The 135,702-nt window shown below is 57.6% G+C and overlaps 7 protein-coding genes and 1 long non-coding RNA gene across 13 annotated transcripts; 4 read left to right on the forward strand and 4 right to left on the reverse strand.

Annotated features, from left to right (window-relative positions):
* Window positions 1–2,332: 2,332 nt before the first annotated feature.
* Window positions 2,333–3,486, reverse strand: LOC142364114 (uncharacterized). Its single transcript, XR_012766182.1, has 3 exons — window positions 3,405–3,486; window positions 2,765–2,862; window positions 2,333–2,441 (listed from the first exon to the last, which is right to left on the reverse strand). It is a non-coding gene; the product is annotated as an uncharacterized LOC142364114 (long non-coding RNA).
* Window positions 3,487–7,903: 4,417 nt separating this feature from the next.
* Window positions 7,904–23,708, forward strand: WNT2B (Wnt family member 2B). Its single transcript, XM_075443118.1, has 5 exons — window positions 7,904–8,171; window positions 19,474–19,694; window positions 21,238–21,515; window positions 21,900–22,164; window positions 22,692–23,708. The coding sequence occupies exons 1-5, from the start codon at window positions 8,008–8,010 to the stop codon at window positions 22,919–22,921; spliced, it is 1,158 nt and encodes a 385-aa protein (XP_075299233.1). The 5' UTR covers window positions 7,904–8,007; the 3' UTR covers window positions 22,922–23,708.
* A 3,207-nt stretch (window positions 23,709–26,915) lies between these two features.
* Window positions 26,916–54,350, reverse strand: ST7L (suppression of tumorigenicity 7 like). Of its 2 annotated transcripts, XM_075442887.1 has the most exons (16): window positions 54,152–54,350; window positions 53,248–53,330; window positions 51,468–51,630; window positions 50,877–50,931; window positions 50,205–50,320; window positions 48,523–48,601; window positions 47,565–47,719; window positions 46,915–47,012; window positions 46,173–46,287; window positions 44,312–44,384; window positions 43,546–43,648; window positions 40,310–40,460; window positions 40,072–40,164; window positions 37,132–37,271; window positions 32,252–32,320; window positions 31,484–32,013 (listed from the first exon to the last, which is right to left on the reverse strand). In XM_075442887.1, the coding sequence occupies exons 1-15, from the start codon at window positions 54,348–54,350 to the stop codon at window positions 32,267–32,269; spliced, it is 1,677 nt and encodes a 558-aa protein (XP_075299002.1). In that variant the 3' UTR covers window positions 31,484–32,013; window positions 32,252–32,266. The 2 variants fall into 2 exon arrangements, with proteins under 2 accessions (XP_075299003.1, XP_075299002.1); XM_075442888.1 differs by lacking the exons at window positions 31,484–32,013; window positions 32,252–32,320 and adding an exon at window positions 26,916–26,984.
* A 298-nt stretch (window positions 54,351–54,648) lies between these two features.
* Window positions 54,649–65,649, forward strand: CAPZA1 (capping actin protein of muscle Z-line subunit alpha 1). Its single transcript, XM_075442951.1, has 10 exons — window positions 54,649–54,730; window positions 59,414–59,477; window positions 59,768–59,819; window positions 60,659–60,722; window positions 61,406–61,612; window positions 62,028–62,107; window positions 62,529–62,607; window positions 63,096–63,167; window positions 63,793–63,855; window positions 64,410–65,649. The coding sequence occupies exons 1-10, from the start codon at window positions 54,692–54,694 to the stop codon at window positions 64,548–64,550; spliced, it is 861 nt and encodes a 286-aa protein (XP_075299066.1). The 5' UTR covers window positions 54,649–54,691; the 3' UTR covers window positions 64,551–65,649.
* A 2,158-nt stretch (window positions 65,650–67,807) lies between these two features.
* Window positions 67,808–75,234, forward strand: MOV10 (Mov10 RNA helicase). 2 transcript variants are annotated; one of them, XM_075443141.1, is made up of 22 exons: window positions 67,808–68,115; window positions 69,115–69,211; window positions 69,325–69,458; window positions 69,551–69,789; window positions 69,869–70,109; window positions 70,334–70,456; window positions 70,541–70,694; window positions 70,766–70,920; window positions 71,062–71,238; window positions 71,324–71,471; window positions 72,014–72,175; window positions 72,269–72,372; window positions 72,879–72,976; window positions 73,059–73,178; window positions 73,260–73,362; window positions 73,522–73,645; window positions 73,711–73,902; window positions 74,065–74,139; window positions 74,226–74,351; window positions 74,489–74,577; window positions 74,750–74,871; window positions 75,085–75,234. In XM_075443141.1, the coding sequence occupies exons 1-21, from the start codon at window positions 67,982–67,984 to the stop codon at window positions 74,862–74,864; spliced, it is 2,910 nt and encodes a 969-aa protein (XP_075299256.1). In that variant the 5' UTR covers window positions 67,808–67,981; the 3' UTR covers window positions 74,865–74,871; window positions 75,085–75,234. The 2 variants fall into 2 exon arrangements, with proteins under 2 accessions (XP_075299256.1, XP_075299258.1); XM_075443143.1 differs by lacking the exon at window positions 75,085–75,234 and having other exon boundaries at window positions 74,291–74,351; window positions 74,750–74,838.
* A 244-nt stretch (window positions 75,235–75,478) lies between these two features.
* On the reverse strand, window positions 75,479–84,697 carry RHOC (ras homolog family member C). 4 transcript variants are annotated; one of them, XR_012766209.1, is made up of 7 exons: window positions 84,644–84,667; window positions 83,361–83,541; window positions 77,660–77,817; window positions 77,281–77,401; window positions 76,846–77,001; window positions 75,663–76,661; window positions 75,479–75,552 (listed from the first exon to the last, which is right to left on the reverse strand). XR_012766209.1 is itself a non-coding variant. In XM_075443148.1 (5 exons), exons 1-5 carry the CDS (start codon window positions 83,293–83,295, stop codon window positions 76,488–76,490), a joined length of 591 nt encoding a protein of 196 aa, XP_075299263.1. In that variant the 5' UTR covers window positions 83,296–83,360; the 3' UTR covers window positions 76,397–76,487. The 4 variants fall into 4 exon arrangements, 1 of the variants encoding a protein (XP_075299263.1); XR_012766208.1 differs by lacking the exon at window positions 83,361–83,541 and having other exon boundaries at window positions 84,644–84,697; XR_012766207.1 differs by lacking the exons at window positions 83,361–83,541; window positions 84,644–84,667 and adding an exon at window positions 83,289–83,360.
* Window positions 84,698–85,418: 721 nt separating this feature from the next.
* PPM1J (protein phosphatase, Mg2+/Mn2+ dependent 1J) lies at window positions 85,419–94,200 on the reverse strand. Its single transcript, XM_075443095.1, has 10 exons — window positions 93,965–94,200; window positions 92,575–92,689; window positions 91,820–92,143; window positions 91,235–91,347; window positions 89,755–89,839; window positions 88,224–88,342; window positions 87,996–88,059; window positions 87,711–87,818; window positions 87,372–87,523; window positions 85,419–87,081 (listed from the first exon to the last, which is right to left on the reverse strand). The coding sequence occupies exons 1-10, from the start codon at window positions 94,198–94,200 to the stop codon at window positions 86,934–86,936; spliced, it is 1,464 nt and encodes a 487-aa protein (XP_075299210.1). The 3' UTR covers window positions 85,419–86,933.
* A 6,280-nt stretch (window positions 94,201–100,480) lies between these two features.
* Window positions 100,481–117,963, forward strand: TAFA3 (TAFA chemokine like family member 3). Its single transcript, XM_075442945.1, has 6 exons — window positions 100,481–100,539; window positions 107,222–107,306; window positions 107,590–107,705; window positions 114,219–114,368; window positions 115,234–115,358; window positions 116,729–117,963. Exons 3-6 carry the CDS (start codon window positions 107,591–107,593, stop codon window positions 116,738–116,740), a joined length of 402 nt encoding a protein of 133 aa, XP_075299060.1. The 5' UTR covers window positions 100,481–100,539; window positions 107,222–107,306; window position 107,590; the 3' UTR covers window positions 116,741–117,963.
* Window positions 117,964–135,702: the final 17,739 nt, after the last annotated feature.

The following is a 135,702-nucleotide window of genomic DNA, read 5'->3' on the forward strand; positions in this document are numbered from 1 at the left end:
CTTGCCCCATCCCCACCTGACTCCGGGAGCCAGGGTACAAGGGAACCACCAAGCTCCACAACAGGCTTCAGACGCTGCAAGGACCACGGGTGCCAGCTCTGCCCCTTTGAGCTCGAGGCCAGCCCACGTCAGCCGGGGCGAAGGCAGTCACGCCGCACCAACGAGAGTGGTCCCCAGTGGGACGAGACTGGCCAGGACTGGGTATAAACAAGAGGAGAAAGGGCCCCTGTTCTCCCTTCCCCCAAGAAGTTTGCTCTTGCAACAACAAAGAGATATTCATTAATTAAGACTCACAACTCGCATGCTGGAGAGGTTTTAGCACGTGTGCACTTTTAAAAACTACACACATGTGTACGCACACACTCACACCAGCTCTCAGCACTGAACAATCGTTAGCAGTTCTCGTTACACCTAGCAGCCACTTCCACCATCCATCACGGGGGACCAACAGCTCGGCAGGGGAATAAAGGGCAATGCTCTCTGCCATGGGGGTCTCAGGGAGTGAGGGTGCAGACCCCGCTGGAAGGTACCGGGGCTCCAGAGCTCCCACCCCAGGCTCCGCAGGGAGCTGTGGCTTCACGGCTCGGAGCAGCCCTGACGCAAGCTGCTCTCCTGCTCACTGCCTGCCTTTGTGGAGCAGACCCCTGGGTAGGTCGTGTCCACCCCAGACGAGTCTTGGACAGGAGATGGCCTGGAACAGCCACGCTGGATGCTTGGAAAAGGAGAAGGCTCAAGAAAGCGTCGCCCAGCCCTGCAGTGGGGTGTGCCAGACGCCCCGGTGCTGCTGCGCAGAGGGTCAGCGGTGCCAGGACCAACGGGGGATGCTGAGCAGGGGACCACGCCGTGCCAGGACACCGGCAAGCAGATCCCTCCGGAGAGCAGCGTGCAGATGGAAGGGGCTGTGCGGCGCGGAGCTCCGAGGCAGCAGCCTGCCCGCCGAGCTGGGCTCTGGTCCCTGCCCCATCGGGGTCTGCAGAGCTGCCGCTGCCCCCCCGCTGCCTCCCTCCCTCCCGGCCTCCTCCGGCGGGTCCGGGGGTGCTCGCAGCCTCTCCTCCACACACGCGAATCTGGAAAGCCGCTGCCGATCCGCCCGAAGGCACCCTGGGCCTCCCAGCCCTTCGTTCGACGGCAGCCTTGCCCGTTGGCTCCGGCACACGCACCTCACGCTGCAGAGAGCCCCTGCACGGGCAGCAGCGGGCGCCGGGAGAGGGGTTACTGGCAGCCACGGCCTCGCCGGTGCTGCTGCCGGCTCCCCGTAACGCCCGGTCCAGGGTAGACAAAGCTTGTGGCTGCTCCTCACCATCCACACCGTGGGACTGGGCCCAGCCTGTGTCCTGCTCAGCTCCCCAGGCTTGGGCACAGCAAGCCCCAAGCTGCTGCTCGGCAGCTCTGCCCAGCGTGGCTCTGCCCGGCCCCGGCGCTCGCCCACGTACGGCTCCCAGGAGGGCCCGGCACTGCTGGCACGCGCTGCCAGGAGCGGGCAGGGATGCTGCCAGGAGCGGGCAGGGATGCTGCCTGTCCTCCTCCGGCCGAGCCTCCGCCACCCCCTGCCCACCCAGAACCACACTTGAGAAACCGTACGTCATCCCTCGCCACGGGGCCGAGCAGCCCCGTCCTGGCAGCGCGCGGGCTTTCTAATAACTGTTACCCGATCTGGAGCTCTCCGGCCGTTCGTCCCAGCGGACAGTCCTTCGAGCCCATTCAGGGACTATGAGTCACTGAAGAAGCACCTAAAATCCATCCTCGACGGTAAGGTCAGAGCTATGCGCAGTGCGTTTGCTGCCCTAGTTTGGAGCTAAGGGCTCTGCGCACTTCCTCGCCTATTCCACCTTCTCTTTCTCCTTCCCAATTCCCCACCACGCGGAGCTGCACCACTGCAAGCAGTTCAGTGGAGATTCACCCGGACTCGGTGACTACCCCGGGGCTGCAACAGGGAGGACACAGCTGGGGAAGATCCTGGGGAGGCACAGTGTCACCTGCTCCAGAGCGCAGAACAGCGACACGGGAACCCTGGTCATGACGCCGGCTGCGACGCGGCCGCCAGCCCACGAGCAGCTCTCCTGCCCGCCCCGGGACCCGGCAGCAGGCTCCGGGGCGGCTCGATCCCAGGGGGCTGCATGCCACGCTGCTGCAGGACGGGCTGGCAAAGGAAAAGAGATGGCAACCCACAGCCGCCGAGGCGGCACCGGCCGCGCCGAGCACAGCGGCCGCGGGGCAGCCGGGGATCTGGTCCCGCACGGCGAGCACTGCGCAGCACCGGGTCAGCAGCCCGGCGGGTTTCTCACCTCCACCCCAGCGAAGGTGAACTCTGCATCATCCGAGAGCCCCGGGACCGGGCAAGTGCCGAGCGCGGGTTCATGGCTACGGCACTAAATCTTCATCGCTGCCGGGCACTCGTCCGAACGGCATCCGCGGCTCAGCAGCATCCCCCTCGCTATCAGCTGCGCAGGATAAGAGATTTGCCTTACATTAGTGAAATGATTATTCTTAATACTTAGACACCTATCATATTCCTGAGGAAAAGGAAACATAAATCCTTCCTTGCACTGACAGGGACAGCCCACGTCCCTAGATACGAGGGAATTAATTAAGCCTGGTCATTCCAGCCAAAGCCCAACCAGAATGTTAGTACAAGCTTTGCGGTCAAAGTATCTGCAGGATTTGGCCTCATTTCCCCATTTTTATTAATCACAGGAAAAATTCTCCATTTAGAAACAATGCTAGAGATATACCTGATAGGTTTTTTCTCCCCTTGGCCACTTACCACTTGGCAACAGAGATGGAGTTCTGTCTTTGCAAAACATTTTAAAAGCTGTTTCTGTTCCAATTCAGAATCACCCACCCCAACGCTTTCCAGGTTATCTGTAAAAGAAAACCCAGAGAAATGGATGGCTTGAAATGCTTCAGCTGATAAACTCTAAACATATTAACTGTAATTTTGTTTCCCATTGCAAAGTAGAACGAAAATGTTAACAACCACAGAGCAAAAGGTCATTGGAAACGAAAGCGGTTGTTTTGAAAACAAAGAAACGGAACATTTCTGTGTCCTCGCGACCACCTTCCCTTTCCCCCAAAGCCTGACAGGGTTTCTCTACACTCTCCAAGTTTGCCGTGCTGTGTTTTGGGGGGAGCCGAGCTGGCCCTGCTGGGGGGGCGAGGGAGAGCTCCGGGGGCAAAGAAACCAGCTGGCAGCCCAGACATGGGGCGGCAGTGCCGCAGCGGTACCGGGCACCCCGGCCGGGCTCCGCACGGTTGCCGCTCCCGAGCCCCATTCCGGCCGCTCCAGCAGCGCCCGGAGGAGCCGGAGGCTGCTCCGGGGACACGGGACAGGCACCCCCCACACTCCGCTCCCGTAAAAACCCACCTCAAACCCTCGCCTGGTTATAAATAAAGCAGCCGCTGACCTCGGAGATTAATCAGTGGGCCGGTGTCTCTGCGTGATGTCACCCCGTGTTTTTCCACAGCGCCTGTCAAATTTCAGCCCCGTCTGATCCGCCGATGACAGCCGGGGCTTGCGCCTGCCAGACAGCACCGGGACGGCCGCGGTCGGTGGGAGGGAGAAGCCGCGAGCGGAGGCCGGCAGGATTTATGGCCGGTTTCTCCCCAGCGCGCTCTCCCGCGCTCCCCGCCGCACACACACTACGCAGACGCCTCGGGAGGATGACGGAAACTGGGGCTGCTTGGCGCGGCACGCGTATTTTTAGGTGTTATTGCACCATTTGTGGCCTTTGGTGACTTTTATGACTAACGCAGCCGGATCTGCAGCGATCGGTCTGAACCTGGCCCGTGCACACCGCGCTGGGGTTCACCGGCTGGGAGGAGCCCGGCCAGCGGGGAAAGCAGGGATGGACCCAGGTCCAGGCCAACGCCGCGGTGCAGGATGGGTCCCGCAATGGGAAACCGGCTCTTCCCAGGGCACCGCGTCTGGCAAAGGCCTCGGGAAGGCGCAGAACCTCCTGGGCAGAAACCTGTGTCCAGCATCAGGGAGGGTTTTAATCTCACTGTTCAACCCTCACCCGTGCTTGCCGCTGGACCCGCTGCCCGAACGCCTGCCCACACTTACCGGGCAGGAGCTGCCCACCTCCAGCTGGGCACCGGCAGGCGCGGACGGGACGGGGAGACTGCCCTGGGCTGCGTGTGCCTGGGTATCAACGGAGACCAAAGGGTTACCAACACCACGTGGCTGCAGAGCTGGGCGCTGCATGTCCGCACAGCAATCCATCAATTAATCTGAGAAGGGACAAAGCAATTAACAGGGAACCAGGGGACAAACTAACAAAGCGTACGCCGCGGCTCTCCTAAGGGGCTGGCTCGTGCCTGTTTGTTTGGCTCCTGTTTCTATGGTGGTGGAGGCCGTTATGAAGGGTCAGTTCATCGTTCTGGTTATTTGCAGCTACCCAAAATGTATTCTTAGCCTCTCCAACCTCGGAGAGATAGCCGGGGGCTAACCGGGGACTGCTCGGCTGTTGGGAGCTGTCGTTCTTCTGGGGGATAAAAGACCTTCCTTTCACAACCAAGTACTGAAGCCGTCAGGGCTCAGCGCACCGAGGCTGCGGCTCAGCACCAGCCCCACGGTCTCCTTTACCGAGCCAGAAGGACGCACCCTGCAGAGAGCACTCGGCTCCCGTGGCTGTTCTGTCCCAGCAAGGAACCCCTCACCTGCCTCCAGCCAGCCTGGGACCGCTGCTCCCCGAGCAGCCGCCGTGCCACAAGCCGGGGGCCGCAGGAGCCCGGGGCCAGCGCTGCTGAAGCCCCCGGCCTGGAGCAGGACACCCGGCCACAGGCACGGCTCTCGCTGGGCAGTGACCGTGTCCAGCGCTGCGTCCCCGCGGCTCCCGGGCCCTGCTGCGCTGCGGCCGGAGAGGAGACGAGCACGGCGGAGGCTGCGCCCATCGCTCTGTCCTTGCCGGTGCACGGCCCCTCGGTGGTCCCTTTTGCACAAGTTCAGGAGCTTGGTTGGGCTGCACTGTCCATCCCAAAATAAGTTCCCCATAAATACGTTTATAATGGGGCTTTGTTGCCTCAGAAAATAGGTTTCCCGTGAGGTCAGCAGGCCTGGCACTGAGGGTTATCCCGGGACAGCGATTTTTCCCCTTGGGGTTCCAGGTGACTGCATGATGCAAAGCCCCGCGTTATCCCCGGGGCTGCCACACGAAAGGTCAGCTCCCCAGCTGCGCCCAGCACGGCAGCTCGGAGAGCAGCAATGCTCTGCAGCCCCCGCCAGCCCCTGGCACAGCCCCAGCACCTGCGCAGCCAACACAGGAATCCAGCGCCGCGGCCGGGGAGACAGCGGGGAGGGGAGCGACCTCCCCGATCCCGCTGCCAGAGCAACCCTGCTCACCCTCACTCACGGGAAGACGACACGGGCACGCAAGGCCACGCTGCCTTCGCCTCCCTGAAAAGATGGGGAGCTGCCTGCAGAGCTGGCGCGGATCTGGCACACGTCCCTGCCTCGCACACCCTGTCCCACGGTGCCCGGGCACGCTGCAGGCTGGATGCCACCGACGGGGCAGCTCTTCGGGGCAGGGAACACCACTTACCATCCTCGCCTGCGCATTTCCTTACCCTGCACTTCTCCCGGGGGTGACAGGAGCCCCGGGCTGTCCCTCTGCCCCTCGCCGCAGCTCCGTGCGCGGGCCCTGCAGCCCGGCGTGGGCAGCCGCCACCTCCAGCACCCCGAGCGAGTCTCCGGAGCGACCGACCTGCTAAGAAAACAGAGAGCTCGTTCCTTTGAAGTTAATGAATCGTGAACGCCTTTGAAAGCAGAGCCTTGTTTATTTACCCGCTGCAGCTCATGTGGACGAAGCGCACAGACATCCCGAGCGCACTGCTGCTCCGAAGGACAGACGAAGTGCGGGTCCCTCCCGGCTGAGCCGCAGCTGGGGGAGCCAGGGCTGCCGGCCGCCGAACGCAGGCAGACGGGGCAGCGCCTGCCACAAACCCCCCGATGTCCAGGGGTCCGTCCGGGGCTGTCCGCCTGGCCTTGTGGAGGCAAGCGTCAAAACAAGCAACCATGTTGACACAGAAATTCAGCACGCGGGGTGCAAAGCTCTGTGAAACCTGGCCCAAGCCCCTCGGTTCAGCTGTGAACCCCCTGCAGACCCCCACCGCCCTCCCCCCAGGGCTGCCCGCACCGACTGCCCCCAGCCTGGAGCCAGCCACCGCCCGAGCCAGCGTTCTCCTGCCGAGAGCTGCACCCGCAGACGGACACCTGGGAACCCGCGCCTGCCACCTCCTCCCCTCCCTTTCCCGTCAGAGCAGGACACAGAGAACTCAGCCTCCTCTCTCTGGCTGAAAACAATCCACTAAGAGGGAAAACCCGGTGAAATAGCAACGGCAGAGACCCCCACACGCTGCGATGGTTCTTCCAAACCAACGCGCAGCCTCGCACACGAGTCGATAAACGTCGGCCTTTTCAGTGCCATCGCTTTATGAATAAGCAGAGATGCAATATTCCGTCTGGGCTCACACAAAAGGGCAGCGCCCTGCCAGCACCGGCTTTCTGTCGCTGCAGTCGGCAGGAGCAGGATTGGATCATGGCCAAGTGCGAGTTTCTGGTCCCGGTTTCTCTCAGGCCGGGGAAGTCGCTCTCTGATCTGCAACAACGGGAATGGGAAGGGAAGAGCGGGATGAGCTGAGCTGGGCGGAGGGGAGGGGGTGGCTGCGTGCTCCGGCAATGCTAGAAGGTCTTTGGTGGATAACGAGGTTTGCAATCCCAGTAAATAACTGGGTGTACTAGGCAGCACTAGCACTGAGAGAGAGGTTCCCCACTGCAGCCCAGTGCCCGCTCACCTCCCGGCTGCGGGGGGAGCGCCCAGCCGGGGACTCCGCGGGGCAGAGGGAGCTCCCAGGTAAGGTTGGTCTTCGCCAGCTGCCAGCCAACGGTCCTTCGGCTGCGGGAAGGACCCGCAGGCAGCAGAACTGAGCCGGGGCAGCGCGCCCGCCGGCTCCCGCCGCCCCGCAGCCGGCAGAGGCACGGCGGGGCTGGAGGCCGGTCCCCGCGCCGGGACGGAGCCGCCGGCGGGTGCCCACCCGGGGGGGGAAGGCGAGGGCATCACCGCCGCACGGAGCCCGCGTCCGGAGAGCAGCGGCTGTGTCACTGCCCCCGCCTCCCGCGCCGGGACCCGCCCGGCCGCCCCGCACCGCCGGCCCGCGGGAGGGCTGCCTGCCCCTGCCCCCACCGGGGCCGAGCACCCGCGCTGCCTGCCCCTGCCTGCCCCTGCCCGCACCGGGGCCGAGCACCCGCGCCGCCTGCTCCTGCCCGCACCGGGGCCGAGCACCCACACTGCCGGCCTCCGCCCGCTCTGCCTGCCCTTGCCTGCCCCTGCCCGCACCGGGGCTGAGCACCCGCGCCGCCCCGCCCCGCCCCGCGCAGCCCCGCACCGCCCCGCACCGCCCCGCGCCGGCCGTTCCCCACCCTGCAGTGACACCTGGCGGGGGCGAGCGCGGGAAGCCCCGGCCCCGCGCACCCCGCCGCGCCCCCGCCCCGCGCCCAGCCCGACGGGGCGGCCGTGGCCGGCGGCCGGGCGCTGCGCCGGGGGCAGGAGCCGGGGGGGCCGGGGCCGTCCGACGTGCCCTCGGCGAGGCGGGGGTCGGTCGGGCCGGCGCGGCGGCTCCGCGCCTCTGACTCTGCCCAATGAGAGCCCGCAGCTCGGCGGGCGCCCTCAATATTTGGCCGCGGCCCCCGCGCTCCCGGCCCCAGTGCGCGCCCGCCCTCCGCGCACCGACCTCCATGGCCCGGCCCGGCCCCGCCGCCCGCCCCGCGCCGCTCGGGGGGCGCCGGCCCCGCTGAGCGCCGGGACCCCGCGGGGAGCCCCGCCGACCCCCGCACAGCAGCAGCATGCGCCTGGCAGCGGGGGCCCAGCCGGGGCTCGCCGAGCAGCGCGGAGCCGGCGGCCGCGCCGCGGGGCCGTGAGACGGGGCAGCGGCCCCCGAGGGGAGCGCGGGCAGGACCCCCCGCCCCCCGTCCCCGGTCACTTCTCCGTCTGGACCCCGCCCCGGAGAGATATGCGCAGCCCAAACCGCCGGGAAGCCGCTCCTGGGATTGCCGTGGCCCCCGGGCGCGCCGAGTGCGGAGCCTTCCCCCGGACGGCGGGCGCGGCCCCGCGGCTCCGTCTGCCGCTCGTCCTCCTCCTGCTCGCCCTGACGCCCCGCGCCGACTCCTCGTGGTGGTGAGTGCCCGCGACGGGACCGACGGCCCGGGCTGCCGCGGCGGGGGCTGCGCGGGGCTCGGCCGCGGGACGGGGGCGGGGAGGGGGCCGGGGGCCGGAGCAGCGGCGGCGGGAGCGCGGGGAGCCCCGCCGGGCCGGGGCCGGAGCCCAGCGCCCGACGTGCGGCCGTGGGAGCCCCGCGCGGGGCGGCGGCAGCCGGCGGGGACCGGCCGGGGCTGCGCGGGGTCCCCGGCTCCCCCCGCGGGTCCGGGGCCCGGTGCGGGGCCCGGCGGGGAGCCCCGCGGCGGGGCGGGCTCGGGGGTCCCTCCCGGCTCCACCTGCGCGGCTCCGCCGGCGGCGGCGGCCCGGGCTCCCGGGGCAGCGGAACCGCCCGCACCCCCAGCCCGCGCCGGGGCTCCCCCGAGGCGCGGACCCCCCCCCCCCCCCGGCACCCCGAAGACCGGGGGGGCCGGGACTTGCCGCAGAGCCGCAGCTGCCGGGGAGCCGACCCCCCGCACGCCGCGACCCCCCGCACGCCGCCACTCCCCACAGCGTCAGCGCTCGGTGCGGTTCGGAGCTGCCATCCCCGGGTCCCTTTGCAGCTCCCGCATCGCTGCGGGCTACGGCGTCGCCCCGCACGCTCCCGCTCCTCGCGAACCCCGTAACGGGTGGAAGCGATGCCGCGGTCAGCAGCCTGCTGGAAGCTGGTCTGCTCCTGCGCCGGTTCCTGTCGCAGCCAAAGTTCGCGTACGCAGAACGAGAGCAGTTGGGAGAACGGGGACTGTGAAGTTTTCCAAGCGACCCTGGGCTGCTTCGGCAGCTCAGTAACATCAGAGAGAACAAAGCAGTTTGCTGCAGAAAGTTCTGAGGGTCCCCCACCCTGTAAAAGTCCTCTCTAATCCTGTGGAAAACCCTGTTTTCCACACCAATCCCATCCTCGTTAGCACATCGCCGTGGATGAGGCAGAACTCAGCCAAATTCAAGCCATCTGCCACCGACAGGGAGCTGGCTGCTGGAATTCCTCAAGCACCGCGAAGCACGTTGCGAGGGCCCAGGAGCACTTGATAGTCACGCCGATAACACGAGCGTTCCCAGCGCTGGAGAGCATGTCTGGGCGTGCGGCAGTCGCGGCCGGGCTGGCACCCCTGGGAGAGCGATCCCAGGGCGAGGAAGGCGAAGGGGAAGGCTGCGGGGCTGGGAGGGAGCGGGGAGCCCAGGGGACGTGCTGCTGGGCCGCCGGCTTGCAGCCAGGCACAAAAGGTGAGGGGAAACTTCTCCCAGAGAGCAGTGCAGGCTCCCAGGGGCACGGACGGTGCAAACTGGCAAGACCAGTGCTGCTCCTGGCCATGCCGAAAGATCTCCTGCAGCCCGGTCAGCCCAGGCGAACTGAAACCGCTGGGCGAGCAGACGAGTCGCCGTCGGCGGGGATCAGGTTGGTGCAAGCCCGTCGGTGCAGGCAGGGTGGCATCCGGGCGGGAGGTGCTGGTGCGGGTGTGCTGAAAGCCGAGGCAGGCAGGCAGAGGCTCAGGGCAGCGGAGCGGGGTTGCTTCACCTCGTTAGCGAGGAGGCAGGCGAAGGGGGGCTCGTTAGAGCTGGGGAGCGGGTGCACGGGGTGAAGTGGCTGGAAAAAGAGGAGGTACGGAGCAGTCGGAGCATCACCTCCCGGAGCTGGGCAGTGCTGGGAACGCACCGGACGCTGGCTGAAGGGTGAAAATGCTGTCTCTGGGAGGAGCGTGAGAAACACCCATTTTCCTTGCCGTTGCACCCCACTTCTGCCCCGAACGGCTCCACCGCGGCGTCTGCCCGGACTCCAGGCACGCGTCTCTTCCCCACAAGCGGGAGGAAAGCCAGCCACGTTTTCAGCCTCAGTAGCTGTGGCTTGTTTGGAGGAAGCCAGATTTAGCTCCCGCAGCCGCTCGTGTTCTCGGCTGGCGGCGCGGCTCCCGCCTGGCAGCTTCTGGCTGGGGGGGAAGGAGTGCGGGGCAGCCCGGGGGGCCGGGGCAGGAGCCCGGCCGGGGTGGGGGGCAGCCAGGCACCGTGCCCTGCAGCATCGCCGGCAAGCAGGGCTCGTCCCGGGGACCTTAAGGATGTGACTTAAAAGAAAAAAATCAGAAACCCAAATATACTGAATTCTGAAGTTCACACTAGCAATGGAACTTTCTCTTCGGTGGACCAGAGCGTTCCGAAGGAAAGCCCTCGCTGCTGGCCGTGTCGGCTCTGATGAAACAGCCTCTTCGGGGGAAAGCGCGTTTTACTGAGAACGGTCTCAGCCGGCTGCGGTTTGGGAAAAAGTTACGCAGTGATTTGCATGGGTTTCCAGGCACATCTTCAGCACTACTGATATTACGGTAAATACATTTGGTGGTGCATCATCGCTCCTTATTTTTATTATTATTGCCAAATTCTTCTAGGGATTCACACACAATAAACTTGTGGAAATAGAGGAAATGCTTCTCATTTTCAGAGCTGACTTTTAAAGTAGATTAATAGAAAAAAATGGGTCAGTTCTGATCACAGTACATGGAAAGGAAATATCAACCAAATGTTTCTTCTAAACAACTGCAAATTATTAATTTTCAGTGACGTCAGGCATGGCCCGCGCCGCCTCACGAAAACGCCAGGAATTGGTGAACTTTGGCACTCGAAGAAGTGTCTGTGGGTGCGTGTGTGTGTGTATGTGCACGCTCGGAGCACGTAGCGGCGAGCGCGGCGTCTGCCCGGGGCGGTGGCGGCCGGCGGCGCTGCCCGGGCTGGAGGCCGCCATGACGAACAGCGTGGCCGCGGCCAAGCAGAAATGCTCCCAAACTGTAAAGCGTTACTTAGCAACAAAATACCAGCCGAAACACAGACGGAAATTAAGAAGGAATGCCACGGGAAAGTGCCTAAACCCCGTTCACACTCGCGTGTGCTGGCGTGGGGCGCCTGGCGTCGTGCGGGGCCGGCAGCTCTCCCGGCGGGCGCCCGCCTGGCAGGGCTGAGCCCCGCGCGCTGCGAGAGGGCAGCGGGCCCCGAAAGCGGCCTCCGAAATTCCTTCCGAAAGATTTGGAAGATTAGACAAATGTTGCTTATAAACATAAACTGTGCAATAAACAAACTTGGTGTAAATAACTAAGTAGAGTTTACTGGCTATTGAGAGCCCCGCTGGCTGCTCTGGTGTGGAAAGCCATTTCAAACTGAAGGTTTGGTTAAAGAAAAATGTACACAGAGCCGCATGCACCCCCCTGCACCCCACCCTCACACGTACCCGCTTGCCTGCAGGCCCACGTGAACCCCCCAGCCCCCCGGCACACCAAATCCTCGTTAGCTAACTTGTTTATTGCTAACCACAGCCCTTGGAAACTACAAATATTTAATTTCATCTGGCATTGGAACAGATGGGAGGCATCAGGCTCCCAAAGAGATAAAACAAATCTGCAGAAGGCAGGCTAACGCGAGCCCGGGCGCGCGGAGCGTGCAGGAGCCGGCGGCCACGCGGGGCTCCCCACGGCGCCGGGGGTCTCGGGGGCTCCCGGCACAGCCGCCGCACCCCAGGGCACGGTGCCGGCCGAGCATCCTCGGGGATGCTCCTCAGGGATGCTCTGTCCGGAGCAAGGCAGCCGCCACCCCAGCTCCCACCCCTGGCCAGGGACGGGGCTTTTGGGCAGGGAAGGGGCGAGCGGGAGCGCCCATCGCACCCTCCGCGCGGGAGCAACCCCGGTGTCGAGCTCTTCCCGAGGGCTTGGCGAGGACCCCCTGTTGCAGGTGGAGAAGGGGACGTTCCCACCACGACGGGCAGGAAGGAGCAGCCGCCCCTCTCCGGGGTTTGCCGCACGTCGCTGTCGGGACACGGGCGCTGCGTCCCGGTCCGGGTGCGGCGGATGGGCACAAAGAGCAGTGGAAAAATCCAGCCACCCGTGTGCGTGGACGTGGGAGAGAGGGGCTCACTTGAAAGGCATCACACCGCGGTGTGTGGGAGGGGAATAGCATCAACAGGAATGTTTGAAATTAAGCCAAGGGAAAGACAGCTGCGTGGAGGAGCTCCGCAGCCCGTCGGCGTAACCCTCTGGGGCGCGCAGGGGGGCTGCTGCCTCCCCCCCAGCAGCCCCCGGTGGGCTTCGCTAGCAGAGGGTCTCGCAGCTTGCGCGGCGGCTCCGAGGACGGCGCGTCCGCGGGTCCCCGTGCCACCCTGCTTCCCCCCTCCGCGCATGCCCCCGCTGCAGACCAGCTCCTCGGCCCCGGGGCTGCCGCCGGCCGGGTACCCGGAGGACTCGCGGGGGGACGGGATGCAGCGCGGCAGCGCTCGGGGGTCTCGGGGGGTCGCGCCGGCCGTGCGTTTGTTGTTGCAGAGCACTTTGCCGGGCAATAAAAGCAGGAGGTCAGCGACCAGGAAGTCTTTATCCCGAGGCGCTCCGCAGCTCCGGCTGTCCAGGCAGCCGCGCCGTGAAAAATCAGTTTTAAAGTAACGTCAGGCTGATGGAGAATGAACCCGGTGGCCTTTGCCGCAGCCCTGGTGTTCTTGGTGGGGCGTATGGAGCAGGTGGGTTCTCTCAGTCACTCTGCACCATTAGAATAATCCTAATTGTGTTTCTTAGTTCATTTTTCATTAGGGTCACTTTCACCTATAGGAAATCTTTCTTACAAAGAAATGCAGAAGAAAAAAATCCTTCTGCTCTTCCAAACTCGTTAGCTCTTGCCATTACAAACACCGATTTGAGCAGCGCCCGCAGCCCACCGTGAGCAGAGCTGTGCTGGGCCAGGTCCCGTGGAAACACAGGGGCTCTGCTCTGAGCAGCTCGCACCCAACACGCGGGAGAGGCCACGAACGAGAGAAGAACCGTCCCTCCACTTTACCTCCAGAGACTGCCTTACCCGGACCCTTCGCAAAGCGCTTTGGGATTTGGGAGGAAGAAAATTGGTAGTTAAAGATAAGGCGCATTTTTGATGCGTGATTTGTGTTGTGTTCATGCGCCGCCCGCAACGCCTCCGAGGAGCAGCTGTGCCCGGTGCTGAGCAGGACCTTCTCCGCTCGTGCAGAAGGCACCGCAGCCCTTGGCTCCCTGTGCCTCTGTAAGCCCCCGCCGTCACCCTCCGGCTCTGCAGCCCCCGAGCGCTCGGGGGTTCGCCGCTCGCCCGACGCGCGTTCCGTGCGCGCCGCGTCTCGCCTCCGCACGGCAGCAGGCGGGACAGACCGCGGTTCCCAGGTCACCCTCGATACAAGGCGCCAACAGCAGACCTTCCCGCGTCAGCCGAGGGACGCTCGTTCGGGTCCAGCCTTTCCCGGACATCGCAGTCCTTCCCGCAGAAACCGCGTCCCGCTGACCGCACGTGGGTGCAGGACAACCGCGGGGAGGGGGCTCCGACACGGAACCAACGGCACACGACTGGGGAAGGGGTGACACGGAAGGAAAGAAAAAGAGCACAGTGCAGAAAATGAATGGCACTGGTAGTGGGTCAGCATTATGATATTAAAAATTAATCAAGCGAGGCTAACACTCTCAACATACAGAGTAGTGGCTCTCAGTGAGGAAATTAGGACTATTAATCATTCCAAGGCGTTAACAATTCCAGCAGGCCAGGATGGCCCCGTTCCCAGTGGGGCTTAATAAAATACTCAGGGTTTATAATAGTAAAATAATATCTCAAATGTCTGTAGCACCTTGCAACCCAAAGCGCTTTGCAGCTGGCCATAAATTGTCTGCCCACAGCCAGGGAGAGCAGAGGAAGCGAAGTGCCGCATCCTTGGGAAGTATGTGAAGAACTTGAGGAGGTGAAATGCTGCCAGGCACGCTGGGGTTTGCCCTTTATCAGGCAGAGAGGCAGCGAAGCTGGATGTGATCCTACCTGAACGAGGTGGCTCCGATAGCTGCCTAGGGCTTCCCAGCCTCCCACCAGAACACAGATTTCGCATCGACGCGATGGGATGGGAAGAGAACAGGAGCCAAGATAGTTTGGCTCCCTGCTTGATCTTTCAGGACTATCCAAGTGGTTACAGGAGCAGCAGGGAGGTGAATCAGTTTTCCCAGGGAAAGGGCTCCAGCAGCCCCGGGTACCACCAAGAAGCCAGACCCTGCTCTCGTCTCAGCCTCGGCAGCAGAGGAGCGTGGGCGGCCCCAGCCTGCTCAGAGGCCGAGCATCGCCCGGCGCCGCGGCAGCGCTGCCGTCCCCCAGCACCGGGGCGGGAGGTGGCGGGAGGTGCCATGCCACCCCTCCCGGGCTGTGTGCGGGGCAGGCGGCTCCCGGCTGACCACGGCACGGCGCGCTTGGGGGTAAGAGCAGCACCGGTGCCGAGGGGAACGTCCCAAGCTGGGACCGAGCCCCAGTGACAGCTCAGCTCGCGGGCGTCTGATGGCACCGCTGGAGCTGTGGAGGGGCTCGAGCTCAGCACTCCCTCCAAACGGTGCTGAGGTTGTTTGCCCGCGTCGTGTTGACGGGAGGGCCAGGCCTGATGGGGTCGGTGGCCGTCAGAGGGTACCGAGGGGAGAGGCGTGCTGGACGTGGCCGGGAACTGCACCGCGGCGCTTTTCTCGCTTGCTTTTTTGTTGTTTCAAACGTGGTTTGGTCAAGCTGAGAGCCGCGGAGCGCTGCTCTGTACATCACCGCACAGCGCACGGTAACGAGAGAGAGAGGGGGAGAGCCTGCTGGGAGCTGCCGGAGCAGCCGACGTGGCCGCGGGTCCAGGGGTTTAAGCTGCCCGAACTGTCTCGACCAAGTGGAGAGCACCCTGCGCTTGACAGGGAGAGGCGGTGTCAGGAGAGGCAAATTCTCAGGCTGAAAAGCTGTGAGGAGGGGTGGGAGAGCCGAGCCTGCCGCCCCTGCCGGGACCCGGCCCCAGGTCAGAGGGGCACCTCTCGATGACCCCAAAGCCATCGCGCTGACGGGGCTGACGGTGCTGTGCCTGGCCAGGGCCCCTCCTGTCCCCCCCCCACTGCTGTTCCCACCCTGCCCTGCCCCGAGCGAGGAGCTACCAGCAGCGTGGGAAGCAGCTTTGGGATCCTCAGGAAGAGAGAAGCATAGGAAGGAGGGCTGTCAGCGTGCCGTCGGTCAGCCACGACCCCCTCTGCATTAACCGGTGCCAGCGGAGCAGCCCCGCGCCTCGGCTCCCCGTCTGCCGCAGCGGCCTGGGCTGGGCTGGGGTTCTGCCCCGCGCCGGGGAGCGGCCGCGGGCACCGGAGCTGCCCCGGCTGAGCCCCCCCACGCCCGGAGCCGGCGAACCGCGCTGCCACAGCTGCCTGCGCCGACGGCCGGCTCCCAGTGCAAAGCCAGCCGACCGCAGTGGGGTTAGGTAAGCTCATTTTGTATTAATCTGATTTAAGGCTGTGCTGTTAATGGTACTGGTGCAACCCTGATTTCCCCACAGTGGGAACGTCCAACATCTCAGCAGCTGTCTGAATTCTAAAGCAGAGCACAAAAAAAAATCAAAATTTTGAGATTTACCTGAGGATGGCAATTCCAAACATTTCCCTTTTGAAGGAAAGTGATGCTCAAATGGGTTTCTAAATGCCATATAGAATGGTGTAATATGAAATCACAGAATCACAGAATGGTAGGGGTTGGAAGGGACCTCTGTGGGTCACCCAGTCCAACCCCCCTGCTGAAGCAGGGTCACCTACAGCAGGCTGTAGAGGACCTTGTCCAGGCGGGTCTGGAATATCTCCAGAGAAGGAGACTCCAGTCCTTCGGGGAGCCGGGCAGGCTCTCGTGGGAAGCACGGGAGCAGGACACATACAGCACGGAGGCAAGCCTTGGCGAGGGGTTAGCACAAAATGCACGCTGCCAAGTAAATAGATGCGTCTGCCTCCGATTTGCATGTTTATCTTAGAAGCAATTTAGGTTTCTCCTTGTTTACAAGAGTCGAAGTCAGCAGACTCTTAGAACAAGAACAGCGACGGGGAGCCAGCGTGTGACGGTTGTCTCCTGTTCCCGCCGCGCATCCGAGCGGCCGGCCCTGGGAAAGAGCTCGCGGCGGCCGCGCCGGGGGCCGTGTCGCGGCGGCGGGCTGCTGGCGGAGAGGAGGAAGGCTAGCAGGGAGCGAGGAGCACCGTACCTCCTCTGCCTCGCCACCTCCCAAAGCACTTGCCTTTGGAACGGGAAGGCTCCGGTCTCTGCCGCGGCCGTGCACGTCGCTCCTCACGGGGGACAGGGACGGGGGGCGAGGGTCCGGTGCCGCGCGTGGTAGCCCAGCGTTTCCCGCAGCCCTGCGGCTCACACCCACCTCCTGGCAGCTGGACTCGGGGAGCGAGCGGGAAGCACAGCAAGGCGGGGGCTGCACGCCGCTTCGCAAGGAGTAGATGATGCAGCGTCAGGCAGCCGAAGGCCGTCGAAGGGACCGGCGCCAGCGCCGCGGCCGGAGCCGAGCAGACAGCTCTGCCCTGAGCAGGGGCCAGGCAGCGGCTGTGTGGACGCTGCGTGAGGACTCGCAGGAGGCAGCATCCCCTGGAACCCCATTTGGCAGGGTGGGGGATCGTTATCCCCACATGCACTTAATTATTAACTCCCTCAGGGGTTTTTTTTTCTTGCTGTAAAAATGCAGATTCCCCAAGAGTGCAGCATTTCACAGAAATTTGCCACTTCCAGCACAACTCCATTTTTTAAAAATGAAGTTCTGATAAGGCAGCTGGGGAGTTCTCAGAACATCCATTGTCTTTCCTATTTCAGGGTTTTTTTAAAACGTCATAGATTTTTAGAAATAAAATCGGAAGGGATGCTTTCATCAATCCAAAACAAATGTTTGGGTTTTTTCCCTCCCAAAATTCTGCTTGGCAGAATTTTCCAGTGTTCCTCGTCTCACTCCATTTCAGAGTAACTGAACCCAACTGAAGCATTTCTCACGAAATGGAAGAACACGGCCCCGCCGAGGTAACCGCAGCCTTTCCAGGACACACGAGGAGTTTTGCCCCTTGCTGGGCCGTGCCACTTCCCAGCGCCACAGCAGTCGTGGGATGGCTCTCAGTGCCTAAGCTCAGCTGGGCTCTGTGGGTACAGCAGCAAAGCAGCGGCTTGTCTGCAGCCTGAAGCAGAGGGAGACAGAGCCAGCGAGTGGGTGGGGGTCCGGGACCCTGCCTGGCGAGGTGCTCGCTCAGCTGTCGGTGCCCTTCACCCTGCTCCCCTTCCACTTTCTCCAGCTGATAATGTTTGCTCTGATCTGGGTATTTGGCAGGAGAATTAACGAGCAGTAATTAGCTGACAGTGTGAAAGAGGGAGTGCCTGGTGTTTATCTTGTCTGGAGGGTTTTCCTGGATCCCGGTCTCCCAGGGGATGGTGTTAGCCGCCCGCTCGCCCCTCGCAGAGGCAGCGTGTCCCCAGCACCAGCCCGCCTGCAGCCCACCGCCGTCACCCAGCGCCAGGGCCACAGCTCGGCAGCGCTGGGGGCGGACAGGGGATGGGCTTCCCGGTGGGGGAGAACATTTTACACCCCTCCAGCTTTCCCAGCATCTCCTTCCTCCAGCGAAGAGGAGCTTTGGCCGCTGGCACATCCTCTGTCCTGCGGCACCGCTGCCTCCCAGCAGCCTCCTCCCAGCACCCGGCAGCGCAGGCAGGGATGCAGCAGCCGTCCCCATCCGTGCTGAGACCGGGCAGAACGAATTCAGGGCCAGGGCACGGCCCGAGAGCGCAGCCATCCCTCCTGCCGCAGGAGCACAGCGCTGGGGCAGCGCTTCTTCCCGGCCGTGCTTGCAGACGCCGTGCGGAGCCGGTGGCACCCAGGAGCGGTTACTCAGCGTTGGGAGGCTGTGAGACCCCCTCGGTGCCGCCGTCCAGCTGGTGGGACGCTCCTCCGCCCTGCCCTGCTCGCTGCGGGCAGGCACCAGCGCGAGCCAGGCGGTTCAGCACCCGCAGCCGCCATCGCTCGAGGAGCTCCTGCGGGCTTTGCTTCCCGAAACCGCGGCCGCCGTCTCCCGCGTCCCACTGCTGCGGGGTGAAAGGCTGCCGAGCGAGCCTCTGAACATCGTGCTTGTGGGCTCTTGGAGTCGGGGCTTGCAAAGCCATGGGGAGCCGGGTTTATTGTCCTCAGCTCCAGCCTGAGATGACCTTGTGCTTCTGCCAGTGTTTAGACAAAATATTTTGAGAGGGAACAGATCCCATTGCTTTCTGGGCTCGCAGGGCTTTCCCGAGCCTGCGAGCTCTCTCTGGGGCTGATAGAAGTGACAGAACATGGCCAGAGACAGTGAAATATTGCCCAGGTTTATTGCTTTGTATTATTATTAAAGGGAGGTTCTCATTTCCAGTCTGGGGGGGCTGAAAAATTTGAATCCCACCCAGACCTCATCCCTTCCAGCCGAAAGCACAGCTCCGTGCTCTGTGGCAAACCTCACCCTCCGGCACAAGCAGCAGCTGCCTGGCTGGGATGAGCGGGCGGCGCGGGCAGGGGCTGGCCGGGGTGGAAAGTTCCAGGCTGCCGCCGTTGTCTGGGCTGGCGCGAGGCGTGGGGAAGGCTGTGGGGCAGAGCTCCGCTCCCTCCCCGGGTCCGTGGAAAGCTGCCCGTGGGGCTCAGCCAGGCGCTACCAGAGTGATGTTTGCACATTTTCTGTCTGCTCCCAGCTCCCACCCTCTCCCCGCCGCTGCCGGGAGGGGACCGGGATGCGGGCAGGGTGCAGGCAGGACAGGAGACACAGCGTAGTTCTCCTGGTTATCCAGCTTCAGGGCATGATCATAAATGTTCACCAGTGCAAGAGGTGGAGAGAGAGGACGAGAAGCCAGGAGGTAGCAGTGTGAACGAGGACTGCAGCAGCAAGAGGTGAAGCCTGCTCCTCTTTCTCCCTGACCCGGGCATCGCGCAGATGCCTGTGCCACCGACTGTTGCTCCCAGTGTGCCCCAGGCAGCGTGCAGAGCCTGCGCTGGGCTGCGCTGGGCTCCGCTGGGCTCCATCCTGCTGCGCTCAGCAGGGCCGGGCTGCAGCGCGGGGCTGAGGGGTAGGGCAGAGGGTGGGAGGGAGGTTTTGCACATCAGCAGGTTCCTCGCCGCTGCCCCAGCCGCTCACAGGGTGCCCGGGCCCCCCGGCTTGCAGCACCCAGAGCTGCTGTCCCCCGGGGCAGGGGGGCTCCGCGGGCCCCCTGCTCCCTGCCGCCGCGACGCGCGCGCAGAGCAGAGCTGTGCTAACACAGAGACCCCAGCGCAGCGGCTGTGATGGCTCAGCAGTGCCCGGTCCCTGCGTCCTGCCTGTCTGAACCCCAGACAGGGGGATGCCCTCGGCAGAGCCCAGAGCCGCTGTGACGCAGCGAGAAAGGGAAGAGGAAAGGTGGGCTTTGGTGCAAGCCCCCTGCGCTGGGCGAGGACCCGGGGAGCCAGAGCCCTGCACCTTCCCCCTCTGCGGGCAGCGCGGTAACGCGTCACCCTTCTCTCTGGCAGGTACATCGGGGCGCTGGGCGCGAGGGTGATCTGCGATAACATCCCCGGGCTGGTGAACAAGCAGCGGCAGCTGTGCCAGAGGTACCCCGACATCATGCAGTCGGTCGGGGAGGGAGCCAAGGAGTGGATCCGGGAGTGCCAGCACCAGTTCCGGCACCACCGCTGGAACTGCAGCACCCTGGACCGGGACCACACCGTCTTCGGCCGGGTCATGCTGCGAAGTAGGTCCCGCCCCGTCCCCTTCCCACCGCCACGTGCCTTCTCTCCCTGGGAGAGTCTCTCCTCTCGCTGGGCTGCCGTGCCCGGTGGCTTGGATTACTCCCTTAGGAGAGCTTTGCCTTTGCCTGTAAATTAATCAAGCAGTAATGGGAGCCGAGCGTTGCGCTCGCTGCACCAGATGAGGTGGAGCAGGGGGAGCGCTGGGGGAGAAGGGGGAAGGAGGAGACACCTCCGGAGAACAGGCTCATGTGTAAACAGTAATGGGATATATAAATATTTGGAGAGCAGGGCTGGCCAGGACTCAGCAGCTCACGTGGGAACTGGCTGTTCCCTCGCATGGCAGGGCAGGCGAGGCAGAGCCGCGGCTCCAGTCCTCGCTGCGGGCTCCGAGGGGAGGCAGGACCACGGCTGCGGGCAGGCGCCAGCGCCCGGGCACCAACCCTGCCCGGAGGGACCTCCCCGCTCCGGGTGAGGGACGGATACCAGGAAGGCAGGGATGTGCCCACGGAGCGAAGAGGAAGGATGGGGACGGGGACAGGTTCCAGAGCGGGAGCAGCGCCGTGGGCTCCAGCCGCTCCCGGGAGGGCTCCGGAGCCGGCAGCAGCCCCGGCGCAGGCGTCCGGCCCCGCAGCCTCCAAATCAGAGGCGGCTGGAAGAGCCTGTCCACGCGCCAGGAGCGGTGCATATGGAGGACACGTGAGCGCCCGGGGAGGGAGCCGGGAGCGGGGGGCTTGCTCCCAGCTGGCGAGGGACAGGGCGGCTGCCCGGCGGGTGGGCGAGCAGCGGAGCCTGCAAGCCGGGCCCCTGGCGAGGAGCTGGCTGGAGGGACGGGGGCTGTAAGGACCGGGACGCAGCACTCGCCCTGCCCTGCTGCAGCCTGCCCGGTCCCAGCCTCTCCATCCCCGCGACGGCACCTTTGCTGCTGCCTGCATCCTCTCCTGGCAAAGGCTGGGGAATGATGAAAGCTCCTCGTCACAGCCCCATCCTGCGAGGCCCAAAGAGAGCTCTGCTGCCTTTGAAGTTGCTTTCAAAGGCTCTCAAAATGAAGATGAACGTGGTTTTGATTTGCAGCTTCTTTTACAGCGTTATAAAAACAGCTGTGAACTCGAACCAGAGACATAAAATAGCAGGCGGCACGCTGTGCTGTGCGGGGAGCGCCGAGCCCGGCCGGAGCTGCCGCCAGCTCCCGTGCTCAGCATCGCCGGGGGGGAGGCAGCCCCGGCACCGATGGGCACCCGCACGGCCCCGAGCCGCGGGTCAGCGAGGGGCACCGGCTGGGCTGCCCTGAGCCGCCCAGCGCCCCGGGCTGCGCAGCCCTGACACGCAGCACGACATCCCCCCTAGTCCGGAAGGTTCCAGGGAAGTGGGGCTGGACTCGGCGGGCAGCGGAGATGGCTGACCTTGACTCACCCACGCGCAGGACGGTCTCCCTCCCCGCTCCGACGGTGCCGCCGCACCATGCCCCGCTCCTCGGCAGGCTGCGGGCACCCGGCCCAGCGCGGCACGCTCACTGCCGGTCCCCGCTTCTCTCTCTTCCCGCGGCAGGCAGCAGGGAGGCCGCCTTCGTCTACGCCATCTCCTCGGCCGGAGTGGTCTACGCCATCACGCGGGCGTGCAGCCAGGGCGAGCTGAAGGCCTGCGGCTGCGACCCGCTCAAGAGGGGCCGCTCCAAGGACGAGCGCGGGGAGTTCGACTGGGGCGGCTGCAGCGACAACATCAACTACGGGATCCGGTTTGCCAAAGCCTTCGTGGACGCCAAGGAGAAGAAGGTGAAGGACGCTCGGGCACTGATGAACCTGCACAACAACCGCTGCGGGAGGATGGTGAGTGCAGCCCCCGCAGCCGGGCCCCGTGCCGGCCAGCCGTCCCACTGGGGGCTCCCGGCAGAGGAAGGGGCTGTGGGAGCAGCTCGGGCAGCGGAGCGGGACCCTGGGTGTCTGCGGAGGGCAGGTCCTGCTGCAGACGGGGCGGGACGCGGTCCTGCCCGGGGAACGGCCCTGGGGGGATGGCAGGACCCCGTATCAGCCCCAGCACGTCTCCTCGCTGGTGCTGGCATCAGTGACTGTGGGAACGGTCCTCCGGCCCCATCACCGGCTCCCGTCAGGGTCCTGGTCCCGCTGATGAGCTGCCGCAGGGACGAGCAGACCCAGGCGTGACACTGGTGCCCAGAGTGACGTCCAGTCCTCACCCCATCCCTCTTCCCACAGGCTGTGAAGCGTTTCCTGAAGCTGGAGTGTAAATGCCACGGGGTCAGCGGCTCCTGCACACTAAGGACTTGTTGGCTGGCAATGTCAGATTTTCGGAAAACGGGGGATTACCTAAGGAAAAAATACAACGGGGCCATCCAGGTGACGATGAACCAGGACGGCACCGGCTTCACGGTGGCCAACAAGAACTTCAGGAAGCCCACAAAAACAGATCTGGTGTATTTTGAGAACTCGCCCGATTACTGCGTGATGGACAAGTCGGCAGGTAAAACCCAAAGCTCCAGTCATTGCCCAAAAGCCGCTCCTCCTCCCGTCCCGACGCGCTGGCGCTTCCCCACTCGCCCAGCCTGGCAGGGCTGCTTCGGGACGCCAGCTCCCCCGCCGAACGCCAGGCCCCGGTCAGGGTCCCCCAGGCCCTCGGCGGGCGTCAGGGCTCGCTGGAGCACCCAGCCCGGCCCCGGCCCCCTGCGCTCCCGGCAGCAGCGGGCACAGCACGGGGAGGGGGTCAGGCAGAGGTCCCCAGTGCCACCTCCCTGGCCACGTGCTGCCCGCACTGCAACCCGCGCCGTGCCACAGCGAGCGCAGGCTCCAACCTCCTCCCCACAGCCCCTCCCCAGCCCTGGGAGGCCACGCCGTGGTTTCACCGCTGCGAAGGCACTCGCGTCCGAGGCCTCTGTCGCAGGTGGTGGATCCCCATCTCACCAGGGCCAAGAACCGCGGGGCAGGGGGTGGAGGAAGCACTCGAACAAGATGGAGAAGGAACACCCTGACGCGCTCTCCTTCCTCCTGCAGGCTCCCTGGGCACGGCCGGTCGCGTGTGCAACAAGATGTCCCGCGGGACGGACGGCTGCGAGGTGATGTGCTGCGGGCGGGGGTACGACACCACGCGCGTCACGCGCATCACCAAGTGCGAGTGCAAGTTCCACTGGTGCTGCGCTGTGCGCTGCAAGGAGTGCGAGGACACTGTGGACGTGCACACGTGTAAAGCGCCGAAGCGGGCCGAGTGGCTGGACCAGACCTGAGGAGCCGGGAGCACCGAGGGAAGAACCCGCTGCCACCCCCCTGGCCATTTTTTAAGACCCTGTGCCCTGAGGGCCACGGCGTTCTGGGAGCTGTAGTTCAACTGCATGGCTTTTATTTAATTAATTCTGCGAAGCACTAAAGGACTGACTGCGTTTCCCAGGAGGTGCTGTGGACCCTTCTATTTGCTCAGCAAAACCAATCCCCCACCTAGGAGGAGTCTGCAATCCTTGCTTGAACTGTGAAACTGCCGTTGCCGTTGTTCTCCCTGCCAAGGGACGGTGCAGCCGACACGGGCTTGGACGACCCATCGTCGGGGTGCGAGGGCTGAGGAGACCTGCAGCTCCCCAGAGAATTCACGTTGCAGTGAAGTTTCACTGGCAAACAACACTAGTTCAGAATGACCCACTCTTGCAGAAAGCATTCTCGCTTTTACTTTCTCGCAAGGCCCGGGGAAGGCTGTTGCAAGCCCGTGACACAGTCCATTCCCCTCGAGCAGACCCGGCACACCGCCCCGGCCGCGCTGCTGACGCCTGCAACCTCTGCACGAGGCTTCTCCCCGTCTCCCCAGCGAAGGTGACAAGCGGAGCTGGACATCGGAACCGAAACCTGAGGGACTGCAGAAAGGCAAGGGCCAGCCCTAGATGCTGGCAGACACGGAGGGCTAGAGAAAGCAAAGTCTGTGAGCGTACTGGTAGGTTCTGAAGTCAACAGATCCAACAGCGTCTCTGTAAAACTCACTTGTATGTTGTGTATACTGCTTATTATTTGAAGTCAAAACTCATTATAAACCTGTATCAGAAAATGATGTTCTTTGCCTTTTGAATTCCAACACACCCAGCTGGGCCCTGCCCTGGGAGCAGGAACCGGCCCCAGCACGGCGCCTGCTGCTCCGCGCTCCTGTGCCCAGCCCTCGCTGCTTCCCACCAGGCAGAGCCCGGGAGGCCTTCGGCAGCGGCAGCCCGCTCCGGGACACCCAAGGACAGACACTGGGCCAAGCAGGAGAGGCTGCACTAGCTTCCAGACCTGTCCTGAAAAAACCCCAAACCAAACACCCAGAACTTAAACTATCAATTAAAGTTGAAGCTGATGAGAGGAGGGGCAGGCAGCTGCAGAGCTGCCAGCAGACACGTTACAGAGATCAACCCCTCTCGTCTCCAGAAATTTCCTCAATTCTTTTTTTGCCCAACTTGGGCAAGCAGCAACTACAAAGATGCTTTATTTAGCATACAGGTATTTTATAGAGTCTGGTCCAAAGGTGCCAGTCCACACAGACAGACTCAGTGTACAATACCACAGCTGAACCTGCAAACTAAACTGACCCAGGTTAAAAAAAAAATAAAAATTACCTTGATCATTGCAATTCCTGAGCACGTGCTGGAGCTGACAGGGCTGCTTCCACGCTCCCTGCCCAGAGCTCGGCTGCGCGCTGCCCCAGGCCGGCTGTGCTTTCTCCCGATCCAGGAAAAACGTTGTTAGCTTTCCTCACGCTGATCACCATCGTGCCGACGGCAGGTAAGGACATCTCACACATCCAGAGCCAGTTTTCATGAAGGTTATCAGCTTACGACGACAATGGGAACGGACGAGTCAACAGTAACATCCCCTGCACAAGCCTTTAGCTGGGGCTGCTGTCACCCCGCGGTCGCTGCTGGAGGGGCTCTCGCAGCCCCCCGAGGAGCCGGGGTTTCTCCCGGCGGCAGCGAGGTGTGCGGGCAGAGGGAGCCGAGCAGCTACAGCCACCGTGTCCGAAGCAGCGTCAAAGTAGCAGGATGGGATTAAGGCAAAGAAGATTATTCTGCTCCTAGGCCACCCATCGGCTACTGCACGAAGAGCATCTCCGAACAGGGATTTTACCCAAGGGCCCTGGGAAATACCAGTTTAAGTGCTGAGAGAAAACCACTTTGAAAACGGCTTTGATGGGAAGTGCTCATTCAGAGTCTGCCATGCGCCAGATCAGAGCACCTTCCTCCGTGCCAGACACCACTGAGATGGCTCATGCAGAAAAAGGACCTTCAACAGAGCTGCTGCAGAGCCACGGACAAGCAAAAAGGTGGTGTTTTAACAGGGCTCTTCGAACAGCTACAGGAACCCCACCTCCCAGCTGCCTAACCCGTTTCTTGCAGAATTAAGCCATCTCCCTCTCGAGCCCTGAAGTGACCGAGCACGAGGGCTCAGCAGCACCTTTCATCCTCACTGCTCTTGCAGAACTTGCACTCAGCTGGTGTCTACCTGGGAAGCTCCTGGGTCTCACCCCAGGCCCTTGGAAGCCCTCTGAATTTCAAGGAGAGGCAATTTCCCCGAAGATTTGCTCCATCTCCGCTGTGCCGAGGAATGCTGCCAGGTGAGCGGGACGTCTGAGCCAGGCATTTCAAGCCTGCCATAGCACGGTGTCCGTCAGCACGCAGGCTAATCTACCGCGAAGAGCTCCCTCATTTATCTTCATTACTGCTCCACCTACCATCAATTTACAGCAGACTTTGAATTGCTGCCCCCTCGGCAATCAATCCCAGCCTCCCTCCCAAAGCAGGACACGCTCCGTGGGCTGGGAGGGACCCAGGGCCCAGGGACCCAGGGTCAGCCGTCAATAAACATTTTTTCCTCTCCAGAGGACCCCCCGGAGGTCTCTTCCAGCAGAAACCCTGCTCCGTAGCAGATCTGCAGCCCCCTGATGAGTGACACCTCAATCGATGCCTGCTGCCAAGATACGTCTTCCCTTTGAATGCAGATGTTCAACATTTTAAAACAAAGGAGAAAACTCCTGAGGACAGGTTGTCTTGGTTTATTGGCTTCCCCCTTCCCCTGCCATCACCAAGTCCCTGAAGCTGGATGCCTTCAGCTCTCTGCAGAATAACCCCAGTGCGCAGGCAGGCACACCTCCGCAGCCGCGCTGGCTGCACCGGCACCACGGCACTCCCTGCCCTGCCTTGCCCCTCGCAGCACGGCAGCGCATCGGAGGAGTAAAAACACCTGGAAGCAGGTGCCAGTTGTACAGGAGCACCCGGAGGAGCAGTCGTGGAGACAGCCCGCTGAGCTCCAGCCCACCCGACAGAAGAGGTGAGCACTTCTTCTGCAAAGGGGCATGCGAAACTACGCTCGCTTCTTGTTTATTAACAAGTAATTAGCAAGAGCGCAACGCCTGGGAATCAGAAATAAGCTGGTCAGCTAGAGCTAACTCCCAGTGCTTGTGCAAGAAGAGATCCCACTGCGGGCTGAAGGCAATTCAGACTGGTCTCTGTCTTCCCGCAGAGGAGCCCCACCGAAGCTCCCTCGGCACACTCATCCTCAGCAAGCAGATGTTTCCCATCTATGAACGTTTATGAAGGCTGCAGTCTCGTCAGGGAACACGCAGCTCCTCTCGCCAGCCCCTCTTCAGCAGTTTGCCTAAAATGTGCAGGGAGCCTTTTATGCAAGATCATCTTCTAATTATCCTCCAGTCAAAAGCATGTCTGAACTCAAGGACAAGGAGCAGAATTAATTGCTTAGTGAGCTTCTGAATGCATTTCCTTCTCTGAAGGAGCCGGACAGGACACACAGGAGGAGGTAGAAGACGCTGGAAACACGGGATCTATGCAGATTCAGGGTATTTTCTCTATTAAATCACGTGAAGTGTGAGCATGCCTTAGCCCAGGTGACACCATCATTTTTCTGGACTGACGTAGTGATGACATTGATTAAGTTTTTGACCCCCAGCAAATGCAGAGCGTACACACTGCCGGGCTACACCTCCGTCCTAAGCCCCCTGGTCGCTGCGTGGGCCTGCTCTGCTCACCACCGCGGTCACACCTGCGCAGGCTTCGCTCGGGTACCTGTGCCGAGGACCACGTGCTCTGTACACGTCCAGCTCTCAGGGACAGATTTATCGGGGCATTCTGACTAACATTTGCCTAACCTGTGAAGATCTGTGTGGGAGCTTTCACATCCCGTATTGCTGAGGCCGGGTCACGGAGGGCTGCTCCAGCTAGCAGCAGGGGGGTCACTGCTCTGGAATCTCAGCTGGTGAGTCAATGCAGGAGAATGCAGTAGTCACATACTGTGTCACACTGTTTTATAACCGATGATAGCCTACAGCCAAATTAGAAAAGAAATCAAGAGGTTCTTAAGAGAAAGGTCCGAGCTGATGAGGCCACAGTGAGATTGCACAATTCAACGTATTCAGAGCAAGAGGAAAATGTCATTGGCCAGGAATAACCAAAGCAAGAAGATCCCCAATGGAGAAACATACTCATCTTTGTGGATGCACCCTCACTGACGCAATAAGTCTGGGTGTGTTATCGAGCTTTCCCCAATGACCAGACTCACCGAAGGGCCCACCAAAAAGCACAACACAACAATCAAAGCTGGAAATGAGGAAAATTCCAAGCACATGAGCAGCATCCCTGATCGTGGTCGTCTTCCTACAGTGCTCAGGGCTGGGGCATGCAGAGCACGCCCCACTTCGGAGGCTCAGGGAAGGGAGGGGGAGCCAGGAGACCAGAGACAGAGCTGGAAGCTGAAGCTGCCTTTCCTCGCTATCCACCTTTGTTAACAGCCGGGTGAATTCAGACCACAGAAGACTGCGCACAGAAGCCCACCATGACTGCTGCTGTCAACGTGACCTGATGTTTGGAGATTTTGGACCCATAAGCAGAAGATCAGACTAGCTCACGTGTCACCTATGCAGCCATACAGCCTTAACTGCAGGGGAGAGAAGGGAGGGGTCGGTCTGTCCTTTTTAACAGCAAAACAGAGCAAGCTGGGTACTACTCGGAGGCTGGTGGAGTATGAGCCCCATCTGCTCTCTCTGCCCTTGTTGCCAACACTGTCCTCTGCTACGAACACAGCACCAGCGCACATCTGCTCCCTACCTCCACAGCTGCTTCCATTCTGAGACCTCAGCCCAGCCCCACGTGCCTCCCAAGCACACACCCCACCTAGCAGTAGTTTGGGAGATGCATCTCCCCTCAGCACGTCATCTCTGGGCAAGGGGAAGGGCAAAATTAATTTACGTCTGCACAAGCCCCGTACGTACATCTCCTCCTCTCCAAGGGAGTTTGCTCTCATATTTAACCTCTTCAGCCTGCTGGCACCGGAGGCGGATGATGCAGCTTGCACAGAGGTGCAGGCACTTCGCTCTCCCCCTCCCCCTGGAATCTTCCTCTCACTTGTGGTCCTTGGGATTCACCCAATGTTTCTCAGAAAAAAAGAGGACCTCAAGACAAGTATGCATTTAATAAGCAGTGAGACAAATAAGCTCCAGTTATCCCAGCAGAATTACAACACCAGAGAACAATTTTCTGCATTCCTCTGAAGGCCTGAAGGAACCCAATTGCCTGCTCTCAGCCTAAATAGGTACCAGACACCAAGTGCTCCATAAGCAAACAGAGCCCCCAAAGTGCAAAAATGAAATAAGTAAAAAGCTTCACGTTACATATAAACCAGCCGTTTGCACCTTGTTATTAATGGTCTTGCCTACGACCTTTAAACCCTGCTTTGCTCAGAGTCATGGATCTATGAGCCTTGGCACCCTCACAACAATTCCAGGACGAGGAGCAGGGAATAAACAAGCCTGGCCAGTGCCAGAGGAGATGCGGGAAGGGAACCGGCCTGCGACAGACCTGGACCAAGAGGCACTCCAGAGCAGCAGCCAGGGCTAGGAGGTGACCATCTCCACTATGAATCTGTCACCGTAAGCTCGGTGACCAGCATTTCTGATGGCATCAGAAGTCTTGTTGCCACATACAGGCATGCATCGATCCCCAGTTTGAGAGAAGGGCGGGCTCACAGCAGGGTAAGGAACTGCGAATGGGCTCATTCCCTAGAGGATAATTCTGATGCGGTTTATAAGCCCACATGAACTAGAGTTGCCTTGAGCAGACCCTGTCACCCAGAAATATTTATTAGTCTGAACTGCCCCACTGCTGCTTTAAGAGTTTTGTTATTAGAATAGTGCCAACAGCCAGTGGGAAGTCGTACTGAGCAGCTTTCAAGGGGTAAAACGTCCCCAGCTCTGGAGGAGAGAGACCAGAGGCTGGAAGGGCCCTGCAGACACACGCACGCCGGGGCTGCTCCTACAGCCCCCCCCGGGCAGCCGGCACCGGGCACGGCACCGGAACTGGAACTGAAACCTCCTGCCCGTACGAAGGGGCCAGCTACAGACCGAAGCCGGGGCAGTCACCCTTCAGACTTGCTAATGCCTCAGATAAAGCAGGTGCAGCTGATGGACGTTTGTGAGGCTCGAAGGACTGCTGTGGCTACATGACATCAAACAGCCAATAGCATTTACGTATTAACTTCCAAATACTGCATTTACAGCCAGCCAACATCAGAAAGTTCTGCTTCAACAAGATAACAAATCATGCTTGTGCGGTCTCTCCAGGCACATATGCAATGAAACATCTTTACACACTTTTCATTAAAATCACTGGTAAGATAGGGCAAATTCACACAAGAATTTAATTGCCTAACTGCCTCACAAACAAGAGCTTTACTATCAGTGGTAACATTTCCCTCTCTCCTTCCCTCCCTGTCCTTTCTGGAGATTACTTCTGGAAAAGTAAGAGGCTGGCAGGAAGCGATGCAGCTCTCCTCTGCCTGGACATTCTGATCAAAAACTCATCTGCCCTGACACGGTGAGACACTGCGAGCAACAGAGAAGCCCCAACAAACCAAACCCACCCCAAACGAATCACAGAGACTATAATTACCTTGGTTTACAAATACACATATTAGCATCAGGTATATAAATAAATGCTGTTTTTCAAGTTCCTTGACTTTCACTGGCTGCTCTGAAAGAAACAAAAATTTGAGAAGTCTCCTAACATTGCACACAGCCTCGTGGAAAGGCGTTTGCCGTCCGGTGGCTGTAAGGTCACCCTAGTGCGTGGTCCACGGAAATGGCAACAATCAATGTTTATCTGTCCCAAGTCACAACCACCATTTTTTTTATACATATATATATATATATATGTACACACACACATGCATGCAACTTAATTGCACGTGGACTGCTGTGGTATTTCCATGGTATGGATCAGGTGGTAAGTCCCTGCTCCTAGGTGGCAAAGGAACGTTCCTATAAAGCATGAACCATCCTGCTACAAAATCACCCAGAGAGCTCCTCCTTCCCCAAGAATTACTGGCACTTCTAGAGAGACAGGAAGATTTTCATTACATAGCCTCTTGCCAGCTATACTTTCAGCATAAACCCATCCCCTTTCTGTTACTGTTATGTCAGGGGAGGACAGTGAAAGAAAGCAGCTCTTGGGATGATACATGGGAGGCAGTGCTTCATTTATAACCCCACACAAATACTGGAAAATGTTCAACTTTAAAAAGCATTAGGTTGGTTACCTTATGGGCCCCTGCGGACCAAGAAGTGAAATTACATGAACACAACATGTCTATTAATCACCGCAATGATTCCACAGTGAGAAACAGCCCCCAATGGCATACATTCAACTGGAAAGAAAGTTGAGAAAATTACCTACTAGTAGTTAGGCAACTCTAAAAAACTTGGTCATACCTTTCTGTAGGGCTCCCCTCTTGATTCCTCAATTCAAGTATTTAACTTGGATTAAAGCCCAGTCAATAGAAATCTACAGTGGAGAGTAACAACGGCATTTCTACCTAAACACGCGTGTTTCCTCTCAGCCAGAGTCACAAATAAGCTACACTTGTATGAGATGCACAGGCAACTGTCCACTTCATAGTCCTTTGTTTACAAGGTAAAGACCGATTTGGGGAAAAAAAACCCCAAACCAACATTCTCAGTCTTCTGTGTCAAGACAGATTATAGGTCAACTGAAATTGACCTGTAATTTATTAATTTAGGTATTATTTCAGAGAACAGAGTAGGCTACAGCAAGCTTCTTCCATCCAGGATTCAGAAACTAGAACAATTTACAACACCTTCGAAAGAAACCATCAAGGTCCCAGCCTACATGTAAAATCTTCCTAGTTATTATGGGTAAGTATATGTGTTTATCTGTAAAAGCAAGATGATGGACCACTTTTCATGTGCTCAGAATTTGCATTTATCCCTAAGCCTGTGCTATTTTTATCACTTCCACTTTTAAGAAGCCTTGGCTTACATGACTCTGCTTCGTCAATGCCTGCAGCAGACCTGAATGTGAGAAAGTAGACATTTTCTCTAGTGGGGAGAGTGGCAACGGAGGTCACACCAATTACCTCAAACCACTTGGCTGCCACAGCCATCTTTTCACCTCTGCAGTAAACAAACCATTGGGGCTGCTCCGTATACGAAGCAATTCCTTTGACAAGGGCTCCACATCGACAGTACTCTGGACCAGCACTTCAAAGCCCAGGTCTCCCACAAAGACTCCCATGCAGATATCACAACCACTTTTGGCAGTTTCAGAAGCCATCCCATCCTTCAAGGCAAAGCAGTTTGAAAGACAAAAGATGCACAGTTAAATCTAAAGAAGTAACAGTGTGAAATAGAAGAGCTTATCCTACTGTTTTCTTTGCGTAATGCAAGCTTATAGGGTACAGAAAATAAATCTTTGTTTGCACACTATAACCTATACTAAACAGACACTTAAGAAGTCAACAAATGCAATGTGTTAAGAAGCAACCTTTTAATAAAGAAAGCAGAACCATACTTTGCTGTTTACAAATATTTTGAAAAAGGCTTATAAAATTAAATCTACGCCAATTATCTGGTGCATCTGCAGCTGAGAAGGAAGTGTCAATATTCCAAACATCTGCTCAGTTTGTGTCCTCTCCTTTCTGACAGAGGAAGTACTAGCTTCCATTTGTACAAGGGATGACGAGAGCAAGAAGGTATTGCTCAACCAAAACTATTTTCTCAGACGATTACAGACCAAGGCCAAAGAAGAAATTCATACGTTAAGCATCGTTACCAACATGGAAGCCTGTCAAAGATGCCAGTCTGAACAGCACAGCTTCCTTCCTTGCCCCCACGCCCAGGGGTCAGCTCACCACCGGGGCTGCGGCTCCTGAGAGCAGCCGAATCCAGCCCCGGGGGAAGCCCACTCCAGCCCCTCTGGAGCTGGCTGATGCCAGGGATGGGCAGGAGGAGGACAGTGTTTTCTGTAGTGCAGCCGCAGGGTGAAAGAAGAATCCCAAAGCACTGGAAGAAACAACACAACAACAACAACAAATTAGCTCAGTTTCAAAGCCAACGTCCTCCTACAGGCTCAAGGTACGAACAAAAAAACACCCTGTATCTTTCCCTCAAGGCAACAGAGCTGCGATCCCCTCAACGCTGATGCCATGAAACAGCCTTATAGTAAACATTAAATATTAGGCAATACACACAAAAGAAGAACACCCCTCTGGAAGCCGCGGCTCCAGCCCTGGACACTCACCCTGGCGCGGTCCGCTCAGCTGGAGGCCACAACGCCGGGCGCGCTCGCCGGCCACAGCACCCGCAGCACCTGGGCAGAAGCAGGGGGTTAGGGGGGCCTCAGCTCTCCCGCGCCTCCCGTGCGGAACACACCGGGCAGCAGCGCAGCCTATTTTCTTGGGTATTCAGGCATGGATTATTTATAGATCATCGACTCAAACGCGTGAAAACTGAACAGACCATCCAGCAAGACCGGCCCATGCTTCCAGGCAGGATCCATATTCTAGATGCCATCTAAACAGTTCCAGAAATAAAGATTAGGCTAAAACACATGGTGCAAACTCCTCTGCACCTTCTCAACCCATCCCCCAAGTATTCTGCAGGGACTCGTGTTATCCTCGTACAAACCCTCTTTTCACAAGGCAGCAATGACAGGACTCATTTACTTTGAGGGTTTTACTTTGGCCCTCCTGGCTTCTATCATAACCTCAAATATTACATTAAAAAAGCTTTTAAAACATAACATTCACAGCCGCACTGGAGCTTTTCACTGCAGCTAGCTTCTTGCCTGCCTGTTTGCGTGTGGCACCTTCACATTAAGTGCATGAGTTAAGATGTAGCTTAGCAAGGCAAGAAACCTTTGCCCTTGGCATCGACACTCAGCTGTGACAGGAAACTTCAGGCTTTTTTTCTATGAAGTGTAGAACCACTCATTACACATTGGCAGGGAAGTGCACATCTCCAAACTATACACATTTTCTCTTAGATAAGCAAAAGACTCAAGTGTTTATAAATATGAAAAGTTCAGCAGCTGGCTAAAAAGTTAATTCTCCAGTCTCACTTAATGAGCTTCGGGGAAAGTGGTAGGGGGATTTGTTCAGAAAGTAAAGCAGAGTGTCACAGAAAGCAGGACTCGCCAGACGGGGCTCAGTTTACTCCTCTTTTCTCTCTCTAGATGGCTGCTATCAGCAAAATGGCACAGAATCCTCTAACGGGGAGCTACAGAACAACCAGAACGCAAAATGTTTTCTCCTAATCTTGCAATCATAAAAATTAGCCAATTTTTAATTTAAGTCCCATGACTTCTTTCTTTGTTGTGAAAATATCAAGCAATTCGTATCAAAACACTTTGGAACATGGACTGTCTTCGGATTTTGTCCAATTCCCTGAACAGGGAAGTCGTTTTCAGCAGGATTCAGCAGAAACACTGCTGCCATATTTTTTCAGAACTTTAAATTAAACTAAGACTGGTCTATTCTAGTAGCATAAGGTTTGGACTTAAAAAACGGGATTGATTTACTTGGAAGATAAGCATGTTAGTTGTTTTCAGGAACTTCTGAGAAGACTATTCATGGTGCCTGCTGTCGCTCTGCATCTCTAATTTTCTTGAAGGCAGAGTTCTCGGTGTCTTTATAAGATATTACAGAAGAAATTGTGCAACATCACTTTTGCAAGACAGTACATAGCTACCCAGTTCTCCACCTATGTAATCATTAAAAAAGAAAAATTCATACTGAATGGAAAAATAATCAGACCCTTTTGTCCGCAGTTTCAACAGAAGTTGTTTTATATAACAGTATTTTTCAGCTTGCTCCGTGCACCGTATATAGACCGTCATCCCTTTTCATACCGCCTCCCTTCTGTCACTTAGGGAGACAATTCTGAACAGCAGCTATTTAAGGAACAGAGCTGCCTCTGATGATCAAGAGCAGAGTGATTCTCCGGTAGATCAGAAATCCAGCTGCAGCAAACCGCGAGGCTGAGCTCTCGCCTACGGCGAGCGCTTGCACTCGTACGGCGGGCGGACGGAGCGCTCTGCCGCTGCCTGCTCCACGGTCTTCACCGGCACCGACTCACACGGAACATCGACCCCTCCTCAAAGAATATTAACGTTCAGGAGAACTAATAAGGCACAGCTGGCTCGAACTGGATCAGGAAATGCCACGCACTGTGCCAGCACCAGCTCTAGGGTCTGCAAGCCCCTCTGCCCGGGCAAGACACAACACGAACCCCTCCAGCGCCCGGTCCCGGGGCCAGGAGCACGGCAGCAGCACTGTCCCGTCCCGGGGGAGCCCACCCGCAGCCCGTGCCAGTGCTCGGGTCTCTGCTCATGTGTATTATCCTGTATACATTGGAACCAGCAAACGTTGCATTGTGATTTTTGGCCACTTGGAATATTTTTAGCAATTTGCCAAGGTTTACCCTGTGATTTATTATGGAGGAAACAAACTCAAGCACTAACAAATGAAAATATGTAAACTCTGACTTTTCAAGTCAATAGAAAGGTATTCAACTTCTTAAAACCCTTTAGAGGCACGCAGTTCACTGCAGATTCAATTGCTGGAAACAACAGTTTGATTAAGCAGCAACTGAATTGTAATCTCAGTAGTCATATTTAAGGCACTTAGAGATTTATAGTGAAAAATTCCATATACACGATACTTTCCAATTGTCATTCCTAAAACTGTGTTCTAGATTTGTTGGAAATTCAACAATTCAACAATTCGTTGGAAACATATTTGTATCACTTTTTCACTAAGGCCAAAGCACTCCACGTATCTACCATCTAGAACTTTATTAACTCAAATTACTATATTTAGTAAGTTAAAACACAGTATCATGAAAAAATACTTGAAATAATGAAATACACAGGAAAAAAAAAAAGTCATTTAGAAAGCTTAAAGCACTGGAATTACCTAGATGCAGCAAACAGTAATTGTTTTATTGCAGTATTCTTGGGTGGAGAGGCAGATGTCATTAAAAAGAAGGTAAATTCCATTTTCAGTTTGAAAATTCAACTAGGTGCTACTGCCACATACCTCCAGAACACGAGAGACAATACTTTGTAAAGTGTTAGCAGCCATGACAGCATTATCTATAGTTAAAATACCAAAGCAATCTAGGAATAAAATTGGAAGTGTTAGTTTGATATTGAGTATCATTGCTTCTAACGAGTTTTCTGAATGCTTCTGAAAACATCAGGAATGGGATCAAGAGTACAACTATCTAAGAGTTACAACAAGGAAGAATGTTAGCCACTAGAGTATGACTGAGAGTGAACATCAATTCTACCTAAAATAGCAGAATACTGGAAAATGGTATTTCCTTCTCAGCTGTCAGTCTCAAGAGATCAATACAGAATTCCCTCCTTGTCCATCTCAACACACAGTTTCCACCATCACCAGTATTAAGCAGCAGAGTGAGTGGCAAGAACCCCTCTGTCTGTGCCGTCCACCTCTGCGACTCGGCTGGTGGAACGATGTGGCGATACGCGTGCTTCCTGATCATCTTCTTAGCTGAACAGACACTATCTATCCATTCCTACAGAAAATCAGTGATACAAACACCCTGCCAAATGACCGAACCCTGTGAGTTTTTCCCCCACATTTGGACATGTCACTTGACATTCAGAATGTCACTATGCAAAGCCAACTAACTCATACAAAGCCTTTTTTTGGTTCAAGAAACCCAGCAGAGAGAACTTCACCAAGCAATTCTTTGTTAGCATAACATTTGACCTTGTATCTCTCTGGAAATCATACAACTTTGCTAATGCAGTCCTTACAGAATTAATCAAGCAGATAGACCCTAGTTACTACGAACCCAGCCAATTATGAGCAGCACTGAAATTTGTCACTGGCATGTCCAACTACATTTTCCAACATAAAGATCAACAGAACTGCATGGAAATGAGGCCCCGCTCTCAGACCTGCATGACTTGGACACTGTAGACTAGAATTGTGAGCAAAGCCAACGTTTTTAGGAACAGAGCATCATTAAGAAAAAAGCTTACCTCCTGGGTCTCCATTACCTGCTGCATTAAAACAGCACGAAAGCATAACGCCTTTCACTCTCTATTTTGACTAGCAAAGCTAGAGTAAACGATTCACTGAGAGTTCAGAGCTCTGTATTTGCCCCTCCACTCTACTGCATGAGCTCCACAGTTCAATAAAGGCCAAATATACTGCGCGGCTTCATTTGAGAAGTGGGGAGGGGAAGCTGCCTGCACAGTTTCTCCCTCTGCCAAAGAAAGACAGCTCAGCTTTCAGAGTCCAGGGAAAGATGACAAGGTTACAGCCAGCAGCAACGTTCACAGGTAAGCAAGGAAAAGAAACCCTACAAAGAGCAGGGCAAAGAGAGGGAGAAAGGAGATGGGCACAGAAGGTGCCCATAGGAACAAAATGGCTCAACAGCAGAGATATTTAGATATATTTAAAGCAGCACAGATTAGAGACGTTTCTAGCTAAAAGCCTGATTGCCATTGTCAAGTTCAACTTCTATCCTTGAACAGGTACTCAAATGACAGAACTGTGGTCACATTCTCCATCTAGTAACTGGAACCAGATGAGATATAAAACCACTGGTCTAGTTCCCACAAGGTAAGTGACAGCTAACTAACTTCTGAACCTGGCTTGGAAGTTAAGTTACTTCACCTCTGTTCTCGTCTGTTCCATTCACATCACACTACTAGTTTCCAGTGCTTAGCAAGAGACCTGTTTTTCCTGCAGCCCAGCCTGCCTTTTACTCACTTCTCAAAATCTTCAGTCAACAAATTCATTTTTTGAGGCTCTCACACTGCAGTCTTCCACTTCTAAGAGAATAAGACACTCAAAGTGCCCTGTTGCAAAATTGCTCTGGTGCTGAAATGCTGCTCTCTCTCACCTTGAGTGCAAATTAAAGCCATGGTATGTTATAGTAACAGTTCACCTTCTTGTCAAAATAGACATTTTGCCCAGATTTCAACCAGCGTTTGTCATTAACTAGATTCTTACAAAAGGAGATAAAATAATTCATACCCCACAAGCATGAGACTGAATAAAGCCTACTTCAGCATGGACCTCAAAATTCCCAAAGCTCCCCACAAGTTACCCAAGCCAGACCCATGACAGAGACAACACTTACAGCTTTAGCAAAAATGACCATCAGCTCAGGGAACTGGTGCGTCAGGAGGGCAAGCATTGCCGAAAAGGAACACAGGCCTGCTGTGAAATGGATGAAAAAGGGAAGCTCCTTCTGTGGGTAAACAGAGACTTCATGAAATGCTGAAAGGAAAAAAAAAGTGAAGAATATTGGCATTTGATAACTGAGGACAGTTTTCTGAATTATTTACATAGTCTTGTAACTCAGTTCTAGACTTTCAGAAGGAGTAAGTGTGGACTCCAGACTATTGTGCAGCACATGTTAGGTCCCAATACCCAAATGTCTCAAAAATTTTTCCCCTACATTAAATGCTTCATTATTAATAGTCATTACATCTTTCTCACTTGCATGGGCTTTATTTTTGAAGCATTTCATCAGGCTTAGTTTTTGATACCTACCCTTTTAACAGGACAGAGGGAAGAACTGTAAAATTCACAATCTGTCAAAATTACCTAGACCAATGTAAGCAGTACAGGTGTTTTCAACCCTCTGAAGCATTAATCCCGTTATCTGAAGAGAACAGCACATCTCCCCATCCTCTAAGCAGCTCAGCAAGCAGAGAACAACCATCACGTTATATATACATGCAAGGTAGCTCCTTAATAGTTTTCAAAGGTTTCTGGTTGGTAGGCTACAGTAAATTTTTTCAGAGCAGCTGACAGAGTAGACCTCAAAGAAAACAGCACCAGGACGAGGTTATAAATCCTGCACATAGCAGCTCCTCGCAATTTCCAATCTATGGTAACAAAATCAAAAGAAGGTGATTAGACAGGCTAGGGGCTGGCATATGGAGCTTTCAGCACTCAAGACACTACTACTGGTTACTAGCTGAGGACCTGTTTGGAGAATTTGCAGTTACTTACTGGCTCTGAATACCTGCAGCTCTGCCTTTCATCCAATGATTTTAAAGGGGTTTTAAGTGAAGAAAAAAATTGTTTCTATAGACGTAAGTAATTATAAAAGGGCTGCACGCTTCTAGATAAGCCATTTTTAAAATCTAACAAAAGCCTCAAAATGTAAAGCCATTTTTAAAATCTAACAAAAGCCTCAAAATGTAAGTAAGCCTTTTCATAAAACAAGAAAATACAATTGTATTAATTTTTAAGCTGAAGTCTGAGGAGGAAAAAGACACTTTACCCTCCCAGTTACTGTTTCTGAACGCTGGCACAGAAAGCTACCACAAGAGCAAGCCCAGCAGAAGTGGCTTGTGCTGTTCCAACTCGTTACAGCAAAGTGCTGGGGTTTTGTTTCGCTTTCAAGTACATGATTTTGGAGCACAACTAAGTAGAGCCTTTGGAGTTTCATGTCTAACACCCATCAGAGATGTTTAATGTTATCCCAGAAATTATCAGGTCACTGTCTTAACATGCACCCAGCCCTGCCAGGCCACGATACAGTACGACAGTAACACGTTCCTCTCTGCTGAGCAACCAAAGAAACCAGTGTCTGCTATGGAACACTGTCACGCTCTCATACTATGTAGAAACTCACCTGAATTTTAAATCATGGAGCAATATAATTTAGGAAAGGTCCCAACATAAGTTCAGAAAGTTAAAGAAAATAGGAAGGATTCTGTTTGCACTAGTTTTTCCATACACTGGCAAATTAAAATCAAATCCGAAATAGGTAAGGACAACTAAAGATAATTCTGTATGTTCACAGCCATTCGAGAACTGTAACTAGTCAGACCAAGATGGGATTTTTGAATCATTAATTTGGTCAACATTCTTTTAAATAGGTAAATTTTAAAAAATTAAGTGTCAAGGTTTCTCGAGGAAGTACTGCAATAAAAGTGTTAAGATGATTTTATTTATGGGTAGTTTTATATTTAAAGCATAACAGGAATGCGTGAGTGATCGTGTTGAAATATCTGCATGTGCTGGTGTTTAATTATGCTGAGAAGTCTACAATTTAGGGTTAGGGCTAACCAAGGAATTCCTTGTGCAATATCCTGCATAAGTGAGAAATGAGTAATTTAAAGCAGTCTGGGGGCAAATTTAAATTACACATTTTAAATATAACTTCAGGCTTTTAAATAGAAACACGTATGTGTAGTTTTCCTTTCCACATCTGTGGTCTCGGTGGGTCTGCTGGTGCTTTTGCAGTAGCCCTTTCCAGTCACGTGGGACTTGTGTTTCTTCACGATGCAGAAGTTCACCCCCAAAGGAATTCTATTAACATGTACAATTAACAGTCCAATTCTAATCTAAATTAATGCTACTTTCCTAAATATGATAAGCATGGACCCTAATGATTTAATCTGTTTGCCTTACCTAAAGAAAAATACATGTAGGTTCATAATGGCATAAAGTAATCTTGAGGTAATGGGCAGCTGGAGAAGATGTACTGTTCAGTGTCAAGCGTCAGCAGAAATTCAATGAAATATCTACTTGGATAAAGTGTTCCAGGAAGCATACTGTCCAGCAGACAAATACGTACCAATGAATTAACGACAGAAAGCGATATTCTACGAACCTACAGATTAAGCAAGAATTCTCTGTAAGATCACAGACGGGTTCTGCTAGATACCTGCGTGCAGGACTGGAACGATGCACTTTCTCCTGCTAAAAGCAAACGGCTCGTCTACAGCAGTAGTCAAATCAATGACTTCTTTTAACAGAAGTAATTTAAAGAACTGGTCCATTTTGTTGTTCTCAAAGTTGGCCAAACTTAGTCTGAATGTACCACACACAGACTTCATCTCTGACGGACTGATGGTATTGCAGAATCAAGCTAACATTTACCCCACACACACACGTGAAGTGCTTCAGGATCGTCTGGGAGGGACATCTACAAATAGCTGAATCTCCTTCACGGGAAGCTCAAACTAAAACAATCACAGTAAGGTAAATACAGAATACCACAAACTGAACATGTCCTTAGCTGATGTTTTATTATCATTACTGTTTAGAAACCACTTACTTGGCAACAGTTCTCTGTCTGCTGTTTCTGTGCAACTCGGATAGGGATAGAAAAGATGACCTTTCTCTAACGGGTATGGGATCATCCTAAATGCTGAAAAAAGAGTGAGCAGCATTAGATCTGTATCTAAACCAAGTGATCAGCTTCTCACAAAGAGAACCAATCATGTTGGAGGTGAATAAAGGCAAAGAGATTAGCCTACTGTACAGAAAAAAATAAAATAAGAAGAGATACTTACTGCCTTCCCATGTACAGTGTAGCAGATTCAGAGCCCCTTCGATCCTCTTCCAGTGCTGGAGGTGAAAAAAAGCATATGCTACTGCCTCACTGTCCCCTCGTTTCAAAATGTGCTCTGGAGGTAGCACTAAGCTTTTCATTTCTAGTAAATACTGAAAGTAAAAATGGAAAGCACACTTGGTTACATGGAATATTCCAAAATCTTTAATTGTGAAACATAAATGATCATTTGAGGCATAACTGAGCCTATCACACAGGGGCCAACTTCCACCTGTTGAAGAAACAGCCCACTCCTGACACAGTGCAGACAGCCTGCACTCGCATGGGAAGTGAACAGCAGCAACACACACACCCGGGTTCAAGACTTAAATCGGGGTTTTCACACGCAAAATATCAGAAAAAAAAATGCATCTTCAGTAAGGCAAAATAAAAATACATTTTTGTGGAATATACATGAAGTATAACACTACAGGTACAATACCAATGAGCTACAAGTTTAGGCTAAAAAAAAAAAACCCCAAACCAATGATATTTTTACTTGTCATTTAATCGCTGCAAGTTTCAATGTAGGAGGCTAAGTACTTGTTAGCTCTCAAGTATGAGTAGCAAACCAGAAAGTGTCAGTGCGCTAACCAAAGGAAGAATAACAAACCAAACCCAGGAAAATCTTGTTCTAATGTGGTTTTGCTGGACTACCACAAAGTATCTCTGATTTCAGATTTTTTCACTTTCAGCCCTCTTCCTACATTAGCAGAATATCTGATGCACTGAAGGGTCAAAGAACACAAGGATTAATCATTTTCCGTTTCCCCTGAAACACAAGACATGCAATTTTGTTTTCCTATGGTAGATTAAAAAATATAGGCATTCATTTTAACTTGGCTTTTAAAAACAGATGAGTAATTTTTACAAGAATGAAATGACAGTTTCAGCTCTAGTATTTACCTGTGAGTTGTACTCTCCTAGCATATAGTGTCTCCTATCCAATAACAGCCAAAGTTAATCCCCATCTTTGATCAATGTAGCTGGCAATTCCTTTGACTGTCTCCTAAAGTGTAAGAATGCAGCCAACTCACCGATTTATTTCAGCAGATGCCACAAACTATGAGATTATTTACTAATCCAGTTTGAGGACTTAACTTTTCCCATTCAGATTCTTGAAGGAATGTAGGAGGGGTTGTGCCCCGGCCAAATAAAGCACATTTACTGCCTGGCTAGGTTCTTCTCTTAGTGCCTTGGGCCTACACTCCGGAGGGTAATATTCTTGCTAATCCCCTCTAATCCTCTTCAATTTTTTTTTTTCCTTTTTAACACAGTAAAGGATCACTCACACAGGGCTGCTGTGGGAAAATGGTCTCAAATATCTGACCCCTGACCTGACTCCTCCACTCTCCGCAGCGCCCACTCTTCCTCTATACCAGCACGGCCACAACACGCCAACGCCGCACCCCGCGCCTTGGCGGTCTCCGCGCCCACGTCACCACACTAACAGAAAAATTCCACAGTCTGGCAGGTTTTCATGCCTGTGGGTAACCGTAAGACAGGCACGGTATTAGCACTGCAAATCTCTTGAGTTTTGCAGATTTAACAAAAACTTTCTGCACCATAAAAATGTGTAGGATATTCAGAAGATGATTGGAAAAGATTGTTTTGTACATTACCAAAACGTAGTCGCAGATCTTTAATTTGAAACAGCTTAAGAGTACCAGTTTTCTAGTACTGTAAAATGACTTAACTTTCCAAACAAAACTCATCCTTGTAAAAGGGTAACTCAGAACAAAGGGAAACAAACATTCTTTTATTTTCCTTATGCAAAATGATGTTATGTGCAAAGACAACCATTTTCATCAGATACAAAAACAAAGAGATTTCTACTTTACCAGCTCATTTATTTCTAAGTCCATGGGACAGAACAGACTGCAAAGTCAGAAAGCAGATTTCCTTCCCCACTAGTCTTCTGTAACCCACTGAGCAAGTTAATTCACTTGTTTGTGCCCTTGTTCACTTGTTTGCTTGGAACATGAGCATTTCGGAGCTCTAGACAGCCAGCACCAACAAAGTTCTGCCCTGCCATCTAATGAATTGGCATTCTAGGCAATACTGTAATTAAAAAAAAAAAAATGAAGACGACAGGAGAGGTATACAATTAGAAGAGAAGATCAAATTACTGAAACCTTGAAACCTGCAATCAGTTTCCATGATCGTCTGTAGAACTATGGAACATATTTCACAAAAAGTCTGTTTGAAATGGTATCTAACTTCTTTTAAAAAGGTACATGAGGCTCTTGAAACAACTGAAGGATATACAAAATAAAACAACTTTTAGATAATGATAATGCGTTATAATCTTCTTCGCCTAAAGGCAGAGGCTAAAGAAAAATCTGTCTGAGACTGTCTGAAATGAACTTGCTACGCTCTTGATCAGTCATGCAAACAAGCAGCAATTTCTCCCAGCAATTAGCTTTCTCAGTGCACATTCTATTAGACTGGACAGGCAGACAGAACAGAGCGGCTGGCTAATTCGAGCCTTCACAGCAACGGTCACTCGGGCTCCACGATCATTTGCAGAGGATTAGGCCCAGGACTAAGCCAACCTTCTGCATTCAAGGTTTCAAACTGAACGCACCACAATACTAGTACAGTAAAAAGCAACCTAAGTTTTTCTTTTCACCCAATGCTCAGTGGAATCTGTATCTTGGCCACTTCAAGTAATGCCAAACATTAAATTACAGCCTGTAGCAACACTGACTCTTAATCTTGTTTACACGTGGATGAAGAAAGTAAGTGACTGTAGGTCCTTCAGTAACCCGAGCTCTGAAGCCATGATAGGACATTGGAAAAAATGTATTTTGAAATACTACTAGTGGTTATTGTTTTGAGAACTTAATTGGGCTTCAGCAATCTTAAATATCTAAATTTATATTTATTAAAGCCTACCTTTACCCACAACAGGCCTTCACTAATACATTACAGGACTTTCCAATGAGTTAGAAAATTCTGAGTTTAATTTTTTTGTAAAAAACCCAGTTTAAACATCACCTGTTGCAAACCACTAATTCTGGCCACCAAACGTTTATGATACAAACACTACTGTGTTTAACAACTCAACGGCTGGTGCTATAACCACCTTCAAGAAAACATGGGGCTAGCAAGGCTCAAATCACAAGATGATAACGTAACACGACTTCTTTCAGAAGACAATAAAAAGTGGTCCAATAGGAGATAAAATACTCTTACCTTTGGAACATGAGGGTTAAATTCCACAGCTCTGTGAATTGCTTCCACAGCATTAATCTCTGCTGTGCTGAGCCCTCTTTTGGAGGCAGTTTCTGGGGAGAACCTGAAGGGAAAAACCCATGCTGAGCAAAAGCAAGTAATAAATGCTAGCCAGGTGTTTATTTGCACTGTAAGCTTGCAGTTCATTAAAAATTGACTGGTTTAGCATGAAAGATAACCAAACCCTTTTAGGAGACAAACATTCATGTTAATTTAGGTATCTTGACTGCCATCCACACCCATATGACAAAGTTATGTTTAAATTTTTGAAACTTCATGTCAATCACGTAAGGTAATTGAATGTCCAATCTTTCCTAAGATTGTTACAACATCACCTACTCAGAGGTAAAGCTAGAATCAGCTGTGCCAACAGACCAGAACAAACGTGAAACGCCAACACGAACTACCACGAACATCCTGCACCCAATTCCACAAAGCAAAGAACTGCTGACCATCACAGGCACGGCCCGGAAAACAAAATCTATACAAAAGCACATGTGCATACATGGCCTCCTGAAAAGCACCTTCACCTCTATGAAGTTTATGGATGCTTAAAAGAAACTTGAAATTACTTTTAACTACATACATGCATATATATGTATATATAAATACACTTAACCTGCTCTTAGAAATGTAACTGCTACATATTGGAACTTTTTAGTTCATGTTTTACAGCATAACCCAAGATAAGCAACAAACCACTGTTTTCACAAACAGGCTTGCTTACCTTTCTGACACGGCTCTGGCTTTTAACAGGGCTGCTGTGTAACATATTGCTGCCGATTTTGGAAGACTGATATCTATGATAAAATAAAATAATTAAGCTGTAAGATTCCAAGGCAAGACAAACATTTCAAACCCACATCCTTTGAGTGTAAAGCTTTTCACTTGGGCAGACAACGAATGTAACATCTGGAACATTTCAGCTATGATTGGAAACTTTGAATTTCTTTGCACAGTCTTCTTTCTGGTCACCAGTCATTCTCAGATTAAAAACTCAGAGTTGTAGTTAGGTGGTAAAGAGTCATTTTTTCTTCTAAACATACCAAGACACTGAAACTGAATTCAAGGAGAAATGCATGTATAAATACACACTTAAGAACAGTGTACTTTTCCTGTGTTAGCCCACGAAGGTTTAAAATAAGCTTCTAATTGTTATCTAATTTTGCAAGTGTACATTAACACCAAGTTCTATGTAATACTGAAAGATAGACTGACTAGAAGCCGACTAAAAAAATCACATTACAGACAGGTAGACAAATTTTAATGAAAATGCTTTTCCGTTCTTATCCAGTTCCATGGGGAAAAATTCTATTAGTTGTAGGATTTCTAGAATATCTGAGGCCAAGTTTGAGCTGACAACTACAGATGAAAAGGTTAGCACTCCACAGTACAAGTTTACTTTAAAAGCAGACAAAGTCTGGGGTCTAATTCCCAAGTACCATGTTGTGTATAGTCACATGGCTCTTGCTTTTTTTGTAAATCCCATCCTGGGCTTGTCCATCACTTACTAGAAGTCTGGCTGTCGTGTCAAGCAAAACACAGGGCTGCTACAGAGAGTTTGAAGCTCATACTCATTTTTCCAGATGCTTAGAAAAAAATCAGCAACCCTTTCTTAAGAAAGTGTCACAATTCCTGATGTTAACATAAAGAAGCACCAGGAAAAGAGCAAACGGCTTCGTTAAATTAGTAAGAATCCAAACAGAAGACTATGGACAGTCAAGTAACAGGAGCAGGCAGCTAGGGCTGCCACGCACAGGGGGCACAGGATCTGGGCAAGAATATCCTGCTTCTGAATCCCTGAAGCAGCAAAGAACAGAGACACAAGGGAGAACATACCGACTTCTCAAGTGCAGGGAACGATTGCCACAAAATACTGCTGCTGTGTCCCGCCACTCTGAAGATGATTTAAGGGACAGCTTTGACTTCAGCACTTTGTACACTAATGATGTGGGCATTACCTAGGTGGCAAAACTCTGAGGACAATAAGAAAGTAACTACTTATTTTATTAACCTTTAGCAAGACTTGCACAACACCTGAAAGGTATCAGTTGAGGTGGAAAGCGAAAGCAAACTACTGCCACTTAATGGACCAAAGCTTGTGTACCACTACTCTCTGGCAAGCAGTACGCCTGCCTGTTGCTAATCTCCGGCAAACATCCTCAGTATTATAGAATCATAAGGCCAAGCCTGGAAGATGACAAGAAGGGAAATCTACCTTACCATCTGTCTTACATCAATTACTTAGGGGGCTACGTGCTGACTGAAAAAGGCTGATGAATTTCAGCATAACCAGTGATGTAGAAGAGATTAAAAAATTAAAATAATGCTTGAAGGAAAGTGAGCTGCAAGATTTCTTTACAGATTAGAACTAACTTAAACCCATAAAAAGTAACTTGTATGCAATTTAGCTTGCCTAAATTTCACCTCGTAATCCAAAAGAAAAAACTTGACTTGCACTCTGGAAGCTCCTATCTGTTGCCAGTGAAGGGAATCTAGTCAACTAGCTGAGCCCATGGGCAGACACACGCCTTTGGTAGGCACACCTTGCCCACCTCACCTACACTCTAACACAATAACACACTTACCATCATACTTCGCTAAAACTGCCTGGACATCTGCATAAGCCTGTAATTCCAGCAGTGCCTCCAGGAGGTTTTCATGAATATTCAGCATGCTGAGAAGTGGAAACTCTTTCATCAACTGCAAATCAGTAAAGATAAATAAATTAAGCACATATAGAATTGCACTTGAATCCTTGAAATACTTAACAGAAATTGGTACGATAATTTAAGCTTTTTCAATGTTCCGTTCTTTCACAGTGTTAGAAACTGGCACGTAAGCAGCATGAAAAGAATTGCATCATTTCTACCTTATTTTTTTCCTACATACACCTACTGGAAAATAAGTATGCAGAGCTTCATACAACACACTGTCAGCCCATACTTGCACAATTCCCACATTGAGTTGTTTTGGTCAGTAATATTTTCCTATGAAAAAATAACTTATGTACACCTTGTGCAAGTGAAAGAAAAAATATGATGAAGTTTAAAGTTGGCTATTTTGACAAGTTAGTCACCGAGTCAAGCATGAAGCAAACCAGACAACAGAACTGTGAACATATGACATTCTACAATCTAAAAATTTAAAACCTACATGTAGGAACCAAAAAAAACTGTTCTCAAAAAAATCATGAATCATGATGTGCAAATCTCATTGGAAAATAATTCAGTTAGATTCATTATGATGCCTAGAAAGGAACTTTAAACCATCAGTTTGGACAATGTCACTGAAAACAACAGTTGCTTGCCGTTCTTTAGTTTCACTTACATCTCTCATCATTTTTACTGCTTCTCGTATTCTTCCAAGTTTTCTTGCACACATAGCTAGTCTCCGTTTCACATATACCAATACATTCGTGTCTCTCCCTGATTACAAAGACAAAAAAAATTAGCCTATCAGTTTCAATCCTTATCTCTCCTTCCCTATCAAGAAAAAAACAACCCACCAAAAACCCCACAACCTTCTTCCCAACCACATTTAAAAGCACAAAATAATTACTATTGCTGTCCCACCCAAGGCCCATCCAGACCAATGACAGCAACTTTTCACTAGGTTAAATGAGAAAAAAAATCTGTTTTTTCCAAAATGTAGGGCAGAATAAAAGAAGGTGCTACTGACACACACTAATTGCTTCATTAGTCTGCCTTACCTACACAGCTTTCCAAGACAATAACATATTGAGTCTCAGTGAGACAAACCAGGATGAAGCCACAGTGTAACTGCCGCTTCCCAAGACTCCTTCAGGCACACACAGATCACACGGCAAAGATCGCGTAGCACGCCACGCATAAGCACAGCTGACACAGTAGAAACTCCCTCACTGAACTGGGAATCAAACCAGAATCGCTAATTATAACTTTAGTTTTACATTTCTGCTCACATCAGAACAAGATTTTACGTGATTCAGAAGTGCTTACTCAGCTGTGCTTCGTGCTGGGGACTTTGGGAATGGCAGTTCTGAGACTTTCTGTAAATCATCTCTCCTGCTTTCAGAGCTTGCCTGAAATACTTCTCCGCATCTACAATAGTCGTTGCTTCTTCCTCAGCCAGGAGGACGTACGCAGTGGCACAACTGTAATAAGGAAAAAACCCACTAGTTATTCTGAGGGATATAGTATTTTTTGAGTAAGCATTAAAAGCTTTAGAAATGGGCAGTTTTCACTTATGTTTAATATATAAGCATTGGTAATATTAAAACATCAAAATACTAACTCACGTTCAAATCGTGTCAGGAAAACAGAAACCTTTCCCATTTGACAGAAAAACACACATTTGGAGAAAGAACAAAACAAAGAATTGTAACAGCAAGCCAAATAATTTTCCTACAAATATTAAAAATGCTCTGGTAATTGTCTGGAGAGGGTTTTTTTGTGTTTGGTTTGCTTTGCATTTTTAAAACCAGGAGGTAGACACTTTACACAGAAACAACCAGACTACATAACAAAACAGATCACAGAAGTGCATGAAATTCTTTGGTTTGTGTTGCGAGAGTATTTTTAAATCCCTTACAGGAGTGGCATCCGTGAACTCCAAACACAATATAAGCACACAATGCCATCTCTGAAACACGTATGATCTCATATTCAGCTTCGACTGTTCCACCTCTGAATAAGATTTTGCATTTGTTATTGCTACTGATAAAGATTTTTTTAAACCTCTTTCCCAAGAAAAAGGGAGAACAAAAGCTGTTTTTTAGAACACAGTTCAAGACTTCAGTCTGACAGCCACGTGTGCAATTCTCTGTGTCACAGAAATCCCCCTTAAGCTATTCAGAATTTTGTTAAATCTAAATTATTAGTACACAAAACTGATAGTGTGCTCAGTATCACTCAACCTTTCACACTAGAAATACAGCAAATGGAACTTTAAACTTACTCATTGTTCAACTCTAAAGCTTGATATGCTGCTTTAATCCGAGCTTGAGGGTTTCTCTCTCGCCATGCTTTCTGCATAACTGTTGCGAAAACATCGAAAGGCTGGTGAGGGACAGAGACACCGGCAAAACCCCTGGGAGCCAACGCAGGCAGCGCTGGCTGCTCATGCCTCAGCTCCACCATAGCATTCACTCCGATGCTGCAAATTCCTGTTTGCTACGTGATTGTTATAGGGAAGAGTAAACGTGTTCCAATTCCAGCATGAGTTTCTACCACACGCAGCAGAATCTTGCAACTTCTCATTACGCCCCAAATTTCATTTCAGAAAGCAGCACCACCAGGAAGATTATTCACTGACCATTTCAGAACTCCTACACTGAGAAGCAAAGACAGCTTACATAACCCGGCAGATGTACAATTTCTAAATTGCTACAGATTTTTGGAAACATTTCCCAAGACTTGTTGAAAGTTTGGCAGGAGCAATTGTTAAACACAGGTTCTTGCACGGACCTGCACAGAATTTCAATATAAGCTTTCAAACAGAAATTCAAAGAAAACAGTGATAGATTGAGCTGTGTCTTGCACAGGTACAGATTCATACTTAAGTATTTAGACAACTACCAGATCACGAAGGGTTAAACAATTTTGTTTTAAATTCACAAAGCACATTTGAGTGTCATAACATGGCAAAGCCAATTCAAGATGTACTATAATAATTTAACACCTTATTAGAAAGTGTTCTAGGAAACAACTAAAGAGGGTGAAATCTACCTGTTCACAGGGGTTGTTTGAATTACAACCCGAACGCAAAATTACGGTCAGGTAAGGAGCAAACAAGAGCTGAATGCAGCAACTCAACCCCTCCGCACTACCCCTCCATTAGTGAAAAATGGAAACTCCAAACTGGAAACCCACTTGCAGCCAAAGAAAAGCAACCTACTTAGAGCTACCATCTTCTATGCAGAATTAATAGCTTTCACACCAAATAACAGTTCTGAAAGAATTCCAAAACCTTACGTTCACAGAGTTACATATCTGGCCTATCTCAAGCACGATAAGAAAACTGAAGAATCTATACATGTTTCTTTTGGAACAAAACCTTCTGCTGTCCAGCAAGAATAACATGGAAAAATGCTTGAGTTTTCTTTTGGAAACAAAATATTAGTCTTGGCTTCCTAAGCGAGACAATACAGTCCATTTGTGAAACAAAAACACATCGTCCATATCAAGCACGTCACAGCCAGCTGACAAGTAATGCTTCCGGAACCTGACAAACTGACAATAGTTCACACCCCGGCTGACAGGAACCAGGTAGGGAACGTTTTCTGCACTAAACATGTGGAACACAACGAAAAAGTCTTGAGACCGCACTATTCATTACCAAGGTTTAAATGAGACCCCATTTTTGGCTGTTGAGAATACTATCCAGATTTTCAGTACTGTGTTGTTAATTATACGACAAGTGTGAGATCTTAAAATTACAGCCTTAAAGTCAGTACAGAAACTACAAGGTAAAAAAAGCATCTTTTCACTGAATACAGCTATTAAACCTCCTTAGCAATTGAGAAAGACTATCATTTCACAAAACACCTGAAACGATAGCCTGTGCTACCTTGAAGTGTATTAAAAATACCCACTTACACTCTCCAACTCTTCTATACCTCATGCCTGCAACATTGGTACCTGTATCTGAAGGCCGAAGGGCATCTGTGTCACACGTGAAAAAGTTCTGATGATCTTGAGCAGACAAATTCATGTCATAGTATGTAAGAGGCTCCTTCCCGGTCACCCACATGTATCTGTAACAGGAGAAATTTCAGGAAGAGGCACTCCTAGTAAACAGTAATGCTGATACCAAGGGGCTTATCTGACATGTCTAACAACTGAAGCTAGGGCACAACATGTTTTTAATAAAGGACTGGAGCTACAAACCAGAAGTTTCGAGTACTAGTGTCCCATAATCTGCACAGGTTGTAAAGTTCTAAACAACCTCGGAACTGGCTTCCTAGGAAGCAGCTTTTCCTATGAAATAACACAAGGAAACTTACAATACAGCCATATCAGTTTAATAAAAGAGAATTCAGACCCAGAATCACTGTCACAACCTCTGAATAAAGTTTTTCTCCTACTTTACTGTCAAAAAATTTGATAGTGTTACCGTAATATTTGCATTCTTAACACTGAAAGTGCCAAAGCTTGGATAGATGCCTTTTAAACACAGGAGTGGCATCAATCACCCCTAGAATCTTGCAGGTCTCAGCTGTCTCCTGATATTACTAGTGCAAGCTCTGGGAAGTATTCACGTGTATGCCCCTGATTCATTTTAAAAATATGCAGCAGAAAGTAAGACAATACCTGCTATACTCGGCGCCTCTGAAGAGATTGAGAGGATTCCGCCACACTTTGCACTCTGGGAGGGGGGGGGGGAAAAGTACTTTTTGAATTAAGAGCACAGGAAATACTATCTCGACTTCAAAATGCAGTAATGCAAACGCAGTTTTGTTTTCAAAAGCTGCTCTAATGTTCTTGTTGCTCGACCTGAGCACACTCATATGGTTTTCTTCATAAACTTCTGCTATACTATAAATATTTTTGCTCCCCAACATTGCTGGTGTACAAAAGCACATGGTGGAAAGATTAAACACTGCCATTTACACTTATGCAATGTTTACCTTGCACATATTCAGGACAGTAAACATCTAATGTTACTGAAACACTTTTAGCTAAATGTGTAATATATTTTCTAAATAATATTTTTAATAATTAATGTTTTAGATCAATGAAACATTATTCTTTAGGGGTTTTTTACCATTATTAATAAAACACGCACTGCAAGATGTAGGCCTCTCTCCAGTTCTTACAAGCACTAACACAGAGTCAAAGCCGGTCCATGCGAACCAGCCGCCTCGACGCTTGGGGAAAACCCTGCGACGCGTGAACAATCACCTGGCATGTTCTGCCTGCTGGTCTCACTCTCCCCAGCAGAGAATGCTGCCGTGGCTGGAGGGCCGTTTTCTGCGCCGCCGCCGATGAGGGGCCTCAGATGGCTCACAGAAACCTGCTCGATGAACGACGTGCCGTATTTTCGGAAATGCCACCACTCAAACACCTGTCACAGGAGAAAAAAGTACCAGAAATGTCCTTAGGGGACACCCTTCGAACATAAACATCAGTGATGGAGAGCAAATTGTTCACAGCTAGTACATCCCATTGCACATGACTGCAGATGGAACTTATCTACATACAAATTAACACTAATTATCTGGTTTGGCCTGTCTCATCAGGCAGGATCACCCACATAATATGAAAGAGACTGAAAAAAACCAGTAACATTTTAGTCAAACATATGTTCCTCCCTCCTCAAGTCATTAGGGGAACTTCTAAACCCTTTCAGAAAGTGTCTGTATAAGGAACTGTGCATAGAGGCAAGAACCTCAAGACAAGCGTAGTTCTTTCATTCCACAAAAATAATCTAAAAGAACAAAGCACAAGATGGGCAGTTAAACTGACATGTTTTGCCATTCAGAAGAGTCCAAAGAGAAAAGGCTGAATTAACAGCAATCCAGTTCACTTACAAGAAATTTTGGGTCAAAAATATTACCATCTCTCTCTGAAGCAATTAAAAATACCTGCGTATCACGGGTCCTCCAGCACTGTACCACACTGTCAGCCCTGGACCAACGCAGCTGAGCGTTTTCATCAGAACGCAGAAATACATGATGTTTAGACGAACTGTATTCTTTGTTAAGAAGCACTAGTGCAAGCCGTGGCTGACCAATAACACTTTTTTTCTCTTAAGAGCAAACCTACGTAAAAGACCTACCACAAGCAGAATCCATTCTCTTATATGACTTTCCTCAAATCCTTCAATCAAAACCCAAGCAACATTACTGACAGCAAACAAATCGTTTCTGCCACATAAATAAGACTTTTTTGGTTTTTTAAATGGTGGCTACAAAAAAAATCACCCATGAAACAATTTTTGCACATTCTGGTACATAGGTTTAATTGATGAGAAGAGACATTTTCTTCAGCTGAAAATAAACTGAAAATAAAGATGAAGCCACAAGATTTGCATGTAGTGCCACAGTCCACATCACGGCCAGACGCTCGTCACTGCAGAAACAGCTGCGCTAGCAGAACGGAGCGTGCAAGCGTGCCCCGTCCGTTTCGTGCAGCGTCAGCCACGTCTGTGCACACTGCCTTCCGAAGGCGAGCCGAATTGTTGGCTCATTTTCACACCAAAGTTTTTAAGATAGTTACAGGATGACACATGCCTAAAAGCCCCCCCAAAATTACCATGGGATGCTAAACTCTTAACTGCCTAGTTTAAAACGGATAACAATCTCAGTGTTTTCTTTACACAGAGAGGTCTGCAGAGTTTGCACCTACATTTTGCACTTTTATGTATCCATGTCTACACAAACACATATGTACGCACACAGGTGGACACACGCACCTCCTTAAAACAAGGCTGAGTTTCTAAAACAGGTACAAGTTACTTCCCATAGGCTCACCCCAAGGTACAACGCACAGCAAAAGCGAAGGTCAAACACATCAGAAAAGCTACGAAGTCACCAGTTCCTTCCTAGCACACAGGCACCCTCTACAGCCTGATGGAAAAAACGCCAAATGCATCCACCCCTAACGAATGTGTCCTAGAGGTGCTCAAGTTGTTTGCTTTTATGAACTTTTTTGGTTTGTTTTTTTAAAGTGGACTACTTACAAATATCAGTCCAGATATAAAAGACGAAGTCACTGTAAGGGCAAAGTAGAATTTTGGAGTCAAAGTGCTTAAGAACACAGTCACTGTTAAGAGAAACAGAAACAAAAACTGAAAAAGCAGAACTGGAAAACACCAATAGCTTTTTATTAAACAACGTGATATGAAATATTATGCAAACGTATAACAACACCGCCTTAGTAAGCTCACAGATAACACTGCTGTGTTAGAGAATCCTCTCCATCTGTTACTCTGTTTGTACTCTCTGTGACAGCGCAGGAGGTGATCTGCCCAGTCTAGAAAACGCAGCGTAAGCTCTTCGGCGCAGCGGCCTACGGCTCCAACCACCGCGTGGCTGCCGCGCCACACCAAGCCCACGTAACGTGTTATTTCGTTTCACTCCAAACCAGAAACGTACTGGCTTGACGCAAGTTCCTGCTCCGTGTCAGAACACGCGTGTCGCGCAGACCTCTCCCTCCCGGTGCTCACCGCACCGGCCGGGCCAGCCCAGCCCCCACTGCTGCTCTGCGCAGCTCGGACCCAGACTGGGCAGCAGCCCGGGGCGGGGTGTGCGGGAGGGACGCGGGCCCGCGCTGACGGCGAGCCCGAGCTCCGGCCTCCAGCCCCGCGGGGAGCGGGGCCCGCGGCGGCACCGCCCGGCGCCACGGGAGCCGCCCCGGCACCGCCGAGGCCCGGGCCACAACCGCGGGGGCGGCCCCGGACACCGCGCCGTCCCCGGGCCCGGAGGCGGCGACACAGCGGGAGCCCCGGGGCCGGGCTGACGCGCTCGGTGCGTCGCTGCGGGCGGCCCCGGGAGCGGCCCTGCCCGGCCCGGCGGCCCCGCAGCCCTCCGCAGGCGCCCGGCCCGGCCGCCCCTCAGCCCCCGGCGCGGCCCGCCGCGTCTCACCGGCCGCCAGGCTGTCCCGGAGCCGCAGCGGCACCCGCAGCACCGCGTAGCAGAGGCCGAGCCCAGCGGCCACGGCCAGGAGCCCGCGGGCCCAGGGCGCCGCCGCCGCCGCCCGCCGCCGCAGCTGCTCCCAGTGCCTCAGCGCCGCGGCCGCCCCGGGGCACGGCGGCCCCCAGCCGCTCCCGCCGCCGTCCGCCATGGCCGCCGCCGGGGCACGCCGGGAGAGGGGCGGGCCGTGGGGCGGGGCCGGCTCGGCCAGGCCGCTCCCCGCGCCCGCCACCGCTCCCCGCGCCCGCCACCGCTCCCCCGCCGGCGCGGCGCGGCTCGGTCACCCCCCCCACACGCCACGGCCCGGGAGGCGGGAAGGCCCCGGCCGCTGCGGCCCTCCCCGTCCCGCCCGCCCCGCGATGCCCGCCGCGCGGCGCCTGCCCGCAGCCAACATGGCGCCGCCCGCGCTTCCGGCCCAGCCCGGCGGCGGCGCCCAGGCCGGCGCTCCCGGCGTGCCCCGCGCGGAGCCGGGCCGTGCCCAGAGCTGCCGAAATGGCGGACTTCGAGGAGCGGGTGTCGGACGAGGAGAAGGTAGGGAGGGGGGGAAGGGGCCGCCCCTGCGCGGCCGGCCGGCCCCGCTGCCGCCGCGGGAGGCTCGCCCGGGCCCCCGGGACCGGCCGGGGCCCAGCGGCTGCTCACCCGCGCGGCGGTGCGGTGCCGCGGTGCGCGGGCCCCGGTGCGGGCCCTGCGGCTCGCTGCTCCCGGGGAGCCGAGCGAGCGGCGCTGGGGGAAGGCGCGGGGCGGAGGGGCCTGGGCGGGGGCAGGGGGAGCGATGTTTGTCTCGGGAAAGGGAGGAAGGAGCAGATTGTGCGTCCCGCGTGGGAACATCGCAGCCTTCCCGCAGCCCTCAGCGCCCTGTGAGGAGCGAAGCGGTTGCTTTTTCTGCCAGGTGACACGAGTTACCTACAGACGGTGGTTAAGAAATCCACTGTTACTGCTCCTGACACCGTAAAAATACCACCTGCAGCCTTCTGGAGTGGGGCGTTGAGGCTCATGGGTCAGCAAGGATCCCGCGCGCTGTCATTCTCCCTTACGCTGCCAGTTCCAGCTTCGCTACAGTAACGGTCGTGACACGAGCGGATGGAGCTGCAGCGTGCCCTGGGTGCCCAGAAGGCCGATGGGATCCTGGGGTGCATCACGAGGAGTGTGGGCAGCAGGGCGAGGGAGGTTCTGCTCCCCCTCTGCTCTGCCCTGGGGAGGCCCCATCTGCAGTGCTGGGTCCAGTGCTGGGCTCCCCAGTTCAAGACAGATGAGGAGCTACTGGAGAGAGTCCAGCGGAGGGCTACGAGGATGAGGAGGGGACTGGAGCATCTCTGCTACGAGGAGAGGCTGAGGGAGCTGGGCTTGTTCAGCCTGGAGAAAAGAAGGCTGAGAGGGGACCTTGGAAATGCCTCTAAATATCTGCAGGGTGGGGGTCAGGAGGATGGGGCCAGACTCTTTCCAGTGGTGCCCAGCGACAGGACAAGGGGCAATGGGCACAAACTGAAGCAGAGGAAGCTCCAGCTGAACCCGAGGAAGAACTTCTTCCCTCTGAGGGTGACGGAGCCCTGGCCCAGGCTGCCCAGGGAGGCTGTGGAGTCTCCTTCTCTGGAGATATTCCAGCCCCGCCTGGCCGCGGTGCTGTGCCCCCTGCTCTGGGTGACCCTGCTTGGGCAGGGGGTTGGTCTGGGTGACCCACAGAGTTCCCTTCCAACCCCAAACATTCTGTGATTCATCCTTCAGTTATTATTTTAAATGACATGAGCGTTGTTTGAAATAACTATTTGAGAACAGAACTCATACGGTCTTTAGCATGTAACTGAAGTCTATCCAGTGCTGTATAAAATATTTTAACCGACATCATTTGGCTGAATTTCATTTGAACAGCCAAAATCAAAGTCATCATTGCATTTGATGTTAAAATTAAAATAAAACTGAAGCTTTAGCACGTTGGGGGTTATGGTGGTACAGGTTTGTGAGTGAAGGAGGTGAAGTAAATTGCCCTTAGTAATCCAGCAGGTCCGTAAAGAGCTGGGAGTGGAACTAGGGGCCCCGTTCATAAGCCTGCGTCCAGGCTAGCGGTTTAGTCTGGGAACGAGAGTCAGTGTTGTAAGAACCTGGGGTCACCAAGCGATTTTCTTTCCTCTTCCCACTGCATTCACCTGAAATGTGCAGTTCTTTCAAAGCCCTTGCAGGGAAGACTTGTCCCTCAAGAAGAGGCCCTTCAGAGCTGCGCATGCCCCAGTACTGTGTTTGGCGTAGTAGATGGCATTTTGCTTGAAATTGGAGCCTAAGTTCTACTGCATGGCCTGGCTCAGGCAACCTAGATTCAGTTTAACTCCATGCCTAGCACAGGTAGAAGAGGATAATCGTAAGCGAGGTCTGAAAAAGAAACATGCAGCAAAGATTCAGTACAGTACCCATATTACAGCCATCCAGAGAGGTCTAGAATTTACATACGTTTTCCTTTTTTTAAGTCTGAGTTTACCAGTGCTTTAAAATAAAGCAAAGAAACAAAAAAATCAATAGAGCAACAAAATTAACTTGTTTGACCCCCGCCAAGCCTCACTTCTTTATTCTCTATAGGCATATTTTCGGTGAGCTCGGGGATTCATTTTACTTTAAGGTCTACTGCAATGCACCCTGTTGTCTGCTGAAGTTCACTCTGCTGCCGTTCTGCCAGCTTGAGCTAACAGTTGAGCAGCTTCCCTCTCAGACACTTTCCCCATTTTAGAAATGGGAAGTTGCTTCTGCTGGCGGGCTGCGAGCTACCTGAAATGGCAGTGATGGCCAGGAAGTAGGTCAGTTTGCAGAAAGTCTTATTTTCGTGCTTCTGCAAATGAACATCCTGCCACTGTGCTGACACCGCTTTGAAGCAAATCAGCTCTAAAAACCAACAGCGATTCAAATGCGTGACATGCAGAATTAATTACTCCGCAGCCTGTTTCCTGCACGCCACTCCTGCTGTCAGTAGTTTGACTTAAATGCTTTGTGTTTGATTGCTCCACAAGAGAGGCAGGGCTGGGCTCGGGGTGCTCTATGGAAGTGAACGCTGCTCACTTGCAGAGTTTGCTTTGTTTGTGGCTGGTTTTGTGATAACATTTGATTGAAATGCAGAATCCTTTGTGTTAATTTAATTTTGTTCATCCTTCCAAGTGGAAGAATTTGTGGAAGACTGTAAAAATCTCTTCTGTAACATTTGCTTTTTTCACAAGGGTCTGTTACGAGAGCCCACCGACCTAAAAGTCAGCCTGGTATTATAGCGGGGAATCTGTCCATCCGGGGAGTTGATTTGCAGGCTGTATTCTGGTGCAGTCGTCCCGCTGAAAGGCATCACGGCGTGAAGTGGGACGTATTTGTAAGCGCTGTAGCGCAGTCTGATACGCCTGCCCTGGTGCTTACACTTGCGCTTTCTCAGAAAAGCACACGGTGTCATTTCAGAAGTCTTTCAGCCATTTAGGGCTGGCTCTCAGCAAAGTCCACAGAGGATATAAAGCAGCAGTGTCCTTCTTAATTACTGCTAGGTTATCTTCAGCACCATCCACGTTTCTGATAGTGAAATCTGACAAGATTATGGCAGCAAAGTGTCCTAATTACAGTTCTTCAAGTAGTGGAAATTTTCAAACAGTAAGAGCTACCTTTTTAGGATTGCTGTATACTTACCAACCTTATCTAAAAGCAGAAAATTAGGAGAAAATGGTTTGACGTTTTGTATCAGCTACACAAGTTACTGACTTTTTAGGTTTTCATTTATATTGCATAATTGCTTAAGGCATAAAGAATGCATAGGTACTTTTTGAAATAAATGCTGATTTGGAAGATTATCTATTTTATCTGAAGCTCAGTCCAGTTAAGGCAGAGTTATTGCTTGATACTGTTGGAATAAGGCGATATACCCTTTGTTTGGAAAGGCATTTATTTCCTTTCATGGCTTGCTTTAAATTGTTATGCAACAAAAAATACAAACGATTTCTAGTTAAAATGAGGAAGACTGTTGAGAGAAGCAAGTTATTTCCAGCTCTGGCAGTAATTCAGCTGAACTCCTTTGTTTTACTGCTCAAAATGAAAAGTAGAGAAAGCCATCAGAGTCGTAATGAGCACTGTTCTGCAGTCATCTTCAATAAGTGTCTCGTTGAGCGAGAAAGGCTTATTGCACACTTTGTTAGCCGTGCTTATTGAGAGAAATGTGACAGATTTATCATTCTAAGGGAGAGGTTCAATTTTGTGACATTTCCTGTTTCAGATCTTCCAAGGTAATTCCATTCCCTTTGGTCCAGTAAAAACCCTAAAAGATTTGATTATGAAAATGATAAAACTCTTAAGAGTTTCGACAGAATTGGTACCTAGATCACCTAAATTCTAACAATGCAAGACATGTATATTGGATTTCAGAACACAGTGCAGTTTTTTTACTTTTTAGAAGTGAACGGATTTTTCTTTTCCGGCTTCAAAGTTCGCAGACATTCAGGTATTTTCCTCACAGTTGGCTTTTTCAGCTATTTACTGTATCCCCGTACCACCTTCTGCACTCTGAGCACATCAGCAGCTTTTCGAAGTCTGTGAGGCATAATTACCTTTGGAAGTAGTCCCCTGGCAGCTGGTGTAATTGCCTGGCTGCTCCGTTTCTAGAGGGGTCAGCCTCCCACCCTTCACACGCTGTTTGCTGTCAGGCAGCGGCGTCTCCTTCGGCCGTCGTCAGCCACAAACGAGTTGCATCGCGGGGAACCGCAGCATCTTGCAAGGCGCGCCAGACGCTCCTTAGCCATGTGGCTGTGCTGGACGTTACCATCGAGTTGCAGTGTCACTTCTACTGCAGGGGTTTCTTGTTCTTTGTATACCCGGGCACATAGGTTTCTGATTACTAGCAAGGATCAGGAAAAAACATTGATCAGGAACACCACCAAGAAGAGTGGCTAGCCAGCATTCATATTCTTTGATTAGGTTAGTACTATGCAGGGTGAAGAGTTCACGTTTTTACAGGTGCCCAGGTGAAGTTTGCACTTCTTCCTGGGTACATTTAGAATTCTTCTGCTCGGTTACACTGAAAAAAATCTGGTCTTATGAGACTATTTCCATTTTGACAATGCACGCCTAGATTTCTCTCTAAATCTGGCACTGCCTATCGCTGTCAGAGTTGGTTTTGTTGGTGAATTGCTTCACTATAGGTTGCAGTATGTATGAACTCAGTAAATTACCTTTTGTCTTTATTTAAATTACTTTTCTGCTTCGTTGTAGGTGCGTATAGCTGCAAAATTCATCACTCATGCACCCCCTGGAGAATTTAATGAAGTATTCAATGGTAAGTAAATAAGGGAAAATGATCGGTGGTGTTTTCTTCACATTTCATCTGTTCTCAGAGTCTAAGACTGTGTCACAATATACTGCTTTTCAGGTTAAGGAGTGGTGAGGGAAAGGCATGCTGTCATTCTGGGACTGCATATGCTTAATGAAATGATTTTCATCATTTTAATGTTTGTACGGTTGTACAACTGAACTGTAGTACAATATCACATTTGTGCAGTTGAAATGCATAAAGAGAAACATTTGATCAAAAAATCCAATAACCTACCTGAACTCTCTCTTCTCCAGATGTCCGGTTATTGCTGAACAATGACAATCTTCTCAGGGAAGGAGCAGCACAGTAAGTACTAACATTTCAAACACAAGTCCAGTTACCATCAGCGATGCATATGTTTTCTTACATCCATCATTCTGCGACAAAGCAAGCCGTTTGTTGTACTGAGAGCAATCTGTGTAATTCCTTATCCCCTCAACAAAATACATAATGAAAGGCATGGACGATTCTTTTTAAAAACCCTAAATTGGAAATTGTGCTGTAGAGGCCATATAAAACTGACAGGAAGGCACTCTGCCAGAAAGTTTAACTCTGCAGCAACGGGAGTGACTGATCTTGTTGAAGCATGATTTGTAAAGCAAGTGAAGCCTGAAATACCGAGTAATCCTTAGCCAAAGTTTAGAAAAAGAACTGCCCTCAAAAAAAAAAGCTTTGAAAATATATTGTGTACTTGCACAGTCTCATCAGAAGGTGCTTAAAGGTTATGCATACAAGCTTTTTGATGCCAAGACTACTTCAAGCTAGGTGACATGTCAGTCAGCAGGTCTTTACATAAGAAAATTGTTGTAAATATTAGTCTACTCGTTTGTTTACCTTGCTGCTAAATTGTAGCTGGGGTGTTCCTGTTTTGCCTTGGCTTGCTCATATTCCCTCCGGCTGCCTGCTGTTCTACTTTTGAACTCTGTACTTTCCTGGTCACCACTAAATAAACTTGGCTTTAGACCTGGAGTTTTATAGCTATTGTCAATAAAAAGTATTGAAAAATCCTTTAAGAGTGCTCTTGTGTATTATTTGCCAAATTAAGTTGAAATTTTCTGTAATATAAATCACACTACGTACTTATTCTCGAGTCAAAATAAATGTGCATGTACAGCTAAAGTTCATGTTCTTTTCATTCTTAACAGTGCATTTGCACAGTATAACATGGATCAGTTCACTCCGGTGAAGATAGAAGGGTATGATGACCAGGTAAGAGAAAACTTTTTACACTTGTTTGTATTATTGCACTGTGCAAAAACACTAAATATGTTGTTTCATCAAGATTTTGACTAGTTTCCTTATACTTACAAGTTATCACCTCTCCTCCTTCCCCCCTACATCAGTATATTGCCAAACTTCTGTTCTTATAGAAGAAGCGTAGGTGAAATGGTCTCTTAAAGTGTTGCCTGATACTACCTAGTAACTCTAATTCATTGTTCCTTAAGTAGAGTTCCATGCTGAAGTCACTGGAATTCTACTTAGAGTATGAATGATTACAGATGACTGTTTATTTAAAGCTCACTTAGAAATCCTTTTCCTTTAGAAATGACAAAAGAAAACAACAAAAATAACTTTAAAAGCAAAACCACCTGTTTATATTGTAAGAATGCCCAACTTTAAGCTAAGTATATACAGTATTATAATAACAGCCATTTCTGGGACAGAAGACTAAGTGCGATATTACTGTGAAGAGCAGAGAGTTTACCTACAGCCTCACTACAAACTACTCTCAGTTGAACTTATTACTGAAAAGCCGTGTTTCTTCATGTGATATTATAGCTCAGTGAAAGAATCTGTTGAAACATTGATATCTGTCCAAATGGTCAGGGAAAAATGCAAACCAGCACATTTTCAGCAGCATAAGTGTATCTTAATTTCAACTTCTTTTACAGGTGTTAATCACAGAACATGGTGATCTGGGCAATGGCAGATTTTTAGACCCAAGAAACAAACTTTCTTTTAAGTTTGATCATTTAAGGAAAGAAGCAAGCGACCCCCAGCCTGAGGACACAGAATCAGCTTTAAAACAGTGGAGAGATGCCTGTGACAGTGCATTGAGAGCTTACGTGAAAGATCATTACCCCAATGGCTTCTGCACTGTTGAGTATCCGTCTTGTTTCACTGAACGTTCCTTGCTCCTTGTCAGTCAGTACCTTGAGTGGACCTGGTGCTGGGCAGTGCTGTTTGAATTCTCCATCCTCACTAGCGTTTTCGCTAGCTTGGGAGTGACAAGTTCCAAAGAGGGAGCAAATATCTTGGTGTGCACACAGTGGTAAAGATGCATTAGCCTTATTTTTTGTAGTGCTGACTGCCCAGCACCTTAACACCTGCGGTTAATAAAAAGGAGGCATTGTGTGCACATATGTGCAAATGGAGGCGCTGGACAATGTAATTGGTGGTAGATGTTCCCAGCGAGATACCACCACAGCAAGCCTCCACAGTGCTGCCAAGACCAGAAATTAAGAATGGCTTTGCTCAGCTGTTGGGCCTTTTTAACTCTTTTTCTACATGCAGGTTTATGGTAAATCTATAGATGGGCAGCAGACAATTATTGCCTGTATTGAGAGCCACCAGTTCCAGCCCAAAAACTTCTGGTAAGACTGTTTCAACATAGAATATTTCATTCCTTTACTAGTCCCCAAACCAGCCCATCCTCTGTCTTCTGACACAGTCTGAAGGGCAATTAGTCTTGGGCTTCCCAAGAAGTTCTGCTTCTCACTCTGTAGGCTGTTTTCCTTGCAGCCCCCTTAGCACTTCCCTGAAGCCTTCAGTGTGGTTCAGTGACCTCTCCAGAGAGCGAAGGGCATTAGCAGAGCTAGATAGATCCCCCTTTGCATATTCCAGACCACAAGCACACTGGAGCTACTCCATACTTCAGAAATTTAATTCAGAGCCATGTAAGGCACTGTAACATGGGTCATAAGATGGCAGCAAAAACAACTTGATCTTGTTAATTTGGTTCTTTTTGCTGTTAGAGCTTTTTGGAAACAGTTTTCATGCTTTGATTGTTTTTAGGAATGGTCGTTGGAGATCAGAATGGAAGTTTACCATCACACCACCAACAGCTCAGGTGGCTGCAGTGCTGAAGATCCAGGTGAGTTACTTTTTCTGGCAATAACGGGAGAAGCTGCATTGTGCTTCTCTTACACCAAAGCATTCGACTCGGAATGAGATGCTGAAATACAGCCAAGATGTCCTTCTCCAGTTAAGATGCTATTAAACAATTCAAGAAATTCTTAAAACTAGTGTTTCGGACATCGTCTGCAGTCTGGCCTGTGGTTTATTATATAGCTTTACCCTGTGTGCCTCCAAGTCTGCTTCACTTTGTAGGGCTAAAACCTATACCATGAATTCTTTTATAATTGCTCTTATTTCAACTCTAGGCGTTTACTGCATTAACATAATCTTGAACAGTCTTGACAAAGAATGAAACCTTTTAGAAAATCCATCCTGCTTTTAGTCTCCACGTAAGCCGAGAAGACTGGCACAACAATGCTGTTGTGCCATTCTGGTAGCATTTGGGGGCTCTAGGGATTAGAAAATGAGTGTTAATGATAACCTGCGTTTTGTCTCTTGGCACAGGTTCATTATTACGAAGATGGCAATGTTCAGCTGGTTAGTCATAAAGATATTCAGGACTCTGTGCAGGTTTCAGTAAGTATGCTAAAAGATTTTTTTGTGATAAAGCAACTATTTTATTTCCTAAACATGTCATGAAGCATACACTTCTGTGACGACATTGTCGTGACTTTAACGTCATTTTAGGGTGACTAGTCAGTGTCGGTGTAGTGGTCAGAGTTACATGTGAAACCCAGATCCTCAGTTGCTTAAAGTTAGGCTGTATTAGAAAGTGCAGTCTCTATTGGAAAGCTTATCTCACAAGTTTCAGTTAAAGAGGGCAGAATATGCTCTTCTGTCTACATGCAAGGGAAACTAACAGTGAGAGCGGTATACTAAGGGAAAATAAGAAGTTCTGTAGTACAGTAGAGGGAGCAACAGTCACAGCGTCTCTAAGCTGTACCAGGAAGGTCTACTTGCCTGTTGCTCGCTAGGGTGCAGTCCTCTTTCAGTCTGGAGCACGCGCTCTGGCCAGTACATCCCTCTGTCTTAACCTCACGCAGACATCCGTAGTGAGAGGAGCTCAGCTACACACACAGGACGGAAGCTGCTGCTGTTATCTACTTCATCTGTGCTCAGCCTATCATTTGAGAAGAAATCAGTCATGTAGCTGTTTTAAGTTGCTCTTAAACATATAAAAATGTATTTTTCCCCTTTATAGAGTGATGTCCAGACAGCTAAGGAATTTATTAAGATAATAGAAAATGCAGAAAATGAGTACCAGGTAAGATCAGCAGTTGTTAAATAAATACGATGGAATCATATCAGTCCTCATTTACAGTTAATGGAAGCATGGAAAATTTCTGGCTGAATCTGGTATTGACTAAGAATTACTTAGAAAAGGGCAGTAGTATTTGTTTAAAGAATATAGTTGTAAAGCTACATGTAATTAATAATCAAGTTTGCTGTGTAGTTATTTTGAAGGGTTACAAATGATGCCTGGAGCAAGCGTGGAAGGGAAGTGGGTGAGTCTAAATGTTTTCCTCTGTGACAGTTAAAAATACTGAAGAGGAAATTTGTGTGACAGCTTTTTACGTTGTCCCAGCCTGTGTGCGAGGAGACTCGGTACAGAGAAGTCGGTGAAACACCTAAGGATACACTGCTACATTTACAGGGCCATTTAGCAGAAAACGCTTTACTTGCACACACCCTGGTGACTGCATTATTAGTGAATTGTCTGCCTTCGCCCTGTAGAAAGGGCTTTGTGGCTTTAACACTGCGTCACGCTTTCTCAGAATATCGTATTACTGCCGTAACTGAATCTACTTGCCATTGCAGACAGCGATCAGCGAGAACTACCAGACTATGTCAGACACCACTTTCAAAGCCTTGCGCCGGCAGCTACCCGTCACCCGCACCAAGATCGACTGGAACAAAATCCTCAGCTACAAGATCGGCAAAGAAATGCAGAATGCTTAATATGGAAATAAGGAGATTTATGAAATGTTTGTGTGCAAAATACAAATGTGGTCCTATGCCAAGTAGATGGTTTCTAAACCAGTGCAGCGTTTTTCTAGGGCTTTCAAAGTTAACAGGTTTTCTAGCCTCAGAGAGAACTGTGGAACAAATAATGTTGTCTTTGTGTTTTGTGTTTCCTGCCACATAAACTTCCTGTTGTGACTGCATTTACTGATCGGTCTTTTTAATTAAGACACATTCGTGGTTCAGAAGTGTAGCTGGTTTCAGTCACTAATTGTGCTGGTTGGAAAACTTCCTAGCTGGAAAAGCCCTGTTACAAACACAGCTGAGGGTGCAGAGCATTCCCTTCACCCGTGCCCAGCACTCCCGGTACTCCGGTCAGCTCAGCGATCTGCGGGCGGCTCAAGGCGCTATGCTGCAGGATAGAATAAACGCAGGCAAGTCCTCGTCTCTCCTCACGACTGACCTCCACAAAACAAAAAGTCTGCAGGCTTAGATTTTACTGTATAAAATGGGTTTACACGATCCTTTACAGAAATCCCTACGCAGCCAGCTCTTCCAGGGATGTAATTTTTTTTTTAATCGAAGATTTGAGCCCTGTTCCCTAAGAGTGAACATTTCTGCTCTCCCCTCCCTTACGTATGTACGGTTATCAGACATCTGCGTTTTTACAGAACTGCGAGTTCCTGTGCTGAATCACTGCTGATCCACGTAGGCTGGACAGTGGTTAAAAATGCAGCTGTCTGCAGAGTAATAGGTATGAATAGGTATGTTGTGCTTTAATGCTTTGTGGCAGGTTCATAGAATTTGTATCACAGGTATATGGATGGATAGCGTACAAAATAAATAAACTTGCACCAAAGTGAGAGAAAAAAACCTTTCCATATTGTCTCAGTTGTGGCCAGTTTCTTGTCATTCTTAAAGGGGAATTTGGAATTAATCTCTTCATTGCTCTCTAAATGCTTGCTCTGTTACTTTTTTTTTTCCTCCTGTAAAATCTAAAGTAGCAGTCCTGCCAGTTCCTCTGAAGGGAGAGCCTTTCTCTGTCAGAACTCGGGACATGGAGTGACCGCAAAATAAAACCCCTTTGGTGATCTCACTTTGCTCTGTTTGCACTTGGTTATTGCTGGGCCGCCTTGCAGGTTCTGGTGTTTAAACTGGCCGGTATCTTCCTGTTTTTAAATACACAAAGTGGGGGAAAAAAGGGTGGGAAGATAGGGATGGGACTGCCTGTGCGTTGCACTTCAGGTTTTGCACAGTAATACCAGAGTGTGTCTATCTATCCTTTGTGAGAAGTTTTGTCTACACAAAGTATATTTGTATCTGCTGTTGAGACTGACCATCCTACAGGCACCCTCTGTACCAGATAGTCCTGTAGAAATACACCGGTCTTCGTTCTAAAGCCATCTGTGTCTGCTCTTTCCTGGTCTCGCTTCTGCTGGCGCCTGGTGAAGGCAGCGCTACAGGGACAGCCTGGGCACAGGGGGATGCTCCCACCCGGGACACAGACCGGGAGCTGGAGGTCTAAGAAATTCCACATTGAAAACAGCCACACAGCTCTAACGAAGCTCTCGACTCTGGGGAAAACAGCGGCCGGGGTCACTGCACCCATCATCTGTGCCTGGCTGCAACGCCTGCCTCGCCTCTTCTGCTCCGCTTGTGCGACAGCTGCACGCATCCTGCGCCGGCACGGAGCTGGGCACGGAGCTGGGCACGCGTGTTTGTGGAAAGGTGTCCTCCCTGCCCGCAGCGCCCAGGGGAGATGAAAGGTTGCGTGGCTGAGCACCTAAGGTGCTGTGGCAGTGGTCCCATCCAGACAAGCACTGCAGCAATTCCAAGAATGCGAGGCTGAAGCAGGGCCCAAGATAAGGCTGTGCACACAACAGAGCTTTTATCTGCCTCAAGGCTAGCGTCTCCCGCTCCGCTCGGGGTTAGTTACAGCGGGCAGTTCACCACCACTTGTTCCAGCCTTTAGACCTTTTCTATCTCTTTGTCCTTCTCCAAATCTTTCTCTAATCATCCTTTAGGCCAACCCATTCCCCGCCTGCCTCCTCGGCCGTCTCCCCCGCCAGCCTCTCCCTCTACAGCAGGCTCAGCTTCCACAGCCCCAGCCCCTGCCCAACTCCATTTCTTCCCTGGCAAAGCAACCCTTGGCCTGACCCTGCCACCTGGGCACTAAGCAAGCGCCAGCCCCACGGTGACACATGCCTGGGGCATTCTCATCCTTACAGCCACCCACTGTCATCTGCTGGAGACCAGGGCTTTCGGGGAGACTGCGGCCAGCTCCAGAGCAGTGTGTGTCCTGGGCTGGCTCTGTTGCAGGGCACAAAAGCCAAAGCCTGGCCCCGGATGAATCACCCTGGTAGCAGCCAGGCCACCCAGCTGACCGCCCAGGAAAGAGCCTTCCTACCTGTTTGTGAACTCAGAGCTTAAAGCTCCAAGGTTCTGCCTGCAATACGTGACAGACGGACTCACAAGCGACTTCTCCACAGGCAACACCCCAATTTTTCAAGCCCCAAAGCCCTCCCCCAGCTTGCAAGGGGCCCCACACGACCCTGGTCTGCCAGACCCTCCAGCCAGCGGCAGGTCACCGGCGCTCGGTCGGAGCAGCCCCCCAGGCCCGGGGGGGAAGCAGCAGACTTACCCCGGCATCGCGGGGCCGCGCTGGGCTCGGCAGCGCCCTGAGCCGTCCCGGGGTGCGGGGCCGGGGCTCGCCGTCCTCCCGAGGTGGGCTGGGGTGGGGGGAAAGCAGCGGCAACCAGGAGCAGAGCCAGGACCCGGCTCCCACCGCTGCTCTGCCCTCTTTATAGAGCAGCCGGGTCGGCGCTCGCCCCTCGCCGTCAGATGCGGCGCAGCTGGGCACCCCTCCGCCCCGACGGCAGCCATCGCCCCCTCCCTGGGCGCTCGGTGTCGGGGCTGCGGGCCCGGGGGGCCCGGCCAGACCCTGGGCACCCCGCTCAGCTCCCCCCGGCCCCCCCGGCCCCGAGTGCACCCCTCGGGGTCTCGGGCTGGGACCCCCATCACCCCAGCCCCTCCGCCGGCAGCCGGGGCAATGCCCCCCGCCGGGGCTCTCCCCTCGCCGGGCCGGGGGCGATGCGGCGGGGCTGCGGGGCCCAGGCTCCGGGCAGAGCCGCCCCCGGCCCTCCCGACCCCCCCGGTCCCGGGCGGGCGGGCCCGCGGGGCGCTCGGCCCCTTTCGCTTTCGTTTCTCGCTGCGGGGCGAGCCCGGGCGCGGCTCAGCCCGGCACAGCCCGGGACAGCGCGGGACAGCGCGGGACAGCCCGGCACGCCCCGGCACGGCCCGGCTCAGCCCGGCACACCCCGGCACAGCCCGGGACAACCCGGCTCAGCCCGGGACAGCGCGGGACAGCCCGGCACGCCCCGGCACAGCCCGGGACAGCCCGGCTCGGCTCGGCTCGGCTCGACTCGGCCATGCCGCGGTTCACCGTGGCCGAGGCCCGGCGGTGCGGGGATCAGTTCGTGCAGTTCCTGCGGGACACGGGCCGGGAGCGGGAGAGCCGGCGGGACGCGCTGCGCAGCATCTACACCCAGGAGTTTCGGGGCAGGTGAGAGCCTTCGGGCACAGCCGGGACCCCCCCCAGCACCGGGACCCCCACCAGCACCGGGACCCCCGCCCCCCCCCCCAGCAGCACCCACTGCCCGGCCAGCACGGCGGGGGCTGTCGGGGAGCCGGGTGTGCGGGTGTTTCAGGGGTCTCCTTCACCAGCTGCCTGGGTGGGATGGGGCCGCGTGCGCTTTCCGAGCAGCTGGGAGACCCCTGGACCGGTTAAATTCACAGGTGGGGGCTCCGATCTCCCCGGGCACGGAGGGCACAGCGTGGCGTGGCTGGGGCAGCCCGTGTCCCGCTGGGCTGTGGGCACAGCGAGCGGCAGAGCTGCCTCTGGACACCAGCGCTGTGTGTCCCCAAGCCTGTCCATCTCGCCGCACCTCTGCTGGGGTGCTCCCCAGCTGCAGGGACCCCCCGGCAGCCGCCTGGGCACAGCCTTGGGCACCCGCTGCCCACCGCGCTTCCCGCTTCACACCGCTGATACTGGCCACGCTGGTCCCTGTGCAGCGTCACCGCTGTTAATCATTGGCAAAGCCGGCGTTCAGCCCACCGCAGGCTGCGGGCCGTGCCCCGGGGGGCAGGAGCAGCGGTGCGGGTGCCTGGGGAGGCACGGCTGGCAGGAGCACCGTGCCCCTGCCTTGGAGGAGCTCCCATCTGCTCCGGCTCAGCCGCTGAGGGATCTGGGGACGGGGACAGACCCTGCCCCACTGCCGCCTGCGTGCTGGCAGGGACAGGGACTGCGCAGCCAGGCAGCGAAGCCGTGGCACAGCTGGAACGGCCGTGGCACAGCTTTACAGCTGTGCCACAGCATGGATTTGCAGTTGCATCCTGTAGGGATGTAAGATTTGCATGGGGCCAGTGAAAAGCCCCCGTCCTTCCTCTCCCAGTGCAGAGGGGAGTCACGGAGTGCCCCTCGCTCCATCCCTTCGCGCTCGCCTCTGCTCAGCTGCCTGTGCCCCTGGCAGCCCAGGGTAGAAACCTCTTCTTGTCTGTGCAGGACTGACACAAAAATGCCCAGCTTCTCCTGCATCCTGTACGCGCTGAGGGTCACCCACCGGGCCCAGGTGCACGGGCAGTCGGTGCACTTCAAGCAGGTGAGGGGGCCCGGGCTGGGGCAGCGCAGCGGCTCCTGCACCCACCGGGACTGGTGCCCTGGGAGCCCCCGGCTGGACCCTGGGGCCACGCTGACGCTGGGGGCTCCTCGCAGGAGAAGAGGCGCGTGGTGATGGCAGACCAGTACTGGAGACCCAGAACGAATGCAGAGGCGTTGGCGTCCGCGTCTGCCTCAGGCCAGCAGCCCAGCTCCCGTCCGCAAGCGCCGCAGGGCCGTGCCAAGAAGTGGTACGACCGGCAGCACCCTGCCCACGCCTGCCCCGGCACAGCCCTGGGGACCCCGGCCCTGGCAGGGACAGCCTGACCGCCCCTTCCCGCAGGGCTGAGTTCGTCTGTGGGAAGCACGGGGTGGAGATCGTCTCCGAGCACGACCAGGGCAACGGGCACATCCGCTTCCCGGTGGTGGCCGGCGAGCCCCGGACGGTCACCGTGCTGGTGCAGAACCGCGGGGCCGACGCGGTGACGCTGCGGCGGTGCCAGCCGCGCCAGCCGTCCCGGGAGCTCTCCTTCACGGACGAGCAAGGGGCGACGCAGGGCCAGCCCCTGCTGCTGCACCCCGGTACGGCCCCGTCCCCCGCCCCGCGCCCTGCCCCGCTGGAGGGGACGCGGGCCCCAGCTCTCGCCTCTCCGTCTCGCAGGCGGCACGTACCCCGTCCGGGTGCGGTGCCTCACCGCCTGCAACGGGTACTTCCACGCTGTGGTGGTCTTCGAGTTCACCAAGGAGCCGGGCGAGCCCTTCAGCATCGGGCGCTACATCGCTGCCGTCGCCGAGAGCCAGCTGGCCAAGGACCTGGGGCCCTCGGCGCCTTTCCAGCCCTACCAGGCCAGCCTCCGGCGCCCCGTCACCGTCGTCACCGAGGACGGCATCCCCCCTGACAGGTACGTGGCGGGGTCACCTGCTGCCAGCCTGCGCCCAGGTCTCTGACTGGGACAAGGCTCGGCTTCTTGGGACGCGTCTGTGCGGCACCATGGGACAGCGCGTCGTCCCCGTGTGATGGCTGGTGACAGCGGGGCTGGGGACGCCCTGCTTGCCAGGGCTGTAGGTGGGTGCAGGCTCGGGGGGAGCCCAGCCCAGCCCTGCAGTCCCTGTCCCCTCCGACCAGCTCCCTGAAAAACGAACTGGAGAGGGAAATCCCTCTGCGCACCTACCAGTACCCAAAGAGCCTCAAGGACACGATCCTGCTCGGACCCAGTACCAGTGCCAGCTCCAGCTGGGCTGCCATGCGGTGAGCATCGGGGGCAACGCCTCCCACCCCCTGCCCCTTGGCCAGGGTGTCCCCGGGGCACGGTGACGTCCCTGCTGCCCGCAGGTCGCTGCTGGAGGCCCCTTTGCAGGCTGGGAACTACCAGCAGAAGTTCCAGCTGCTGCTGCACCTGGAGGAGATCCAGATGGAGGTGGACATCCGACGCTACGACATGCAGGACGTGCCCATGGTGCAGGACAGGGCGCTGCTGGTCCTCGACGTGCGTAGGGGCAGTCGGGGGGGCGGGACGGGTGCCGGGGTCCCCGGCATCACGCCGGCCGTTCGGCACAGGTGCCCGGCGTGGCCGAGAACCGCCCGTCCGTGCTGAAGGGGGACCACCTCTTCACCCACCTGAGCAGCGAGCGGGACCGCTCCCTGCTCGTCCAGTACAAGGGCTACGTGCACGGCGTGGAGCTGGAGAAGGTCAGGCTGGGCTTCTCCTCCAAGTGAGTGGTGTCCAGCCCCGGCCGGGCTGGCGGGGCCCCGGCAGCCCCTCTCGGACGCGCCGAAGGCCAGGCGTGGGCTGGGAAGGGCCAGGGAGGGCGTGGGGAGCGTCCCCGTGCCCCGCTCACACCGCCTCTTCCCAGGCTGCAGAAGAAGTTTGTGAACAACCTGAGGTTCGACGTGACCTTCACCTTCAGCCGGCTGCCGCTGCAGGTCCAGCACCGGGCTGCAGCCCTGGCCATGCAGCGTGGCTTGTCCAGCCTCCTCTTCCCCTCCGTCTCCTGCCACAAGTCCCTCTTCGCGGGCGCCTTCCAGCCCCGGTGAGCCCCTGCGCCCGCGGGGCGGGAGGGGACGGGGGGACGGACGGGGACGGGGTCGCGGCGTGCTCAGCCGCTGCTCCCGCAGGTGGTTCGACCGCAAGCTGCAGGCGAACGCGGAGCAGTGCAGAGCCGTGACGCACATCATGACGGGGATGTCCAGGCCAGCCCCGTACCTCATCTTCGGCCCCCCCGGGACCGGCAAGACGGTCACCATGGTGGAGGCCATCAAACAGGTGAGCGGCCGGCGGCCAGGTCCAGCCCCGGGCATCGCTGCCCACCTGTTAAAAATTTTATCCTCACACGAGTGGGTTACACCAGGTTTTGCTTCATTCACAACTCAGAGTTGGGCCATCACCTCAGTGAGTGGCAAAACCTAACTCTCTAGACCAGTTTATAGACATTTATTAAACCGATTACATCAAGGCCAGAATCTTCAGAAGTTTCCTAAGCAACCGTTCCGTTCCTTTGGGTACATCATTTATTAAGTTCTTTCTATTTTTCTGTCTTCGTAGAATTCTCCCTCGCTGGTTTCAGGCCTTGCTTGGTTTCAGGGTCGTCTCGGCTTCTTTAATTAATTCTATTAGATACAATCCATTCAATTAATTTTTATCCCAATTGCAACACACCGATTGTATGGTTTCTTAACACAGCTGTGTCTACACAGCTGAGTATACCTTCTAGTTCTATGATTTTATTCTATTCTATCATCAATCTTTATAATCAATCTCTAACACCGCCCCGGCCCGGGGGGCTCAGTGCCGTCACCTCTTCCTAGGTATGGACGTGCTTCCAGGACGCCCGGATCTTGGCCTGTGCCCCTTCCAACAGTGCCGCAGACCTGCTGTGCCAGCGCCTCATCAAGGACATCGCTCCCCAGAGCGTCTACAGGCTGATCGCCAGCTCCAGGAGCTACCAGGAGGTGCCAGCCGATATCAGGGTAGGTCCCTGCCCCTCCGCCCCGGCACCCCGTGGCACGCTGGGCTGGTGGTCCCTGGGCAGAGCGGGATCCCACCAAACGCCTGTGTTTCAGCCCTGCTGCAACTGGGACAACGAGCAGAGCTGCTACGTGTACCCGAGCAAGGAGCACCTGGGGCGCTACCGCATCCTCATCACCACGCTGGTGACAGCGGGAAGGTCGGAGGACCTGGGCTTGTCCCCGCCACCCGCGGCGGGTGGGCCCGGGGCTGCCTGGTGCCCCGGCAGCGAGGGCACCGCACTGGGGGGCAGCGGGGAGGGGGTGCGGAGAAGGGTGGGCAGCAGCGGGGACCCCTCACAGAATCACAGAATGGTAGGGGTTGGCAGGGACCTCTGTGGGTCACCCAGTCCAACCCTCCTGCCGAAGCAGGGTCACCCAGAGCAGGCTGTAGAGGACCTTGTCCAGGGGGGTCTGGAATATCTCCAGAGAAGGAGACTCCACAGCCTCCCTGGGCAGCCTGGGCCAGGGCTCTGTCACCCTCAGAGGGAAGAAGTTCTTCCTCATCTTCAGCTGGAGCTTCCTCTGCTTCAGTTTGTGCCCGTTGCCCCTTGTCCTGTCGCTGGGCACTACTCCTCTGCGGGAGGACGAGGATGAAGGCGAGGGGAGGAAGGACGGCCAGCCGGGGCAGGGATGCTGAGGCAGCCTCGCTTCACCTCTCTCCCAGGCTGGTGTCAGCCAACTTCCCCGCTGGGTTTTTCTCCCACGTCTTCATCGATGAGTGCGGCCAGGCCGTCGAGCCGGAGAGCGTGGTCGCCATTGCGGGTGAGCGCTGCCCGGCTGCCATCTCGGGGACCAGCGTCTCTGCGGGGCCTGGGGACCCCCGCTGAGCTCTGCCTCCGCCCAGGGCTCCTGACTGCCATGGACCAGGAGACCAACCCCAACGGGGGGCAGCTGGTGCTGGCGGGAGACCCCCAGCAGCTGGGCCCCGTCCTGAGGTCACCGCTGGCCATCGAGCACGGCTTGGGTGAGCGGGGCAAGGGGTGGGAGCGCCGCTGGCGGGGGGCGAGCGGCCTCGCGGGGAGCCACGGGGTCTCGCTGGGCGCAGGCACCTCGCTGCTGGAGAGGCTGATGCTGCACAACGCGCTGTACCAGAAGTCGAGCGGAGGATACGACCCGCAGTTCGTCACCAAACTGCTCTGGAACTACAGGTGGGGCCAGCGATGGGGCCGCTCTGCCGCGGGCGGCTCGCTGCGGGGCCGGTGCGTGTGCCCCGGGCTCCCGCTCCCCCGAGCCTGCCCCAGGCACGGTGCCCGGAACGGTGCTGGGGCTGCGTGGCACCTGCCCGGGGCACTGTCCTTCTCCGCCAGGTCCCACGAGGCCATCCTGCGGATCCCCAACGAGCTCTTCTACGACAGCGAGCTGAAGGCCTGCGAGAGCGACGAGTTCGACGTCCGGAGTCTGTACTGCGCCTGGGAGGAGCTTCCCAAAAAAGTGAGGGGGCAGGAGGGAGGGGGTCCGGGGCGAGCGGACCAGAGCCCAACGCTGTCCACCCCCAGGGCTTCCCCATCATCTTCCACGGGGTGCGCGGGGAGGACCGGAGAGAGGCCAAGAGCCCCTCGTTCTTCAACACGGCCGAGATCGAGGTGCTGCTCCACTACCTCAGGCAGCTGCTGCAGAGCCGCGGCCGGGGCGGCTGCCCCAGCGTCTCGCCCAAGGAGGTCGGCATCATCTCTCCCTACAGGAAGCAGGTGAGGGGCACGGCTCTGCGGGCAGGGGACGGGCAGAGACCTCCCGGGGCACTGGGACGGATGGGCAGAGACCTCCTGGGGCACTGGGATGGTCGGGCAGCCCTGAGGCCGGCACGCAAGGATGCTCGGGGGTGGCTGGACCGTGCTGCATCCATCCCGCAGGTGGAGAAGATCCAGAAAGCCGTCACCTCCCTGGACCCCGTCCTGCGGACGCTGCCGGACATCAGCCTGCTGAAGGTACAGTCCTGGGTGCAGGGGGAGAGGAGCCCACCCCTCCGTGGGCAGAGGGACCCCCCCAGCCCCTCACTGCTGCCCCCACCCAGGTGGGCTCGGTGGAGGAGTTCCAGGGCCAGGAGCGGCGCGTCATCCTCATCTCCACCGTGCGCAGCTGCAGCGAGTACCTCCAGCTCGACCAGAAGTTCAAGCTGGGCTTCCTCAAGAACCCCAAGGTACCGCGCTGCCCCGAGCAGACCCGTCTCCCTTGGCAGCCCCGCTCCCCTCCGGCGCCCGCAGGCAGGCAGAGCTGCTCCGCGCCCCGGTGGGGCTGGCGAGGGGGCAAAAGCCTTCGCTCTTGTTCCCTTCACAGAGGCTCAACGTGGCCATCACCAGGGCCAAGGCGCTGCTGATCGTGGTGGGTAACCCGGCCGTGCTCAGCAAGGACCACCACTGGCAGAGGTGAGCCCTGCCACGCGCGGCCCTGCCGCAGGCGATGCTCACCCGCGGCCCTGCCACCGGCGATGCTCACCCGCGGCCCTGCCGCCCGCGGACGCTGCTGGCCGTGCCCGGCGCGATGGCGGCAGCGGGGCCCGTGCCACCTCCTGCCCGCGCCCCTCGCTCTGTGCCCCAGGTTCCTCCGGTACTGCAGGGAGGAGGGCGGCTACACGGGCTACCCGTACGAGGACGAGAGCCCGGCGGAGGACGGCCTCGCCGCCGAGCTCGGCGCGCTGCAGCTCAGCGAGTAGCGCGCAGGTGGGATGGCGGGAGCTGCCGCAGCAGCGCGGCACCGGGGCCGAGCCGGGCTGCGGGCTCGTGTGCGCGAGGGGCACGGGGAGGTCTCTCCTGGCAGCCCAGCAGCATCTGCCCCGTGCAGTGAGTGGGACGGGGCTCAGCGCACGGCCTCACTCGGGGGCTGCTGTCCCCTCCCGAGTCGGCGGCCGGCTCTGCCATGGGGTTTCTCCATAGGAAACCCGCCCGGGAAGGAGGAGAAGCCCCGAGGAGCTCCAGCCCCCCCCAGCCTGCCCCCAGCCTGCAGCAGCCGCCTGCTCCCCACCACCTTGGCCCCGGGGTGCTCCCTGCACCCCTGCGGGGACGGGGCTGAGCCCGCCTGGGTCCTGCCAGCCTTTGCTGCCAGCCAGGAGCCCGGCACGGACCGGGGCAGACACCTCCCCTCGCAGAGCGGGACCGCGCCAGCGCTGCACTGGGACCGCGCTCCATTTTAAACAGATTTTGATACGGCTGTGGAAAGCCAGTTCTCTCTGCCTGGTCTCACCGCTCGATGAATTCCTTCGGTGAGAGTCCAGCCTCCGAAGAGCATCCCTGGGCGGGGGGTGACCGGGGTGCGGGCAGCAGGCAGGGACCCGGCCGGGCGCAGGTCCGAGGCTCTGGCCCGAGAGCTGACACGGCCGCGCAGGCACATCTCACTTTGTTTCCCTGAAATAAATATTTAGAGAAAAAAGCTGTATTGATGTCGAGTCCCGGGCGCTGCTGCCACGGCGGGGGCTGCCGGAGCAGGAACGGGCTTGCTGCAGCTCTGCCCTCACCTGCTGCAGGAGGTGCCGCACCCATCACACCGGGGACGTCTCACGGAAGCTGCTCCCAGGGCCTCAGCCAAGCACGTGAGGACGAGCCCTGATCCTGCACCAGCAGCTGAAGCAAAAGGGGCTGGGGGCCGAGCAAGCCCCCCACCCTGCAGCGCCTGGGCTCGGCCCCCAGGCAGCCGCCAGCCCAGCGCAGGGGACTGCCCGAAGGATGCCACGCACGCAGAGTTACAACTACCGAAATACCAGTTTGCATTTATTCTCCCAATTACACAGTTCAGGTTACTGGTGCCAAGTCCATGATGGCCAACGCAGACCCGATGAAGGCAGAGACGCTGCCCCAGCGCGGGTCCCGGCGCAGAGCCCTTCTGCCAGCGCCCGGCCCGGCACGCAGACGGGCTGAGAGCTGCCTGGGCACGGCTGTGCGAAACGCTGGGGCGTGCTGCCCGCACGGCCGAGGGGAGTGGGCAGGGACCCCAGCAGACCCCACACGCAAGCTGCAGGCAGCAGCCAGCGGCACCCCCCGCCTCTGCGGCACCCGCCTGGGGCTGGCGAGGGAGAGCAAACGCCACGGCCGTCCCCACGGGAGAGGCGAAACCAGGGAGAGCGGTGCAAACCGGGGCGGCACGGGGAGCTACGCCAACGCCCGGCCCACAGCGCGCAGCGGGGACTGACGGCACTGGCCCCTCGCGGCCCCGGGTCACGCAGGGACACCCCACAGGCTTGGGTGGCCGCTCTCGTGCGGGGGGTCGGGGCAGGTACTGGCACCGCGAGGTCCCGGCGCGGCCGTCTGCCAGCGCTCCGTCCCAGCGCGGCGCCCGCGGGTGCTCACAGCAGCGGGCAGCCCCTGCGCTTCTTGTTCTTGCGGACCTGCAGGCCTGCACGGGTGGCCATCTCGAAGACCTCCCGCACGCCCTCCTTCGTCTTGGCCGAGCACTCGAGGTAGCCGAAGGCATTGATCCTGTTGGCCATGTCCCTCCCCTCCTCCGGCTTCACCGGCTCCTAGAAAGCATTAAAAAGAGGGCTTGGAAACACCGCCAGAAAACGGCAGCAGAAGCACCGCGACCACCCTTGGGGCACCCAGCCCTTCGCGCCAGGATCCGGCACGGCACAGCGAAGCCCCAGCGAGGCGGCGCGGGGAGAGGCCGGTCGCCGGCCGAGGCAGCGGCACCGGGGCCGTCCCCACCTGCTTCATCTTCGCCAGCTCCCGCCGCGTGTGCTCGTCGTTCCGCAAGTCCTTCTTGTTCCCCACCAGGATGATGGGCACGTTGGGGCAGAAATGCTTCACCTCCGGCGTCCACTTCTCGGGGATGTTCTCTGCAACGAGCACACGTGGACCCCCCTGAGCCGAGGGGCTGCTCCCCCCCTGCCTCCTCGCAGCCCAGGGAACCGGCGCTGGCCTTTTCCCATAGGAAAGGGGGAGCTGACCCCACAGCATCCTCCTCTCCCACCACCTCCACCAAGCCAGCAAGTTCCCAGCATCTTCCTGGCGCGCACGCAAAGCCAGGAGACGGAGGGGAGGAACTTCAACCCCCCAGAGGGGTGGCACGGGGGCTTCCCAGACCCCAGGGGGTTTAGCAGCAGCACCCAGTCCTGCCCCACGTCCCCCCTCACTCCCTACCGAGGCTATCCGGGCTGTCGATAGAAAAGCACATGAGGATGACGTCCGTGTCCGGGTAGGAGAGGGGCCGCAGCCGGTCGTAGTCCTCCTGTCCCGCCGTGTCCCACAGGGCCAGCTCCACCTGGGAGGGGAGAGGGACACGGCGCAGCAGCTCGCCGAAGGCTCGGCACGCCGGGAACGAGCGGGTTCGCCTGCCTCAGCTACAGCTACGGTCTTCCTCACACTGCGGCAGGGTGACCCAGGAACGTGGGAGCTGTGGGGTGCCCCGGCTCCGCGGGTGCGACCGAGCCGTGCGGACCGACCCAGGCGGCAGCGCCGGGCAGCGGCACTGCGGGAGCGAGGGGACGGGCACAGCTCGGGCACCCCGCGCGCTCCTCACCTGCTTCCCGTCCACCTCTATGTCGGCAATGTAGTTCTCGAAGACGGTGGGGACGTAGACCTCGGGGAACTGGTCCTTGCTGAACACGATCAGCAGACACGTCTTTCCGCAGGCGCCGTCTCCCACGATCACCAGCTTCTTCCTGATGGCCGCCATCGCTGCGGGGACGTCAGCGGGTGAGCGGGACAGAGCAGCCGCGGGCAGCCCTTGCCCCCAGCCCCCCTGGGCCCCCCAGAGTCTCTGGCACGACTGCGCGGGAGGGTGCCGGACACAGGCCCCCGGGCACAGCCCCGCGCGAGCGGCCAGGACGGAGGCTCCCCCGGCCCCCCGCCACGCACGGCTCCAGCTCCCGCACACAGCCCGCGCTCACCGGCACTGCACGAACCAGCCCGGCTGCAGCCACTCGCAGCCGGCACTGCAGCCGTGGCCAGCAGACCCGACACGCTGGTGGCCCAGCCCCAGCGAGGACCTCGTGCTCGGCCTTCTCCCCCCGGCCGGGCAGCCGGGCTCCCGCCGCGGCCATCCCACCCCTCCTCGCTGTGCCACCACCCCGGGCACGTGGCGCGGCCGACAGCCTCGGAGCGGCACACACCCACTGCTTTTATTCCAGATTTATGAACTCTTCAGGTTCCACCCGGGCACGCTCCCTGGCTCCCAAACAACCCGCTCAGCAGCTGGAACGGGCCAAGCCAAGCTCTCGGAGATCCAGGCGAGCACGACCTGGCACTCGGTACCGGGCCGGCCCGGCCCCAGCCCGTGTGATGAAGGAGCCTTTGCCACACCACCGCTGAGAGCCGACACCGGCAGCGGCACCGGGAAGGCTGCCAGCCGCCACTCCGCACACCGAGCCAAAGCCGGCAGTAAAGCAGGCTGCTCTCCGTCCCACGTGAAAAGGATGCAGCCCTGCCAGGAAACCCACGCCTTCGCACGCCCGAGTTGCAAAAGGAGACTGCAGCTGAGCCTGGGAATTGCTGGGATGATGCCGCGGAACGCGTGCCATGGCGTCTGAATGGGGCATGAGAAAATCAGCGGGGGGGGATCGCACCCCCCAGCCTCGGGCCCCAAATCTCTTTCCCATCGCCGGCTTCCCAGGCGCTTCGGTCCGCGGAGCCCGACCCGCTCCCCACGCGCCCGCAGCACGGCACAGCTCCGTCCCTGCAGAGACCCCGCGCAAGACGCACGCCGACGGCACAGGGTTTCGTCCCCGGGAAGGCGCAGGCGGCTCTGCGGGCTGGGGGACGACGCAGCCGAGGGTCGGCAGGAACAACGTGCGGGAAGCGCAAGCGCTGGGAGCGGACACTGGGATGACCCGGCCGGCTTCACGCAGGGCACTGACACCGAGCCTCAACGCGCGTCCCCTCCCGCGGCCATCACCTCCGCAGCCTGCGACACCAGAACAGGGAGGAACAATCCCGCGTAAGGCTGCTCCGTAACCAGCCGCAGAGGAAGGATTAAGAAATTGGACTCCGTGGCTGACTCGCATTTCAAAAGCAGCCTGGAAAGAGCTCCTCGCAGCTGCACCCTGAGCAGGTCACTGCTGAGCTCCTGCCCGAGGAAACCCCCCCAGGGCTGTCACCAGGGCTGTCCCCCAAGCCCCAGGACAGGCAGCCTCGGGGACCACGCCAGCTCTCAGGTTAAACGGCCCTGCCGACCGCGTGGCGGGTGCACAAGGGAGAAAGGTTTCACCCGAATCCGGCCGGCAGAAAGTTCCTTCGCCCACAGCAAAACGCGATCGGCTGCTTTGCGACTCGGCGTCTCGAAGCGGGACGGAGGAGGACGGGCGGTGTGGGACGCGCTGCTCTCTAACCCACGCGCCGAAGGAGACACGTCTGCGGCGCGAGGAACGACGGACGCGCGGGCAGACAAACACCCGCTGCCAGACAGAGATCGAGACCTGCCTGTGCCCAGCCTGCCGACATCGCACCCAAAACACAACCACCCGGAGCGGCACAGCGCGATGCCAGCTCCCCCCCTGCCCACACCCCATCCCGTGGGTGTTCCAGACCGAGCAGTCACCGCAGCCACAGCTCCTTCCCACGGCTCCAGCATCCACCCTGACCGGGGACGGCTCCGGGCCCCGCAGCTCCCGAGCCCAGCGTGATGCCGAGCGGTGACTCAGTGGGCAGAGGCACTGTCCCCACCCAAAATCTCAGCACAATTCATTCCATTACTCACGAGAGTGGCCCAGAAATAGCCCATTACTAACCCAGAGCTGGTGCACGCAGGCGAGCGGGGCCAGGAGGCTGTGAGCAGCGCGTGCCTGGGTGCCCGGCTGCGCTGGCCCTGCCCGTGCCCTCGCTCCCCGCGCCAGCCCGCACCAGTGCCAGATGCCGGCGGCACTCTGCGCGGGGAGACACCAGCTCCCGTGCCCGGGGATGCTCTTTCGCTCAGTGGGACAAGGCCAGTCCCTGGGACGGGGGTGTCTGATGTAAAATTTGCTGTTCCCAGATTGCAAGTGGATAAAAGAGAGTGGAAAACATGGAGGCAATTGGAGGAGGACAGCTTTACAACAACTGCCAGCAGGCCAAAGGCTAAAAGGACACAGTCGCCCACATCAGACACGGAAATTCAGATTTTAAACCGCCGAGCATTAGCCACCCTGAGTTACAGCAAAGGGTGCCCAGCCCGGCCCGTGCAGCAGCCGCGGTTTTTGGGCGTGCGCAGCACCATGGGTGCCTCACTGGAGATGCCTCCTGCTCATCCAGAGATAAGAAAAGGGAGCAGCAGCCCTGTGCCGGCACCTCCCGCAGAGCGGCACTGCCAAACCCCGCAGGGCTCCGGCGCCCGGCTGCAGCCACACCAGCACGGCCGCCGGTTTAGTCCGTGCCACCGCTGCGGCAGTGCCCGCGCCGATGGCACCAGCCTAGTCCTGAGCAGGCAGCTCCCTCAGCACGCTGAGAAACTGCAGACTGAAGCCAAATTGCTCTGTTCTACTTTCCAAGCAGCTATTCTAAAGCCATCGCCACAAAACCAGCTGGGGCTCCAGGACAGCCCTTGCGTTGTTGGCCTCTCCCTGCTTTGTGCCTCAAAATGTGAAGTTCCTGCCGAGCAGGAACCGGGGAATTCCTCTGGCAGCAGGATGCCTCCGTCCCCTGCCACGGGATCTCAGGAAACGGCAGAGAAAGATGTTAACGCTTTGAAGCAGGACTCCAGCTAGGGACAGAAATCTTTCAGCGAACCTCCCCGGTGCGGCTCGGGCTCCTGGAGCCCACAGAGGGGTTTTGTTCCACTCGGACATTCCCGAGCGCTGCTGCTGGCGGCCCCGGCCCGGCTGGACCCGTCACAGCACCCATCAGCAAAACCAGCCGAATTCCTGCTCTGCCCACAGCCCTGGCCAGAGGCACAGCCCCGGAGCCTGCGCAGGGCTGGGCTGGCAGAGCTGGAGCTGTGCTGGGAGCAGCCCCTCTGCAGGGACACCCCAGTCTGCAGGGACACCCCCCCATTCTGCAGGGACACCCCAATCCGCAGGGACACCCCAATCCGCAGGGACACCCCATTCCGCAGGGGTCACCCCCCCATTCCGCAGGGGACACCCCCAGCTCCCCCCAGCCCCCGGACCCGGCAGACGCCCTGCTTCAAACCGAAGCTCCTGGTGCTGGCCGAGCGGAGGGGAGCGGGGCAGGGAGCGGGGTCCAGGCTCCTGGCAGCGCTGGCGCAGCCCCCAGCACGGCCCCGTGAGCGTCTTGGCCAGGGACGGGAGAGCAGACGGGGGCTTGCGCTCCCGCCCTGCGGAGCTGCCACCGAGCCCCTCCTCGCAGGCGGCCTGTCGGACCAGCACAAAGCAGTTCTCTGCCCCGGAGCTCCCCGGTCACTCAGTGAACAACCAGCCCGCTGCCCGCAGCCCCGGCACCCGCCCGGACCCCGGCACCGCAACACGGCCACAGAAGGAAAACCACCTCTTGGAGCAGACCCAGCTCTTCCTGGCATGGCTGCGGATTCAGCGCTGCTGAGCTTCCCAGTGAGTTCAAAGCACAGGCACCAAGCGCTCGGCTGGACTGCTGCGATGAACTCGTGTTTGGGAAGGAGCTGGGCTAACGCGGCACCGAGCGGGCTCACAGCCACGAGGCACATCGCCGGATTTCAAAACCCCAGAGCACCCGCCCTCGGCACGCAGACAAGACCGACGGGAGCTCGCAGCATCCCACCAGCACGGAACGCGAGCAGGGAACACAGAAAACGCTTTCCAACCCGCGCGGCCAAGGACAAGCTGCCTCCACTTCTAAACATGGCCGTGCGCGGGCACAGGGCCGCCGTCGCGGCACGCCGGGCACCTTGGGACAGGGCCTGGTGAGGCACCGCCGGGCAAACAGGAGCCGCTCCGGGCAGCCCCCGGTCCCCACCAGCACTGTCAGAGCCCGGGGGTCTCCCCACACACCCCCCGGAGCAGCTCTCCTCCCGCCCCACCAACAGCTCCCAGCGGCACATGCAGGGAGCCCCAGAAGAGCGTGTCCCCAGCTGTCCCCACGCTAAGGGAACTGGCAGGGGACCGAAGGCGCTTGGGGACAGAACGACCCGGGCAGACGGGTCCCTCCACCAGCGGCAGAAAGCCCCGCGGCGGTGCTGCACCACAGCGACGGCCGCAGCCGGCGGGACCTGCGGGCACAGCTCGTGCGAGGGCAAAGAAAGTCAACTTCAAATAAAAACCCGCGGGTACGCGACCGGGGGAATTCAGTTCGCTGAGACATCACGGCCAAGGCAGCACCCGACAGCCGTCCTGGGAAGCGTCTCGGGTCTCAGAGGGACCCTGACGCAGAAGCAGAAGAAAGTTCCAGAAAGGGCTTGAGGCGAAGAGCAATGCCCAGGATAAACGCGACGGGCAGGGCAGAGCCTGGGCTCCCGGGTGGATCGCAGCCTCCAGCGAGCGAAGCGGCGCGGGGCTTGGCCCGGCAGCACCCGCAGCCCCCGGGCAGGCCGAGCCGAGCAGCTCCGCGCAGCACAGACGGGACCGGCCTCCAGCCCTCGCCCAGCCCAGCGACCACCGCCGACACCCAGAGCACGACCCAGGCCCCGCAGCATCGCCGGCGCCCGCTGCGCCGAGCCCCCCCGCCCCGCCTGCCACCGCTGCCCGCACCACGGAGCAAAGCGTCTGCATTCACGCCAAAAGCTGCCCGACACCGTCCTAAGACCTAGGCCTGCCACACCCCAGTGCCGAGCGATCAGCAACGGAGCTCAGGCTCAGCGCTCGCATTTGGATCTCACCCATTTCTTTCCGAAGTCGTGAGGGACCCTTCGGGCGCGACGCGCCAGCCCGGCTTCAGAGCGCGCCCCAGCGCAGCCCCAGCGCGGGGCAGCGGCTGGCTTGTTTGCACTGCTGAGCCCCGCACAAACATCCACGAGCAAAACAGCGACGGGAACTTGGAACAGAAGAATTTTAAAGCCTAAACAAAGCCTGAGCCACAGGCGCTTGAGCTTTATGGGAAGAGGCTGCCTGCCCTCACCTCCCCGTCCAAGGGACACCGTGCCACGCTCTCACGTCACCTCCCGCGGATGCGACAGCCTTCGCGGGCTCCCGGCAGGGCGAGCGCCTCGCGCAGAGCTCCCGGCACCGCGCCGCAGCGGCCGCCTGCCCTCGTGCCAGCCTGGCTGCGCCGCCCCGGGGCCAACCGGCGTTTGCTGACGCGTTCCTTACTTTTCATGTCACTACGCCTCTCCAGCGCAAACAGCAAGCTAGCAGGAGAGCCTGGTTAAACGCTCCGATCACCTGTTGGAAGACAGGGACGTGGCTTATTCTCCACTTCAAGAAACGTTTCCCTGGAGGGCTGTCAGGAACACGGGCTCAGTTTAAGGTCCGCAAAACCCCACGCAGCCTTCAGCCACACTACTGACGCTGGGAAGGAGGAGCTGAACACACCAAACGGAAACCGTCCGGACACCAAAAAGCACTTGGATAAAACAAAATAAAATGCAGCTGGCCTCGGTGAGATGCAGACAGCCGAAGCCGCTGCCTGCCCGTCCCTGCTGGCACAACCCGAACGCTTCGCCGGGTCCCCGCTCCCAGCCACCCCCCGCGCCCGGCGAAGGGGCCCGGGGTCGCGCTGCCGTTTGCCCCGGGGGTCGGGGGCCCAGCCTGGATTTCGGGGCTTCGGCGGCCACTGGGAAGAGCTGGCTGCCAGGCCGTGACGGGGCACAGGGCCGCGCAGTCATGCGCTTGGAATGCTCCCTCGCTCCGGAGACATTGCACAATTACTTCTCCTCCCCGCAAGCCCCCCTAATATAAATGTTTAAAAATGAGCTCAGCAGTAAGCAAAGGGAACTTTTTTCCTTTTTCTGAAGAAAACACAGAGCGGCCACCCCGCAAGCAAGGCCGTGAGTGGTGACGCTGCTGGGGCCAGGGGACGCGAGGAGGGATGGCGGGACGGGGCAGCACCCCCCGGGCTCTCCCTCCAGCCCGGCCCGGGGCAGTCACTGGCGGGGGGGCAGCGGGGAGCCCCGGCCGGCCAGCACCCACAGGCTGGGACCCGCAGCCCCGGGCCCCCCGCAGTGGCTGAACCGCCGCTGACCCATCCCTGCCCCACACCCAGGGACCCCCACCCCGTCCCAGGCACTCCCATCCCACCCTGTCCCATCCCATCCCGTCCCGCTGTGCCCCACCCAGCCCGGCTGGGGCACCCACCCCCATATCCTGCTCCCCCAGCAGCACCCCGGACCCCACAGCCCTCACCCCACCAGCACCAGTAACCCCAGCTCCCCCAGACCCCAGCTCTGACCCCACACCCCACCAGCACCAGTAGCCCAGCTCTGACACCACAACCCCACCAGTATGCCCACACCCCACCAGTACCAGTAACCCCAGCTCTGACCCCACAACCCCACCAGTACGCCCACACCCCACCAGCACCAGTAGCCCCACCTCTGACCCCACACCCCACCAGTACCAGTAACCCCAGCCCCGACCCCGCAGCCCACCAGTAACCCCACACTCCAGTCGCAGCAGCCCCAGCGCCGCGTCCCCCCCAGCCCCCCGAGCGCAGCCCGGCCCCGCACCTCTCCCCGCCGCTGCACCGCTCCGCTCCCGCTCCCGCTCCCGCTCCGGCCCCGGCCCCGGCCCCGCGGCCCCGCCCCGTCCGGGGACCGCCCGCCGAGGGCGGGGCGGGAGCGGGGCCGAGCCCGGTCCCGGCTGCGGGACCAGGGCTGCGTGTGCCGTCCTGGGCCGTGCCCGCAGCCCGCGCTCCCGCCGGCCGTCCCGGGCCGCGCTTCGCCCCCTCACCAGGACCCCCCCCCCGCGAGCTGTGCGGGGAGGGCAGCTCCCCCCGCACCCCGCTCCCCGCCGCCACAGGCGCAGCCGCGGTGCGAGGGCCCTGCCCCATCCCCGGGACCTCGCGTCCCCTCGGCAGGGAGCGGCCGGGGGGGCTGTGACACGGCCGGTCCCCTGGGCAGGGAGCGGCCGGGGGGGCCAGCCTGGTGCCTGCTGGTTTCTGACCCCCGCCCAAGCCCCGCGCAGCGCTCGCCAGCCAGGTCCTGTGCCCGGTTACTGACCCACCCACCCCAGCCAGCCCCGGGGGGCTGTGACCCCCCGCCTGCAGCCCCCAGCCAGCCCCGGGGGGCTGTGACCCCAGCCAGCCCCGTGGTGGTTCCCCCTCCCCGTGGCACCGGAGGGATGCTCCGTGGGGTCTGGCCAGTGCCAAGAGCAGAGGGACGGCAGCTCACATGGCTCTGCCTGGGCCTATTGGCTACCAAGCCTGCCTGCACAGATTAATTAGAGCTAATTGGCTTTTAGGTGAGTCGTCTTTGCAGGAGCTCTGCAATGAAGACTCTGCAGTGGGATTGCAAGTGGCAAAACCTTTATTTGAACACACAGTGCTGCGCAAGGACGGGCTCCCCCGCCCAGGATCACCCCCTGCTCCCTTCAGCACGGATCTCCGCAGGTTAAAATCTCTCTGGGCAACTTTCACTTCCCGGTAAGTGCTCCCAGTTTATTTACATCTCGCTGATTACGAGAGACAAACAACATTCACCAGAGGTGACACTTGACAAGAGCTGGCTGCACCCAGCAAGAGCAGCAGGACACAAATACCGGTGCCACAGAGCCCTCCCGAACACGGGACCACGGCGCAGCCCCCCCGACCCCACTGCCAGGATGGGACCATCCCTCACCTTCTGGGAGGACACAACGCTCTGCCGAGGTCCAGGAACTGCATCCTGCAGGTCGGAGGTACGCGTGATGCAAAATAAGACCCTGTGCAGACATCAACTGCTGCTGCGGCTCTGCTCGGCCCCAGCTCTGAGATATTTGGCAGGAGGAGGGAGCTGCCTTCCCCCCACCAGTCAGGACCAAGCTGTGTTTGGGGGGGCTCGAGCCCTCAGCCGAGCAGGTCCGCGCAGCTCGGTCGAGCGGTTCAGCCCGGCTGAACGGGGCTGCTCTGCGTGCAAGTGCCGCTCCGCAGTGGCCAACTCAGAGCTGCTCAGCAATAACAGATACATATTCCTACAGACTCCCCCCACCAAGCAAGGATTTAGACATTTTCTCGCTCAGCTCTCCAGCTAATAATAAATAATTGGCTCCAGAAACACAGCAGGATCGAAGGCATGGAGAGGGGAGGGGGCAGAACCCGTGGCACAGGCTCCTTCCCCCCCAGGGGCTCCTGGCGTGCCCAGTGACCGAGCACCGCGCAGCCCCCCAGACCCAGGACCAAGACCAGGTACGCGGCAGGGACGAAGGCCACGCAGGACCACGACGGGCCGGAGAGGGCAAGCACAAGGCTGGGGTATCAGTCGCGGGGCTCACCCAACCACCCCACCACCCCCAGCCCGACTTCTGCAGGGCTGAGCATCACCCGGCTGCCGGCTGGGCTTCACCCCAGGCCACGGCCCGCCCTGCCCCGCAGCCAGCCCCCGCAGCAGCTTCACTGTCACTGGTGCAAGTGTCCCAGGGCGAGGGGAGAGGACGATTGCAGCAGCAAGCACACGCTTCTCCAGGTCGGGTGCCCCACCGCTGGAACCAGCACAGCCCGGCCCCGGGCGAGGGGCACAGGACGCACCGAGAAGCCGGGGAGGATTTTGGCTTTTCACAGCAATCAAGAAAGTGGCAGCACAAAAAACGCCCCTCGACCCCCATCCCCGCTCTCTGTCCAAGGCCCTTCCCTCTCCGCCCAGGGCTGGGATGCAGCAGGGGGAGGGGGATGCTCTGGGAAGGGGCTGGGGCACAGGCAGAGGCTCCAGGTTCCTTACTCTTCTCACAGTCGGCTCAGGAAACAAGTGCTCGAGGGTGAGGGGGCCCCGAGGCAGCACCGGTGTCCCACTCGCCTCGAGCCCTCTGCCCCGGGGTCTTTGGGCATCACGTGTAGCTGCCCGGGCCGCCCAGAGGGATCACGAAGACAGAGATGTCATCGCCGGAGCCCAGCTTGTCGTTGGCCAGCCGCCAGCCCCGCTCCTTCAGCACCCCCCTGGACCGCAGCACCAGCTCCTGGGCCACCATGGTGTACCTGGGGGCAGAGCACAGCGCTCAGCAGCGGCCCCAGACCCTGCAGACTCCCTGACGCAGCACGCTGCGGCCCCTGGCAAGGAAGCAGCTGGAGGAGCTAGAGGTGCAGGAAAGGGTCCCTTGGAGGGGAGAGATCCGAGCTCAGATACGCGCATCCAGGGGAGCACTGCACGCTGCGGAGCAGCGCCAGCCCCGACGCCAGAGGGACATGTGGCCACAACACTGCTCCAAGGAGCAAGGAAGATGCCCTAGAGCAGGACACACTCATCCCCCTGCCCACCCTCAGCTCACCTGCACGGGTCGTTGGGCTCGTAGCTCATCAGCACCTCCATCACCACGCTGGCCACCTCCTTGTCGTTGGTGACATCCCAGAGCCCATCAGTACCCAAGACCAGAACGTCGTCAGGGCAGTGCTCGTACTGCGTGAGGTCGTACACCCTGACCTGGCAAGCAATGGGGCAAGACATGAGGGTGAGGGGCAGAGAGGCCAAGGAGGCTCCTGGAGAGCCTGGGCGAGTGCTGGTGATGCCCCGAGCCACTGCACTGGGCACACTGGGGATCCGGCCACCCCGACCGGCTCCAGCCATCACAGGAACCCCTGGGTGCAGAGCAGCCAGCAGCCAGGCTCACCTCCGGGAAGCAGGACAGGAAAGGCTTGATGCGGATGTTGGAGCTGAACACCTTGAGGTCGTGGTCTCCCAGGCCCCGCGTGACCCCAATTGTGGCCATCATCCGAGCCTGGAGTACGGTGAAACCAAAAGAAAGCTTTAAGCCACTTCATCTCCACCTCATGCCCACCTGAGAATCGGTGGCACTGGAGTGGTGATAGCACCAGCAAAAATGGGCTGGAAACCCCCGAGTCATCGAGGGCAGGTGGGAAGCGACCCCCACACAGCTCCTGCCACAGCACTTCACCTTTTTGCCTTCCCCGTAGATAAGTGGAAACTTCAGGTCATCCTCTTCTATCTTTTTGTAAGCCCTGGTTAGAATAAGCCAGAGACAGCGTGTCAGCAGGCGAAGGCTTCCAGCACCTCCCCGTCTGCCCAGGACACAGCGTCCCTCTCCGCGACCCGGGTCCCCAGCGTGCCACAGCCCCGTCCCGCACGTGGCGGGACCCCGAGCCTCCCGCAGGTCGGGGGTTACCAGCCGTTCATGCTCTGGTCTCTGTACAGCATCTTCTTCCCCAGCTCCTTGGGCTGGATCCTGCGGGGGAACTCGAGGTGCGTGAACTCCTTCCCCAGCAGCTCGGGCCTCAGGAACGCCTGCGGGACGAGGACGGAGCGGTGGCTCAGCCACGGGGCCAGGAGAGCAGGACCCGCACAGCATCGCCGGCACCGCCACCGCGGCACGGGACCCGCCAGCCTGCCGGGACCCCGGCGGTGGCGTTCTGAGGTGGGGACAACATCAGCTGCTCTGCTGCAGCTCAGACGCGTGGTGGCAAAGCAGGTTCAAACCACCCATCTGAGCTGCGCCCAGAGGGGAGACAGCAGCTGGGGACAGCCATGCCAACCGGCAGGAAGGTGACGCTTTTGCATGGAGAGTTTTGGGAAACAAGGATCTCCAAAAAGGATCCAAACCCAGCGAAATCCAGGAGAAGCTGGAATTTGCCCAGGAGTCAGAGCCGTGACCTCCCGGGAGCCCAGGCGCAGCACAGGGCACAGCAGCTGCCCCAGGAAAAGAGCCGAGGGGTCTTCTCAGAAACCGCGTCCCAGCCGCGGCCGTGACAAGGGACAAGCAGCACAGAGCCCCGTCCAGGGCTGCACCAGCAGCCCCGGGGCCTCATGGAGCACAGCGTGCAGGGGACGGGAACAGGGACAGCGCTGGAAACACAGAGGGACGGAGAAAGAGCTGAAGGAAAGGAGGAGAGCCCTCGGGAACACAGGAGGGTTCGGTGCTGAGGCACGGAGAGCCCCGTCCCGCTCCGGGGGGGCCCTGACCACGGCCTGGGCACGGTGCAGCCCAGCAAGCGTGCGCCTGGCCCCCTGCCCACCGCAGCGGCTGGAGAGGATCCCACTCACAGCAGTTTCCTCCTCTCGGTCACTCAAAAATAGATTCAAGAAAAAAATGCCTCAGTGTTTTTCCAAGCACACTGCAAGCCAGCGAGACCTCCTCCAACACCAACGCCGTCAGAGAGCTCTTTGTAACCTTAAAAAGTCTCCCTGCACGGCACAGGGGGGCTGTCCAGGCCAGGCAGGAGCTTTCAGGAAGAAAGCTGGAAACCTGCTGGCACCCACCAGCTCCCTGCCTCCCCGGGGAGCCGCCGGGGCAGAGACGAGGGCTCGGAGCGAGCAGAGCCGCGCTCCTCCCGGCCACCGCAGCAGCCAGCCCGCTGCCCACCCCGGGCAGGCGATGGTCCCCGTTCCCCACGCCGGAGCGGGACGAGATGGACCGAGCTGGCTCCATGCGACCGTACCAAACCGGCCCCACGCTGAGCACCCAGGCCCCTCACGCTGACCCAGCAGCAACCAGGGCCCCAGCAGCCACGAGATGCCCCCACGTCCCAGCACCTCTCCCCGACCCATCGAGCTGGCTGGGATGGACAAGTGCCCTCAGCAGGTCCCAGCCCTGGAGCTGCCCTCGGCCCCAGGACCCCACCGAGTCGGGAGTGCGGAGGCTGGGCAGGGACCAGGAGGTGGCTCAGCAGGAAGGGGGTTAGAAGAAAGGTCTTTCTTACTAAAAACTGCAGCCTCTGCCTCTCTGTCTCTGGAGTAAACTCCCTGGACATTGGAATGATTTCCCCGTTACGGATGACAATGGCCCTGCAATGAGACATGGAAGGATGAGATTAGAGAGGAGGAGACGTGGTGTGGGGAGCCAAGCCCGGCTCTCCAGGCTGATTCCCTGCCCGGCTGCCCAGGCAGTGCAACCCCTTCCCCTCCGCTGCCTGCCCTCTTCCCAGCCCTGATCTGGGGGGCTGGTACAGCTGACCCCCCCCCAGCCCCACAGCCCCCGGGCAGGCAGGGCACATCTCCCTCCAGCACAGGGCAGGGGTGGGGAGGAAGAGAAAATGGAAGAGAAGCGTGGGGCAGAGGGGAATGAAGCAAACCAAAGGACAGGATATGGGTAGAAAAGGAGCGGCACAAAGGCGGCGAACCGGGCAGCCGCACACAGGGCAGGCAGAAATCGCCAGCAGCAGGACACGGGAGCCAGTGTCAGCACTGCGGCTCGCTGCTGGGGCCAGTCTGGTTGTTTGACAAGTTAAAAAAATAAAAGTCTGATTATGAGATGTTTCTGGAGGTCGTGGGGGGATGGAGGGTCCCCAGCGCTGGTGGCCCGGCCGCCCTGCCTGCAGTCCTGCCCAGGGACGCAGGGCCCGGCTGAGCCCAGCTCTGGCAGCATCCGATGCCCGAGGAGGGAAGGCAGACCCTGGCCCAGAGGCACCGTCACAGCCTCGGGACCCCGCGCACGCTGCCTGCCCGCCCGGCCAGCGCCCGGCCCTGCTGCCACGAGCGGCCCCGCACCCAGAAGCGGAGGCACGCAGGATCTCCCCTTCCTCTGCCCCCGGGCTGGGAGCGCGTCCTCAGTCTCAGCCAATTCCCCAGAGCCTGCGCGCGCCGGCCCGACCCCGCTGAGGGCATCCAGCACAGGGCAGCTCCGACCAGCGCGAGGCGGATTTGCCTTCCCGCCGTGCCTGGGGCTGCGAGCACACCCAGGCACCGAGGAAACGCGTCTGCCAGCCAGAAGCCGTGGGCTCCAAGCTCCCCCGGGAACATCTGCACGTAGATTTGTGTGTCCTTCTCCCGAAACAGGCCACGGGCGTGCAGTGTGTCCTAAAATGGCTTGTAATTTTGGAAAGCTTTGCCGAGGGCAGCGTTCGCTCCCCAACCGGCAGGCCGGCCCCGGCAGCTGGGGCTGGGGTGTGATCCAGAGCCGTCTGGGAAGCAGACGGGATGCTGCAGGGAAGGAAGGGAGCAAGTCCCAGATTTTGGGAGGCAATTCTGCAGCCCCCCGGGCAAGCACCAAGATCAGAGCAGGGCACACCGTGCCTGGGCAGGCTCTGCCTGGCCCTGCTGCCTCTGCCCTCCCCAGCACAGCCCAGCTCCAGGGATGGAGCCGGGTGCTCCTCGCCGGCCATGCCTCCGGCACTGCCCTGCTCTACCGGGGTGCTCCCCGATCACCGGGTGAAAGCCGGGGGCTGCCCAGCAGGGCCATACCTGCTGTCGCCAGCGTTGGCCACGTAGAACTTGCCCATGAGGTAGACGGCAGCCAGGGCACAGCAGCCCCCGGACAGGCGCTGGGACGCCCGCTCCCGCTCGATCTCGTCGTCCTGGGGAGACAGAGAGTGGCTCTGGGCAGGGCAGGCAGCTGGCCCCACACCAGCCAGCAAAGCTGCAAGCAGCCAGAATAGCACCCGTCTGCTCTGGCAGCACCTTGGGGTGCTCCGGGGGGGCGGGGGGCTGCCAGCCAGGGCCTGGGCACCTTCCCCAGGCAGCCCCGGGGCGGCTGCAGCGCTGGGGGGGCCAGGGAAGGGCAAGACAGGAGGGGAGCGGCTAGAACTGCTGGAACGAAGTGCAATGAAGCCCTCTGCACCCACACAGGTCCAGAGCCCAAAGCCTCTGCATCCTGAACCCCCCAAATACCAGACAGCGTCGTGGTGCCCTCTCCGTGAGCCCTCCTGCAGCCCCCTCCTCGCTGCAGAGCTGCCTTTCACCAGAGGGGTCAACCCAAGGCAGACATGGACGGCACAGGGATGCTCCCGGGGGGTACCGGGGTGTCCCCGCGGGCGGGGGCTCACTCACCATGTGCTTAAAGGCGTTCTCGATGGCACCAGTCACCAGGCTCTCGTGAGAGACTGCTTTCTCCAGGTGGAACCGCGGCAGAGCATCGTTGGGGACCTCCCCGTCATCCTCTGCGAGGGGTGCCTGGCTCAGCTCCACGGGGCTGGCCCTGGCGTCGTGCGGGAGGCAGATGGGAGGTGGAGAGGGGTCCTGCAGGATGTCCACCAGGTCCCGGAGCTGCTCGCAGATGTGCAGGTGGAGCCTCTTGGAAGCCATGACAGCAGCACCGGTGCCCGCATGGCCGTCAAACAGGGCCCAATAGTGGAAATAAAAACCCTTCCTGCCCTGCGGGGAGAGACGGGAAGGTTCAGCGAGCCTGCGAGGAAGCAGACGGGCCGGGGAATGCGGAGCAGCCGGGGTCACAGCTGGGGACAGTGACACAGGGCTCTGCCTCCAGCGCGCGGGTCCCAGCCCAGGCGGGAGCGATGTGGGCAGCTGACCCGGGGTGCTGGGACGCGCCGGCCCCTGGCTGGAGCCCAGCCCTGCGTCAGACACCTCGCGCTGCCAGCAGCGCGTCTCCGGCGGCCGGCTCCTCCGAAGGGAAGGCGCGACAGGGCCAGCGTGGCAGCCACCACCACCGCCGCCACCGGGACACGCGGGCCTGCAGCCCCCCCAGGCTGGCGGGGACAACGGCAGGAGCCGGCAGGGAGCACAGGCAGCCAGCCCGGCACCTGAGGGGATCCCCGGGGAGATGGCGAGGCCGCCCCAGCTCTCACCCCATCCAGCTCCCCGGATGGCGGCCGGCCCCTCGGGCTGGGCCTCCTCTCCACAAACACCACCTCACAGCACGCCTGGTCCTCGTTCTGCTGGCTCTTCCCCGCATTTATCACCCTGCCGGGAGCAAACAAGGCATAAAGACTCTTCCCTTCACAGCACGCTGCGGCAGAGCCCACCCGCAGCACAGCACCGCACCCCCCCCGACCCCCGTTCGTGCCCCCCATCCCGGGGCTGCTCCCACAGGTGCTCCTGCCCTGTCCGGGGCGGCAGCACCCAGGCGAGGAGATGTCCCAGACCAGCTGCGTGGTCTGATCTGGGGCCAGCGGCAGTACTCACTCCCACCAGCATGGCTAGGTCCAGGGGAGAGCTGCCGTCCGGGCACCCACCGAGGGAGGTGACCAGGAGAAGGTGGCTTTGCTGATGGTCTCTACCACAGCCCCAGCAGAGGAATTGCCCGAAAACCCACACCAGCCTCAAGGCACAGGCACCCAGCCGGACTCATGGACAGGAGTGCAGCCTCGTCCGTGTCCCATCGCACCCAGCACCTCTCAGCCCGTGCCTCCGAGGAGGAAGAGGGCAGAGGGAAATGCAGATGAAACCACCAGAACTTTTGCAAAAAGATTCACATCAACTTTTCACAGCCTGTGCTGGCACAGCAGCTTTCAGGTCCCAACTGCAAAATCTGCTCACGGGAGGAAGCTGTAGACACACACAACAGGAGCAGCTCTTTGGGCACAGACTGCTCAAGCGGTTTGCAGAACAAAGTCTCGGGAAACAGAAGTCTTGCTGCCGAGCGTAGAATCATAGAATGGGTTGGGTTGGAAGGACCTTAAAGATCATCTGGTTCCAACCCCCCTGCCATCAGCAGGGACATCTTCCACCAGCCCAGGGTGCTCAGAGCTCCATCCAGCCTGGCCTTGATGAAAAGCAGAGGGTGGTTTTTGCTCTGGGGGGCTTTTGCTCTGGGTACTCCCACCCCAGTATCTCCTGGGGCAAACTGACGTCTCCAAAAGCTCGCTAGGACACGGGGAAGCTCGGCCTGAGCAGGGGATGCTGGAGCGGACCGACAGCCCGAGGGGCACAGGCGGCCTGCAGAGCCGGCCCTCCCCCACCCGCCCCCGCCAGGGGGGAAACTCGCAGCGAGAATCGGTCCCGCTCCCGAGCCGGCTTCGACCCCCTCCTCCCCCCCGGGCCCCCGCCTCCTTCGCCCCCGGTGCCAGCTCCCCGGCACCGGCACCGGGCAGGACCCGACGGCAGCGCCCGGCGCCCGCGGGGAGGGGGAAAGCGCAGACCCGCTGGCAGCGGTCCCGGCAGCGGGCACCGGGCGAGCCCCCGAGGGACCCCCGCGGCCCCCCCACCCCCCCTCCCCCCCGCGCCCGCCCCGCTCACTCGGCGTAGCCCGTGCTCCAGGGCAGGCGGCGGCGGCCGCGGCGGGGGCTCTGCACGGCCCGGCCCGCCTGGTCGTGGGCGCGGCGGAGCCCCCCGGGGCTGAGCTGCAGGAAGGCCGGCCGGCAGAGCGGGGGTCCTGCCGCCGCCCCGGCCCCGCCGCCGGGCTCGCCGCGGGGCCGCCCCCCCGGCGCCGCCGCCCCCAGCTGCGCCACGGCCGCCCGCACCCGCAGCAGCATGGCGGGACGGGGCGGGACGGGCCCGCAGCCCCGCCCCTTCCCCCCCCGGCCCAGCCGCTCGGAAGCCGGGGCAGCGCCCGTGGGCGGTCACCGGAGCTCGGCGCGGCCCGCCCGGCCCCGGGGAAGGCTTCGAGGCAGGGCCCGGGGGTCCCCGGGAGAGACGGGCCCGCCCTGCCCGCTCCCCTCCCCGCGCTTTGCCGCGGGGGAGCCGGGGGCTTCCCGCGGGACCCCCCCAGGGAGATCCCCCCTCTCCCGGTGCAACGCCCCCGGCCGGGGCTTTTCCCCCGCCCGTGAAACCAAACCCACGGCAGCCACGGCGGGCTATTAATAACGGGCAGCCCGCGGAGGGCACGGGGCAGGCGGCGGGGGCCGAGCCCCCCTCCCGCTGGGTGCGGGTTTGGCAGCCCCGCAGACCAGGGCAGAGCAGGCAGCTCAGCCGGGGTCCCTCGTCCCACACAACTCCGGCCACCCCTGTGACAACACAAAACCCGCAGCTTCCCTCAGGGCAGGATAAGCCCGAGGCGATACCCCGAGACCCGCAGCTCCCGCAGGAATCCTTTCTGCTGCCGCACTGCAGGGCTCTCACTGCCCGCCCCACAGCCCCCCTCGCTTCCCCTGCTGCCTTCTCCAGCCAGAGCTCTGCTCACTGCACCAAGCCATTAAGAGCACCCCATAAAAGCTCTTCAGTGCCCTCTGTATTCCCACCTCTAGCTCCAAACCAGTCAGCAGTCTGCCTCACATAATGTCCCCACACACCCAAACTCCCCTCCCCTTCTCTCCCTGCTGCCTGCCCGCACCCCCCTATTTGAAGCTGCTGCCCCGTTTCCTCCCCTGCTCCGCACCCGCTGCTCACCTGGGTGTCCCAGCTGTCGCTCGGTGCCAATTAAAGTGTTCCCTGATAAATACGGCCCTGCTCCCCCCTTGTGGGTGCTGTGAGGCTGGGAGCAGCTCTGACCTGTGCCTCTTTGAAGTGGAAGTCTAGATAAGATGCAGGCTGGTTTGTTAGCTGATACAAGTCTGTTTTTCCATTGTATTTCACATTAATGTGTCAGATTTTATTACAGCTTTCTATCGTTAGCTGTAGTAATCTCTGAACTCCTGTAGGAGCTGCTCTGCTGCCAGTACCAAGCTGCCCAGGTAAGAACATCCCCTGCTGTGAGCTTTTGGCCCTCTGCCTGCTTGCAGGGCCTGTGCCCCCTTCCCCAGCGGGAGCTGTGTGCTCCTGTGCCTTGGGGTGGGCTGCAGCTGCCCCCCTATTGCCCCTTGATCTCATGGCTGGGGCTGCTGGAGCTGTGCTGGGTGAAAAAGCTGCTGGGAAGCGAGTTGTGATGGGCTGCACCAAAAGTAGAGCCCCACAACCATCCCCCTGCCTGTCTCTGGTAAGGAGTAGCAAGGATGGAGAGTCCAACAGCCTTGGAAATAGCCAAGTGCAAATAATTTCAGAATTCCCTGGCTCTTTCAGCTCAGTGCAGCTCTCCAAAAGCTGCGCTGGGCCCAGGGAAGCCCTGTGGTGTGGCTGGGTTTGCAGCCCTGGCACACGCACAGGTTACACAGCTTCACATGCTCCTGGTGCTGCCTCCCCATCGCTTTCCTCACGGCCCTCCGGTGCCTTCTGGGGGCTGGGGCAGAGCCCCAGGGCCGCCTCAGTGTGGTGGGGAGCGGTGGTGGGTGGGGGGCAGTGGGCAGGGGCTCACCAGGAGCAGCTGCACCAGCCTGGGGACCAGCACCCCTCCTGTCCCTCTCCAGCAGCCCTGGCTCCTCTCTTTGCTGCAGATGTTTTCCCCCTTATGGTACCTCTGTCCTGCTACTGGTTGGGTGGGGGTGGGTCTCGAATATTAGGAGTGCAATATCCTTCGTGGTGTTATGGTTGAAAATCACTGGATTCTCCGGGGAACGTTTCTCTGCTCTGCAGGGCTGCCAATCTGCCCCGTGCTGCTGAGTCACCAGGATGCTTTCCTTGGAAAGAAGGAAATGGCAGTTTCCAGAATGACTTCTGTGTAAGGCTGATCCTGTTTTATTTGTTTCTGTTACGCCAAGCACTGCACAGAAAGAATGGTCTGACATAAAAACATGCTGCAAGAATGCTCCCTGAGACAATGCACTGCTAATCACTGTTTTCCAAGAAAGAGGGCTCCGTTTCCTCCCATTCCTCCCACCTGCCTTGCCTTGCTCTGGCGTTCCCCTTCGCAGCGCTGCCTGGCACAGGGATGTGCGTGTGCCTGGGGACGCAGGCGCAGACCGAGTCAGGCTGGGAGCTCAGGGAGGCAAATGCCAGTAAGTGGCCCCTTCGGATGCCAGCAGCTCTGCCCTTTGCCCTTCTCCCCTGGGGTGCCCCTGCTCTCCCTGCCTCCCCGTCTCACCCAGAGCATCCCTCCCTGCCTGAGCACGGGGCCAGGCCCTCGCGCTCCATGGGAACGGCTTCATGTGAGCCTCCAGTGCTTTACTTGGCAGACTGTCCTGCGTGATTCCTAGCAAAGCCACCAGCTTTCTGCTTCCAGACTCGGCCCTGGAGATGCTTCTTCACCCCCAAGCTGCCCTGAGCTCTTTTCAGCAAAATGAAATCGCAGCAGCCCCCCTCCAGCGGGTGCAAAGCTGGGGGGACTTTGTCCCGCAGCCGCAGAGCTGGTGGGATTGCTCAGGCTGGTCTAACCCAAGGCGTCTGTGTAGCTCGGTGTCACTTGAGGGTTTCTGCTGGACCTGGACACTGGTCCCCCCTTCCCTCTTCAGCTCGTTGCTTCCCTGCCCCACAGCTCCAGGGAGGGGGTGAACTCTGGGGTCCTCCCCTCCCTCCCTCATCCCTGAGGGTTTGCCTACGCAGAGCAGAGGGGACGTAAGGTTTCGACATCTTTGCTGCTTCTGGACAAAGCTATGGGAAAACAGTAATGAACAGGATTCCTCTTGATTTCTAAGGGGGAGGGGGCTGGAGGAACAATTTTCCAAAGCCCTTTTAATGAAAATCTTTATTTCAAGAGAGTCAAGATATTAATTCCTTAAAAAAAACACATCTTTGAGCAGACCAGCCTTTTTGCTGGTTCTACCTGTCCCTGTGCCGGGCAAGGGGAGCTGAGCTCACCAGGGCAGGAGCCGTGCGTACAGGAGGAAGAAGCGGCTGTGCTTTGGGGGGGGGGGCACTGGCATTGGGACCGATAATCCCCTGCCAGCCTGCTGCCATGATAAACACTGATTTAAAAACTAGTGACACAGGAATTAGGCTTAAATTATGCTATTTTGCTTAATTTCTCATGCAACTGCTTAGCATTAAAAAAGCCTTTCTAAATTTCATTATTCTGCTGGGTTGCTGAGCCCCAAAGGAGGGCGGATGAAGCCAGGGATATTTCTTTGTGAAAGAATGACATGTTGGTGGCATTTAAGCCAGAACAAAAGTAAATTAAACATCTAGATCATAAAAGTACCAGAGGATGTTTTAAAATAGGCTCTTTGCAGCAGTGCATTAGTTGACTGCACAGCTTTACTGCGTAATGAGCAATATATTAATTTATAATTAGTGTAATACAGCGAAGCTCAGAAAATAGCTCTGTGCACTCTGGATAATTCATCAACAGAAGCAGCAGCTCTTAATGGTTTCCAAGGTTTGCCTGTCCCTTGTAATTGGGAAGTTCAGAATTTATTGTTATTTCTTTTAAGGGATAATTCGATTGCAACCACACATTTTTATTCCTTGTCTGTCCCTGCTCGAGTGCCTCTGGAGCGCTGCAGCTCAGGGTACGCGACCTCTTTGCAGGCTGGTGCAGGTGACCTGGTGCAGACTCGCTGCAGGCTTCTGCCCTGGCCTCGCCCTGCTGGGGGGGGGGTCAGCAGCCCAGCCTCCCTGGGTCCCTTTGGGGGGGGGGGTCAGCAGACCAGCCTCCCCCTGGGTCCCTTGGGGGGGGGGCTGTCAGCAGCCCAGCCTCCCTGGGTCCCTTGGCTTTTCCCCCTCTGCCACCAAAACGGCCTTCTCCCTTGCACATCGCCCCAGGGACCTTGGTGCTCAGTGGTGCTCAGTTCTGCTCCCCAGGGCTTCCTGAGCTCCTGCTCTCACGGAACATCCCCCGACAGCAGAGACACAGAAGGACAGTAACGAATGCGTGGCCGTAAGCTGAGCTGGAACCTATGGAGCCTTTGGGGTTGTTACTGGTCGGTTTGGAAGCTCAGCCCCACATCCTGGAGGATGCCAGGACCTGGCGCAGGACTTGTCCCTACCTGCGTGGTGGGTGCCCAGGATCCCTTGTGAGCCCCCACCCTGGCTCGGCAGCTCCACGCAGCCACCGCAGTGTTGGCGGGTGGGGAACCCGCACGGGGACTCCCTGCTGTGGCAAAGCCTGCTGAGAAGGGAACAAAGCCCTCAGAGCTGGGTGCTGAGACAGCCCGAGGCACCGGTGCCTTGTCAGCGGACGCGGATAAATAAGCTTCAATCTCAATTCAGTGACCCACCCACAACGGGGTGTGACAAATCTTCCCAGGAATAAAATGTCAGGAGCTCTGCTTTTTCCAGCTTTAATAAAATAATTTGTATGCCTCTGCCTATTGTCAGGTGCAGATAAGTTGGTTGCACTGAGGATTTAAACTCTTCTGGGGTGCCCATTTGCCTTGGCACGGCCATCGAACCTGAGCCTGGGTCCTAAACTCTGAGTTTTCTTCCTGACAAAATGCTGGGGCTCATCGGGAGGGTCAGAGAGTGCGGAGTGGTTCCGGGTGCGTCGCCAGCCGAAGGGGACGTGGCAGCAGGAGTGTTCAATGCTAAGATGTGTTTCTGGTGCAGTTCCTTTCCTCGCTGGCCTTGTCTCGTTACAGATGCCAACCCTCCTCTTTTCCCCCAGTAAAGGATGGTTCCTCGAGGGGTCACAGCCAGGGCAGAGCGCAGTGCCGAGGGCTGGCGAGCAAGAAGTCACGGGGAGGAGAAATGACAGTGTTCACTTCCAGCGGAATTTAAATTAAATCAGTTTTTAGTAGTCTTAATTCTTCCCCTGCGCTGAAATGCTGTGATCTGGAAAGCAGTAAGTTTGTGTTTCTGTGCCATCGCACCAGCAGAGCTGGAGTTTCGCAGGCTTCCTTGCTGAGCAGCCTGCCCTCGTTTAACGGCAATTTGGTTGGTGCGGAAGGTGGCTTTGATTGCGTTTGCTCTCCATCATTTCCATTAAAACTTTGTGATCTGAAAAGTAATATGTTTGTATTTACTTATCATAGCAATGGAGACCTGAATTGGCAGGCTCTCTATCAAATTACCTGATGAATATAAACAGCAGATTTAATTTAGTTTCATATTGATTTTTGCCATTATTATTAAAAGCCTCTGATCTGAAGAATGAGATGCTTGTATTTCCTTAATACCTTCTCACTGGGCTTTGGGCTGATCTTGCACAGCTTTTACCTTTTCTTTTGAGCAACCAGGTCTCATTAATTGGCACTCAAAATGAAGCAATTTTGACTTTAAAAAGGGGGGAAAAGAGCTCGGTTCCCTGAGACAAAACAGCAAAGAAGCCTTGAGGGCTGCCGAAGAGCGGAAGCGCTTTCCTCTGGCTCCCTCCGCCTGTCCTGGGGTGCCTTTTCCCCAGACAAGAGGCCGGGGTCTGGGGTCCCCCGGGAGCTGGCGGTCACCTCGGGGGGCTGCGCCGGGGGCACCGTGCCCGGGGCTGATGCTGGCCGTGCCCGCTCGCTGCCCGCACCAGCCCACATCAGTTTTACTGCCCGGCCCGGCGCTTTACAGCCTGTCGCTGCCGGTCGCGACAGCCGCTCGCGCAGATCCGCGCCCGGGGGTGCCCCGGGGGGGTTCGCCGGGCCGGGAGCTGCCCCGGGGACGCGGCGGTCCCAGCTGCCGCCGGGCCCGGGAGTCCCCGCGGAGCTGCCCCCGGGCCGGCACCAGCACTGCGGCCGTTCCTGGCTCCGGGGGAGCTACCGGGTCTGGGGCGCTGGCTCCGCAGGCAGGGCCCCGCTTCGGCGAGGAGGGGGCCGCGGGACCGGGGCCGGCTGCCCGCCCGCCCCGCACGGCACCGCTCGGTGCCCGCCGGAGCCGTCGCACGGTTTTGGGGGGAAACGGGTTTTCGGGTGACGCCTGCCCGGGCAGCCCTCCCTGCCCGCCGCGTTACCGAGGCACCGGCGGGGCGGGGCCGGCTGCCGGCCCGGGATCGCCGGTGCCGGCCCGCGGGCGGCAGGGGGCGCTGCGCCCCTTCGCGCCTCCCCGGGGCCTCGCGCCCGCCGCCCCGCCCCGCCCCGCGCGAGCGCTGCCGGCGCCGCCGCCGCCCGGCGATGCCCGCGGGCCCCGGGCGCAGCGGCCCGCGCGGACCCGGCGGGGGGGCGGCCGTGGGCAGCGGCGGCCCCGGCCCGCGCCGACGGCAGCGGCAGGTACGGGCGGCCCGGGCGGAAAGTTTGGGGCGGGCGCGGGGGGACGGGAGCCCGGGGCTGAGCGCGGCGCGGCGGCAGCGCCGTCGGGGCCCCGCGCCCCTGCCCGGTGCCGGTGCCGGTCCCCGCGGCGGTGCGAGGGGCCGCCGCGCCCGTCCCGCTGCGGGCTGAGCGGGGCCGGGGCCGTTACCGGCCGGGCTCGGCGTGCCCTCGGGCACCGGTGCGGGGCTCTGCGGGGGGTGCGCGCCCGGCCCGGCCGCCGCTCGGGTGCAGCGTGGGCCGGTCCCGGGTCGGCCCCGGGGCGGTGCGAGGCTCCCCGAGCCCCCCCCGCTGCTAGGCGGCCCGGGGCGGGTGGGGGGCTCGGGCGGGTGTGGGCGGGAAGCTTCTCCGCGCCGGCTGCTGCCGAGCGCTCGGTTCCCGGTGACCGCGAAAGGAGCGATCGCCTCGGGCCCCGTGCCCGGGGGCAGTGCTCCCGGGGGGGGTCCTCGCCCCGAGCGGGACCGGGGTGCGGCTGCTGGCTCCGGCAGGGCCCCGCTGCGGGGGGAGCTCGGCCGCGGGTGCGGGTTACCCCCCGCCCAACCGGGCTGCCAGCCCTGCCGAGCCGCTCCCGCGTCGGAGGCGAAGCGCTGCGGGAGAGCTCGGGGGCTGCGGCAGCCAAACACGCTTCTGCGCCCCGGACCGGGAAACCGAGACCCAGCGTTGCCTGCCCTTGGGGCCAGCTGCCCCCGCAGCCGGAGCTTCGGATGGGACGGGACGGGACGGGACAGGATCGGGGCTTTGGTTTTCCTCTACTTTGCCCCGCTCTGCTGTGCCTCCCTCGGCTGAGGTGGGCTTGCTTCTGGTTGATGCTGGGGTGCTGGCGTCCCGCTGCCTCGTGGGGTGGCTGGAGGGGCGGGGGGCGGGTGTCCCCCTCGCCTGTGAGGGGAGGCTGGGTGGTCCAGAGGAGAGCGTGAGTTGTACCAGTCCCGTTCTGGAGCTGGGCAGGAGCGGGTCAGTGCCGTGGTGCTGGGCAGGGAGTGGGAGTCCCCCCTCCTGCTGGTTTGCCACCCCTTTTGGTGCAGCGTGAGGCCTGGGGGCTGCCCAGCGCGCAGGTGGCCCTGCCCTGGGAGAGCTCGGCTGTGCCGGGGCACCCACGGCCCCACAGAGAGCGCAGGTGGAATGTTCTGTCTCCTGGGAAAACAGTTTGAGCTCTCAAGTCCTCTGCTTTCCTCTGCCAACAAGAGTGGCTGAGCTGCTGTTGGCCTTGGGTTTCCACACCCCTACTGAGCGGCCACGCTCTGCCCGAGAGAGGTTCCCTGGCACTGGGGGAGTCCAAGGTTCGAGCTGCCGGCAGAGCTGACCTTCAAAATGCCAGCGGCCGTGGGACTCGCCGAGTGATGGAGAAGGAACAGGCCCGTGCTTGGGCAGAATGAGAGTTAAAAACTCTCCTGCTCACCTTGGCTGGGGAGGAAACACTGCAGATGCTGGAGGAATGAGCAAGGAGCTCGAAATAAATCAGCGTAGAGGAGAGGAGGAGAGAGCGCACTTGGGGTAGGAGTCCTCCATGTTTCTGTGCGCTCCCCTGCCACCTCTTTGCCAGGTTGGAGGGCACGTGCCTTATGCTGCCCTCGCCAGCACCGCTGTAAGTGTACCCAGAGTAAGAGCTAAAATGCAGCGTGTGAAAGGACCTGGCTCAGCCTGGAGCTCTGGGGCTGGGGCCGGGCTCCTCCGTGGCGGGGCTTCCCTCTGGGGAGGAGCAGTGCAGCGTCTGGGGCAGCACGGAGGGTGCAGGAGCTGCTGCGTGGAGCTGCTGTCGGTGCGGCTCTGCGTGGGCACGCCAGCCTCCCGGGCACTGCCCCAGCTACCGCAGCAGTAGCTCTGACTTCCCAGCCGGTAACTGAGCATCCTCAGCGCTGCGGCGGGCGCGGGGATTAGCCGCGCTGCTGGCCTGCGCTGACGAACCCCACGCTGTGGGTGTGGACGATGCTGCTGTTGTCAGTCGGCGCTCGGACAGCAGCATCCTGCTGAGCAGCCTCCCCAGGGACCCCCGCGCGTCCAGCGCTCGCAGCTTGTTCCCAGGGTGGGCAGCAGCAGGCTGTCTCGGAGGTCCTGGGCCCAGACCTGGGCACATCTGAGCGTCTCCTCGCCCATCCAGGGTGGAGGACCCAGCGCTCAGCTGGTTTTCCAGCCTTGGGAGAGAAGGGAGATGCCCTCTGCCAAGGCTGCCCTGCTGCTTTTGCCCTCTCTTCGGCTGCTGGAGGCAGAGCCACACCGGAGCCCGTGCCGTGCCTTCCCGGGGGGCTGCGGGGTGTCTCCTTGCTTCTCGGGATCTTCCAAGGCGGCGTCAGCTTCCCGGGAGCCTCAGCAGCCTCGCGGTGCTGCTGCCGTCGCCGGTGGCACAGCCCGTGGAGCCGTGCTGCGGGGCGAGGGGAGGACGCCTGGCAGCGCCCGCGGGCACGGAGCAGGGGGGCGGCGGGGGTCCGGCCCTCGCTCTTGTCTGAGGAGGGGTCGGCTTGGCCCCTGCTGTCACCGGGTTTGCCAGGTAGCGGTGTGGCTGCGTGGGGTGGCCACGGGACTGGGTCTGTGCCCCGGTCCAGCTAAGGTGGGCTGACTGTCTGCTTCAGGGAGCTGTTAAGATCAAATCGCCCCCTCCGCTGGGCAGCGTAACGTCCCCGGCGTCACGGGAAGGTCTCGGTGCCTGCTGGGCTCTGGACAGGTTTTCTCCCTGCTGCGGGGCTGGGGCACGGGGCTGCCCAGCACTGCGGACCCCGGGATCGTGCTCTGTGCCTCCTCCTGCACCAGACGAAGGTGCCGAAGATCCAAGAAGTGCTGAAACAGCAGAGGAATGAAAATAGCTTTTGGAAAACTGGCAGAACTGTGGGGCCAGATGTGCACGAAGGGTGACGGTGTTGGAGCTGCGGCGGGGAGGGCTCGTGTCCCTCAGCACAGAAAACCAGCCCTGTGCCAGCCTCCCCCACCTCGCTCCGCTTCTTTTTTGGGTGGAATTCTGCTCACTGCCATTATCCAGCTCACAAGGACTTTTGCAAACAACGCTGCAGACTGGCAGGGCTCGGAGCATAATTTGGCGTGACAGAGAGTCCCTCATTAGCACCGTGGGGCGCCGGGCCGGGTTCCAGCCGAGCGGTGACGGAGCAGCCCTGGCTGCAGGGATGCGGCTCTACGCGTGGCGTTAATGAAGGAGGAGGAAAAGGTCTCCAGCTCCCACGGCCGGGGCCTGGGAGGGCAGCGGGTGCTGCTCCCGGCGTGCCTGCGTGCTGGGCAGCCTTGGGAAGCTCCGGCGCGGGTGGTGGCTCGTGCCCACGGGGAGGGACACGGGCCCGTGCAGAGGAACCGTCACCTCTGCCACGCTGGCTGCGACGGAGGTTTCCCTTCAGGGAGGTTTGGGCACTTCGCAGTTGCGACAGGTCCCAGCTCAGACCCAAAAGGTGGAAAGAAGCTAAAAAAAAATGTTAATGAAGAATTCCACAAAATTCCAAACAGAATGTAGGAGAGAATACGGATATTTTCAATCTAAATTAAGTGCTTTGACGTGTCAGAACGCCACTCTTCATTTCAAAATGACATTCCGGGCTGAAAAATTTCAAGTCAGACCAAACATTTGTAGCTGGAGTCTCGTGACGATGGAGGTTGATAACTGTCAAAACAGCAATTTCTGCGCTGTGTTTGCTGATGGGAGTCTGTGCGTGCGTGGGAGCCCTGAGTGCCTGCGCCGGGGACGAGCGTGGCTCCGATGGCCGCTGCCGGGATGGTGTCCCTCGGCCCCCTGCTCCCCCGGGCCCCTCCGGGATCTCGGCGCGGTGGCTTCCCTTTGGAGCGCGGCGTGGAGACTGCGGGCTGCGTTATTGATAACTCTGCGATTTATTTCTGCTCCCTTGGCGCCAGCAGACAGCTCAGCCTTCCTGAGCTGAACGTGGTCGGCACCGCGATGGGGGGCGGAGGTGGCCAGTGGAGAGGCCTGGGGTCATCTCCTGGGGACCCCGAGGGTCCCGTGGGCTGGGGCTGGGCATGGCTGGCTCCTCGGGAGGGGTTCTGCTGCGGGCTCGGTGCTCGTGCCTGGGAGCGCGGCTGCGGTTCCAGGCGGAGGGGGAGCGGGACAGCAGCCGGGAGAGCTGGCCGCTCTGCGGGAAGCTGCGCGGGCTGTGCCGTGGTGTCGGGGCTCGTTGCGGCGAGAAATGCGGGGGCTGGCGACAGCCTCGTGCCTGCGGTCCTCACATCTGGGCTGCCAGCTGTGGCCCTGGGCAGGGTAGGGCAGAGGTGTGCCGTGGCACATGTCCCAGCGGGGGGGGAGGGGGTGTACACGCATGTGGCGCGGGAGGGCATGGTGCCCCGCTCCCGGCCGGCCGCGGTGCCGCGAGCTGGCCCACGCGCTGCCCCTGGCTTCACACCAAGGGCTGAGCAGCTCTGAGCGCCGCGTGCTGTGCCGCTGCGGAGCGGTGCGTGTTTTAAGCTGGCAGCGGTGTTAGCGTGACGGGCTGCGACACCTCTGACGGGACTCCGACAGCGGCGGCTGTTGTGTGAGAACCCCCCTCCGGGGAAGCCGCTCGCGGAGCAGACCCTGCCACCAGCCCCGCCGGACGCTGCCGACACGCGGCTTCACACGAGGGAGTCGGCGCGGTCCTGTCGCGTCAGCTGGTGCCCGCCGCAAGGAGCGACGGTTTTGTCGCGCGTTAAGCGATCTCGGGTTCGTTCTGGGGGTGCAGCGGCCCCGGGGGGCTCGGGGCTGCCTCGGCCCGGGGCAGCGGTGCTGGTCTGCGCAGCTCCTCCGGACCCCCGGCGCAGGGTGAGCCGGCGGGAGGGCTGTGCCGGAGCAGGATCGGTCCCTTGGCGCCCGGCGGGCAGGGACGGAGCCGGGGAGGGGAGCAGGACGCCTGCGTGTCCGTGTCCGCCCCGCCGCGCTTCGGTCTGCTCCGGGCCGAGCCGACTGTCCCGCAGCATTCATTAGGAGTATTTTCTTACCTCTAAATTCTTTGCTAGCATAAAATACATGTTTTTGTCAAGATATCTTTCTTTTTTTCTGCGCAAATGTCAACATTTTTGGTGACATTTTCTCTTGGGTTTTTTTTCCAGCTTGGAGAATCAAAATGGAAAATATAATTTTAAATCGGCATCTTAGAATGAAACATTTTTCATTTTGAAATGCCAGTTTAAAACAGAACAATTCATTCTGAAATGCTGCAAAACAAGAAATGCCCTTTTACCACCTACAATCACTTTGTTTTGCTTAAAAATGTCAGCGTTTTCTGTCCTGGCACTTCGTTCTATGGTTCGGTTTCACTGTCTCAGCCTGGTCCAGAGCAGACAGAAATTTAGAAGGGGGTTGAAAAGCAAAGATTTCCTCTCCCAGCAGCCCAGGTGTCAGGTGCCCGGCCGGCATCGCGCGCTGCCCTCGCCGCCTGCGTCGGCCCCGGTGGGTGCTCCCGAGGGAGGGGACCGCGGGCAGGAGCCTTGCACGGGGCAGGGCAGCCCAGGCCCCCAGCGCCGGGTGCCGGCCGCGCTCCCCGGCCTCGGCGGCACTGCCGCCTGCCTTCCTGGCCTCTCGTTAGTGAATTACGGTCCGGCACGGAAGTTTTGTGGGGAACGTGGTTATTTGCCCTGGACCCGGTTAGACCTCGGCAGGCGGTAAGCGAGGCGGGGAGGCTGTGGCTTCTCCTGGCAGACGCCCAGCAGAGATGCTGCTGGTGCCGCTGGTGCCGCTGCCCGCGCAGCCCCAGAGCCGTTTGCACCGGCGGGGCTGCGGCTGGTCAGTGGTACGGGGAGCGTCTTTCAAGCAGTCGACGGTGAAACACCGAGCCTTTGGGGATTTAAATTCTTCCTGCAGGGCTCCAGGTGGTGTAGAACTCGGCTCCTTCCCAGCACGTCCTGCGCGGCGCGGGAGGGGGTGCGGTGCCGGCGGTACCTGGCCCTGGTGCCCACGGAGGTGCCGGGAGAGGCTGCTGGGGACCGGGGGTGGTCAGGGGCAGCGGACGCGGCTTTGTGTCTGTGGTTTTATGAACTTTGCAGCTGTGCTGGGAGGAGAAGCAGCCCCAGCACGGGGCACTGCTCGGGGACAGCGGGGTGCGGGTCCCGGCGCTGCCGCACGCTGTGCGTGTCCACCCGGGCACCGGCTGCCCCGTCCCTCGGCTCCCCGTGCCGCGCCGAGCGGGAGGGCGGCTGGGCCCGGGGACTGCCGGTGCCATCGGTCTGTCCGTCTGTCTGTCTGTCGGCGAGTGGGCTGCCAAGTGCCCAGCCCGTGAGAGCCAACCCCTGGGTATCGCTGCAGGGGGCCTCGGTGACACGAGGGCGATGGCAGCACACGGACAAGGCGATGCCTGGGGTGACTCAGTGCTCTGAGTACTCTGGCTCCTCCCGCACACCCTGGGTCTGTGTTTAGTGTTTGTGATCTGCGTTGATATCGCACCGCAACGGGCCTGAGTTTGCGCTCTCAGCAGTGAAAATCAGGAGCGACTGCTCCGAGGCAGACGGAGCCGTGCTGGTGTTGAGGGGGGGGAGCAGGGCTGTGGGCTGAGTTCCCAGAGGGGTTTTGGGGTGCGCAGTGGAGCGTGTGCTGACGTGGGGCCAGCCGAGCCCCGGGGTGTCCCCAGCCGAGCCCCGGGGTGTCCCCAGCCGCTCCGGAGGGCCCGGCGGTTCGCACGCCCCAGGTACCCACAGCAGGTACCGCCACCCGTCGTTCTCCTTCTCCTTGCAGATGCGCTGATGTCTGCCCCCGGCAGAGCCCCGGCCCACCCGCGGCTGGCAGACGCGCGGGTGTTAGGGTGAAGCCCCGGTGAGAGGTAACTATCGCCCGTCTGTGCCGCTGCTGCCGTGATTTCTCTCTGTCCTGCTGCGGTGGCCCGTGCTGCGGAAGATGTCCGAGCCCGTGCGGGGCGGCGGGTGAATCCCGGGTGCGTGCCCTGCCGCCCAGGGCCGTGGCCGTGCAGCCGGGCCCCCAGTCCCCGCGGCCGTGCGTGCTGGGGGGCTGCGCCGCTGCAAGCAGCAGCGCCGGGGTGAGGGGGCTGCACCGCCCAACCCTGCGCAGCCCCTCTCCCTCCGCACCTCTCTTCTTGTTTTTGGCAGAATGAGTGAGAGAGACATACAGAGCCTGAGCAGATGGGTTTTGGTGCTCACTCTCTGCCTTACCACGCTGTGGGGAAGACTGACGCTGGCCTCCGCCCATCACAGAACCCACTCAGGTAGGGGAAGCGACATCCTCGCGACGTGCGTCACGCGCTTGTGCAATCGCCCTGGGCCCCCCAGCACTGCTGGGACCTCGGGGTCTCTGTGGGATGCCCGGGCGGGCGTTACGTGGGGCTGAGGTGCTGGGGAGGGTGTCCTGCTTTCCTGGCACTGTCAGAGTTTTGCGTGGCCGCGCTGGCAGCTGCCTCCTCTCCTGGGCTGGATTTCCGTGGGCTCAAACCAGGAATTCCGAGTTTGTTTGCAGAGTTCATGGGCTTTATTTTCCTGTTGTCTGCCCCCCAATTTTGCTTTGTTTGGGACAGTTTTTTGGTAAAGGTTATGTCTGAAACGCACTTTCACAAGGTTGCGTTCTCAGTTGTGATGACGTTTTGGTCCCGGGGAGCCCGCAGTTCCGTTTCTGCGCGTGGAGCTGATCTGGAGGTGGGAGCGGGGCTGGCTGTGCTGCTGCTGCCTGCGCCCCGGAGTCGGAGATGCTGGTGGGCTGGGTGCGTGAAGGGACCCGCACACCCAGAGCTTTCAGCCAGTTAGAGCAGTGTGTTTATGCACAGCTAAAACCAGGTGTGGCACTTAGAAGTGAGCGGTAGCAGAGGAAGAGCTTTAATTGTGACAGTGTGGCCACGCGGTTTCAGAGCCCCCAAACTCCTGAGCTTCTTGACCAGAGCGCCCGTCTGCAGCGGCTCTGTTCGCCGTGCGGGGAAGCACTGCACTGTGAACATCGGGCTGTGGAAATCGGATCTGTCCACTGGTGCTCACCCAGCACATGGGGGTTGCTGCTGCATCCGAGCAGAGCCGTGCTTCCTGGGGTGTGTGGCTGGATTTAAATAGCCGCATGAATCAAGTGCAGAGGTGAAGTCGTTTGGAAATGGGATAGAAGACTCCTGGGTGAAGAATGATTCACCAGCAATTTAATCCCTCATATAACGTGGTGAGCCCTACGTCATGAACAAGGCTTTCTTGTCTGGATACAGCTCCCGCAAAGGTGGCCCCAGCGTCTTCAGATAAAACCCGCTAATGCTGATAATCAAAGTGCCATCTTTGCCTTCGTTCACATTCATCACTCAGCCCGGAGCAGAAGTGAAGACATTTTAGTCAGCTGGGATTTGCTTTCGGGAAATGAGGTTCTCCGAGTGAAGGGAGAGCACCGATTTCTGATTATCTTGTAAGTGAGATTTACTGGTTAACGCATCGCTGCTCGGAGGGAAGACAGCAGCTCCAGGCGTTTAGCTGTGAGATGCTTCTGCAAGGTCCCCTCCTGGGAAAGTGTTGGTTCCTCCGTCACGTGCAGCCTTCGCGTCGAGGTGGAGTGTTTTCCTGGGCCACCCTCTCTCGGTGAGGCAGGGGCTGCTTTGGGCGGGTGGGGAGCATCGCTCGGGGCCGTGGCACAGCAGGTCGTGTGTCGGGAGCTGCCTCCTCCAGCCGCAGGTGCCCGGGCAGGTTCCTTCGCTGCGCGGCGGCAGAACACCTCCAGCCGTTCTCGACACAGCGCAGGCGCTTGGAGCTCTGCTTGCAGCCGTGAAGTGGTGGGATCTGCACGAGCAGTCTGTGGGTGAGCGCACATCTGCAGCGAAGGGGGACAGAGCGTGATGTGGAGTCTGGAGGTGACAAGGCAGTAAAAAAATCTCAACTGACATGCTGTGATAATGAGCAATGAAAACAAGCCTGCTTCTCTCCAAAACGCTCTTAAATAATACATGCATCTAAGGCAGCAGTGATTTTAAGGCTTTAATTATTTAGTGAATATTAGTAGTAGAGCTGTTGGGAAGCGGGGAGCGCAGTGCTGCCCTTCGAGCCGGTGGCTCGGCTCCGTGCCGGGGACCGGACCCCGTGCCTGCCCCGGGTGCTGGCGGGTCTCTGCGGCGCTGCCCAGCCCTCCGCGGGACCCCTGCACCCCCTCACGGCATCGCGGCGCCCAGCGGGAAGGGGCTTTGCCGCGGGGGTTTGGGCGTTGCCTGGCAGTTGCAGGCGTTCCACTCCTCTTCGTTTTGCAGCTCCCCACCAGAAGCAGAGCCGTATTTTACACTGAACATGTGGAGCAGCGCTCGTGCCTCCCTGAGACACGCAGACTGTGTCATTTCAGGTTATGCCATAAAATACCATGTTCTGCCGCTCACTTAAAGGTCAGCCGGAGTAGGACAGCGTTTTTATTTTATTTTTGTATGCAGGATTCAAAAGCCTTGTTCTCTTACAATGCTTTTATGGTTCCACGAGATAAGATTTTTTTTAAAAAGGGCTCCAGTGGGGAAATACCAGTTAAATGGGAGGCAGAAGCGTGCCAGCAGCTCTGGAACTTATCCCAGGCTCTCCGGGGCTTTCCTGTGCTCGGTGTTAAACACACCATCCATCCCATTTGCATTTTCGGTCGATCTGGTTCGAAGTTTCCTGCTGCTCAGCAAAAGGAGAGGCACCCGCAGGGAGCTTCGGAGGAGCCCATCGCTCTCCCAGCACTTGGGCTCCGGCTCTCGGCTCGCACTTTCTTCCCAGGCATAAAAGCCCGGCGTGGCCGCTCGGCACCGCTGTCCTGCCGGCACCCCTCGGCCCGGGGCTGCTCATCTCCTCGCAGCGAGGAAACGGCAAAGTCTCTTGCTGACCTGCTGGGAGTCGCCGCATCTGATGCTGAGGGAGTCGTCTGCATCTGGCTACGACCCCCCAGACCCCCGCGCTCGCTGGGCTGCCGGGGTCGGTGGCTCTCGCGCCCGACGTGCCCCGTGCTGCCTGCGGCCGAGGGGCAGGGACGCGCGTGGCTCTGTTGGGGTGGAGGGAGCCGAGATGCCGAGCCCGAGGTGGGGTGGCTCTCGCCCCGCTGCTTGTGGGGCCATCGCAGCCGGCAGCTCTGCCGCCAGCGGTGCCTTCGGGGGGGACACACCGTGCCCCGCTGCTGTGCCTCCCGCGGGGGCCAGCGCCTGGAGGGGTCCGCGCTGGGGACACGTGCCCGGGGCAAGCTTCCAGCGTAACCGCGTCCCAGGGCAGGGTGTCGGATGCTCGCAAGACCTGTAGGCAGATGCTTTCACGGCCTGAGAGAGGGCCCGATCCCGGGGTTGTGTGCGGCTCCCCCGGCTCTGCCGTCAGCAGAGTCCCTGCGCGTGCCCCGGCCAGGGCTGGTGCCAGGGCTGGTGCCAGGAGGCTGCCCGACCTCCCTGCTCCATCGCTTTGTCCTGGAGCTGCTCGCGGCTGGAATCCCGGTGCGGAGGCAGGCGGTGAGCTGGGACCAGCGGGGCTGCGGGCGGTGGGCTGTCCGTCCCCACGCCCTCTGCTCCGTGCAGGCAGCTCTTCCCAGGGCAGAGGCTCCTGGCTCTGCCGTTTGCTGCCTGACCCCGCTAGCAGCGGCCGCCTGCGCTGTGACCGGCTCAAAGGAAAACTGCGCGCTTTGGAGGGAAAACAAAGGCTTTCTGAACCTCTCTGTCCTGAGGCTGGCGGCCGCCCTGCGCACTCCCTGCACTGCGCAGCCCTGCACCCCTGGCACAGCTCCGCTAATTACAGCCGCAGGCTGGGGCCAGCAGGGCTGGAGCACAAAGCGGCCGCTTGTCAGCGAGAGCATCGCTCGTCTGCCGTGGGCTTGAGAGCATCGCTCGTCTGCCGTGGGCTTGAGAGCATCGCTCGTCTGCCGTGGGCTTGAGAGCATCACTCGTGTGCCGTGGGCTTGAGAGCATCGCTCGTCTGCCGTGGGTTTTGCCTTCCCTGCTTGCCATGCTCAGATGGCTGGGGGCAAGCTGGGGATGGGCCGTGTCCGTCTGTCCTGGCGGGAGTGCCTTCCTTGTGTCTGCACACCCGCAGGCTGCCGGGACGGCCGGGGTTCCTCGGGGTGACTGGCCGGGACGCGGCGGGTGCCCGTGGCGCCGAGGCTGCGGGTCTGGCACCGCGCCGCTGCCGTGCTCAGCCAGCTGCAGCGAGGCAGAGGAGAGGCGATTTTTTCTTTATCTCCTTGCTGCACCTTTTTGAGCAAATTAAAAGGGCTTTGGTGTGTTGGCGAAGTCTTACTGCGTGGCTGTAATGAGCGATTTCTCGGTTCTGCCTGGCTCTCCCTCGGCTGAACCTTTTTAAATTAGCTGAAAGTGAGAAGCTGGAGAGCAGAAGTGAAAGGGAGCAGGGGGGTCGTCTGGCCCTTCCTCCTGGGGAGAGAACTGCTAACGAAGCCATACGGGGAAGATTTCATAAAAATGAATCAAAACCACAAATATGCGTGAGCACTGACGTTGGAGGGTGTGAAATCCCCTGCTGCAGGGGAAGGGCTGCGTTGGGGTGCATGGGGTGGGTGAGTGACTCCTTGTAGCCCTGGCCACAGCGTGGGTTCGTGGTCAGCCAAAGCCAAGGACCTCTGCTGATTCCTCACATTATTTGGAAAATCCCATTAACCATAAAAACAGGGCAAAACAGTCACGTTTGTTCTGTAATGAGTTGCTTTGCCCCTCACTTTTGCCAAAGTCTACCATTTCTGCATACAAAAAGAATGGAAATTATCCTTAAAGCTGAATTAGGATGGTATTTAAAACAGAGGATAAAATTTATGAACAGCGATGCTATTACAAAATACTTCCAGGATAGGTAATTGTGTAATGATTATGGGCAGAAATGAAAGTGATGGTTCATTAAAAGAAAATGACCATGAAATAACAATAAATAAAGCCAAATTGAGCCGTGGTAATGGCATGGCCCATCCTGCCCGTGTGCTGGCGGGCGCAGGGCACAGGGGTGTGCGGCTCCCGGCCGCGGCTGTCCGGCGGAGCAGACTGCGAGGGGCGAGCGGCGTTGTCCCTGCCCACGTTCGCGTTTGGACCTGGCCTTTCTGCACGGCGGCGAGGGTGTCTGTGCCCTGGCCCCGGGCTGCTGGCGTCACTGGGAGCGGGTCATGGGGCAGCTCCTCGTGTCCTGCCCTCTCGTCCGGCCGATGCTCGCTCGTGGTGGAACCGGAGAGGGGCAGGGGCTGCTGCGGCTGGCGTGGCTGGAGGCTGGCGCGGCCGTGCCCGGCTGGCACAAGCCGGGAGGTTGCACTCGCGTCGGCGTTTCCCCGCAGTGAGGTGAAGATGCTGCTGCAAGGCAGAGGGGTTTCCCCCGGCGCCTGGGGAGAGATCCCGTTTCCCTGAGCTTCCATCTGGGAAGGTGAAGTGGCTGCTTTCCAGAAGCTGCTGGAAGGCAGGAGGTGTTTGCTGGCGAGCGTGGGTACGCGGTGCCTCTCCCCGGGGACCCACGGCAGCGCCAGCCGTGACGCAGGCCAGCCGTCCCGGTCCCCGTCGTGTGGCAGCTCCCGCCGGGCTGGGCAGGGGACACCGGGACAAACCTGCGGCACGAGCTCCCCCGGCCAGCGCCCTCGCTTTGCGGGGCTGGGGGTCAGTGGGGCCGCGGGGCCCTCGGCAGCAGCCTCGGGGCAGCGGGGAGCTGGGCTGGGGGTGGGATGGCAGGGGCAGGACCGCAGCGGTGGGGCAGGGACAGCCGGAGCCGCGTGTGCTGGGGAGGGCGGCAGTGGCAGCTCACCACGCCGCTCCCCGCAGCCCCGTGTCTCCTGCTTGCCCCCTTGCCCCCTTTACCCGGCCTTTCCTCCTGCCGGTGCCTCCCGCGGGGCTCCTGCCCGCGTCCCGGGGTACGGAAGCGGCCGAGCGCCCAGAGCAGCCCGGTCCGACGGTGTGGTCTGGCGTGGGGACGGCGCGCTGCGGGGACGCAGCCCCTCACCCTCCCGCAGCCCGGCTCCCGCGCGCTGCGGCAGCACCAGCCTGTTCCCCGTGAGCCGGGGCTGTCGCGGCGTGCGGCTCTGCTCGCTCCTCCCGGGCTCCTTAAACAGGACCTGCAGGGATCACCCGCTCTCGGGTCGTGGGAATGAAGTCTGTCCAGCCCCGTCTGGCTGGTTTGTATTGAGCTTCTGTGGGCCGTTACCCAGCGAAAGCCATTGATCTGCAGTGCTAACTAGCTTCCAAACCCGGATCCCAGGCGTGATAAGCCAGCACAGTGGTTTTCTTTCTTCCTTAATATTTTAGTGGTACTGGGAGGGGGAGCAGCAGAGCAGCCAGGATTTCTGATGAACACCGTGACATTTCCGTGTCACTGCAGCGTGGAAACGCCATCCCGCTGCTCCCTCCTCCAGCGAGGGGACAGTGCGTGGTGGCGAGGTGGGAGCACTGGTTTTAGCTGGGGTCGGAGGTGGTGGTACTTTGTTTGAAGCCAAAGGCAGCGTGACGCACCGTCCCCTCTTGTAGCAGAGTGTGCATCTCATTATCAGCTGCCATTAATGTGCTCATTAATTTCAATAAAGCTCTTGGCTTGGCCGTGGCAAGAGGCTATTGAACGTGCTGGGTAGGATGGACGGGTGCGAGGAGCAGGAGTGAGAGCTCAGGTGCAGGAGGTCGGGTGCAGGACCAGTGCTTCTCCTTCCAGGGGGGCTGGGGGGACGCTGGGCCGAGCCCGTGGACGTCAGCAGCAGCCCTGGGGCGGTCGCCACGGGCCGGGACCGCGCTGCCGTGCCGGGCTCTCCCGGTGCCCCGCAGCGCTGCCCCACGTGACGGGGGCTGCTTCTCCTCCCGCAGTGCACGTGGAGCCCGGCACGTGCGAAGTCATTGCAGCTCACCGGTGCTGCAACAAGAACAAGATCGAGGAGCGCTCCCAGACGGTGAAATGCTCCTGCTTCCCGGGGCAGGTGGCGGGGACGACGCGGGCGGCTCCCTCCTGCGTGGATGGTGAGTAGCTCGCGGCCGCGAGCCGGGGACCGTGACCCCCCCGGCTGCGTCTTCCCCGTCGGTCAGGCGGTGGGGGCCTCTGCACCCCTGGGACTGACAGAGGAGCCGTGCCCAGGGGCCCCTGCAGCGGAGCGAGGGGCAGAGGGAGCGTTCTGGGGACGCTCCGTGCGTGCGGCTGCGGCACCCACCCATGCCCTGGGTGGGTGATGGTGCTCCCGCATCGCGGCACCGGGGCCAGGCGCTGCGGCGTTGGTCCCTGCACCTCTGCGCGCGGTGCTGCCGCAGCTGGGCGCGGGGATGCGACCCCAGCCATGCAGCACCGTCCCCTGAGGAGCACTCAGCAGAGTTCCAGCCAGTGTGTTTTATGGAGTGGCATCTCGAAGAGCCAGCGGGAGCAGCCGCAGTCTCTGCCGGCGTGGTACCGGTTCGCTTCACAGCCGGCGTCCTGGGAGCGCGGTTGTGTGCGGCACCAAGAAGTGCCAGGATGAGCTGTCAGGGAAGGCTGTCATCGTCCCCAGCAGCTTGTGTTGTCATTCCCAAATGTAGGGGAGCCTGCTCTGGTGACTCACGTTGGAGGCATAAATTACAAGAGCCTGACAGAGCAGAGTGGTAGCAGAGAGTCCCTTTGCCTCCGTCAGCGGAGCCCGAAGCAGGTTACTGAACAGCGCTGTTCTCCCGGCTCTTGCTGGGAGCAGGGAGGGGGCTGTCGCTAGGCTTTTTACCCGGGGCAGTGGGAGAAAGCAGGGTGTTCCGGAGGCGGGTGGGTCAGAGTCGGCCCCTCGGCAGGGTGGCTGCGGGCGCGGGCCGTGCCGGGTGGCGTCTGGCCCCCACGGCAGCCCGGCGCTGACGCCCGCCTCTCCGCCAGCCGCCGTCGTGCTGCAGAAGTGGTGGTGCCAGATGGAGCCCTGCCTCGACGGGGAGGAGTGCAAGGTGCTGCCCGACCTCTCGGGCTGGAGCTGCAGTAGCGGCAACAAAGTGAAGACGACCAAGGTATGTCCGCTGGCGGGGGGCTGGGGGGAAGCCTGGCTGCGCTTTCCCCAGCCCGGGGCAAGCAAAGCCCGGGGGAACATCCCCGAAGAGATCACAGGGTGTCGGGGAGAGCTTCGGCTTCTCCAGGGCTCGTGCCGTTTGCTGTGGGTGCACCGAAGCAGAGCAGGGGGTCTGGGCTGTGCTGCTGTCACCAGTGCTGGAGGGGCCGGCGCGGGGGGCATGAGCCCCACGTGGCCCCACGGCTCTGCAGACTGGTAGCTCCTGTGGTAGGCTCGGTGAGGAGGGGGTTGCGTGGCGCAGCCCGCGAGCAGAAGTGCTGGGGACATTTCCGTGCCAGCCCCGCGCTGCTGGGCCGTCCTGGCTGCTCCCAGCACCTCCCCGCGGCTCCGCGGCAGCAGGCTGCTCGTCCCAGCCAAGTGGCACAGCCCTGAGTCCGTCACCGCTCCCCCGTCTGAGGCAATCAGCTGTGACACAGCACTACATGATTATTATTTTCATGGCTTGCTGAATGCCCCAAAGAACAAGGTATAATTAAAATTTTATCAAATTCATTAGTAATTACATATATGCCATGGTTAATCAGTTGCATAATTTTGTAATCATTGTTCATACTGTTGAGTGTAATTATCCTTATGCTTTAGTTTTTCTCACCCCACATCCCCTGCCACAAAATTAGTTGGGATTTTTTTCATTATTGCTATTATTTTTGCACACAGAAAGCACTTTCATGGTCGAGTACTTTTATGGACGTCCAGGAAGATTCCTCTGGCCCTGGGCACCCATCGCTGACCAGTAACCGCAGCACTACCTTTAGCTCGTTGTCTTTTTCCCATCTTAGTATTGTTTATTTTTCCCCCAGCTGCTAACTTAGCCCTAAGCCTCTGCTCTGCCTTTGCTGTCCTGGGCTCTCGCTGGAGACCGTTCCCGTCTGCAGGACCCCAGGGCTTCTGCTCTGCTCCTTCGTCCCGCAGCCCCCACCTCCATGGCCATCCTCCTAGCACCCCTTTTGGGTCCCTTGCCCTCCCCTCGCGAGGCTGTGTTTCAGAAATGCAGACCTATGTTTTCACAAGGATGTTGGGTGGCCTGTCAGGGACTGTGCCGAGGGGGCTGGATTTGCCCATGCAGGTGCCCGTTGCAGACAGAGCCCCAGTGGAAGCTGTAGCCGGAGCGCGGGGTTCACAAGCCACCCCTAGGCTACCGCTGGGAACCACCACCCCATTCCATGAGTGCAAAGGGCAAATCGTGTGCGGCTGCTGGCTGGCAGCTGGTGGCCGGGGCAGTCAGCGGGGCTGTTGGGTAGCTCGCCCGCTGCGGATGGATTGACCGTTGCCCTCAGCGGGCGCCTGCCCACTGCGCTCCTCTGCCCGCAGGTCACGCGATAGCCCCGGTGCAGCGCGGCGACGGCCGGCCGGCCTCGGCACGGCTCCCAGCGCTTCGCAGAGACGGGATGCTGCGGGGCTGCCGTCCTGTGCCTGCCAGGGACCGGAGCCACGCATCCGCCGAGGCTGCAAGTATGGGACCCGCGCACCGCTGCAAGACTCCTGCCACTCCACGGTCCCCTCCTGCCCCGTGGACACGCTCACCGACCAAGAAACGGGCTCGTTTTACCATCCTCTTAAATAGAATTCTCCAGTCCTGTGAGAGCTGATGCCAATACAGACAGACAGACAGCGGTCCCTCGGGGTGGGCTTTGTTCTGAAATAGCTGAAATCGTTGCTGTGAATCGCCCTTCCCCGTCTCCCAGGGTGCTGAGTCGGGGTCGCCGTCAGGAAGTCAGTGGCTGTGTGAAACCCTCCCCGCCTGGCTCGGGGCTCCTGGCCCGGCGGGTTCCCCGGAGCAGGCGCTGAGCTCCGGGCCTGACCTCGTGTCACCCCAGGGCCGGGGGCTGCTCCGACCCCCGGAGCGTTGTGCTCTCCCTACCCCGTGACCTGGCTGCTGCGCGGGCAGATGCGGCGGCGTGGCCGGGGCTGTCCGGCTCCCCGTCAGCCCCGGGGATGGTGAAGTGTCTCCATGGAGCATGCTGCTGGTTTCTCCTTCCTCGGTAACTGCATTAATCAGGCTGCAAGTTTAATATCTGTTCTCTGCCGTGCAAGTCCCAGGCACGAAGTTACTGCTTGTGTTTGCAATCGAATTTCAGAATAACGTGCGGGGGAAGCCCCTGGGTCTGGCCAGCCTGGCGCTGTGCAGGTGCCCAGCCAGAGACCCAGACCAAGCCAGGCTTCCTTGCGTTGATTAGAAATAAAGAGAAATGTACCATCTCCTGGCCCTGAGCTCGTGGCCTTCTCCCGGATGCACCGGTCCCCTGGCGCGGCCGCTCGAGGAGGGGACGTCAGCGGGCTGGGGACCCGGGGGCTGCTGTGGGAGCGGGGCCAATGCCTCCCCAGGCCCCCCAGCCCCGCTCCGTGACCGTGCGGGGGGACGAGCCGGCTCAGGAGGGGCTGGGGCTGGCGAGGGGCCGGCCGCGCTGCGGGACTCGTTAGTGGGACGTTTTTGTAATGGGGTACGCAATGCCTGCTCCAGATGTCGTGTAAATACCGGACTGTGAAATAATAAATTCATTTTAATCTCTGCAAAGGATCTTTTCACTCGGCAGCGATGGGAGGCGTTGGGCGCGCTGCCTTGGCCGGCCGGCCCCGAGGCGGAGCGGCAGCGGGCTCTGCCCTGGCCACCCCGACCCGGCCGGCTCGCGCGGCGGCGGCTGCGCTCGTTACTCCTGCGCCTGCCTAATTGTCTGGCTCAATAAAATCTTGTGGCTGTGACTTACACTCTCTAATTACACGTGGCATTAAATGGCATACTCTTCCATTTAGCCGCACCGCAGAGGAGCCGTTCGGGCGGTGCTCAGCGGGCGGATTTTCGTCTCTGCTCTGCAGGGGTGAGTCTGCCCGTGTCTGTGCTTCCACACGCCGGGATCTGACGGGCGGCAGCGCTCTGCGGCACGGGTGGGCAGGTCGCCGGGCCTCGGGGCCGCGGCCGCTGGTCGTCCTGTCGCAGGCCCCGCGTGCTCGGCGGCCGGCTCACCCGGCAAAGGGCTTCGTGTTGGGTCAGGGGTTCCGATAAGGTTTTTGTTCTCACCCGTTGCACTGGCTGGGGTGGTTTGAGGAGCAGCGGAGCAAAGCCCCGCCGAGGAGGAGCTGCCTGCGACTGCCGGTGCCCCAGCCTGTCGGGCACTCCCGACATCGGGCATCGCTGAGCTCCTGGTGCTCGGCGGCTTGCTCTCCGGGGCCAGCACAGCTCAACGACCGAAAATACCCTTGAGATGGCTTTCCTCCATCAAAGGAGCGGGACGAGCCTGGGCCACAAGCTATGAGGAGACGGGATGCACAGCAGGAGCCTGCTTCCCCGGGGAGAAAAGATGAAGATGGACAAAAGATACAGAGAAAACCACCATCAGCTTTCTGTAGCTGTCCTGATGCAGAGCGTGTCTGGCAGGACAGCTTATCAGTTAGAAACAGCAAATGAAGGGAGGAAAAAAGTAACAAAAGTCAGAATAACCAGCAAGAGGTTCCTCAGCACTGCAGAAAGGAGCATCTGTCCTCGCAGAGGAACGGCGGGACTCGTCCCCCGAGCGCGGACGGAGGCGGAGGGCAGGGGACGGGACGGGACGGGACAGGCTGTGCCCCGCCGCGGGCCGGGGCGTGGGGACAGGGCTGCGGGGCTGGGGTCCCGCTCCTTTATCGAGTGCTGTTGGCAGCACAGATAGCTTACCCCTGCTGCGGGACGGCAGCTGGGGCGAGCGGGGCTGCTGTGGGAGGCCGGGCTGGGTGCATGAACAGCGTTCCCCTCCTGCCTTGTCCCCCGTCCCGGTGGAGCCCCAGAGCCCCATCTCATGCCCCCCACCCCAGCATGGGGGTCGTCAGCCAAACTGCTGCTTGGTTCGGGGCGGGGAAGGGGCGGGGGGCAGAGGGGCCCAGCACCTTGTGGGCTGGGTCAGGGGCAGCTGGGGGCAATAGGCAACCTGGCCCCAGGTGCCTTAAATAGAAGAGGTGGGGTGGTGGGTGCTGCTGTGGGGATGCTGTTGGTGCTGCAGGAGCAGGAGCAGGAGCAGGTACTGGTACTACTGCTCTTAACTTTTCTTGCTGTTCTGAGCAGAAGCTGGGCTGTCCCTGGCATCTCCCTGGGGCTGAGCTGGTGCTTCCCTCTCCTGCCAGCCGTGGGCTGGGGCAGTGGGTGCTGTAGCTGCTGGCTTTTCTGTTCCTGGGGAGCAACAGGGCTCTGAGAAGATGCTCTTGCTTTGTGTTTCTTAGCTACCTTCCTGTGTCTCTCTTTTCCTGGTTCTGGTTAGTACTGGGGGAGGGGGGGAGCTCTGCAGTGCCCTTCCGTGGTGTCCTGGGCAGTGGGGGTATCGCCGTGCCTTGCCTACGCTGCTCTCCTGCAGCAGAGGGGAGAGGGGAGCGCAGCCCACCGCTGCCTGCGCCCGCTCGTGTGCGTGTCTGCTGGGTTCCCCCTGCCCCAGGCTCGGCACCGCTGCGGGAAGGTGGCACTGGGTGCCGTGCCCTGCCTCTGCGGGGTGCGAGGGCTTCTGCTGCCTGTCCCTGCGCTGCCCTTTGCAGCTGGCAGTGGGCTGGGAGCTTTATCTGATTCTGCTCCTCCTCGGGTCAGGCACTGGCTTTGCTGTCCCCACCAGCGTGGGGAAGGCCTCCCATCCCCACATCCATCCCAGGGCTGCGGTGGTGTTCCCTGCTGCGGCTCCTGCTCTCAAGGCTTTTAGGACTGGTCTTTATGTGAGTGAATTCTGGCCAAAGAGTTTAACCGGAGAGATGCCAGGAATGGGCGATCCCTGGTTGGATTGGAAAGCAGCAGCAAGAGCTCATCAAGGGCTGCGTGCGATGCCCCGCGTCTCGGCTCCCTCAGCGGGACGGTGCCATCCCCGCGGCCCCGGCTGCCTTGGACACCCTGTCCCCTTCGCTCGGCGTGGGACCACGCTGCTGGGCCCCGAGGGCAGGGGAGCTGCACCGGCGGCTTAGAGACCCCGAGATCCCCGCTCGGGAGCAGTGTCCTGCCCAGATCCCCCAGAGCTCGGTCTTGGCACGTTGGTGCAGGAGCTGATGGGGAGCTCGTGCAGCCAAGACTTGCGCGTCGCCGAAGGGGCGATTAGTCAGAGGAAACTGTCACAGTTAAGGTACTTTCAATATCATCTCCTTGGGTATTATAATTATACCCCCATTCAATTAGTCTTCAGGAGAAAAAAAAGCCTTTTGTATTAAGGTTTGGTGTAGAATTATTAGAGAGTGAATTAAAAGACAAGGATTCCATTTTACTTCACAATAATAAAGGCATAATGTATAAAATACCCCAAAATTACAAGCTGACTAAATTTAGAACTGCTAGGAGGTGAAATGAAAGGTAAAATGAAACCCCTTGAGCAGCTACGATGTGCAGTACAAGGGGGGGTATTATCTGAGAAATAAGATGGAAACATAATTAACCACCCGGCATTATGCTGAGAGATGGCAAATTGAAACAGGAGACAAAATTAGGTGAAATTGCAGAGCAGACTCATTTATTTCTGCTTTATAAATCAGTGCTACCTGTCAGCAGTAGCGCAAGGCCGTTCCAGAGCAGGAGCTTTCTGAGGGACGCTGCTGGCGGGGACCGCGCCGCGTCCCAGCCGGGGCTGTGGAGCACGCGCCTGCGCCACGTGTGGCCGCGGAGGAAGCCGATGCCTCCACGCACCGAGCCCTTGTGCCCCTCGCCCGGCGTGCGCTGGCCGGGGCTGCTCTGTGCCCGTCCCCAAAGCCGCTTTGCTTTCCGAGGTGCCTCGCTGCTGTGAGCGGTGCCACCCTTGCGGCAAACCCAGAACTGGGCGATCAGGTGAGGAGCCGAGTCCGGCTTGTCCAGCCTGCGCGATTCGAAGTGCTCCGCTGGCACTCGTGTTGTGTGTTTGCATGCGAGCGGGCGGTTCAGCGTTTTTGTAGTTTGCTAATACCTCTCACTAACAAACTCTATGTTTTTTTCTCTCTGGCGTGCTCGTAAGTGGATATATCCCTGCTCGACCGAGGGGGCTGCGGGGGTGGGGTGGGTGTGAAGCGAATGGCTCCAGTATTCACACACGCGCTGCCCCGTCCCGCCGGCACTCGGGGCCAGAAGCAGAAGGCAGCCCTGGCCCCGGTGGCTGTCGGGCCGTGCTGCCAGGACGCAGGGCTGTGGGCGCCTTCCCCATCACATTGCACGTGGTTGGACTCCATTAAAGTCACCAGGATAAAAGTACAACTGCGCAGTGTTTGCTCTGGCTAATGAGCTGTGACGGGGCTGTTAGAAGCATTAGATGGCTCTTCCAAAAACGCATCCTCGTGTTTTATTGAAACGTGCATTTGTGGAGATGTTCTTAAGGGAGTGAATAAAATATTCATTCAGATGTTACTGTGCAATAACAGCAGAGTCAGGGTGCAAACCACACTGCGGGGGGTCACCTGCAGACCTGGCTCCTGCCGAGCCCCAGGAGGGTCCCTGGGTCGGTGGCCCTCGCTGCCGCCTGCGCGGGAGACCCCAGCCCTGGCCGGTGGCTCTGGCTCAGCCCTCCCTGCAGAAACCCCTTCCTCCACCTGGCCCCGGAGCAACCGGTGCTGAACAGGGCTGCTGCCCCTTGTCCCTGAGCCATCTCTCATCTGGCCCTGTGGTTTGAGCTGCGATCTGGTTGCTCTCCCTCGGGAGCGACAGCCCGGTGCGTCAGGGTGGGAGAGGCTGGAGGTGTGAAAGCCAGAACACTGGCAGCGTGTCCTTGGCACTGGGCTTGGGAGACCCAGGGGAGGCTTTGCTGTGCCAGAGGCTGTGGCTGCTCCAAATACCAGCCCAGGGTCTGTCCCTCTGTCCCAGTCCAGGCAGGTGACGTGGGAGCAGAGCCCATGTCCCACCTTGCTGCAGGAGAAGCCCCATCCCCACCTGCCCTGCCAAGCCGGTGGGAAAAGGCGGGAGTCCTGAGCCCCAGACGTCGGGCTGCCATCAGCCTGGCAGCACTTGTCCCTCATCTCTTCTCCCAGGCACAGCTTTATTTCCAGACTTGGATCCCTGCACGTTTGGAAATGCTAAATTCTCTCCCCTCTCCAGGCAAAAGGCACTCGGAGAGAGGGAAGTCGCACGGGCATCGGCTCGCTCCGGGCAGGCTCTGCCTACTGACGGCATCAGGGGTTAAGGCAGAGTCTCATTTTTATAAAGTGATTTCTAACCTTGTTTTCCTGCTGGGGAGGCTGCAGTGGCCGGAGCAGAAACAGAGCCATTGGCTTGGGCAAAGCAGCGAGGGAGATTACAGTTTAATTTGTGTATTTCCCAGCTTGTTGTTAATCTCCCGATTTACCGCTGGTATTTGATTTCTGTAGCCTTACTTCATAATAAAGGGATTAGCTAGGACCATGGGTCTTCTCCTTGATGCTCGTCTGCTGGGGATTACTGAGAAATTTTTTAGTTAGTTAATGGGTCAAATAAGTAAAAATGAAAATATGCGTATGATTTTGTGTACATCTGGAGGAACATTCAATCTGTGATCTAGTGCTCGCTCTCTTGGCCGTTCAGCATCCCCTGCAGCTTGTCTCACGGGGGTCCTGATCCTCTGCCGCCAGGTTCAGAGCCCCAGAGCCACGAAGCAGGAGCTGCTCCCGTGCTTGTGGGACAGACTCACAGCTCTGTGCAGCTCATATCGTGGCACGGAGGTTGGTGCAGCTATGTCACAGGGATGCTGAGGGCACTGATGCAGAATCAGGCCCCACGTCCATGGCTGGTTCCCCCCAGGCAGGACAACCCCTCCTGTCCCCTCTGCCTGCTGAGCCGACAGGCTACCCAGGGACGTGCCGCCTGGCAGGGCATCTGCTCTGCCCACCTCTGCCCCGGCGCTCGGTTTGGCTTCCCATCGCCCTGGAGAGGCTGCGTGGTTGAAGGCAGAAGGGATATTTTCCAGTTTTCATCCCAGGCAGCAGGGAAAGGCCAATGCCAGCTCCAGCTCTCTCCTCGCTGACTGCGGCGCTGGTGCCGTGGGCTGTGCTGCTTGGCCACAGCACCCCTCGGCTTCGCTCCCCATCTTCTGAGAGGGTCCCCTCTCCGCAGGGAGCGCCAGCTCCGTAACCCCCTGCCCAGCTCACGCGGTCGCTCGCTGCAGCCGCAGTCCTCGGGAAACGCTGTTTGTCCCCCGCATGCACCAGCCTGGGCAGCGCACCCGGGGGTGCCGGGGCTGCGGGCCCCGGGAGCAGCTTCAGCATCGCCCGGCAGCGGCACGGCCGCGGCTCTGGCCGGCAGCGCGCGGAGCGTGGCCAGGAGGTGCCTTGCGCCGCGTGTGGAGTCCCCACCAAGCGTGGTTTGGATTTCTCCTGTGCACGTCAGTGGCAACAGAGGTTAATGTAATATTGGCAGGCTGGCCTGAACGTGAGCACGTCGGGCATCCCTAATAAATGCCTGCTAACTGAAAACATGGACAAGTCAGCCCATGCTCCATTGCCTTCCAGTGATGTGCTTTTCTCTGGTCTCGGCTTCCCCACACGCGCCTGGGGTCCCATGGAGTGGTAGTGGCCCCTCCCCCACTGTCCCCCTCCCCACCCCCGCTCCGTGCTGCTCCCCAGCCCAGCCGGGTGCTCTGAGCCACCCGGAGAGAGATCCCATGGCAGAGATGCGCGATTGATTTATCGGTAACATGATACACTGCCCGGAGACAGGATAAAGTAACGATCCAATTAAATATTTGTGAATGCAGTCATATTAGCGAGCTCTAAGTCAATCAATTATTTAAATACACTGGGAACCGTGTCCTGTGGTTATTAAAGGGGCTGAAATCATGTTGCATTAATAACAATAATAAATATTGTGGATACTCAGTTCTTGAAGAAAATGATTCCATGAGTTGTGAAATCTGTGCAGGAGCTGCAAGGCTGGGAGGATGTCAATATGGATCTGCGGGGTTGTTACACATACCAGCATCAAGGGAAAAAATTAGGGATTGTTTAAAATTCTCTGCGAAGACAAAATGTAGAATATGAAAAATTTTGCAATCATTTATAATAATGAAATTTTGATTAGAAAGCCAGGATCATGCATAAGCTATTGTGTCAGCCTCCGGGCCAGCAGCGTGGCGAGTCGGTGAATCCCGTGGAAGTGTTTTGGCTTTGCAGCAGCAGACCCGGGGCGCCGGTCGGGAAGCGGGATGGGTGACGGGGCTGGGCGGCCCCGGCTGGTGGGGGGCTTTGGGGGCACAAAACGGTCAGACCCGGAGGAGGAGGAGGCAGCCCCCGGTCAGGGGGGTCTCTCGGGAACATCCTCGTTCCCAGCGCCGGTGGCTTGGCCCCGAGTGTACCGTGCAGAGAAAGGGAATCTTTCCTCTGTTTTCTGCTCTTACCTAGTGGGGAAAACAGTATATAAATTATTTAAGCAGGCAGAAGATAATTAGTGCTAATCAGTCTGGATTCTGCCCAGGTTATAGCTCTGCAACAGCATTAATCTTACCAATTACTTAATATTACTAACACAGTTTTCAGTGAGTTCAACAATGCATTCAGTGAATCCGGCTTTGAGTAATAGATGTGAAGTGATTGATTTTGCATCGAAAAGCCCTTCAGCGCTGCAAATCTGACCATTTTATTAATCAAATTATCACTCTTAGGGCATTCAAGAAGTAGCAGTTTGGTCTTGCAAGGAAATTTTTTCATTACACTGATGGGTTATTCTCGGATTGCATTAAAGAGGATGGGATTTCAAGAACATTAAGAAAGAAGAATTTAGACTAAATTAAGAGTATCTCTGATAAACAGCTATTCAGATTAGAGGGTGAGGTTCAAAGCCTGCTTTTATTCGGCGGAATTAGAGCGTGCACGCAGCTCCGTGGCGACCCACTGCGCCGGGGGTTCGGGCAGGATCCGTCCAGGCGTGCGGGCAGCAGCGCAAGCCCTCAGCAACGCTTCCCGTCCCTTCGGCCGAGCCTCCACTTGCTCGCGGCTCCCTGCGCGTGCCCGGCTCTGTTCGGGGCCGCCTGGGCTGCCGAGCACACCCCGGTAAACACCAGCCGCAGCTTCGAAAGCCTCCGGATGACCCGGCCTGTTATTTTCCAGCCACTCCACTCTGCGAGGCACAGAAACCTAGGGAAATGAAAAGGTGAGAATGCATTATTGATTACTTACTTAGTCATCTCCAAACGGTTGTTGAGCACGGCTGTGACTTTGACAAATTACCCCTCAATTTTTGTGACTGATATGCAATTTGATTAATGCAGTTTTACGATGCTCCTGTCAGAGGGTGACATGGACTCTGATTCCAGTGCCTTGCAAAAGGCAACGGTGTCATGTCTTCAGTAACTGCTGGCATTTGCCATTTTTGGTTAGCCAAAAAATAATTAAGCCATGTGATATTTTGTTTGAAAGGAACACTGGGTTAATAAGTTGAGCTGGAGGTGGAACATCACCTTTGTGCAGTCACACTGACAAGCGAGCTGGGGCCATCGCCACGCAGTGCGTCCGAACGCTGAACCCGACCGACGCCAGTGCTGTCCCCGCTCGGGAGACCGACGCTGGCCGGGGCCGAGGAAGCGCTCGGGGCTTTTCCCTGGCGAGCGTTGGCCCCGCGGTGCCCCCCGAGCAGCCCCCCCTCGCCCCACAGCCCCTGTCTCTGGCTCTCTGGACTGAGCTGGCTCCCGGGGAAAGGCGCGTGTGTGATGGGGCTCTGGTGTCTGGTGGACGTCTGGGCTTGGCTGCCCACCTTCCCTTTGCATCGGAGGCCGTGCACAGCAGAGCGCAGGACGCGTAAGTGGAGCAAACCTCCCATTTCCACAAGGAAACGCTGTTAAAATCTTCTGGGGGAAGCTGGAAGATTAACCACCTGTGGATGCGATGCCTGGCAGTCCTCACCTGCAGCATCAGTCATTTGATCTTTAAATCCTCTGCGGTTAGCAGCCGCAGGGCAGGACAGCGGGGGCCGCAGTGGGCAGGCTGTCTCTCTAACAAATAGCGTCGGGGATAACAGGGAGCATTAGATACTGCAAAAGGCCATTCTTGTAGACCAGAAGGCAAGTGGCCTCATAAAAGAGGATTTCACACTATTTAAACAATAAAATCCCTGCTGGCAGCCTGGGGAAAATAGCCTTTTACTGTGAAAAAACTGCTATTTGAGACCAGTGACTGCCAGACACCGTCCCAGGAAAGGCTCATTGCGAAGGGAAGAGCCAGCTGAGCCGGTGCAATGACAGCCGCTTCGTGGACGTTAATGACTTGTCTGCAGCCTGTCCCAGCCGAGTGTCCTCTCACGCTGACACTGACCTGGGTGCAGTAAGAAGCCCCAGCAGAAAACCAGGCTGTGGGCCCAGACCGAGCTGAGCATCTGCGGCAGAGCCCAGGACGGGGAGGGCAGTGCTGAGGGCTGTTCCCGTGCTCCCGTCCCCGCTCCGCTCCCCTGCCCACCTCCCGGTGCTTGGCTGTGCTGCCTCCCCGGCCCCCCTGCCCTTGTCTGCTGCTCCCTGGTTCCCGTGGCTGGGGGGGGGTAGGGCTGGGGGGCGAGGGCCCCGTCGTCACTGCCCGGGCGATGCTGCGGCCGGCGGGTCCGTTCGTTCCAGCACAGAGCTGGTGTCGATGCCGCAGTTACTGCGTTCAGAAGTTGGCTCCTGTATTCCTAGAATCGTCCATCACTCATACCCTGTCCAGTGGTTCTGCTCATTTTCTGTCCCCAGTAACCAATAATTTGCTTTTTAAACAAACTGGCTTTCTGCTCCACTTAGGACCATTTCTCTCCGCCGCCGCTCAGTGCTCCATTTACAGCGTTTCGTGTTTCGCAAGCCGTGCGCTCCGCGGCGTTCTCACCCGGTGCACGTGCAGAGGGTTTCTGGTGCTGCTTGTGCTCATCGCCGGCGTGGCAGCTCGCTGGCGTGGCAGCTCGCTCCGGTGGGAGCCGCTCCTGCCCCCCGACGCCCTGCTGCCCGAGAGCTCGCCCGCAGAGCCGGCGTCCCAGTGCTCTGCCCGCAGCAGCACCCAGGGACGGGGAGCGGGGAGTCTTACAGGCGGCGAGGGTAGTAGTGAATATTTCACCTGCTTCGCTGGAATAAATTCAGCTTTAATGAAATAAATTGAAGCCAGCGGCCTAGTGCAAGATGAGACGAGGGATGGAGCTTACCTCGGACCGAAATGTCCCAGTGTTGAGTTTTTCAAGCAAAGCTGCGTTTCAGGCAGAACGAGCTCCGGCAGTCAGACCTTCTCCCCTGCATCGCTTCCAAACACAGCGCGGCTGCCAGGCTGCCTCGGAGCCGGGACCCGGCGATGGGCGCCAGATGTTGGGAATGAAAGGGAACAAGCAAGTCTGCCGCTTAAAAATACGCCACTGTGACTCGGGGTGGGGCCGTGGGACTTGGCATCAGGTTCCCTCTTCTATTAATCAGTATTTGTGTTGGTTTTAATTAGTTTTGATTGCAGTTTACAAGTGTAAATGTGTCTCTCATGACATCTCCCTCACCTCCTGGGAATACGAAACGAGTGTGTAGTGCAACAGCGTCTGAGTTGTGCACAGGGAGGAAAACGGACGGACGAGCTCGCATACGCCCGCAGCGCCGGCGCGGCCGCCCGTGGTCGCCGTCCCAGCCCCTGGTAAGCGCCAGCCAGATGGAAGGGGAGAAGACCCTCGGAGGGAGAAGGGAAACCTGTCTCGAGGGTCCTTCGGAGGAGCGTCTGGCGCTCCGAGGCAGGCTCCAAGCGCTGTCCCTCTGCCAGCCGCAGGCCTGCAGGAGTTCTGCATCCCGTCATGGTGAGGGGGAGGAATCGTGGCCACCCCACGCTGCGGGTGCGGGAGGACGGTGTCCCACGCGCAGGGGACCAGCCCACCGCTGCCGCTGACACCGTGGCCACCGGGCTCAGCCCTCTCAGCAGGCTGGGAGATCTCCCCTCTGCCCGGTGGAGGGACAGCCTCCTCGCTCGCAGGGCAAGGTACCTGCTTCACCACCCACGGGGATGTCATCCTCCTTATTAGTGCTTGCCATTTTATAGCACAATTCAGGTCACCCAGTGGGCCTGTAAATGACATCTTAATTAACAGCCTGCGATATCTGCCGGTGCCAGCCGGGCTTGCTGTAGCATCCGCACCCCGGGAAGGGAGCGGGAGACCGGGGGCACGAGGCACCCCCGCCGCGATGGCTCTGCGAGGAGGCGGCTGCGCTCGCCCTGCGCCAGCCCGCGCACGCGTGTGCCAACGCGGGCAGCACGGCAGCCGGCACGCGCGGGGCACGGCGAGGGGCCGGGCTCCTGCCCGGGGTGCTGCCCGCCGCAGGCGAGGTGCAGGGGGGCACGCTGGCGGGGGGTGCATCCCCTCCGCGTCCCCGCCTGCTGATTGCTGTCATCAAGACCAGCGATGGGTCCAGCGCGGCTGCGCTGCTGCTGTCACTGAGCCCGTGCACGGTGCTGGGGGAGGGCTGGGCGCGGGGGCAGAGCGCTGGTGGGGCTGCCAGCAGCGGGTGCGCGCATGCTGGTGGCAGACTTGGACGTCACGCGCTGGCGATGGCCAAGGACACAGCCGGCCACCCTCTCTTCTTTAGGCAAGCATGAAGTCCCAGTGAAAGCCATAAGCTCGGTGCGTTTGCTTGTCCAGGCTGGTTCCCTGAGAGCAACCGCTCTGCTGTAGAGGTGGGTTTTATCGTTAGAGCCTGGTGCTGCCTGGGATCAGTTCCTGTAAAGAACAGGCAAATTAAAAGACCAAAGAAGCAGCCTTTCTGCTCCAAAAGGGCAAGCGGGAGGGATGAGGGGAGTGGGTACATCAGCAGCCTGCTGTAGGTGACCCTGCTTTGGCAGGGGGTTGGACTGGGTGACCCACAGAGGTCCCTTCCAACCTCGAACATTCTGTGATTCTGTAATGAGTAGAAGAGCGAGCCAGTGCCTGTCCTCGGTGTCACCTTCTGTTCACATCCCTGCCCCTGAGACCTGCTGGCTGTCCCTGTCTCACCCAGCACTGTCCCCTCGGCAGCGCCGTATCTGTCACGGTGTCCGTGCCCCCCTGCCCGACCTCTCCCCTGCCTGCCCAGTCCTGACGGACCGGCTTCGACAGCGACAGAGGAGTCCAATCTGCCGGTGTCCGGAGGTCGGGGAGCGAGCGGGAGCTCCGGAGCGCGTGGTGCCTCCAAGGTGCCCACAGCGTCCGTCTGCTGAGCCGGCACAGCGCTCGGGGAGCTTCGCCGCCGGCTCCATCGCTGCCGGCGCTGCTGCAGCGCGGAGGAGCCTGCCTTCGGGCTGGCGCAGACGGCAGCGGCACTGCGCACCCTCAGGTGCTCTCTCTTTCTCTGGTGGCTGTTTCCCCCTTTGCCCTCTCCTGGGCAGCGTGGCAGACGGCAGCACCATCCCAGATTTACAGCTCGGCGTTCCTTCATGATCCATGAGATAATGCAGACGCCAGCTCACCAGCCCGTAAGTTGGGGGGGGGGGGGGGGGGTGTGATCCAACGACGCGCTTCAACTCAGTGGTGAACCCAGATCCATCTCTCGTGATTCATGACTCAAGTTTGTGACTTATTTCAGAGTCAGTCATAGTTCAGAGCCAGCCCATAACTCAGACCCACCGTGTATTCATCAGTGCCGCGGGACCTGGATAACTCGGGGATAACTTCAGAATTAATTGTGTTACTTATGAAGTTGCTGACATGACTTATAAATTGCCACATGGTCAATAAATCAGTGAGACACCTGAGAAATTAATCATTTTTTTTTTCAGTCAGAAACTTCATATGCCTTATAAATCAGACATTGGAACAGCTTATTGTACATCAAACCCACAGTTGGAAAACAGCTTTTTGGGGAGAATAGATAGTTCTGGAGTATCTGTCCCAGTCTGGTTAACAAGGTCAACGAAAACAGAAGGGCAAAGGAAAGGGAAGTGTGTGAAGGCAACGCGCGCGTCACGGTGCCGTCCCGCAGCGTTTGCGCTGATGGAGCCGGCGTTGCCCTGCAGCAACGGGAGCTGCCCGGGACCCTGCGCCGATGCCGGGCGCTGGCCTTGCGGGGAGCAGCTCCGCTCCCCAGCCACCCCTGACGCTGAGAGCCGGGCGGTGTGTGGGGATGTGCCGCGGGGACGTGCCGCTGCTGGGCACCGTCGGCAGCACCGCGGCCACGCTGCGCCGGGTTGGGGCCGGTGCACGACGCACGCGGCCGCACCTCTCGCCCCGCTCCGCGCTGCCGGCAGCCGAGAGCCTTCCGCAGCCGCAGGGGGGGTGACGAAAGGACGTTTACCAGGACCCGCCATGGCAATCCAAGTGCGGTGTTCACCCTGCTGAAGTGTCGCGGCCGTTGTCCGCGCGCAGGCGGTGAACTGAGGACACACCACGGCCGCGGGTCGGGCCGGCACAGGGCAGGGCAGCATGCCCAGAGCCAAGGCGTGAGCCGTTCCCAGCCCTGGGGCTGAGCTCTCGGCCTCGGCCCAAGGCTCTTCCAGAGCTGGGAAGATGTGTTTGGAGACGACCTTCACATTTCTCAGGGCCACACACAAAATATATCCCCTCTCTGTTTCGTGCTCGTTCAACGCACGTGCGACAGAAACACGGGAGGGCTGAGGTTTCTCCGGCGTAGGACGACGGCGTTGCGGATCTGCCAGCGCTCGCAGGGACACGCGGGTCGACCTGCAGGGCCGGCTGCCGCCCCCGAGCTCAGCAGTGCTGTCTGCTGCCGTTAGTGCTGCCAGCCCCCTGCTCAGAAGGGTGACCAATAAGCTCTTACTGATAACAATCCATACATTTGACGAAGAATCGGATTGTATTTGATGTGCAGTTCACTTCGAGCCTGGCACATCTGTGCAGATTTATCAATGCCGTTCTTGTACATTGACTCAGTACTGACTGATTCCTTCAAATACATTTTAGTGGGGCTTTAAAAGCGCAGCAAGATAGGCGTTTTCTATATTCTGCATTTAAACTACTACAAACGCAACTTGTTCTTATCAGTAGGTGTCCCTTCAGAATGCAGAATCACCCTATTTTTGTTCTGTATAGAATGCACGGAAGAGATTATTTGGGGCATATTTAAAGGATGGGGGTTTTTAATGAATCTGTGGGCAATTTACCATAAATTACACATGGAAATGTAAAATCTAATCAACTAGTTGCATAAGCATAGCCATATGCGCAGGAGTTTCACTCTTGCAAAAAAAAGCAGATTAAATGAATATGTTGAAGATGATTTGAATATATCAAGCAGATTTTTAAAGTATTTCCCTAAGAAACACAGCCTGCACAAAGCCCTGTCTCTGATAGAATGGGAAGAGTTGCCAGTAAATATTTACATTAGCAGCTTTTGATGGAGAAAGAAAACTCCAGGCGAAACATCTGAGGTTTCCCATCAGATGCAGCTCTGCGACTCGCGTTTTCCTTGCTGCTCTCTGCAGCATGGCGGGGTCCCTGGGCAGCCCAGTCCTGCTCCTTGCTGTGGGACACCCCAGGGACCCCGGGCCTCTGCGCCCCAGCCTGCAGCACACAGGGAGAGAGCTTTTCCAGAAGCATCTTTAAAAACACTCACTCCTAAGAGCTCCTCCCCTGTGACGCACCCAAACTGGAGGCCTTGAACTCGATTCCGCCCCCCCATAAAGGGCTTGGCAAGGAGCAATGGCCTCTGCTCCCCAGAGCCCTCTGGAACCCGCAGCTGCACAGCACCGGGGAGCTGCTGCATCCGCTGCTGCTGGGCACCAAGCCCGGTTCCAAGCCCTCCTCCCGGGATGCTCCCGGCAGCAGTGGGCTTCGGAGCGGGGCTCTCCAGGCAGGCAGCAGAGAAGCTGAGTTACCCCACCCTCTCCCCTGCTCCGGGAGCAGGCGCTCAGCCCGTGCCGCGCTGGCACCCAGCCCGCACAGCGGTGATGGGACACGGCCACGCAGCCATGGGACGTGGCTGTGCAGCCGCACCGCCGGGCGCAGGCACAGCCCTGGTGCAGCCGCCCATGGCCAGAGCTGGGTCTGGAGCTGCTCGGTGTTCCCCATCAGATCTGGCCCAGCAGAGCGCGCGGCACTGCTTCTGCTCCTTCCCTGGAGGAAGCCGAGGGCTCGCTGCTGCGGAGAGTTTCAGTGCCAGGAAAACTTCCCACTTCGAAGGACGCATCAACCGGAGAAGAAATGAAAGCTTGCAGGCAGCAGATGCAAAAGACCAAGCTGCAGCTGGGATAGATTCATGAGATGCAAATATTGACTGCAAACTTTCCGCAGCCTACCAAGCGCTCCAGGTGCCGCACATGGGAGCACTCACAGCCGAGTCTCATTTTCTGCTGGCCGTCAAGGCAGAATGGCTGTCCCCAGTTCCAGCTATCAGCATGGCTTTCCTGGAGGTAGAATAAAGGGCTGATGATAACTCAAAAAGCCCCAGAAGCTGTGACTCTGTAGTGATGTGCTGCTTGGTTTCTATGGGAACAGGCTGAGCTGGTTGATTAGAAAACCACGTGCAGAAGAGGCAGGAAAAGCAGTGAGTGGTGCTGCTGATGCAGAGATTAATTGGTGTGACTCAGGCTGGGCTTTTATATAATTTGCAGCCATCCCAAAAGGTGCCTCAGCACCTGAGTTGGGATGTAATGAGGAGATGTTCACTGGAGAACAATCTCATTGCTTGTTACAACGATTGTAGCTCCTACTAGAAAAAAATTGAGTTAGTGATTTATTTTTGCTTGTTGGTTTCTAAATCATCTGTAACTTCACTCACAAAGACCACTGCTAAGGCCTGGGGAGCGTCTGCTGCTGGTGGGAAGGTAAGAGGCTCTTCCTTCCCTTGCCTTGCTGGGCTTTGTCTCACCAGTAGCGGCCACAGGTTAAAAGCGCAGGGTTTTCTTCCATGTGGGAGCGTCCCCCCAGCTGTGCAGAGGACCTGGACAAGCCGTGGGACTGCTGCAGCGTGTCACATGCCACAAACCCACCCGTCTCTCCTAAAAAAGATCCCTGAGCTAAAAACCTCCCTGCTGTTGTCCCGGAGCACGGAGATGCCCCAGCACAGCGCTGGGGAGGTGGGAAGGGCTCTGGGGTGCCAGGAGGCGGCAGCGTGGGGACGCTGCTGATGAACGGTTTGCAGCCCCGGTGCTCTACGCGTCTTCGCTTGGCAGGGCTGAAGTACATCTGCCTACGTGTACCCTTCGGCTGCTGGTCTCCGTGTTGGTGCCTTTCCCAGCCCGTTTGGCACATGGGCACTGAGGGTGTGGATGCGCTTTCCAGGATGGTGTGTGGGCTGGGAGGGTGGTGGAAGGTTTGTAAAGTACGTGGAATGTTCCCCACTTCAGTCACTTAGAAATAACGAGTACAGCTACAGCCTCATTTGAAAAGAAAGCACATCTGGAAACCAGAATTAGACCCAAAGCTGAAAGATAAACTCTGTTGTAAGCACTTGTAAGAAAGAGTTTAAGGAAGGGATTAAAAGGGATTTGTTGCGTCTCTGAGACGGAGGAGCTCCATCGGTAAATCTGATTATCAGCTCTGCCTAGCGCTCAGTGATTTAAAATGCCAAAAGGCTGATGCTGGAAACCAGGCGGATTTTGAGAGGCACGGCCCTTGTCCCTGCCACGCTGCTGGTCACGGAGGCTGGATGGGTGATGGCCGCGCGCACCCCTCCACGGGACGGCTGGGTTCCCGGGGGACACACGTCCTCCCCTCCCGCCCGCAGTGGGATGCATCCTGCCTCCGGGTCCCAGGCGAGAAGCTGAACCCGTGACGCAGTCGTGTCCCTGGCGCTGGCTGGGGGGTGGGCGAGGTTCTCATCCTCCTCCCAGGGAACGATGCTCGGCGTAAATCAGGAGATTCTACTTCTGCGTCAGTGGCTGTTGAATTATTCACTGGTGAAAGCACCACCAGGGACCAGCCAGAGGAAAGCGCAATAAGCAATTAACTGCCTTGGCTGGTGCTGCCTGCCTCTCGTTAGGCTGTGTTCACGTAATCAGTGCTTCCTCCAAGGGGCTATTTGGCTCGGAAAGGGAGCGGAGCGCGTGAGCCGTGCTGAGCACGGGGTAACTCCCGCTGGCATTTCCTAGGGAGGGGAAGAAGGTTTCCCTTTGCCCCTGTGTGTCTGCCTTTGGTGCTTTGGGGTTTTTTGCTTTTTTGTTGTTTTGGGGTTGTGTTTGGTGTTTTTTTAAGAATTTCTGGCTTCTGCCGGTGCTGAACAGAGCAATCCCATCTGGCAGAAGATGTGCGTTGCCTTTCTCGCTGCTCCCTCGGAGCCTCTCCCCTCTGCCCTGGCCCTGCTGCAGAGCCGGCCCGGCGCTGCTCGGGGTGGGGTCCAAGCCCAAGCCCCCCGCGGCTGCGGGGCTCGGGGTCCCGTCCTGCTGAGGCAGACGGAGGGAGCTCCGTACGTGGGGCTCGGCGCTGCGCCGTGCCGGCAGCGAGGGCTCTCCCCGGGAGCTCGGGGCCGAGGGGTCCCCCTCAGCCGCTGCTCCCCGTCACCAGCGCCGTTCCCCGCCAGTCTCTGTGGGAACGCAGCAAACCACTTCCCGCAAGTGGGGTGGATTTTCTCCCACTGCTGTTGGGAGGGTTTTACAACCCAACGCCACACCACGTAGAAACCTTTTTGTAATTTCCAGCCTAAATCTATTCCTCAGTCCATACCTCGCTGTCCCCCCTGCTCCTGACAGATGAAATACAGACCCCGGGGCTCAGGCTAATCGACAGCCCTCATCACGTCAGTGTTTCCAATGCCTTTTTTTCCTTTCCACAAAGAGAAATGCTTCTAACGAGCTGGTTAAACATTGGCGATCAACACAAAACTGTTTTTAATTAAATTTACATACAAACAATTGGTTGCAATTACAACAATTAGCTCGCTATAGAAAATGTGCGCACAGAGAGGACAAAAATGTTCTTGCGAAAAGAGGACAGAAAATTCGCAATCATCACACTTAACAGAGGTAATTCCTTAAATTTGTCCCTTTGACCTCAGCTCTGTACTTCTAACGCACGCAGGACAGCCCCAGGGTTTCGCTCACCTGCTGAAAGGTGCCACACACGTACACGCTTGCAGGATGGAAAAAACAAAAAATCCGAGCTGCAGGAGCCGCTCTGCAGTGCCCTGTTCTGTCGGTCGCGTTTCCTACCCTCAACCCTCCGCGTCGGCTGCCGGGAGCGGCACCAGCGCTGCCCAGAGATTGAGACCTCGCGAGGAGCTGAAATGCTCCTGGGCCCTGAGCTACGAGAAAGTGAGGTGGTTCTTTCGGTTCAAGATTAGGAAAGATAAAGAAAATGACACCAAGTGCTTGTGCTGTTAACCTGAGGTGCGTTTGCACGCCGGGGGGGCACAGCTGATGTCCCAAACCAGGCCGATCCTGACAGTGATGTTTCGCTGAGAAAGAACCAACATTGCTGGGAATCACCAGGATCGACACCGTCAGAGCACAGGCAGAGGAAAGTGTTTAAAATGCTGTTTGATCTCCTTACAATTTTACATATTTTATTGGTCCCAATGAGGTGT

Source organism: Opisthocomus hoazin, chromosome 25 (genome assembly GCF_030867145.1).
Source record: "Opisthocomus hoazin isolate bOpiHoa1 chromosome 25, bOpiHoa1.hap1, whole genome shotgun sequence".
Taxonomy (NCBI): Eukaryota; Metazoa; Chordata; class Aves; order Opisthocomiformes; family Opisthocomidae; genus Opisthocomus; species Opisthocomus hoazin.

Coding starts and splice junctions, on each gene's coding strand:
- RHOC (XM_075443148.1), bottom strand. Junction 76,977..77,280: donor CGACAGCCCGGATAGCCTCG/GTAGGGAGTGAG, acceptor TGCTCGTTGCAG/AGAACATCCCCGAGAAGTGG. Junction 76,662..76,845: donor AGCTGGCGAAGATGAAGCAG/GTGGGGACGGCC, acceptor AATGCTTTCTAG/GAGCCGGTGAAGCCGGAGGA.
- MOV10 (XM_075443141.1), top strand. CDS start 67,982: ATGCCGCGGTTCACCGTGGCCGAGGCCCGGCGGTGCGGGGATCAGTTC. Junction 70,921..71,061: donor AGGCTGGGCTTCTCCTCCAA/GTGAGTGGTGTC, acceptor GCCTCTTCCCAG/GCTGCAGAAGAAGTTTGTGA. Junction 73,363..73,521: donor AAACTGCTCTGGAACTACAG/GTGGGGCCAGCG, acceptor CTTCTCCGCCAG/GTCCCACGAGGCCATCCTGC.
- PPM1J (XM_075443095.1), bottom strand. CDS start 94,200: ATGCTGCTGCGGGTGCGGGCGGCCGTGGCGCAGCTGGGGGCGGCGGCG. Junction 89,840..91,234: donor GCCAACGCTGGCGACAGCAG/GTATGGCCCTGC, acceptor GTCTCATTGCAG/GGCCATTGTCATCCGTAACG. Junction 87,819..87,995: donor TCTACGGGGAAGGCAAAAAG/GTGAAGTGCTGT, acceptor ACCGTACTCCAG/GCTCGGATGATGGCCACAAT.
- WNT2B (XM_075443118.1), top strand. CDS start 8,008: ATGCGCAGCCCAAACCGCCGGGAAGCCGCTCCTGGGATTGCCGTGGCC. Junction 19,695..21,237: donor CGGCCGGGTCATGCTGCGAA/GTAGGTCCCGCC, acceptor TTCCCGCGGCAG/GCAGCAGGGAGGCCGCCTTC. Junction 21,516..21,899: donor ACAACCGCTGCGGGAGGATG/GTGAGTGCAGCC, acceptor CTCTTCCCACAG/GCTGTGAAGCGTTTCCTGAA.
- CAPZA1 (XM_075442951.1), top strand. CDS start 54,692: ATGGCGGACTTCGAGGAGCGGGTGTCGGACGAGGAGAAG. Junction 60,723..61,405: donor TAGAAGGGTATGATGACCAG/GTAAGAGAAAAC, acceptor CTTCTTTTACAG/GTGTTAATCACAGAACATGG. Junction 62,108..62,528: donor TTCCAGCCCAAAAACTTCTG/GTAAGACTGTTT, acceptor GATTGTTTTTAG/GAATGGTCGTTGGAGATCAG.
- ST7L (XM_075442887.1), bottom strand. CDS start 54,350: ATGGCGGACGGCGGCGGGAGCGGCTGGGGGCCGCCGTGCCCCGGGGCG. Junction 50,932..51,467: donor CAGCAGGCAGAACATGCCAG/GTGATTGTTCAC, acceptor CCCCCCTCCCAG/AGTGCAAAGTGTGGCGGAAT. Junction 40,165..40,309: donor ACACTGTACATGGGAAGGCA/GTAAGTATCTCT, acceptor CTCTTTTTTCAG/CATTTAGGATGATCCCATAC.
- TAFA3 (XM_075442945.1), top strand. CDS start 107,591: ATGAGTGAGAGAGACATACAGAGCCTGAGCAGATGGGTTTTGGTGCTC. Junction 107,706..114,218: donor CCATCACAGAACCCACTCAG/GTAGGGGAAGCG, acceptor CTCCTCCCGCAG/TGCACGTGGAGCCCGGCACG. Junction 114,369..115,233: donor GGCTCCCTCCTGCGTGGATG/GTGAGTAGCTCG, acceptor CCTCTCCGCCAG/CCGCCGTCGTGCTGCAGAAG.